Genomic DNA, 144,179 nt, shown 5'->3' with positions numbered 1-144,179 from the left:
TGGTTGACATTTTTACAGTGTAGCAAATTCTAACAAGAATGACACGTTTTCATGAATCTTCAGTGTGTTGTAGCCTTAACTCAGTTTACTCTCATAACATGCAAGTTATGTTGCGAAAATAATTAAAGACGAAAACTAACAGCATTATGAAAAGGATAGTTGCTACCCACCATAAAGTGGAGATGCTGAGTCGCAGATAGGCACAACAAAAACCCTCTCACAAAATAAGCTTTTGACCAACAAGTTCTTTGTCAAAAATAACGGCAGACCCCCTCCCTCCCACCCCCATCACAAACACACACATACATTCTCATGCAAAAAATGGTTCAAATGATGTGAGCACTATGGGACTTAACATCTGAGGTCATCAGCCCCCTAGAACTTACAACTACTTAAAAATAACTAGGACATCACACACATCCATGCCCGAGGCAGGATTCGAACCTACGACCGTAGCGGTCGCGCGGTTTCATACTGAAGCGCCTAGAACTGCATGGCCACACCGGCCGGCCACTCTCATGCAAATGCAACTCAAACGCACTTGGCTTTAGCTGCCAGAGAATGTGGTCATTCGTGTGTGAGTTGTGTGTGTGTGTGTGTGTGTGTATGTGTGTGTGTGTGTGTGTGTGTGTGTGAGCGCGTGTGCGTGTCTCTGTTTGTCTGTCGTATTACTTTTGACAAAGGCAGTGTTGGCCGAAAGCTTATTTTGTGACATTAGTGAGGACAACACATAAGGTATTAGGACCAGAACTAATGAATCAGTTGATGGCATATATCTATAATGTACTGCTGGCTATCTGGCTATGCCCAGGTGTCCAGAATATTTTGAGTTATTTATATGGGTTTTAGTAGCGATGCACGAAGGCTGAATGAAATCAGAGGTCAGTAAGGCTGAGCTGGTCAGGAGAGATATTAAATTCTTGGGAGCATCATCAGAGTGGATGGTATACTTTCTGAAGTAAATGAGTTAAGAGTTACAGAAGAGTTCCCTAGTCACAGGAATAAGAGACAGTTGCATGTCATGTTTGGCTTGTTTTCTTTGAGTAAGAGTTTCATATCAATGCATCCGTGAAAGAAATATTGACTTAAGATCAACAAGCCATCGTCTGATGAACAAAAAGAAAGAAGGGCCGAAACAAGCTACAGAATTCACGCAATGGATGTATTGTCACAGCAACAAAATGCAACTTTTAAAGTAAGAGGTCCTGCAAAACAGAAAATGGTGAAGTATATTCAGACCAACCCACAGTAGTCATAAACTTCGAGTGTATGGTGACAAGCCACATAACAGTTAGTGAAAAAAAACTTATTCGGTATCTTTCGCAAAAAAGATGCTGTACGGAAGGAAATAAGTGTGATGGTGGTAGACTGAGGAATCAGTGAGCATTGTTGAACTTTTATCAACCCTTTTCCTTTCGTCCAAAACGAGACTGCAGTGTATGGCTGTTTCTCGATGCACTGTGGTGTAATGAGATCGTAGAAAGACAAAGTGAGAAACTGGTTCTATTGACTAACTTTTTCAAAGGTTCCACAGAGCGAAATTCTGACATCACTGAATATCGCTCGTGGATACTGGATTCTACAGCTACCCATCCCCCCCCCCCCCCCCCCTACTCACGGCCGTCTTGGATGGTAAATTGCGTTACCAGTTATGTGTAGTGCTCTTTGGGTTGAATATATGTCTCAGAATTAGCGAGGACAACACATAAGGTATTAGTACCAGAACTAATGAAGCAATTGATGGTATATGTCTATGATATACTGCTGGCTATGCCCAGTTGTCCAGAATATTTTGAGTTATTTAAACGGGTTTTAGCAGCGATGCACAAAGGCTGATTGAAATCAGAGCTCAGTAAGACTGAGCTGGTTAGGAGAGATATTAAATTCTTGGGAGACATCATCAGAGTGCATGGTATACTTCCTGAAGTAAGTGAGTTAAGAGCTAAAGAGGAGTTCCCTAGTCATACGAATAAAAAACAGTCCCATGTCATGTTTGGTTTGTTTTCTTTGAGTAAGATTTTCATATCAATGCATCCTTGAATCAATTGCAAAATATTCGTGGCACATGGGCATGGACAGAGGAATACGAAACTGGTTTCCAGAAACTGAAGTCGTAATTAGTCCAGAGTAATATTCTGTTGTGCCTATCTGCGATTCAGCATCTCCGCTATAATAATATTGTTACATTCCATTCTGGATTTTCCATTGTTTAAATACGAAAATTCTTTAACCAGCAGTATGACGTTTTCTGTCATTTTATTACAATAAATCATACTAGTAACTATTCGTTGTCGAGACATTCCTTGTGCTGGTGCTTGGAAGCAATATACACTCCTGGAAATTGAAATAAGAACACCGTGAATTCATTGTCCCATTAAGGGGAAACTTTATTGACACATTCCTGGGGTCAGATACATCACATGATCACACTGACAGAACCACAGGCAACAGAGCATGCACAATGTCGCCACTAGTACAGTGTATATCCACCTTTCGCAGTAATGCAGCCTGCTATTCTCCCATGGAGACGATCGTAGAGATGCTGGATGTAGTCCTGTGGAACGGCTTGCCATGACATTTCCACCTGGCGCCTCAGCTGGACCAGCGTTCGTGCTGGACGTGCAGACCGCGTGAAACGACGCTTCATCCAGTCCCAAACATGCTCAATGGGGGACAGATCCGGAGATCTTGCTGGCCAGGGTAGTTGACTTACACCTTCTAGAGCACGTTGGGTGGCACGGGATACATGCGGACGTGCATTGTCCTGTTGGAACAGCAAGTTCCCTTGCCGGTCTAGGAATGGTAGAACGATGGGTTCGATGACGGTTTGGATGTACCGTGCACTATTCAGTATCCCCTCGACGATCACCAGAGGTGTACGGCCAGTGTAGGAGATCGCTCCCCACACCATGATGCCGGGTGTTGGCCCTGTGTGCCTCGGTCGTATGCAGTCCTGATTGTGGCGCTCACCTGCACGGCGCCAAACACGCATACGACCATCATTGGCACCAAGGCAGAAGCGACTCTCATCGCTGAAGACGACACGTCTCCATTCGTCCCTCCATTCTCGCCTGTTGCGACACCACTGGAGGCGGGCTGCACGATGTTGGGGCGTGAGCGGAAGACGGCCTAACGGTGTGCAGGACCGTAGCCAAGCTTCATGGAGACGGTTGCCAATGGCAACAGTGTCCCTAATTTGCTGGGAAGTGGCGGTGCGGTCCCCTACGGTACTGCATAGGATCCTACGGTCTTGGCGTGCATCCGTGCGTCGCTGGGGTCCGGTCCCAGGTCGACGGGCACGTGCACCTTCCGCCGACCACTGGTGACAACATCGATGTACTGTGGAGACCTCACGCCCCACGTGTTGAGCAATTCGGCGGTACGTCCACCCGGCCTCCCGCATGCCCACTATACGCCCTCGCTCAAAGTCCGTCAACTGCACAAACGGTTCACGTCCACGCTGTTGCGGCATGCTACCAGTGTTAAAGACTGCGATGGAGCTCCGTATGCCACGGCAAACTGGCTGACACTGACGGCGGCGGTGCACAAATGCTGCGCAGCTAGCGCCATTCGACGGCCAACAACGCGGTTCCTGGTGTGTCCGCTGTGCCGTGCGTGTGATCATTGCTTGTACAGCCCTCTCGCAGTGTTCGGAGCAAGTATGGTGGGTCTGACACACCGGTGTCAATGTGTTCTTTTTTCCATTTCCAGGAGTGTATATTCCTAAGGTGCAACATACAACATGAAACCCAACGTATAGCTTCTGCTGAACACGACAAATACTGTACAGGGTCTTACTTTCTGCTTGTGATATGTCGCAGAAGAAACTTGGTGTTTCGCGTGACGAAGTGGCTACTCAGCCTGAAAAAGCTAGAAGTTAGGTCACAAATCTCGCAGAGCGCCACGTCAACTATAGCTAATTCGTCTCGTGTGGCTATGGCTCGATTCTAGTGAACAAATTATGAAAGAACTGAGAAGGCAGTATGAAACTTTCTGTCATAGAAGAAAAACTGTCTCAACCATTTTTATTTTGTCATTCGACAAGATAGCCAAAAACCTTTGGCATGAAGCTACGTGATTTGCTCCATGCAAGTTAATTTTTAGCATAAGATCAACTAACTTCATTGTCGTCGAAGTGAATTTCCTCTTGGGACCAGTGCCGACTAGAGAAGACATCTCGGAATTAACGAAATACAGAATGCAAAAGGAGGCCAAAGCATGAGAAATCAGACATGACGAAAGGGCAAAGCCTATCTTATTCAATCCAGCAGATTTCGTGTGGGTAAAAAAGAGGAAACGATCAAGGAAGATGTTTAAAGAAATTAAGAAATTTCTGCTAGTTTATCATGAGCCATTTTTAATGGAATGTTCTGCTTATCTGAACGCATACTGATTACCGTACCTAAATCAAAAATGCTCGTTCGGTTAAGGAATAAGCTGGACTTCAAGAAGTATGTTTATTAAAATGCAGTTGCGGGCATGACTGACTTCGGGAGGAAGTGTTAATCCAAAGAGATCTACACAGACCGAAGAAGAGCATAAGAAGTAACATTAGCCCTTGGCACGAATATTCTCGCAAGTGTAGGGGTTGCTATTAGTAAAGATAAGAAATAGACTGAGGTGAAGACACTTGCAGTAAAATGTTTCGTATCTATACTGATACTATCTTTGTTGGGTAATCATGTCTGGGATAAATGAAGAACACTTATCATATGGATGGATGAAGCAGCCAGGAGTGCTTTGCTGTATATTTAAGATTATTATTTTTGAAGCCGTGGATACTGTAAAATGGACTAAGTTGCCGAGAGCGCTAGTGTCCAAAAAATTACTTAGCTAAATGGTTTGAACTCAGACGACTGCGCGATGCCTACTTCTCCCCTCTCCAGAAGAAGTATCTACCCACTTGTGGCTGCACGTCTCCCGCTGCCGTTTTTCATCTCCTTGCATAACAATGAGCAAATATGGCAGCTCTGCACTTCTCTCAATTCTGCTGTTCTGCTCGATGAAAAATTCCATAACTTCCAAACCAAACATTAAATATAGATGCAGACTGCATGAATACATTGCAAAATTCCAGTCGCATATTTTACAATCTAATTTACCATACGTTATGCTTCCTCTCTACAAGGGATTACATAATACCATGTTCAGAAATGCCCAAGGACAGGGAAATGGCGTGTGATTGCCACACCCCAAGCCGTTACCATGTATCGTCCTTTCTCGCTACCCAAAGCGCAATCTGCAGTTGCAATTTCCATCGTTGGTAGCATCAGGGAAGATAATGTGGCTAAGCATATCTTCTGGTATAAGCTTTAACAGAATGTGATTATCTGTAGCTAATCTGTCGGAAAGGTATCGACTCCAAAGAAAATTGGCTTAAACGATATGGCAAGTGCACAACCAATCGTGGAGTGACAAGTATCTACACTGTCCTGATAACGACTCATTGTACATTATTAAAAATTAATTTTGAACGTTTATTCGAATTTGAAACTAACGAGAAAACTGATTTTTAATGAAATTTTAATTTTGTAATGAAGTAACCCGGTGTCCAGTCCTAAAGCATACAATTTGTTCCTGAAATCAGCTGGCTACGGTCGAGCTGAAACATATGTAACAATCATTAACGCATGTGTAGGTGACGTCCGTTATTTCTTACTTTGAAACTAATTTGCACATATAAGTGACCAAAACAATTAGTAAAATCCAGGTAGACATTCAAAACTTTAAAATTCTATAAGCAAAAATCAAAACTGCATGAATTAGTCTATTAAGCAACATGATAATAATGACACAGTGTAGTTTCACTCTAATCTTTAGTGTCACTGATGTAGATTAAGCAACTCTTCCAAGTAATTTAACCCTGGTAATTATTGCAGTTAAATGTGAATGTTTTGAAACAACAGCCGTGGGGAGTGGCCGCGCGGTTGCAGGCGCCATGTCACGGATTGCGAGGCCCCTTCCGCCGGAGGTTCGCGTCCTCCCTCGGGCATGGGTGTGTGTGTTGTTCTTAGCATAGGCTAGTTTAAGTAGTGTGTAAGTCTAGGGACCGGTGACCTCAGCAGTTTGGTCTGTTAGGAATTCACACACATCTTAACATTCAAACAACAGCAAAATACCATGGCAACGCTGAAATACGACAGCTGAGAGATCTGTACATAAAATTAATCAAAATACATAAAATTAGTACAATTGAGAAAAAGACCCTACATGATTTAGCAGATTCAAGGTTTTACAAGTCAATAATTTGTTTAGTGACTTGGATTAATTAACAAGAATGAAATTTCAACTGAAAGTAAAATTTAACGATATTTTCTTATAAAATTGTCATATTTTATATTAATGCACTTTTTCACTCATAATACGATGCTTGGAACATACGATATTGGTTCTGTCCTAGGTGACAGTGACTTGAGTTAATGATGACCATAAATTTGTGATTACAGTACACACACATGCTATATTGTCCCTATACCTCAAAACGCTGGCAAATCTTTTACAAAGCTAGAAGTCTGAATCGGTACAGTTTTACATTCTGAGGAGCCGGGTGTGTGAAGCAGTATCTCAGTGTCGCGTCTCCAAACACAAATTGTGCTATGATCGAGCAGTACTCTTCCTTTAAATGCTCTTGAAGCCTCATTATAAATCGCCAGTGTACATTGGCCCTTGCAACTAGCTTTGCCTATAACAACTACAAGATACTGCTGCATGCACAGAGACTCCGCGGAAGCCACCTATCCCTGTGATTTTTCTCACTTGCAGCTGAATCACATCTCTCTCTTTCTTTGCTCGATACTGTCTCGCCACTCTCCGAACGTACTCCAAAGAATGTCTTCTACCCACTTACAACTAGATAAAGTCGTTGACTTATGCAACACTGCATTCCTGACATTTCCAGTGTGTACGTTATGCAAAAGCCACAAAAATAATTTCCAATCATATAGAACAAATTAATTTCTCATGTCTTCCATCATACAATTAATAAAATATCTAAATTAACCACAGAAAACGTTACATTCGTGAAATGGAATAGAACTCAATAAATCAAAATTAACTCTGTATCATACAGTGATGTACTGTCTTGTCGTGTCACAATGATATTCGCCTGATTGGTGCACTTCAATATGATGTGGTTCTGAGGTTTTCTGACTGCTGCGACAGCTGCCTCCCCGGGAGGAGCTGGATTTACAGAATAACATATTCACTCATTACTGTGACCACTGCACGCACTTTCGAGGCGTTGTGTTTTGTTTTATTCAGTGATCCAAACAACTTGGCTAGACATATCTGGAGAATGCCTCCGAGCTTCAAAGGATAACCGTCGATGACCAATTCATATGCATTGGCTGCAGGTGTTCAAAAAAGTATCCTCCAAGCTCCCACAAACAGCTGAGTTTTCAGCGATGATTCCAGCAAACACCGCTCTTATAGCGTTACCTACTCAATGAATGCCATGCCACAGACCGTCCCAGCAGCACCGTCGGGCGTTACCAACCCAAGGAGATAGACTCTTCAGTGCAGCTATCAAGAACGCGATTGCCAATATTGTTAAAAACTGTTTACAATGTGATCACTATCAATCATACTTTGTTATGTTTTAATATAGATAAATTACACATGGCAGCAGCCTTCTAATCTCAGTCTTTACTGATGCCGCTATTAACTATCACTATGTGTCTATGATCAACTTCTTAAAGCTCGGAGACAGTCTTTAAACATCTTGTTTACGATGTCAAGTACATACAGTTTTGAAACATGTATCCCATTATAACGTCTAAGTCGGTCTTCAGTGCAGCGACTTATCCTTCCCTTGACCGCCGAGGTGGCCGAGCGGTTCTAGGCGCTTCAGGCAGGACTCGTGCGACTGCTACGGTCGCAGGTTCGAATCCTGCCTCGGGCACGGATGTATGTCATGTCCTTAGGTTAGTTAGGTTTAAGTAGTTCTAAGTTCTAAGGGACTGATGACCTCAGATGTTAAGTCCAATAGTGCTCAGAGCCATTTGAACCACTTTTCTCCTCTGCTTCGCGTGTGGGGTTGCCTTTAAACCTAACATGGCTCTCATGCTGAGCAGTGTACCAAGCCTGAGATTTGAAAGTCTGAGATTTAGAACAGTAGCTAGCCACTACATATTTAATTCTGCTGTCATACAACATTTTTCATTAGCAGAAAATAACTAATCTCTTAGTGAAATTTTCCGTATGTTGCAGTTTTTCGTTCTTAAATGTGATGCTTTTCCCCCTTTTGTAGTCCACTGTAGTATTGCCCGGCATGTCCTAACAGATGGGCGTCTCGTCCACGTTTGCTACCTGGTGCAGTGCGTAAGAGTACCACAGCCACACTTGCGTTGCGTGCCTCTGGAAGCTGATGAACTTCTCGGTAATATATTCTGCCAGTCTATGTGCAAGTGAAGTACTTTGTGGGGTAAAGTGCTCACTTCTATACACAAAACTCTGGCATATATCTATATTCCAATGGTATCTTTAAGGTCTTTATAATTTCAGAGGCCTTTACATGCAATATTTGTCGAGAGATGGGTATGCCACTTTTCGTTAGTGTTGTACGAAGGAAAGAATCTAATTCAGGATTCTTCCCAGCTTCTGATTGTCTGTACGATTACATTTATTTAAAGGTAGTCTGCAGCTTATTCTTCAGTGCTATCCAATTCCAAATCTTTCTTTCTTCAGCTTCTTGTTTAAGTGCACTCTCGCAAAAACAAATAAATGTGGATTTGAAATTCACTTACACCTGCGCCCCAAACAAAATATTCGCGTCCTTAAGACGACTGTAACAACGCAGGAAAAGCGACAGCTAGGGACGTAACACGGGCATGCTCTTTTACCTGTTGCCGCAATCCCAAACTGCTTACGGCGGCTTCGGTTCAGCATGGTGCATAACGCTCTCCAACACAGACACAGAATCGTCTTTATTGAAGCTCCATCAGCTGGTTATATAAGTAATTTGCTTCCACTGCAGATAACATAAAAATAATTATCACTAAATACCAGACAATTACGACCATTGTTTTGGCGGACGTCAACAGAGATGTTATCTGATAGTGAAAAGGTAAGTAGCGGCACGTACTTGTCACACTAGCTCGTATTGTGGATATCCTTCTGCAAATGCAAGTACCCAATTGATGTCAGTCCTTAATTCCTAGCCGGTACTCTCAGATAACTAAGATCGTTACTGCTGGCAAATTTATCACATTGTGAGGTAGATATATAGCTGGGAAAATTTTCATTGTACAACGAAAAACGTGGAATTAATGAAGTCGTCCCTAAACAACGGCGAAATTTCATGTAAAAGGGTATATTGCAACTTGGGCACACATATATGTGTTAAATATGTGTTAAGAAGTGCAGTGTGTGTGTATGTGTGTGTGTGTGTGTGTGTGTGTGTGTGTGTGTATGTATTATCAATGGACTGTAGAGTTCACTCACAACATTGGAATAACGCTTTGTATATTAAATGTAGTGTACGTGACTCGTTCTCAAGCCGCTGCTAATGAGCTTTGGGTACCTGAATCTTTATCATTACATTCCAAGCTATAGTTTCGGTTTGCAAAGCAGCTGCATGGACACTAGAATATAGCTGGTTAGAATTTAAACTAAGTCTGTCAATAATATAAGTTTTGTTTTATAAAAGGCAGAACATTTTATTTGTATTAATTGAATTTCGGCTTGGAAATGATACAGTGCAGAGGTCTAGGTTGGCTGACGACTACGGTGGTTGGTGAGAGGTGCTGCTAATAGTCAGCAAGGCCTCAGCTCTCCACCTAGGACGTGCTTGCAGCAGTGTGGTGGGTAGGTAGCAGTAGCTTGTCTGAAGTCCAAGCGTAGGAACAGCAGTTTCTATCATACATTTATTCATCGCCATCATCATCATCATCATCAATATCACCTACCGAGGATTAGGTTGTGTAGTCGTCTCTTCCAGCCTCTGTCATGCATTCAGTCATCTCTTAAGAGATCTAGTTCTCTCTGTTCAGTTGGCCATATTTCATCTGGTAATCTGTTTCCTGTCATTCTATCAACATGATCCTTCCATTTCATTCTACCTTCTTCTATCTAGTCATTAATTGAAAAAACTACAACGGTCGACGCGGCAATGTGGGACCAAGCACTCCCTAGAATGAATCAAAGAATTGAAGCAGCAAGCCTGGAGTTAGATCTCTTTAGCGCTGGTCAGCATTCTACCTAGGAGAAGGTGCTCTGATTTAAAACCTGGTCACTCACAGTGTGGTGAGCTGGTTGCCCATCCACATATACAACAGTCTCTAAGAAATAATCATGTTATTCTGTGCCAAAATAAATCATAGTGAAACAAAGTATCCCCGAGGCGCAGGCTGATCTTGGGTTGTGACAAGTGCTTAGAACAATAGACAGCCTCTTGTTACAGCATCGCCTCCGTGCAGCACGTTACATGCGAAGCTATGAGGTCAGCACCCCAGCGGTGCGGCATTGACTCAGTCTCTAGGCAGGAAAATATGTAGTAGCCAGAGAAGGAAGCTGTGCCGACTGGTACTGATCACAGCTATGAGTGGGAGGCACCGACACATGCAGATCCCAACGATGGATCCCACGTGGAGAGCAGTGACTTATAGTGGTGACGTTTGCCTGCGCAGGGCTTCGAACAATAGCAAAGTTGCTCGCACAGGTCTTCGAACAGCAACAGAATTTATTCACACTGGTCGTGGTGACTGGCAGCTAACACTAAGATCCTCCTCCTCCTCCTCGAACGGCAGATAGGTACCGGCCCTGCTAAACGTCCATTGACTTGGACACGTGAACTGGCACTATCGTAAAGACGCCGGATGACGTCGAGAAACGGAGGGGGATGCCCATTCGAGCTGCCACCGAAAACAGGAACAGATGACGCACTTTAAAGAGGCGCTGTCGAAGTCTATAGCGACGACCGCTGCACGGAGTCTGCAGGCCGCCACCATCGCAATTAAGTCGCGGCATTCCCCTGTGGTATAGTCTGTATGTTAACCTGGCCTCCAGGCGTCGTTTGCTCTGGCGAGAGGATATGAGGGAGTATTGTTCGGAGCCGCATAGCCTGTAAGCGCGCGAAAATCTTGTAATCGGCATTGAATAGGGTGAGCGGTCTGTAACTCGTGACCATCGAACTACGGGATGGTGTGTGGACCGGTATGATGATGCCCTCAGCAAAGGCGGGTGAGATTGGTTGGTCAGATGTCATCAGTTCTTGATACATAGTCCTCCACCGTGGTGCCATGAGGTCCCGAAAGGTACGGTAAAACTCAATTGGTAAGCTGTCAATGCCGGGCGATCTGTTGACTGCACCCTTGGCGATTGCGTTGTTGACTTCTTCTAACGTGACCGCCACTGTCAAAGTATCCGCCTCCGTGTGGGGGAGGGTGAGCGTGACGTAATGCAAAATGGAGTCGTCTGCTGCAGTTTCAGCGTCTTCTTCACTTTAAGCACGACGGTAGTGCGCGACGAATGCGTGGACGATGCCATTCTGAATGGTCACCTGCGTGACATGAGGCGTGGTCAGAGTGCTGATGATCTGCCGACGACGTCTTCGTTTGTCGGACACTATATCATGCATAGAAGGAATTTCTAAATTCGCGTGATCGTGGCGCCGCGTCCGTATCACGACCCCTTGCAGTTTCCGGCGTGCCAGTGCAATTATCTTCGCCTTAGTTTTTTGCCGTTCTAGTTGGTTGTCCGGGGTTGGCGGTTGTACGTCCATGCCAGTCGGCCATGTCCTTCCCGTATCTCATCAGTGTCCTCCGATCGCCGGCTTGGCACAGTCCAACCACCATGTCAATGTCGAGTGGTAGCGGGGACGGCGTCATTCGCAGGCTGTCCACGTTTCAGTGACTTGTTGGCAACACTCCAGGTCATGCAAGTGTGAAGTACTGAGTTTCCATGGCGCACGGCTGCGCCATACTGACTGCGGTGGAAGGAGGACCGTACAGATAAAAGCGCAATGGTCGGAAAAGGCCAGCGGCCAGCGTTCAGCTCCCCGTATCGCAGATCTAAGAGTTTGTGAGACATATATCCTGTCTAGTCGGCTTGAGGAATGACTGGTACGAAAGGTATGGCAAGAACGGTCGCCGTGCTGAACTTCACAGGTATCCTGAAGCAGGAGGTCTCGCACCACGATACGTAGTTCCCGACATGTAGTATAGTGGGGAATCTGATCTTTAGGATGCAGAACGCAGTTAAAATCACCTCATAGTAGGCAATGGTCATAACGCCCTAAAAACAGGGGAGCCATTTCCTCGGAATAAAACTGGGCTCTTTCGTGCCGTCGGTCGGAGCCTGAGGGAGCGTAGACATTAATGATGCGTGTCCCCATGGCAGTGAGTGCCATGCCCCGAGCTGATGGAAGGAAGGCGACATCGGTCACAGAAATCCCGTAGATGGCTGCTCCGCGGCCCATAGGATCACTCGCGGAGGAATAGGCGGTATAGCCATTGATACCCGGGAGACTAGCTAAGCGCACTTCCTGCAGAAGGGCGAAATCAATATCCGAAGCCCAGAACATCTCCTGCACAGGGCGGATTTTCACCCTGGAACGGATGTTGTTGGTGTTGATGGTTGCTATCCGGTAGGCCTGGTGTCGGATTGCTGGAGGCTGTTCCACTCCGCTGTCCGCGCAAGGGTGTGGGCGTCGCAGCGGAACGTTATCCCGCTGGCCCGCAGGAGAGTCTGGGGAGAGTACGATTAGTGGTGCGGCCGTGACGGCGCAGGGCCCCGTAACGGGCCCTGCTCCTCGGCCTCCTCCTCGTGCCACGCAGTGGAAGCGGAAACTGGTGTATCGTCCATTTTGTCTGCAGAAGGTGTTGTAATGGTGCGTGGTGTAGTGTCGCCTGTGACACGTTCATGATTTAGTTCTGCGTCAGCACGGGGCGCAGGCACACCGACAGATGTCTCCACGCTCGTAACGTCTTCGTCAGCAGTGGCGGGTTCTGAGGCCTCGTGCTGGTCGACGGTTGCGTCCTCCTCCACTTGTAACGTCTCCTCTTGGCCGGAAACGGTGCGACGTCTTCGCTTGCGACGTTTCGGAGAACGTTGTTTCCTTGTGCGACCCTCCGTGTCCGAAGACGGAAGGGAGTCGCGTTGTTCCGGTAGAAAGGCCGCTGTAGGAACAATAAGCGAGTCGATCTGCATCGTGTTTCCGGGGTCAGGGTCAGCGTCCGGTTGCGCCGGCATCTTCAGAGCGGCGTCGGTGGCCGTCCGAGGCGCTCTCCGTCGGTGTCAGGTCGGGCTCGTTGGTGGCGTCGTTTGTGGTGATCGGGCGACGTTGCAAAGCGGTAGGAGAAGCTAGAGCAGCGGCATAGGTCACCGGTAGCACTGTAGGTTGCGACGTTGGTGGTTCTTCGGCAGCTGGAAGTTGCGTATGACGCCGTTGTAGGCATTCGGATCTAATGTGGCCTTCCCTGCCGCACCCGGAACAGGTCCGAGGCTGGCCGTCGTATATAATTATTGCACGGCATCCGCCGATCTGTAAGAAGGGCGCGACGTGACTTTGGAGATCAATGGTGACCTGTCGGACCCAATTTAGGACAGGATACGTCCGAAACTGTGTCCACTTCTCCGCATTGTGGCCGTGGACTGTGCCGTATGAGCGAAGTGCCGCGACGACTTCCTCAGCAGGACGTTCGAATGGCAATTCGCAAATGCGTATCGTTCTCATGCCTAAGCCTGCGTGGTCGACGGTTACCTCCCCCAAATTGCCATCAGTATGACAGAAGCGGAGGCCCTCTTTGGTCTCACATAGTATGCGTTCGCACGCCACTTCGTTAATGATTTTCACATAGACCGTGCTGCTCACGATTGACAAATGTATGCCGATAATATCGGTCGCCGGGATCTTCACTACCTCTCGCAGAAAACGCTCCACCTCGAGTACTTTGGGTCGGTCATAATCGTTGCAGAAAGTAAATCGGAGTGTTGATTTACGGTAACGATTCGCCATGGATCGTACAAGGTAAGCCGGCACTTAAGCAACGGCCGTCAGAAGGTAATCAAGGAGAGCTCGCGCTCCGCAGGAAGTCAACACGTACGCGTCCGCTCTGTTGCCCTGCCGCAGGCAGACTGTCACTATCTGAGCTACCGAAGCACGACTCACGCCCGGTACTCACAGCTTTATTTCTGCCAGTATCTCGTCTCCTACCTTCCAAACTTTACAGACGCTCTCCTGCGAACCTTGCAGAACTAGCACTCCTGAAAGAAAGGATATTGCGGAGACATGGCTTAGCCACAGCCTGGGGAATGTTTCCAGAATGAGATTTTCATTCTGCAGCGGAGTGTGCGCTGATATGAAACTTCAGGGTTGTAGCCTATCCCCTATGTTATTCAATCTGTATATTGAGCAAGCAGTAAAGGAAACAAAAGAAAAATTCTGAGAAGGAATTAAAATCCATGAAGAATAAATAAAAACTTTGAGGTTCGCCGATGACATGGTAATTTTGTCAGAGACAGCAAAGAACCTAGAAGAGCAGCTGAACGGAATGGGCAGTGTCTTGAAAGGAGGATATAAGATGAACACCAATAAAAGCAAAACGAGGATAATGGAATGTAGTCGAATTAAATTGGGTGATGCTGAGGGTATTTAGAAATTAGACATTTAAAGTAGTAAAGGAGTTTTGCTATATCTGGAGCAAAATAACTGATGATGGTCGAAGTAGAGAAGATATAAAATGTAGATCGGCAATGGTAAGGAAAGTGTTTCTGAAAAAGAGAAATTTGTTAACAACGAGTATAGATTTAAGTGTCAGGAAGTCGTTTCTGAAAATATTTGTATGGAGTGTAGCCATGTATGGAAGTGAAACATGGACGATAAATAGTTTGGACAAGAAGAGAATAGAATCTTGTGAAATGTGGAGCTACAGAAGAATGCTGAAGATTAAATGGATAGGTCACATAACTAATGAGGAGGTATTGAATAGAATTGGGGAGAAGAGGAGTTTGTGGCACTTGACTAGAAGAAGGGATCGGTTGGTAGGACATGTCCTGAGGCATCAAGGGATCAACAATTTAGTAATGGAGGGCAGCGTGGAGGGTAAAAGTCGTAGATTGAGTCCAAGAGATGAATACATTAAGCAGATTCAGAAGGATGTAGGTTGCAGTAGGTACTGGGAGATGAAGAAGTTTGCACAGGATAGAATAGCATGGAGAGCTGCTTCAAACCAGTCTCAGGACTGAAGACCACAACAACAACAATCATCAGCTTCTATAGTATCAATTTCAAACGGAAGTAACATAGATTCTTGAATGTACATTACAGAGACGATCATCTTTAAATATGGTACATATTTGTAGCAAGGAAGATGAAATTAATTTAAGACTGTTGTAATTAAACGAAATGAGTAGAAGAAAAACTACGTTTACAACATTTAGTAAATATCTGTAATCTTGTCTCATACTGAACAATGCGTTTAAATATACAGTATGTATAATTGCTGGTACTAATCATCTGATCACAACAAAACACTTCGTCTGGCAATTTAGGTTGCTGAGGTTAGCAGAAAACGGAGAACAGTCGACACGATGTGTTATGAGTGGTTCCGACTTTACACTGTTAGTACCTGGGGACGGCGACCAGTTTACCGCGCCATTACTACAGCTAATCTATTGGGGTCTCATAACATACTAACATATGTCTGTTGCCATTTAATAAGCACATAGGTACATATGCCGCCCAAGGTGCCACTTAAAATGCCAGTTTGACGATCACTGCTACAAAGGTTTAGGAATTCTTGTCATGTTAGATTTCACACCACACGTCTTTTCTTATATAACTTGACCTTTCTTACCGTTGGGAAGTTCTTGCAGTTGAGTGGACGCTGTTTTTTACTGCCTGTTTACATATTTTCACCTCCTTCACAGATTAACCAACTTATATGGTTTTTGCGACGTAGCTTGTGAAATTTTTGTGTATGACATGATCTTTTCCTATTTTCTTTTCATCCTAATAAAATAATTCAGTCTGATGCCACACACACGTTATACACTATCCTACCCTAAAGTACAGTGTTATTCTAAATGATGGACCCATTTTCAAAAATTCGTATGTATTGAAGTACAAATCCAAGATGAAGAAGCTTTATATCAATGAAAAGAGGAAGTTTCAAAGATATTGACGGGCGGCCTGATTCTACATCCTGCATCCTGCGACTATTTCTTGTGGGGTTATCTGAAGGAAACTGTTTACGTCCCGCCTCTACCAACCACTCTGAACGATCTGCGGAACCGGATCACTGCTGTCGTGCAGTCAGTAATAACAGCAGATCCGCATTCGCGTGTGTGGAATAAGTTTGGCCACCGCGTAGATGTCTGCCGTGAAGTCAGCGCTGGCCTCATTGAAAATTTATAGCATTTATCACAATTCTAATTATTAAATACTAATTACTTACAAATTATTATAAATTATCACATTTTGTATTAAATTGATATCACAGCATTGTGAAAAAAACTTTGAAACTTTGTATTTGTCTTGGTATAAAGCTTGTTCATTTTGGATTTGTACTTAAATAAACACGAAGTTTTGAAAATGGGTCCATCCTTTAGAATAACCCTGTATTTTATATTACTGTTAAATATTATCATTTTCTACTTCTACTTTGTATATGTTTTTCACACCGTCCCTCTTACTTCTTTATGATATTTCTTATTTTCGCTTCACATTTTGCACATTGAATATGTAGGTTTGCTGCAACCTATTACAATGACACTATAGAGCTCCACAGTTGTCTTAATAGACCTGATATATTCATACCTTATATCTATGAACTACTATTATTCATATTACTTTTGGCTCATAGTTATTTACTTGTGCCTATTTGATGTAAAAATTTTATTGTATTATTGAACTTAGTTTACACTTTGTTTTAAGTACTTTTTGTAGCCATATAGGGGTGTGAAGAAGACACTGCTGTGGCCCTGAAATTAGCAGCCTAAATAAAATTTTCAGGAATAACGGCTAATATTATGTATGTTTTACAACATTTCGACCGGCCGCTGTTTTCCTGTCCATATTTTTGTCTTGGAGTATGAGTTCCGATAAATTATCTTTCGAACATATGAAATTTATTCCTAACCAGTGACACATACTTAGTCACATGAAACGTCAGTGTTGTTGAAGAACGGTCTGGCGCTTTCAGTAAAGTTATAGGACTCGCATACGTAAGAATTCCAGGTTGAAATCACATCGTGACATTCTGATTCATATTCCCCGCATCTTCCCTGAGTCAGTCCAGGGGAACGCCGTGACAGCAGCTTGGTCCCTGCCTATATCCCTGGTCAACTCACCAGATGCTCCATTTCATTTAATGCTATCCTTTCAGTACATCGAAATCGAAATAAGTAAAAATGAAAGTGATTAAAGCAGCTGAAAATGGGAAGAATTCACTAGACGTATGAGACAAATCAACTATTTAACAGCCCGCAGCTCCTGGTCGTGCGGTAGCGTTCTCGCTTCCCATGCCCGGGTTCCCGGATTCGATTCCCAGCGGGGCCAGGGATTTTCTCTGCCTCATGATGACTGGGTGTTGTGTGCTGTCCTTAGGTTAGTTAGGTTTAAGTAGTTCTAAGTTCTAGGGGACTGATGACCAAAGATGTTAAGTCCCATAGTGCTCAGAGCCATTTGAACAATTTTTTTGAACTATTTAACAACAATGATATCTCAAAAGATGTGAAACAAGAGAAAGATTAAGAGCAGAGAGGTGTAACTGAATAAAGTTTCCTATAACAAAGGACTTCCGTTCCCTTTAGCGATTACTGAACTTACAATAGATGGTTCTGAAACTTTTGGTCAAGAGCTGAGCATCATGAGTTACTTCAGTGTCAGTCGATGAGATGCCGAGAGAAGAAGGAACTATATGTTTCTGAAACGCGCTGTTACAGAAATATCTGGTACTCAACAAGAAAGAACCATTAAGGGGTTTGACAGGAGAGAGAAGACAAAGAAATTCTGAAATACCCAGCCATACGCGATTAAAAAAAAGTCACATGGGAAGTAGTGACTTCCTTGACAACTTGTAAGGCTGTCATTGCATTTCCATGGCGCACAACATTGTTAATGTATGCTGCATCGGAAGCTGTTATACTTTAGAATGAACTTGGTACTACTCCGTGGGCCATTGCACATTTTGTCGGCAGCAGAACGGTGGAGGCGCTCCTCTGAAGTACAGAGCAGTTGCATAGCAAAGAGACTTTATTATAATTATATACCATCAAATAGTTGCTATAAAGCTTTTTGGAACTTTGTAACAACGTTTTGGTTGTATACATAAAAATGTGAAGCACAGCTTAAAGAAGATTTTACATCGCAAAGAAATGTGAAGGTTCAGCTGTATTAATTCCTCCACCTGATGTGCGATGTGACCATGTAAACCGTTCCGTAAAAGGAATTCTGCAAGACTAAGGACCAAGTTTCTTGTATATTGAAAGCATATCTTCGTCGAGTGAAATAAATCCTGCGTAGCAATTCGCTTTGATAAAGAAGCACACAGTCTTTTGTAGATTTTCACAACGTAAATAGAAAAAGTAATAAGTGTCGTAAACAGTGCCAAATAATGAAGTTTGTCTCACCATCAACATTTTTAAATTTTCAAAACAAACTGAAGAATATTTTACATGCTATTTCCAGTTTAACTTGTGGCCTCTATCTACGATTTTTTTATGGAAATACGAATCATAGGCTGTAGGGCTAGGATGCATGTTATCCAGGATTCTGTGGATAATTTATATCTCCACTCTGTACAAAGTAGTCACTGCCTAAGGAAAAGAGGAACCAGAAGCAGCATTAAACTGATTCTTACTTTATCACGAGAGTGTCAGCACGTGTATTCTATCGCAATGATGTCGAGACCTCCATTCAAAAATTCTTGGACCAAATCAAAATGCTAGGATCCTCAGCCGCGGAACAAGTACTTATCGTACTTGGGAAGCGGGTTTGACAACTGCGTGCCAATGGATGGTACTGTATACCGAAACAGGTAGCCAAGAGGCAAAATAAAAAGAAAGGAATAAATAAGAAATTGCGACTAAAGACTAAAACAAACAGTTTGTTATGAGTGTGTTGATCTCTGTTCTCTGTACGTCAAGAGTTTGAAAGACCTGTTTCTGGCGTCACGAAGCGAGCCTTTGCCCACCGAGTTCAACAGTCGCTGAGAGACTATCGAAGCACAGCTTTACTGTGGTACTTTCCAATGTCTATCCATATAAATCAGGAACTAGCTACTTAGATTATTATCTGTGGATTAACTCTATCTAAATATACGTCTCACGGACTGTATTTATAATTACTGGTTATTTATGTGTATCTGTCACAAACTTTACTGTACCATGGCGTATGCAGCTCTTTGTCTGTGTCGGTAGTCTCTGTAATGGTAATGGAACAAAAACGTGGCTAAGGACACAGGAAACTCAGGAACTGTAAGTAATTATGCACATCTTTAAAACAGGCCAGGTCGGAGTAAATCTACATCTACATCTACATCCGTACTCCGCAAGCCACCTGACGGTGTGTGGCGGAGGCTACTCTGAGTACCTCTATCGGTTCTCCCTTCTATTCCAGTCTCGTATTGTTCGTGGAAAGAAGGATTGTCGGTATGCTTCTGTGTGGGCTCTGATCTCTCTGATTTTATTCTCATGGTCTCTTCACGAGATATACGTAGGAGGGACCAATATACTGCTTGACTCTTCGGTGAAGGTATGTTCTCGAAACTTTAACATAATCCCGTACCGAGCTACTGAGCGTCTCTCCTGCAGAGTCTTCCACTGGAGTTTATCTATCATCTCCTAACGCTTTCGCGATTGCTAAATGATTCCGTAACGAAGCGCGCTGCTCTCCGTTGGATCTTCTGTTTCTCTTCTATCAACCCTATCTGGTACGGATCCCACACTGTTGAGCAGTATTCATGCAGTGGGCGAACAAGCGTACTGTAACCTACTTCCTTTGTTTTCGGATTGCATTTCCTTAGGATTTTCCAATGAATCTCAGTCTGGCATCTGCTTTACCGACGATCAACTTTATATGATCATTCCATTTTGAATCACTCCTAATACGTACTCCCAGATAATTTATGGAATTAACTGCTTCCAGTTGCTGACCTGCTATTTTGTAGCTAAATGATAAGGGACCTATCTTTCTATGTATTCGCAGCACATTACACTTGTCTACATTGAGATTCAATTGCCATTCCCTGCACCATGCGTCAATTCGCTGCAGATCCTTCTGCATTTCAGTACAATTTTTCATTGTTACAACCTCTCGATACACCACAGCATCATCTGCAAAAAGCCTCAGTGAACTTCCGATCTCATCCAGAATACATATAAATACCGGTGGTCAGGATTTGAACACAGCAAGAAGAAAGCTAGGTGACAGAAGACCATGATGTTCAACAAAACACGATGAATATTGCCGCAAAAAACAAAATTCATTAAAGACCGTGTGTCCTCAGAAGAAGCCACAACAAGCTCTGTCTCGGAGATGGACACAAAAGAAAACACCGTTGAAGGAGGAAGCTCCAAACTCTGCAACATCAGAGACGACATATTTCATGGATATTCCTTTGGTTCCTTTAGCCATGCCTAAAGAAATCTACTGAATTTGAGCAAGATCCTACAGTGACACACTGAGAATTCGAAGACAACATCAGATAAACCACCTTTAAATAAATAACCATTTGCTCGTTGTCTTGAGACTTTTTCACATTCACACATGTTTGCAGTGCTAGGTGCAGTCGATCGTATAGAGCGTCGTCTCAGTAAATTGCTAACAAGTGTAAGAAAAACTTATGATCTGCTAAGAATAGTCCCGCGTCGCGTCTGGAACCGATGAGCTTGGAGGCAGTGAGTTATGCTTTTCGATTTACATCAACTGTTCCCTAAATGCCATGTGTAGGAGTATATTAGGTAGCAAGAATGAGGAACAAATCGCTAAAGAAGGGACAAATACATGCTGTGCGAAGCCTCGAGGCCGTTAAAATAAGCAAATTGTCTGTTGACAGAGGGAGCAAACGTTAACAAATGTGTTCTCTTAAACATTAGTAAACCAGTTTTATCTGATGGAAATGGAAATGAGCGTTTGGCGTCTTTGGCCGGGAGGCCCCTTACGGGGCAGGTCCGGCCGCCTTGGTGCAGGTCTCATTACATTCGACACCACATTGGGCGACCTGCGCGCCGGATGAGGATGAAATGATGATGAAAACAGCACAACACCCAGTCCCTATGCGGGGAAAATCCCCGACCCAGCTGGGAATCGAATCGAGGCCCGTAGGACGGCAATCGGTCACGGTGTCATTGGTGTGCCTGTTCTCCTTTTGTAATCTGGGCAACTATCATATTATGCATCGGTTAGAGAATATGAATAATGCGGTAATAATATATTACCGTCGCAAGTAAATGTGATGAATAGTGAGAGCAGGTGAGATGCTGCATAGACCTCTCTCACAAATGAAAACAAATAAGCTGGTATGAATTACATTACTACAAAAGAATTCATGAGTCAAAACTTCAAAACGAATCTCAAGAGTCATATGACATGTGTTCATTGTGTAGAACAAATAGGAGATACGTACGCCTGGAAGTCCCTTCCCCTCACTTCGCTGTTGCAAACAGACGTTACAACACGACACAGACACAAATCTGAATACAATGGACAGACACGTCAATAACCGGACGGACAATTCATAATATTGTGAATATACGGGAACACGAGGGAGATTTTAACGCTGATCTCCCAGGTTGCAGTTCAACACTGTGACTACATAACCACGACGACGTAGCTCCTGTAATTCGCTCGATGTTGCACACCTTCAGCTGGGACCTTTCAATGTTTGTATTTTGCTTCTTTTTTCGCAGTTCAGTACACCATCTTTCTGTTTTCATACTTGATCTGCGTCCATAGTTTTTGACAGGCTAACCGCTGCTGGGCCATCTTATCACAAAATTTGGGGGGGGGGGGGGGGCAGGACGATGGTGGAGCGGGGGGGGGGGGATGGGAAGTGCTATGGGGAGTTTCCATTGTTAGGTTTCTGGAAAAATACCGTATCTCTAATTGACGGCGCCATCGTCGACATAAGCATAATCTTTTCTATGTACCTTGTTCACTTTGGATTTATTCATTGTGTGAATTGTTTACATGGGAACCACTACTCCAGTTTTATTGTACATATTTGTATGCGAGCTGAGCTTGGTTGTATGTCATCTACGGCTAGAACTTTTAGATGCACACTAGCACAAAGATTCTGCTGTGTGCTATGCTTCTGGAAAATCTTCATGATATTACTGACGAGTAGTATGGTGCAGTGATAAGCATTTCTAGTTTATTTCGATTTCTTAGAGAATTTCCTTTGCGTTCACATATTAAGAAATTATGAGTGTCACTTACGGAAAGGTATAACGTGTCAGGGAAATGCTACCATCCAACTGCATAATGAGTCGAATTACAGGCACCTACATAATAGATTTTTTCCATACTTTGAGAGTTCCGTGGCGAGGTTCCTGCATCTATCTAATCTCGAAGCTCTGTGACGTATGTTTGAGCAGAGGCACATGCTTGTGGTGAGGCTTACGTTCTCCATAGTGAGGGACACACCAGAAACATGACACACCGCCCTATCTCATTCGCCGTGCTGACAGAAATAACCCATCGTGACTGCAGCTGTAAGTCATTTCCTCAAGAATGAATTATCAGTCAGCGTAGATTTCTTTTCTTTGAAGGCTGGTCCCGGCGCAGGTTCGAGTCCTCCCTCGAGCATGGGTGTGTGTGTTTGTCCTTAGGATAATTTAGGTTAAGTATTGTGTAGGCTTAGGGACTCATGGCCTTAGCAGTTTGGTCCCATAACATTTCACACACATTTGAACATTTCTTTTCTTTGAGAAATGGTTCAAATGGCTCTGAGCACTTTGCGACTAAACTTCTGAGGTCATCAGTCGCCTAGAACATAGAACTCATTGAACCTAACTAACGTAAGGACATCACACACATCCATGCCTGAGGCAGGATTCGAACCTGCGACCGTAGCAGTCGCTCGGTTCCGGACTGTAGCGCCTAGAACCGCACGGCCACTCCGACCGGCTTTCTTTGAGAGGCAAATATGACAGGGGACAGCATAAATACTAATCATATGATGTTGTGGCTGGGGGCAGCATTAGTGCTGCACCATATGCTATTATGTTTGGCAGCAACATTAGTACTATATCACGTTCTTTTTTGATGCATTTGTTAGCGCCGGCTTAGAAAAACGGCATTTGAAGTGGTACTTCCGGTGATGGAATTAATAAGATATTGAGCATATTTGATGATACTGACCTAGTACCACTCTTTAAAAAGAGATGAATTTTGTTATTAATTAGGAAACAAAACTGTCAGCTCCATCTTCTATTTTTTTACTATCACATTAAACTGTATTTTTAACTGGACTTAAATGTGTCGTTTTACGTTCTCTCGCTTTGTTTATATGTTACTAATATTTTTAACCTGATTATCACAGATTCACAAAGACTAACGTGGAAACAATCAGTACAAATCGAAAAGTTTTGCTTTCTCTTATAACTTCTGAGCAGAAAGTGTTTACGTGAAACCAGCATAGAGTCATGAATCTGAGTTCTACGGGACTGAAAATCATTTGAAAAATTAAGAGATTGCAGAAACCTATCGAAAAATATATTTATCGACTCTTTCGGCACGCCTTGCTAGAACAGTCTCATATTTAACGTTAAAACCAAATAAACTACGATTTTGTTATATTAATATGCGTTTACTTCGGGCTAGTTTTCGACTTATTGTTCCATCCAACTGCCTATTGTCCACAACAGACACTAGCGTGTAAGTAATTAAACAGGAAACATATCCTACCAGAACCACTTGTGGTAAACAATTACACATGAGAACATCCATTCTCTGGAGCGTAATGTGATCCATTCAGCCAGCCACACACTGACCTAAATTGAATTAATCACGTTCTTCTTCAAAGAACTAGTACCACATTCAAATGGTCATTATACCGTACTTTGTTTTTCTTTGCAACCTTCAGTATTCCATACATGAACAATACTGTCTGGAGAAAGTGAAACACTAAGACCAAGACAAGTGATCGCAATGAAATTTATTCCACCGATTAGGAATATGTTACTACACAAATGATTAGCATTACAGACCTATAGATGCGTTGTGACTGTGGAAATTTAGTACGGAGTAGCACCACCAAGTGCTGCAACCAGAACCGCTACACGTCGAGGGATGGAATCTAAGAGCGCCAGAATATGCTTCTCGGGAATACTATGCCGCACGGATATAGGTCCGTCCACAAAGCATCAACTGCGGCTGCAAGGACCTGAATGAACAAGTTTCCGACCGACCATATACTAGACATGTTCACTGTGCGACTTAACAGGCGAACGGGCAGGTCAGGGAAGAAGTGGTACCCGTCTTTATTACAAGAATGCTTTCAAATTCTTCACCACATTCGGCAGGGCGTCTTCCTGCTGAAACTCATGTGGAGGATATGGAGGAGAGACAGTAGGTCGGGCTGTAAATCCTCCCTGGTGTAGTGGTAGATGTTCATATTGCCTTCGTAGGAAACGAGATCGCGTGTTATACGTTATGGCGCCGCAGACCGAATCACTTGGCATTTGTCCGCTATGCATTCTGCCCTATTGCGTTCACCACGGCGACGTCTAACGCTTATGCTGCCATCACTGTAAGAAAAGCTGATGCGGAACTCGTAATAAAATACAAAATTTTGCCAACAGCACCCCAGTGGCGGCGGGCACCTGGACATTGCAGTCTGCAGCGTCGACGGGTTTTGGTCAGTGGAAGCTGGCGCAGTGGCATGCGTGTCACCAGTTCAGACCACAGAGGACAGCGTCGAACTGTCGATGCAGACGTGGCCACACCCGTGGCAGTGCTCCAACATCGCGCCAGCAATGTGGACGAAGCGGTTCTGTCTATTATGGCCAAGCGGACAAGATGGCGGTCGTCTCGCGCTGTGGTCGTATTGTGTCGCCCAATACGCTGTCGGCGCTGTGTACGGCGCTAATCTCAACTGGTTGGGCATATTCCTCACTGTTAAAGAAGCGTGCACTGTAGGAGCCGCAAAGTCACGGAACGACAGCTCCATCTCCTGGAGACCAATCATTCTGCCCTGTTCGGATATTCCACCATGCGATGTCGGCAAGGCATAGTGGCACTTCATTACACGTTTCCACGTCGTATGTCGGCTTCTCACCCAGAAAGAGTTGCGCAACACTGAGCTGTCGGGTCACACAAAAGAGGGAGCTGTTCGGCGTACGTGCACGTCGTCTCTCTACAAATTAAATCAGTTACTATGGTTCCACCGTTGTACACGTCCTCTTATCGTGGTGTCTTGCAGACCATTACTTCTGTGTGTCTGACTTTTTACAAACAGTAGTGCATATTTTAATATCTGAGTTTTCGTTACGTACAGTGTTTCACAAATCCATCTTTGAACTTGTAATTTAACACCGTAATTTAACATTTTTGGTGTATGACACTAGCGATGAGCGCTCGATTTCATGATTCAGTCTAACCTAATGTCCATAGGTACTGTGTATGTTGTAGTATCTTTGTTTCTAGGTTTTGTTTTTAAGCACTGCTTTTTCTTCTGTGAACTAGCCAGTTGTTTTCCGATGACCGCCCAATACGCCATAAGTTGTATCGAAATAAACAAATATTCATAGAGCATAAACCAGTTAGTGTTTCAAGCTTAAAAAATCACAAAAAATTGCATGACGCTTAAGTTACCCAAAGCAGCCCGTAAAAAGGCAAATGTCTTTTCAGTAGCAGGGAACGTAGGAAAGCCTTTCGTTCCTCTACCACAAAACATTTATACAATTGTCATGGAAACTACGCTGTCGTTAACACAGAATGGGTTTGTTTATTAAAATGTCATCCATTTTCTGTGAACTGCTATCGAATAAAGTTTTTATCCACACTTGTGCCATTCTTAGAACCAGATACACCAGCCTCTGCCAGTTTTAGATTATACAGATAACTGAGCCGTGCGCGGCTCGCTGTCATGCCGTTTATCGCTCGTCATCTTGTTTTTGTGGTTCTGTCGCTTCGTTTTTCTGTTAATCCGATTTACTGGCGTCACTAGGTTGCTGATTTTCTTGCCCGTGAGTAGCAGTAGCAGCGCTTATCGATAAGTGCACTGCCGTACCATCTCTGGAGCGACCGCTAGTATTTCTGGGTCGTCGTGTGTCTGGGGTTCAGTCGGGATGGAGCTCCAGCGAGGGCCGGGCAGTTGGGTCGGTTCCTTCCTTGTGCAGAGATGTCGGGTGGCCAATGGGCCGGTGTTCCTTCCGCATGGTTGGGGGTCGTCGCGTGTCCGAGTTGCGAGCGGACATCAATGGAGTCGGGGACGGAGCGCCAGTGAGGCGCTGACAGCCAGTACTCGCCCACCGCTCGCCACACACATGAACGGTCCGGCGGAAGGAGATTGGAGCGGGAACGATCGTCGGTTGGTCGTTCGGTTGGTAGTCTCATTGGGCGACGAGTATTTGGTCTTTTGGCTGTTTATGGGCCTCGTCCGATGGTTATCTTGCCAGACATGGGCCGGTTCCTTCCTCGTGCAGAGATGTCATCGCCGATGGGCAAGAGTTACCTCTGCAGGGGTGTGTCCAAGGCAGTGTGCCTGGGTCGCCGTGTCTCCGCGTTCCGAACGGACATCGAGTTGAGTCGGGTTGGCATTCCTGTGAGTTCCGGTCAGCCAAGACTCGCCTGTCCGTTGCCAACACTCATAACTTGAATGGGGACGACCTTGGTTGGTCGTTCGGTCGGTCGTTTCATAGGGTGACGTGTATTTGGTCGCTGGCCGCTTATGGAAACTCTGTGTGTGTATGACTTGTCATTTCTACTTGTTCTGTGACTGGGTTTAGCATTGTCGGAGTTCCTGGTTCAAGTGTTTACGTGGAATTGTGTGTAGCTTCTGTGATTTCCACTGAGCAGATTAATGTGGTGTCACCGCCAGACATCACACTTGCTAGGTGGTAGCCTTTAAATCGGCCGCGGTCCGGTAGTATACGTCGGACCCGCGTGTCGCCACTATCAGTGATTGCTGACAGAGCGCCGCAACACGGCAGGTCTAGAGAGACTTCCTAGCACTCGCTCAGTGTTACAGCCGATTTTGCTAGCGATGGTTCACTGACTAAATACTCTCTCATTTGCCGAGACGATAGTTAGCATAGCCTTCAGCTACGTTATTTGTTACAACCTAGCAAGGCGCCATGATCGGTTTCTATTGATATTGTAAATCATGTACCGTCAAGAGCGACGTTCGTCATTAATGGATTAAAGTTAAGTATTCCACCAGCTACGTCCGTTTTTCTCAATTCTAATTCCCTTGTCATGTTCCAGACCTCACGCCAGCCTGCGTGAGCTAAAACGCGTGCATTTCGGCCTCCTTTAGGAACACGGTTGGCTCTCCTGCCAACCACAACATTTAATGCTGTCAGCGTACTGGAGTAGCCAGTCGATCGGTTGCGGGAACTGATTGGGTAGTTGGTTGGTTCGTCAGCCGTCCCGGGGTCGTGCTGCCACCCGATTATTAGTGTTACGCTTGGCTGCCTGTCTCACCTAAACTGTTATTAGAGTTTCCTCCCTAGGCCGACCCTTGGAACACTTCTGAGCGCCACTGTTCTGCTGTTTGTGATTGTGATCTTCTTTTGTCGCAAGTACTGCGCCAGGCCTTCAGCCGTGTATTAATTTGTCTGTTATATGAAACTGCTTGGCAGATTAAAACTGTTTGCCAGGCCGAGACTCGAACTCGGGACCATTGCCTTTCGCGGGCAAGTGTTCGCACGAGAGCTTCTGTGCAGTTTGGAAAGTAGGAGACGAGGTACTGGCAGAAGTAAAGCTGTGAGGACGGGGTTGGAGTCGTGCTTGGGTAGCTCAGATGGTAGATCACTTAGCCGGGCCGGTAGCTCAGCGTGTTCGGACAGAGGGTTAGCTGCCCTCTGTAATAAAAAAAAACTGAGTTAATCGATCAATAATGAACTTAACAGGATGTCTTACGACGTCCGCCCCGCGCAGATACAACGAACAAAAGTGAACAAAATGAGAATTAAAAAAAAAAAAGATGGTAGAGCACTTGCCAGCGAAAGGCAAAGGTCTCGAGTTCGAGTCTCGGTCCGGCACACAGTTTTAATCTGCCAGAAACTTTCATGTCAGCGCACACTCCTCTGCAGAGTGAAAATCTCATTCTGTTGTCTGTTCTATGTTCAGTACATGGCCTTCAGCCGAACCTTCTGTGAAGTATTTTAAGATCAAGCCTTCAGCTGTGTTTTATTTAAAATCCTTCTTTGCTCTCTATTTAGGCCTTCAGCCGCGTTTGTTTTAAAATATGTGCCTTTCAGCCCGAAATGTGTAAATTGCTGTCTATAAGGTTTCTCTTTAATTGTCTTGAAATCTTAAAATGGCCCTCAGCCGTACTGTGTAATTGATATCTTAAGGAACTTTAATTAATTTGAGTAATTGTTTGGGCCTTCAGCCGTCAAGATATTTCAAGTTTTCTTAAGATGGTTTTCTGTTGTACTGTGTAAATGCTTATCCTTAAAGGTTCCCTTTTATTGTGTTGAAATATTACTGGTCTTTCAGCCGAGGAATTAATCAAAATATGGGATTTAGCCGAAATTTGTAAATGCTTGCCTTTTAAGAATTTCCTTTGCTGCTCTGATTTTATTTAAGTAAGGCCTTCAGCCGTTTCTCTAAATCCTTGTGTTTTAAAAGGAATTATTTAAACTTTATTATTAAGAAGTTACTTGGGCCCTCAGCCGTGAATTGATCTTTGTTGTTTTGAAGAGAAAACCGTGCAGAGTGTTTTCGTGTTCTTGTGTAACTAACAGTAACTGATCTTGTCCCCTTTCCGCAACCTGATCCGCTCTGTCCTGCCAAACCCAGATTTCAGTAACCTCACTATTTCTGATAGTTTCCTCCTGTCCGAGCAATCAAAAGTCTTCTACTAATTATGAACAGAACATATTTATATACTTAAATCGTGCCCGTTTCCAGTGAACTGTCTTCGAATCAAAATTTTTAGCCCCACAAGTTCGTCATTAGAAGTGGAAATGCCAGAACTATCATTCTCAGAAAAACTTTGTTGCAGCCAACATTGATCCAGATTACTCAGAGATTTATATAAGGCTCTAAAGGAGCAGAAACCTTTAATGCGATTTAGTAATGTATCATGTGTTGGTCTAAAGAGGCACTTCTTTGTGTTTGTTAAACATTGTTTGTACATTAAGGTGCATATAAGTATCAACGGTGAGGCAACATAAATGTTTTCATAACAGTCACGTACGATTTATTATTATTATTCAGATCTGAGTGACAAACTCTACCTACAGTTACTTTTGGAGGTCAAAGCATTCCAAAAATTGAAAATAAAAACTTAACACGTGGTCATAGACAGAGGCTACAAACATTTTTAAAATAGTTAGCAAATATTAGTGACTTTCTACTATACGGTTCAGATCTCTCACTAGTGCATGAAGTATTACATTGTTTCATTCACAGAATGAAGATCACGGCTGCATGTCTTGGAGACATCTAAGATGTTCAGTGGCACAGTGATCGTGTACTTTTCGTTAAGATTAGAATCCCTGCATCTCACTTTGGTTCCACATTTACGAGATCAGCAATAGGTTGTCGACTACTTCCGCCGAATCGGGCGTCCATCTCCTGGTTGATCTGCGCGAACGTCTTGCCCTTGGTCTCGGGTAGCAGGAAGAAGGTGTACACAGCGCCGCACACACACAGCACGGAGAAGGCCCAGAATGACCAGTAGGCGCCCACGCTGTCCGACACCACCTGGAACATCTTCTTCAGGAAGAAGCCGTACAGCGCTATCACCGTCGTGTTGATGGACGTGGCGGCGCCCTTTACAGACACGTGGTATATCTCGCCTATTATCGGATAGAGGACTGACCCTGCGCCGAACGTGAAGGAGACCTGCAACAGAAGTACAGACAATTACAACAGAGTCCAGTGGTATGTCTCTGTATCAGTTACAGTAGAAATGTAGGGTAATTAACATCGATATTGTTAACACGACGCATTTACATGGGGTAATAATAGCACCACGTGGTGGAGGTGGTAATAAACTCTTTTACAGAAATAAACACTTCATAATTATTGTGACAGAGTGTCGACGAAAATCGGGAACGACTCAAGAGAAACCCCATGATGGTAGACTGACTGGTCACTTGCCATCAACGTCAGGAAAAGACAACAATGAGCAAACGGACAAGTTGGGATAGCTAAACAGATTCACAAAGTCCAACGAGTAATTCGGAGAGAGCGCACCTGCGATCAAGAACCAACGTTGTGTTACAATGACACAATAGCGAAGTGAATACACCACTGAGTCCTGTCTCGCTGCATGGCCACCAGTTCTGATTGGCTAACAGAATGGTGAGTGACGACGCGGTCAGCTCCGCTAGTGCTCGCTGATGTAACAGGTCTACCTAGGAGCGGAGGCCTAGTTCCCTGCTCTCTGGTGGGCTTTCAAACTCGCTGGGCTGGGATAGCAGATCTATCCCCCTGAAATGAGTGCATATGGATGGAAGCATTGTGTTTGTGAAGGGGAACTGTTGGTGTGAGGAACTGGGAGCATCCTGCATAATGCTGAGTCATGGAAATATGCTTGTCGTTTACTGTTGCTGTGGAGGCGGCCTGGAGCCCTCCATGTCTGTGTCCACCGAAACTGATACAGGTTTTTTTGGGCACAAGTTACATATATTAAGTAGTGGGACTACGAATAGTTGAATTTCTAGTTCAGGGTGTACCTCCGATGCTGGTGCAATTGTTAGACGTGGATGGAGCTGTTTTGTATGATGGCGCTCTAACCCGTATGTGTGTTGACTGATGTGATGCATCGCTCATGAATGTTGCTGGTTTCTACATGTTCTTTGCCCCGTACGACAGTGCCCACACTGCTGTTCCTAATGTATATTTCCCTGAGTGCAGTGTCCGAGTTTCCTGGGGCCTTGGGGCCAGGAGATGGTGTGTTTGCAGGTGTCTCCCACGAAGAAGCTGTGCTGGGCTACGATCCTGGACGGGGGCGGTCTTGAAAGAGCTCAGGAACAGGGCGAGCGCTACTGTTGTTGGTGGCAGCTCTTACTGTAAATATGGAATATAGTGAAGCATGGGACAGGACAACCAACCACAGGAGAGGATAACATGACTATTGAATTGAATGGTTATAGATGAATGAAGGGTTATAAACGACAAGTCACAGGTAGCACGTGTATTTAATAATCATTTCTTCAACATAGTAGAAAGCATAGGGTTCAACAGTTTAAGAATAATGTCACAGCAATATGTTGAAGAAGTAACTCTCATAAAATGACATCATATGAAGGTACCAGCAACTTCTACATCTGAAATTAAGAGGGTCATTCTTTCTCTCAAGAATAAAAGCTCATCTGGTTTTGATGGTGTTTCCAATAGAGTACTACAAATTTGTTCCCTTATAATAAGTCAGGTACTGTCTGAAATATATAATGCGTAACTAACTTAAGGCATTTTACCACAGAGACTAAAATATGTCGTTGTTAAACCCCTCTTTAAGAAAGGTGAGAAGAGAGACGTCAGTAACTACCGACCTATTTCACTGCTGACATCATTACCCAAAAGTTTTGAGAAGGTCATGTATTCTAGAATAGTATCTCACCTTGGCAGCAATAATATCCTCAGCAAATTACAGTTTGGGTTTCAACAAGCAGAATTAGTTCTTTTTGCAGATGACACCAGTACTGTAATTACTCCCAGTGTACATACAGAAATGGAAGATGTGGTGTACAAAGTTCTCAAAAGTATCATTGACTGGTTTTCTGCGAATGGTCTCACCCTGAATTTCACACAGACACATCATATTCAGTTCTGCACTTCTGGGTACTGACTGGACTAGTGATAGGTGTAACACATGGTGATGAAATAACACAAAGGGTGGAAACTTCAAAATTCGTAAGTGTCCATATTGATGAGTAAATTCGAAAAACACATTTTCGAACTCCTAAAACAACTTAGTTCCACCACATTTGCATGTAGAATCATAGAAAGTCTTGGGGAGAGAGAAATCATTAAGTTGACATATCTTGATAATTTTCATTCAGTAATATCGTATGGAATAATGTTCTGGGGTAACTCATCTTTAAAAAAGAAGGTCTTCGTTGCCCAAAAACGTGCTGTAAGAATAATAATACGCGCTGCTCACCCGCGTTCATCTTGTAGACATCTGTTTAAGGATTTTGGCATTATGACTACTGTTTCACAGTATATTTATTCCCTCATGAAGTCTGTTGTAAATAATCCACAACATGTTCAAGAAGAACATTGAGATACATAATGACAATACCAAAAGAAAAAATGACATTCGTTACTCAACATTAAGGTTGCCTCAAGCACAGAAAGTGGTGCACAACGCTGCAACAAAAATTTTTGACCACCCGTAGAAGAATTTATATGTTTGTAATGTGTAAAAGGTGGTGGGTAGGAATTGCTAATTCAATTTGTATATCTTGTTTTCATTTCGGCAAAAATGTATATGGTGATGTTTAGAGTAAAAATAGTAGCACAAATTAATATGAATATAAAATGACTGGTTCCACATCATGACAATTTATCGTGCAAAATGATTCACGGAACATGAAAGTAACTAACTAACTAACGAACGAACCAGAACATTTACTACTCTCAAAGGCCAGGTCTGGTCCAGCGAGAATGTGAGGCAGAGCATCCGCATCTGTCTGTTGTGCTGTTATCTTGTACTTAATTGCAGAACTGTTGGAGCTCAGGAAAAATGCCCAGCACCTGTCCTCCTGTACTGAACACTTTTCTCACCCAAGTGCTTTAGCGACTGAGTGGTATGGACCGAATGTGGGAGAAACTTCGAATAAAAATTCGCCTTTCCCAAACAGGGTTGCAGCTCCAGTAAGTTTTGAAGGTGGGTTGGGGAGTCGATAGTTAGTATGTTGTGATCCGGGAGCTGGATCCTTTCTTTGTTTAGTAAGTGCCCGATGTACTCCCCTTGCTCCTGGAAAGCTGACATTTGTCTAAAAGGCTCTTTAGCCCGGCGTCAAATAATGTAGTAAGCAGTGTACAAACATTTCACAGGTGTTCCTGATGCGTAGCTTCCGTGGCAATTGATTCGTCCAGGTAGTTAGCGCAAGTGTGGATAGACATGGTTAACAGTTCCATGTTCTTTGGAAGATTTCTGAAGCGAAAGAGATCCTAAAAGGTAATCGCTTGTATTATTACAGGCCAAAGTGAGTGGTAATATCTGCAGTGTTTTGCAACTTCTCATTAGCGGTACTTGCAAATATGTGTCAGCAATGTCGACCTCCTTGTGATGTCTTCTGGACGTTGTAAAGGTTAGGTTTCTGCTTGTGCGTGGGAATTGATCATTGACTTAGTCTTCACATAGTCGGAGAGCCATTGAGATTCTGCACTACCGCCATGGGTGTAGACCAAGCGTTTGTTTTAACACCAGCCTCATGTAGTAGATCGAGTACCTGTTGAACGACTGTGTATAAGGAGACTTGAATCTGCTGTGATCAGCAGAAATGAGGCACCGCGTCTGATCGCGAGGAGATATTAGCCTGGAAATCTGTGGCGCTTTCCAGACCAGATTCAGTGCCAAGTGTGAATGTGGCACAAGCGATCGTCAAGTTGCTGGAAGAGTCAATCAGAACTTCGTCTTTTATTGACGATACAAAGGCATCCAGACCGAAAATGTTTCGAGCTGAGTGACAAAAGACAACAAATAGAGATTATCAGAGACTGAGAATTGACACCAGACGAGGGAGAGGGGGGGGGGGGGGCGCAGGAGCTGAATTGTCACTGTACGCAACCAGTGTTCGGGATCATGTCAGATGAATCGCAATTGCGGGAGGGTTGGGCGTAGTCTGGGAAACCTAGATGAGCATATGTTTGAAGGTTTACCAAGGAAATGGTAGCTCCTGTGTCCACCTCTAAACTGATATATTTGGTTGCAGTTGTGGCTTATTAGCTAAAGGACTGTCTGAGAGAATCCTTTCCGCCTTGGGATGCTTGTGGGAAAATGGATCTGATCATACTGCAGGTTTACGGCAGACTGTTTGGAGATGCTCATTATGTTCCACAATGAGTGCAGTGTGTGCAACTACCTGGAAACTCTACATGTACTGTGAAGCTGTCTGGTCAAGACGGAAGTCCGCGCTGCACACATCAAAGATATGCTACTGGCTGCTGTCGGGTATTTCCTGTTCCTGAGACAGCCGTGCTACTTCCGGTGGGGCCATGAGGCTCCCGTTTTCCACCTACGCGATTTCGAAAGACTGCACGATTACCAAAATCTTCCAAACATGAGATGTCTAGTTTGATGGCTGATGTGCCTACTTTCAGACGGGGAGCCAACTAGACAACTACGTCTCTAATTGAAGATTCGGCATATGGCATTTTGCATTCTGGGTTCGCACAACTGATATCTCATCTGCGACTTAAAATTTTGTAAATCAATCATCCAGAAACGATACGATTGATCAGGCCGTTTGTGGTAATTACGAAATTCGAGTCGCGATGCGACAACATGAAATGGTTGCGAATAAGAATGCGAAAGTAACTTGCACATTTCCTCGAATTTGAGAGCAACTGGATTTGAGAGACGTCCAAGGAAGCAAAACTGTCGCATAACCATGGATAGAAAATGTTCCGTTGTGGAGCTATGGTACACAAAAAGGGTCAGTCAGCGACGAGAACGCGCAAGTCAACACCGATGAATAGGTGGGAGCAAAGTATTTGCGCCCATGGTAGTCATTTAGGAAAGCCCAGGAATTTTTCAGTGGTTGATCCAATGGTTTCTGCGAAGCTGTACCGATGTTGCAAGTACGTATTTATACATTTACTGTAAAATGCGATATCTGGCGAAACATAAGCGTTATGAAATTAATTTATGTTTCTTTTTCATCAGTGTATTCTTTATAATTACTGATCTACTTGTTAGGATGTGTATTGAATCATGTCCTCCGTTCGTCAACAAGAGTTAAAAAATTTAAACTTCGGATTTAATTATTAAAAACGTGCCTCATAGTGTCACATAACGACTGCCGCATTGTAGAACTGTGTATGTGCTGCACCTTATTGTTTTGACTAATTAATAACATTCCAGTATTTCAAGCGTTGTTGATTTAACAGTAAAGCTTTGTCCAGGAAACATGATAGAAAACTATGGTTAAGGGAATCAATCACGGATATGGTCTCTACGCGATAGCAATGGAAATACTATCGGCGACAGTACTACTAAAACAGAATTACCAAACACACCTCACAGCCTTCCGAAGTTTTTTCACCAAAGAAGACGAAGTAAATATTCCAGAATTCGAATCAAGAGCAGCTGCCAACATGAGTAACTTAGAAGTAGACATCCTCGGTCCGAAATGTGTACCAGTTAGGTTCCTTTGAGCATGCTGATGCAATAGCTCCATTTTAACAATCATATACAATGGCTCGGTCGACGAAAGATCCGTACCAAGGGACTGCAAAGCTGTGCAGGTCACACCAATATTTAAGAAAAGACCATATTATTAACGTCGATATGCAGCACGACTTTGGAACATATATTGTGTTCGAACGTTATGAAGCACCTCGAAGAGAACGGTCTATTGATACGTAGTCATCACGGATTTAGAAAACACTATTCTTGTGAAACACAACTAGCTCTTAACCCATACGAAGTGTTGAGTCCTACCGACAAGTGATTTCATATTGTTTCGGTATTTCTAGATTTCCAGAAAGCTTTTGACACCGTGTCTCAAAAGCGGCTTGAAATCAAATTGCGTGCTTATGGAATATCGTCTCAGTTATGCGACTTGATTCGTGATTTCCTTTCTCGTAGTAGCTAATGGAAAGTAATTGAGTAAAGCAGAATTGATTTCTAGCGTTCCCTAAGGTAAATGTTATAAGCCCTATGCTGTTTCTTATCTTTATAAACGACTTACGAGACAATCAGAATCGCCGTCTTAGAGTGTTTGTGGATAATGTTGTCATTTATCGCGTAATAAATTGCAAGACGACTTAGATAAGATATCTGTATGGTGATAAAATTGGCAATTGACCCTAAATAATGGAAAGTGTAAGGTCGTTCGCATGAGTGCTAAAAGGAATCTGTTAAACTTCGGTTGCACGGCAAATCAGTCAAATCCAAATGATATAAATTCAGCTAAATATCAAGCAATTACAATTACGAACAATTTAAATTGGAAATAACACATAGAAAATAAGGTGGGGAATGCGAACTAAAGACTTCGATTTATTGGCAAAACACTTAGAAGATGCAACGGATCTCTCAAGGAGACTACGTATACTAAGCTTGTCCGTCTTCTTTTGGATTACTGCTGGGCGGTGTCGAATCCTTACCAGATATGGTTAACAGACTGCAGAGAGAAAGTTCAAAGAAGAACAGCACGCTTCATATTATCGAGAAATAGGGGAGAGAGCGTCATGGGCATGTTATGGGATCTGAGGTGGAAGACGCCGACCTACTTAGGGAGAAACGATTATCATAATGAAATAAGGGAAACCAAAGATAGCACGGCTCTTTCTTTCGCCGTGTCATTCGAGAGTGGAATAATAGAGAAATAGTATGAAGGTAGTTCGATGAATCCTCTACTAGACAGGTAAGTGTGTTTACATGCAGACGTAGTTTCAAGTGTTCAGCTTCAACAAATGTCTTGTGCTAGCTGGATCAGAAAGTACGCTGCTTAGAGCAACAAGCTTTGGCTGGAACAAATTATGTTCAATTCATACACCCTGTTATCAAAAATTTATCTGCATCCCTTGTAGACTCAGTAAAACTATTTGATAATATAAATAGAAACAGTCTTCGAACATTTCTGAAATGACAGCTTACTCCACTTTCGAGAGTGATTATAATTACTAGCCGCACGGTCTCGGTCGCTAGGCTCCCCTTGTCGTAGGTTCGAGTCCTCCCTCGGGCATGGGTGTGTGTGTGTGTGTGTTGTCCTTAGTATAAGTTAATTTAAGTTAGATTAAGTAGTGTGTAAGCCTAGGGGCTGATGACCTAAGCAGTTTAGTCCCATCGGAACAAACTACAAATTTGCAAAATATAATTACTATAAAATAGACAGTCGAAGGAGCAAAACATTGGCCTTTCAGAAATTTTGTGCGAGTGAGCTACCTGCCTAAAGAAAAGTAATTAAGCTTGGGCGGTAACAGAGTATAACAAATGGTATGTGATGCAACTACTTGGGTAAGCAAGGGTGACGACTGCATGCCAGCGGTACGGGGCAGACTGTGTTTTCTAAGGTTTTTTTTTTTTAAGTGTAATTTTAATATGTACGATGATGATTTTGTTCATCGGATGGCCTGGTGATGGCGCTTGTTGCAGAAACTGGTAGACATTAAACAAAATAAAAGCGCCGTCATAGACTAAAGATATTTTTTTTCCCAAAATAAGAAATATCCCAGCAAATTAACGAGAGTCTTAAAGAGTCTACGCACAAAATTGAAACCGTTAACTAACACAGGAAAATAAAGAATAACGAAAATTTTAATAAACGAAGGGTGTCCGTCCAATATCATCTAGTCTTTTTATTAATTTACGTATTAAATATGTTACCCAAAATTTGAATGAAACTGAACGTAAGGGTAGCAAAGTACTAAAAGAGGGTATTTTACATGATTTTGTTTATGCAGATAACGCCTTGAAACGCTGGTGAAAGGAATGAAACTAATAATACACACGTCACCATTTGCATCATCTACTGAATCAGTGCAGTGCTGAGATCTCTAAAACTAAAGTTAGAATAGTGATTTTTGGGCAACGATCTGGTCGGAACCAAAATCAATCGTTGGTAGGATAATACTGGTACAAATATCTTCCTTTAGCTGTTTGGCCTGTCGTAGACATTAATAAATAGGCCTGTCTAGAAGCAAAAGAGACCCATTCCATAAGGATAAGTTGCACCATTCAAAATATGTTGAAAAATGAAATTAGACAAAAATAAGTGAATTTTTTTAAAAAATGAGTCTAATTTAGAGCTTCATGGGAGTGAATACTGGCTACGTCTAAGAATAGCACTAAGTAAAACACGAAATGTAGAAATGAAAAATGAATTATCACTCTGCAGCGGCGAGTGCGCTGGTATGAAAGTTCCTGTCATATTCAATCTGTGTGCCGGACTTGGACTCGAACCCGCAAACTTAGGCTTTCGCAAGCAAGTGCTCTATCGACTGAGCAATGCAAGAACGACACACGACCCCTCACAACGTTATTTTGGCAAGTACCTCATCTCCTACTTTCCAAACTGCACAGAAGTTCTCCTTGCGGGCATAGCATTCCTGAAAGTAAGTATACCCATGAAAATAATAACAATATGTTTTGTCTCAGGAGTGCTAGTCCCGCGTGGCCGAGCGGTTCTAGGCGCTACAGTCTGGAACCGCGGGACCGCTACGGTCGGAGGTTCGAATCCTGCCTCGGGCATGGATGTGTGTGATGTCCTAAGGTTAGATAGATTTAAGTAGTTCTATGTTCTAGTGGACTGATGACCTCAGAAGTTAAGTCCCATAGTACCCAGACCCATTTGAACCATTTAGTGCTAGTCGCGCAAGGTATGCAAGTGAACGTTGGAAAGTATGAGTTGAGGTAATGGAGGAAATAAAGCTGTGAGGGTGGGTTGTGAGTCGTGCTTGGAAATTTCATGCAGAAATCAAATTACTGAATGCGAACCACTATAGAATCAATTATTATGGTCTTTCCTCGTTTTAAGCTTACTGCAGTTTCAGCGTTATTCACCAGCCCGTTCGTTTTTATTTACAGTACGAATTATTTTCATTGGTCACTCTGGAAATACGGTATACATAATGTATTTACTGTTGCTGATTCTTCCTCTCGGATACATATTCTCAAGTCCACAGTTTTCCCCTTATTGTTACCGGAGACTGAAGTCGAAAAATCCTCTTTGCAGTTCAGGCCGGTTAACAACAAAATAAATAAATAACATCGGAATTCAAAACATGCAAACAAGAGGCAAAAGAGGCAAAATTGCACACCAAATTTGCACAGAAAAAAACTCTTTCTAACCTATTAATAACAAAATGTTTAAATGTTTTATGTACACCATATTTACAGGATGACCACTCTTAAATCGCAGTTAACTTAAGGTTGGCAAACAAACAATAATAATTTCGATTCAACAGCTTCTGCGAAATGTGACCCATGCGAACAAAGATATTATTAAACTAAAAAGTAGACGAAACTCTCCGACACGAGCTGACAGCAGTAGCGATTGAATGTAAAAGAAATAAAAACGTGGCATTAGTTAGTACAGAGGGGGGAAAGTACACGACTTCTCAAATTTCCATTAGCTTATAATTTCGTAGATGGGAGAGGTATATGAGGAGCTGAATAGAGTAGTGCAGAGAATCTGGTGACGTAAGTCTTAACGCCTGTTCCGCGAAATGAGAAACGAATTTTTTTTCAACTAAAAATTATCGATTTTTAGTTACGAAGCTTGCTCAAGTGTGTTTCATGTATACACCAAGGTATCGATGTAGCACGAAGTTAAAAACATTTCACTGCCCAAAAGGGCACATTGAAAATCTGTATCGGTTATAGCTCACCTACAGTCAAAGTGCTTTCTCAGTTACCCGAAGAGGCGGCCACTACTAAGCCTGTCGGATTTGTAGTCACCGCAGCCAAGATCTGGCAACCACAGATTTCCTTTTGCATATAGACTACCAGGTCGGCATCTATATTTCCACTCTGGAAACGTTCGCTAGAGGATACGTTTACTGTGTGGTGTATTAAGATTTCTTTCTGCTCTATACACTGAAGGTGTGCGATAATTTTTTTTAACTATATTCACGAAGGAAGCAGATTTAATTGAATGAATCTGGGATCAATATCGATATCTTGTGAATAAAGCCGTCAACATCTCTTAATATATTTCTTTATTAATGCAGTCATTTCGATTACTGTCATCATCAGTTCAAAAATTATAACTTTTAAAACCACATTCAGCATCTGTGTCAGTAAAACGTATGCCTACTCGGGCAGTGGACTAAAAGGTCCGATGCGGAATCATTTTTCAACTTCATATTGACAGAAGGAGTGGTAGCCTGTCATAATTTATACGGGGTCAACAGTCACCTACTTTGTCCTACGAGGCAAGGAAGATTAGGGTTCACATTATGACACAGGAAGGATGTGGAAGGAAATGGGCCATGGACTTTCAAAGAAATCGTCCTGTCATTGTCCTTAGGCGAATATGAGTCCAATGACTAATCACCACATCACCTTGCTCGGTTTTATCCTTTGACGTGCAAGCCAGGCGCTTATCGTAGGTAGCAGAAACGTAGTACAGGGAATCTTAAACACGATTTGTTTAGTTGATTTTTTTTAAAGGGTTACTATTTTTATCCCAGAGTTTTTCGTTTATGTTCCCAGAGAGTTTCGGAATCGTTCTCCTATGTATTGTAACGTTCGGTTACAGCCTTAGCGATAAACCTGAAGTGTCTAGACATATTTTGTCACACAGCCCTTTTCAAAGAGGATAGAGAGAAAGGTAAGAGGCTAATTTCCCGTGAACGCATAGCTTCTTACAGACGGAACTGTTGCTCGGACGGCGAAGTAGAGGATAAGAAATCCACTGGGATGTGAGCGAGAGTACCATCCCAGTATACCTGTGTTTAAGGGATCGATGCGTAAGAGGTCAGCTGGGTGTCTTTACCACTGCGCCAGCTCGAGTACTGTTCGCTGGGTATGATGTTCAAAGAAAAATAACTCAAAAGCCTATCATACTTCACCCTAGGATACAGTATCTAACTTTCAATAAACTTTGCGCATAATTTAAAACCTTTCCAATACTTTTTCTAGCTTACGTCTCAAACAGAATATTGAAGGGAAGAAAGTTTCTCGATTGCTACATTTTCACTATTACTGCAGTAAAACTTCTCCATCAGGCATGTCGTTTCAATTTATTAACTCTTTACTGCTAACTCTCTTCACAACATATTTTTCAGACAGTATACACATATTGCGCTGATTGTACCCGCAAAATTGTCATTGAGAGAAACATAGTTCAGGAGAGCATGTGAAAAACTAACTATTGTTAAAACAGAACTCAATTTTTTAAAGAGTCTGGGGTGGTGATGGTGTTAATGGGGGCGCGGAGGGTGGGAGGGGAGGAGGGAGTGTCACTGGCAACTCGCTATATGAAAAAGATTGCTATGATGCTCAGAATCCCTTAGTAAAATTCAGTATGGGGACAAATGCGATGTCATATAAAAATAGTGACTTACAACCGCGAAAAAAGTACGGATAAGACACACAGTTTTCGTAGGAACGCATATGTGAGTGGAGAAGAAGTAGCGATCAATAAAACACTGTCTATACTACTTTCCAAGACATAGTTTCAGGGGCCGACTGTTCTGGCGTCATTGAAGTCAAAGTTAAGTCAAATACAACGATTAAATAAAGTAGCCAGAAAACCTATTTCCAATCTTTATGACCTGAGGAAGTGGATAAAAAGGGAATCGAGGAATTTTGTGTAATCCATCAGAAATTTATCCTGAGAAGTTGTCCTCCAGTAAACATGTGTAAACAGTTACGGTAACATGCTTACGCTCTAGCTTAACTGTATATAAAAATAGCTGTTTCTTACATGGAAGCCAATCAAGGCAGCGAGTGGCACCCAGGCGAAAGCGGAAGGGACGTCTCCTTGGACGTCGTTGATGTAGAAGTAGGCGCCTTCAACAGCGACGCAGACGCCACAGATTACAAAAGACACCATGGCGAGGGTCTTCCGACCGAACCGGTCAATCACTAACGACGCACCGACACTCGACAAGAGCTGGACAGCGACCTGCATTATAGAAGACAAGTTCGGATCGAGTTCACTGCCGCTCATTTCGAGTATGGAGTTCGTGTAGGTCATCAGTGCTATAGCCCCGGTGGACATTTGCAGTATAATGAACCCTACTGTTATGAGCAGTGTCCGACGATGCACTGGTATAGTGAACAGGTCTTTGAGTTTTCCTTTCGTCTCTTGCTTCCGCCGTATGCTGTCGTGCATCATGTCCAGTTCTGCCTTTAGCTCTTCGGGGCTGAGATCTCCCTTTATCTTCAAAAGTGTGTTGATAGCGTCTTGTTCCCTGCCTCGCATTAAAAGGAAGTACGGTGATTCGGGCATCCATACGAAGGAGATGAAGAAAATAACGGGCAATACTGCACAAATAGCAGCGGTATTTGTAATAGACAAGTAAGGAGCGAGACAGTAGATGAGCAAAGTCCCGCCGTTCATCAGCACCATGTGAATAGTTATGACTGCACCACGTATGTCGGCGTCAGCGATTTCGGACAGGTAGATGGTCGCCGTGGTGCTGGTAAGTCCGCCACTGAGGCTGCCGATGGATCGTGCGGCTAGCAGCATGCCATAGGACTCTGCGAAGGCGACCATCAGCCACCAGACGAGGAGGGGCACGGCGGCGGCCAGCAGCAGCTTCTTCCGGCCCACGCGGTCCACGGCGAACCCGGCGGCGAATATGGCGACCAGCATGGTGAGCGAGTTGATGGACGCCAGCCACGAGCCCTCGTCAGCGGTCAGGGGAACCGGCGAGTCCTCCGCCTCCAGGATGAGCAGAGTCGGCGCGGGCCATCCCATGAACGACCCGTACGACGCATAGAGCAGCGACGCTACAACAGACAGGTAAGACCATATGTAGATACCGTTTCGCAACGGAAACGTTTTTGGCGATACGGATACACAGTGTGGGCAAAAAGTCTATTGTATGTTCGGAGGTGTGGGGTTGATCTGTTACTCTGCGCAGTGAATTAATCTGAGATGTACCCTTTACCCTGTGGTTCCTACAAGATGCAATTTCCACCCCCACACTACTGCAGAAGTCAGACAGACGCTCCTAACGTTCTAAAGAGAAATGCCTGAAAAACTTTCAGCAATAAATATCTTCTGGAGTCGTCCGCTGTAAGGAAATGACACAAAAATTCACAAAATTTCTTACATAATTAGTGGGATACTTGGGTACTGGAGTAGTGGTAGTTAGTGTAAGAAAAACATGAAACTAACGAAAGTTATTATTTATTTTGCAAAAATTCTGATAAATCACAATGGCACTTTTAGTTATGAATTGAACATGTTATATCCTGGTTCTTTTCGAAATGTGAAGTTACCTCTCAAGAATAGGATTCTCTAATGAAATTTCTATACAAAGTTTAAGATAGTTGTCGACTTGGCAGAATGGCTGTGAGACGCGCCTACTCAACTTGAATAATTATCCTTTAAAATGTTGCTAGGTACGGTCAAGGCTGTCGCATGTGAAATGCAGTGAAGTGTACTGTTGTGGAGGAAATATGGGGCTCGCAATAGCTGTAGCGCACAATACTGTAAGCTGCGATGACTGCTGTCTGTGCCACTCGATGCTGAAAAATAAGATAACTCTCGTTCTATCTGGATTGCCCTTCGCCAATCAAACTCTCCCTATGCCTTGATGAAGTCAAGGATTCCTATTCGCCTCTAGTCTAACTATTGGCGTGGTACACCGGTCAGATAACCAGTCCACCGTGAGCCACTCAAACTTCGCTCGCAGGAGTTTAACTATAACTGTCTGTTTACACCGCACAATAAGTGTGTCGGCCAACACAGTGAACAACGCTTAATCGCAAGGACTCAATATAGAGTAGCACTTCGATTTGCTCTCGACAGAGGTGCTCTGCCAGTGAAGTACTGAGGAGAGACTTGTTCCTCGCTCCAAGAGCGACAACAGAACGGTGCCTCTCCACGCCAGATGTGAAGGGGTATACCTTTTGGTCTCTTCCATTATTACTTCAGCTCAAGGCGTCAGAAATATCGTCTCCCAATCAGCATTGCACTTGTAAAACTGGAGAATGACGTTTCGTTTAAGGCGACCAATCCGGAAACCTGTCGCATTGGCGTTTGGCGTTTGCTGTCTCCCCGTGAAAATCTCTGAATCTGCGTGCTATGTGTAAAAATGCGTAGGCTGGCCGCTCTCACACAATGTAGCGGAATTTACTTTTAAGCCGAACACGGGGTTGTTCCCCCCTTTCACTCGGGCCCAAGCTGTCCACTACACGGGCAGTCACCGGCCGACATAGGCTGGGTTGTCCTCTGAAGGGACTGGCGTCCCATTGTACAGTTTCTCTCCCGAACTAAAAGCTCCAGTGACCGTCGTGTCTGGAATGTATGTGTGTACACCAGGGTCGAGTATTTCAACCACTGTGCGCTTACTTGTTAATCGCATATCGTTTACATGAATTCATACAACATAGACTTTATCATATCGAGTTTGGGTTCGAATGAAGCGTCTTGATGTGCGGAATATGATTGTGAGGGCGAATATGTAAGCAGTGAAGGTCAGGAATCCTTCTCCGATAACTTGTTCCCAAGAGATTAAATTCACCGAAAAACTGAGCGGAGTAGTTTCTAGAACCTAGAGCTTATCCTTCACCACCTTCTGGACGATATTACCACTGATAATTTGTTTTTAGCCTGGCACTCATGATTGACACTAGAGAATTACGGAGTACATTCTAATATTTTCACAAAGACGTCTCATTTATAGTGTCTGAATGATTACAAAGTATAGGATGAATAAAAAATGCCACCCTTGGACGTCGACATAGGATTCGTCATCTAGATTCTAGACAAAAGTTGTACGCCTCCAGTAGCTGAGTGGTCAGCGCGACAGAATGTCAATCCTAAGGGCCCGTGTTCGATTCCCGGCTGGGTCGGAGATCTTCTCCGCTCAGGGACTGGGTGTTGTCCTCATCGTTTCATCCCCATCGACGCGCAAGTCGCCGAAGTGGCGTCAAATCGAAAGACTTGCACCCGGTGAACAGTCTACCCGACACGAGGCCCTAGTCACATGACATTTTTTTTAAGACAAAAGTTTATGTAGCAACATCAGATGGGGTGTATTTTTAAAGACATGTATGAAAACGAGAAGCTCCAATACACTGTCATATCGTGCACCGCATCGGGATGTACAAAGGAATCTGTACGCCCCGCACTACAGTATCAGCCATCGTATCACACTGGGTATATTGCTTCGGACATCAAACGCCCATTCGCTATGGAGCTATGGCTAGATTTCTCTTTTCATTTTTGAGCCGTCCGTTCTCTAGTTCTCGTCGTTTATAAGCACGACATCATTTTGTCACACGACAACAGCCTATCACATGACAGTGAGATGAAGTAAACTGCATGCATGTGTCTACTAATCGCGCAGTGCACAACTGTAATTGATCCTGTCAAGTTCCTGTGGTGCTTTCCGATGTAGTACACAAACGATGATTACATAGATAGGCTTTTGTTGCTGGATGTATCCGATAGCCATGCTGCTTCTGCTGCTCGTGCGTATACTGCACGGTACCCTCAAGAGCGTCATCCCGATAAGAATGTTTTCTGTAGCATGGAACAATGACTCTGGGAAACCGGTAATCTTCGCCCACAAGTAACGGATGGAGGTCGTCCAAGGACTAGACGTACACCACAGAGGACGAGATTCTCGAATCTGTTTACCAATCAGCTTGGCGAAGTACCCGTGATATTCCAAGGCAGCTCCAGTTATCACGAAACCAGGTTGTTGATGTGTTGTACGATGAAGAACTGCATCCATGTCATTACACTTTAACTCAACAGCAGCAGCAGAAAAGAGCAGATTTGTGAATGGCTCTTGCACCAAGTGTAAGATAACGAACGTTTTACAACTAACGTGATATGGACTGACGAATGTAGCTTCACTCATGAAGGTATTTTCAGCCTTCGCAACAGACGTTATTAGTCGGAGCATAACCCACGTGTCACCCGTGAACTTGGCTATCAGGCATACTTTTATAGAAACTTGCAGGCTGGAGTGGGATGAGTGCTTTTTGGTACTAATCTGTTGCTGGACAAGTTGAATGCGGTCCTGTATCGTATATTTATTTGCAATTCTTTGCTTGATGCATTAGAAAACGTCCCAGTTGGTGTTCGGCGACAGCTGGGGCTTCAGGATGGCGGCGCAGTGCCAGGCTGTGTAATGAATTAATGCAGCATTTTCAGAGAAATGGACATGTCGTAGAGTTGCAATGTTCAGGCCTCCACGTTCTCCGGATCTAAACAACCAGAGTTTCATTTGTGGGGACACGTAAAAGGACAAGTTTATAGAACTCCATTCATGGATGTACACGGCATAATAGCTTGCGTGCATGCTACTTCGGCAATGGTGGATGCACATGTGTTGCGTATGGTCCAGCAAAGTATGATCCAGCGAGTGGCGAAGGGTTTCCAAATGTAAGGTGATGAATTTAAAAATCTTTTCTCAAGTTAATGTAACTCGTACGTGTACATATTGGCACTGTTCAAATGGCTATGAGCACTCTGGGACTTAACATCTATGGTCATCAGTCCCCTAGAACTACTTAAACCTAACTAACCTAAGGACATCACACATACCTACGCCCGAGGCAGGATTCGAACCTGCGACCCTAGCGGTCGCGCAGTTCCAGACTGAAGCGCCTAGAACCGCTCGGCCACAATCGGCCGGCACTGGCACTGTGAAGATAAGCCTGGACATTAAACCTACAAAATGAATTATTAGGCGTAGCATAATCGTGCTATCTAGTGTAGACTATGTGTTGTGTTTTTCATGCCGGCCGTAGTGGCCGAGCGGTCCTACAGTCTGGAGCCGCGCGACCGCTACGATCGCAGGTTCGAATCCTGCTTCCGGCATGGATGTGTGTGATGTCCTTAGGTTAGTTAGGTTTAAGTAGTTCTAAGTTCTAGGCGATCAGTCTCCCTTACATGTAAACCACTATTTCGTAAAGTTCACCCAATAAACCGAAGTCGACCATTTGCTTTCCCTACCTCAGTTCTCACATGTTCGTTCCTTTAGTATGTATGGTTTATCGGTAAGTTTTAGGTTGTGCAATGCTACGGACCTTCTGCCCCCACTACCTTAATAGGGTATCCATATTTGCATTGCCTGGACTTGCCAGATTAAAAAAAGTTATTCACATGCACCGAAAAATGTTCAGGTTTTCTAATTTTGTTCTGGAAGTGCTGAATGCCACAGTCTCCATGTTTAGCCCTCGAAAGCTCTCCTTCAAATACTAAAGAAGAAAGGCGTTTTTAGAATCATAAACATACAGCCATTCATGCTTGTACAGTTCAGAGATAATTTTTGTGTTGAATTGAGACTTTTCTTTTTAACTGTCTGCGAAACTGTTAAAGCAGGAGTCGGACTATGAAGCCTCATGATTTATAATTTTTCTTCGAACTTGGGTTGAGCGAAGGGTTCGGAGAGTAAGGAGATCATACGAGCTACTATTTCACATATTCATTTGTTACTTGAACCGCAAAAATCGCTATAGGACACTAAAATAACGGGCACGACGCATAGGAAATAATTCCTTCGCTGGCAGTAGCAAGTAAACTGGCAAGGAAATGCGAGAATGCCGCTTTGTTCGAAGATGTGACAGTTCGGGTTATCTTCGGAAGAGTACGTGACGTGTTTCTGTGGGTAGCAGGGTGGCTCGGTGGCTCAGGCGAAATCTTTATCCTCACAAGGACTTCACACGAATACAGTGTTGCCACCATCCGCCGCACCCTCTCCCCTCAGTCCCGCCGAGATACCATAGTTCGTGCCTGCAAGCGCAGTGCAACACTGAAGGCTCCGTCGGCACGTTTCCTCCCATTTGGCTGCATTCGGCATTTATGGCCCAGACATTCCAAACGTAGTTGAACGAAATTATTTCCCGGGTGTAGCGCAAAACTGCGAACTTATGATCAGTGCGTGCACTGTCGAGGAAATATGTTCTCTTTTCTTCCAGTGGTACTAACAACCATGCTAGCCTTATTCAAAGAGTGCCACTGAACTACGAAGGTGGATTCGACGTGGCCAATTTGTATGCACTGATTCTAGGTAGTCCACAAAGTATTTTTCTAGGTAACACAGACAGTTGAGTTTTCAGTGATGATTATGGAAGGGTTACCACCTCGTGATTCCACAGGGCGTCATGGCGCACCTACTACTTTGTACTCACCACAACTGGCCAAAAATTATATTTTTATTATTATTCACCAGTTGTTTCTAAATTCCTATATTAGTCAGAATATAGTCTGCATCTGAGTGGAAACTGCATCTTTAATTTTGAAGGTGCAAAAAGAGAGAAATCTAGTGGGCAAAAGATTATATGACATTACCAGTTTACAAAAACTGTTCAGAGTATGGTCACTATTAATCACATTTTTTATGTTTTAATGTAGATAAATTATACAGAAATATCAGGTTTGTAATGGCAATACTTACTGATGATGCCATTAACTTCACCATCTGTATTTGTCTCATCACTGTTAGTATTTTCACCCTCTCCCCCACCCTTAAATGACTCTGAGCACTATGGGACTTAACTTCTGAAGTCACCAGTCCCCTAGATCTTAGAACTACTTAAACCTAAGCACATCACACACACCCATGCCCGAGGCAGGATTTGAACCTGCGACCGTAGCGGTTGCGCGGTTCCAGACTGTAGCGCCTAGAACCGCTCGGCCACCCCGGCCGGCTCCCCCGCCCTGTCCTCACTAACATCATGGGGATTGGTCAATGGTCACTCAGCACTTCTTCCAACCCTTTGACAATAGAGCCTGGTGATAATGTGCATCATGAAAACAGAATCCTCTCGCAAGTACGGCTGATATCTTTTTAATGTTGCCATATGGGGTGACTGCATGATCCCTTTATTAAAGCCAGTAGGAATATTATTTTTCAAGACAGTTTTTAAATAGCTTGTTTATGAAGTCACCAAGTAGCTATAGTTTTAGAACATGTCTCGCCATTATAACAGCCAGGTCTGGCTTCAGTGTAGCGACTTATTCCTTACGTCAGTTGTGCGTTGACCTTCCGAGGCTGACGTAAGTATCGCATAGATCTGTAGTTCAGAACAGTCTATCGTTAATGCTGTTGTCATACTGCCTCTTTCCTGGCAATTTTCCATGGACTACGGTTTACACTTCAGAATAAAATAAGGGGTCCCCCTGTTCCTCCCTCTGCAATAACTACTAGCGTCACGGTATTTCCTTGATTTTCGTCCTCAGTGGTTGTTAATGAGATACTTTTTGTGCCTTTGTAGCCCACTGACGTATTGCTCGGCACGTCCCATCAGGCGTAGAGAGTAAAAGTGACACCAACGTATTTCGATTACGTAGCTCTGGAAGTTAACGAGCTTCTCTGTGAAATATTCCGGCAGTTCCCGTGCAAGTGAAGTTCTTTGTCGGGTAGAGATCTCACTTCTATAGACATATCTCCGGCACCTATCTACATTCCCATGGTATATTTAAGGCTTTTTTCGTAATTATGTAGAGAGATGGGTATTCCATTTTTGCCTCTCGTGTTGTGCGAAAGCAAGTTCAGGCTTCAAGCTCAGGATACTTCCCAGCTTTTGGCCGTCTGTAGGATTCTCTCGACTAAAATTAAGTTCTCCAATGGGATCCAACTTTAAGACATAAACTTTTCGTACTTCTCTATTAAATATTCTCTTCGCATGACAAATATCTGCAGGTTTGAAACTAGCTTACGCCGGTGCACTGAACGAAAATCTCTCATCTATAACACTGGTAAAACGACAGCTATAAAGGGAACTTCGTTGTGCTCTTTTACCTGTTGCCGCAATCACCAACTGCTTACGGCGGCTTCGGTTCAGCATGGTGTATAAGGTTCTCCAATGCAGATAGAGAATTTGAGGCTCCTTGAACTGGCTATATAAGTAAAGTGGTGCCACTTCAGATAACATGTAAATACTCATCACTCACGACGAAACAATCACGCACCGTTGTTTTGTCACACGTCAATACTGCTCTTATCTGATACTAAAGAGGTAGGTAATGACAGTAGCGGGATGGTTTTGTCATATCAGTTCTTATTATGGAAATCCCGCAGCAAGTGCTATTCGACCACAATTGATAGCTTTTTCTCTCAAGAGCCTGTTATCGATATTACTGACAACTTATCCAAACGAGAGATAGGTATCCGTCTAGCGCAGACCACACAACTGATAACATCGTACTTAAATGTCATTAAAAAGTGTATTACAGTTTGAACACACATATGTGTATCAGGAAACGTAATGCGTGTATGTTAACAGTCGACAGCAGAAATCACTTATAACATTAGCATAACTCTTCGCGTATTAAATAAAGTGTAAGCGGGTCGCTTTTACTTGGATATTGATACGTTCAGCCTTCATGAATCATTATCATACCACTTCGTGCTATAATTTCAGTTAGCAAAGCAGCACCACGGACACTATAATATCACTGACTACAAATTAAACAAAATCTATATTTAATATAGGTTTTGCTCTATACGACCCAGCACACTGTTTTTAGAAGCTGAATTTTGGTTTCCAGATGACGTAGAAATATTCAGGACTGATTATCATTTTCAGTTCCTTTCCAAGCAATCATCTAAATCAAAGTCATATATGTGACAAACACTTACATAACAAACTAAAAAAAAAAAAGACAGTTAATATTTTCTACAGCTTTCTAATGAAAGCGACCTATAGCACAGAGCAGGTAACAGGTAATTCAAAAGAGATGGTGACAACGTCAGTTACAATATAGCTAACAGTAATAATGACAGTAACAAGGCATAGAATTCCTCGCATTAAATCAAACACACACATTTGTGTCAGCATGTTCACGTTATAACCATATTCAACAATAAAATACTATGCTCCAGAGAAACATGTGTCAAAAGTAATTCGACAGCATAGTTACCCGTACCTATTACCAAATTTAATGTGTGATTCTTAGTATAAAAGAAATTATTACACGGTGCTAGCGGCGTGCTGCAAATTAATAGTTACTGTTTGAAAGTTAATTACTGCAACTTACGAACAACAAACACAATCGTTGTTGTGAGTGCCCATGATAAGGACAGTGACGATATCTGTATGGTACCTAGCTTCACCAGTCGTGAAACCGCTCTCTGTTATAATTAGAAACGCTGGGTCAGGCAGCATTAGCCCCCGAACCCTATTACCCCCTGAAGATACAGTCTGCTTACTGCGGCTGGATGAGATGGGTGAGGTCGCCATCAGGAAACCGTTCTTATTAGGAATTTTGCTACGAATCTGTCTACGAATTGGAACCTGATGCTGAATGTAAATGTTCGCGTATTCTGGCGGCAGCGATTACCAGTGGAGGTTAACCGGTGTAGGTTCATCAGTAGAGGTGAATCAAAACATTTCTGTTGCATCTTATTAACAGTGTACTAACAGTATCACCGATGACATGTCAGTACACGTACCGTTCGCATTATCCTTGGGCATCGAAAAAAAAAGAATGTAGAAAGACTAACGCAAGCCAGTCTAGAATGGTTGTTAGAGACCGAGATATTACTGTCACGCACTTTTATTCCGATTTCGCTGCGAAAATGAAGTTATCTGGGCTTTCAGACGGAATTTGTACTTCCCATTCAAACTTTACTGGGTCAAGAAACACTATACGTATGAATGCAGAAAAAATTGCTTGGCCCCTGTGGAGTATCAAATGTCTGCATCAAGATTCAGTTTTTAGTCGTCTTTTATTTTCAATCAGTATGCAAGGCCACTCATTTGATGACAGTGGCGTTACTATTTCAACAATTGAGCTCGTATCTGTAGATCATGCACACGGGAATTCTCTGTTCCGTAATGGAGTATGAGTGCCTCATATATCACAATGCAGAATGTACACTTTAGAAATTTCCTGCAGTTTCGATACCTGGGGTATGTCTCTTGGCATTGCGGTCACTCTAACGGCCGCCATATTAGTAGAAACCTTAATGATACGAAAAGCTTTCTATTTAGTCTTTACTCTGGGTTCCAAAACCTCCGAGACATACCAGTCACCCCAAAAGTGTTTCGTAAGCCACTGGACACTCGAAGTGGGACAGAAAACCCAAAATTCAAATTCTGGATGTTATCTTGTAACAATGGGTGTGCCTACAGCACAATCATCAAAAGTTGTAAGGAATGACAACACTAGGTCTCCGAGAACGTTGAAATAAACATCGTGATTCATGTTTGTGGTAACCTGAATGAGTGAACCCAAGTCATGATACGTGGAACACCTCCAAAACGACACAGAATCATTCCCTACAAGAAGTTCACTATCCACACTCTGCGTATGCACTGCAGGAAGTGACGCAACATCCCCACTGACTTCCGCGAGGATACCTCCATCGGGAGAAATGTCTTCACACTCAGAGTGCTTGAATTAATCAGTAAATTCCTCGTCGTACACTACACCATTGACTCACGCATCACACAGTTTTAACTTCATTTAAATAACAGTTCTGTTCATAAATAACAGCAAACATTTTCTGTTTGTTTTTTAGTCTTGTGGCGATGGTTTGTGACTTCGCCATTATTGAGGTATTTTCATAACTGGAGGTGAATAAAGTATGGCAAACTACCGCCAACCACCGACAAATCGAACAAATATTTACATTAATGGCTGAAGGTGACCATTCCTATTAAAAAGAGATTGTCTGCGCATCTCAGCGCCAGCAACCTACCGAACATCAATATTCACGAAAATTAATCTTATTACAATTAAAACTTGAACAGATGAGGCTAGTTCCTATGCCAAACCTTGGCTCCACGGTAAGGATTCTTTTAAGATGAAACATTCATGAACAACGAACTTTCAAAGAGCAGAGAAAATAAAATTAATAGCACGTTGCACGACCACATTATGGTCCAGACCACTGAAAGAAAAGTTTCTATTTTTCTATTTCTTTGCGGGATCAGGACTGTGATTTCAAATAAAAGTATAAAGTTCCAATGAAAATTATATTGCATAAATTTTCTCCCATGCAACACTTGGAAATTCACTACTTTCAGTTGAAAGCAAGTCTTTCTATTGTAACAGCACATTTAGCAGTTCAGAGGTGACTTCTACAGTACATTCCTACCAGATTGTCTTTTTCCCTGACTAAAATTACTCAAATGAAAGTTTGAAATAAATTTTCAAAATAAATGCTTGCCATAAAAGTGGAAATTAAGTTCAAATGCCTCTGAGCACTATGGGACTTAACATCTGAGGCCATCAGTCCCCTAGAACTTAGAAGTACTTAAACCTAACTAACCTAAGGCGATCACACACATCAATCCCCGAGGCAGGATTCGAACCTGCGACCGTAGCAGTCGCGCGGTTCCGGACTGAAGCGTCTATAACCTCTCAGCCACCGCGGCCGGCATAAATAGAGTCTCCACTTGCCACGCGGAGTTTTAATTCACACGGACGACACACTAACCGTTACTTTGGCGAATTCTAAGCGATCCAGGACGGTATACAGTCCTCGCGAGTTCACTATCCGTTTTTACCGAGAAATACGCGCTTTGAGACAGTTCGGCTCTGACGTCATCCGAGGCAGAGCGCGACCCGACGTTTGACAGGCGTGGGTCTTACCGTAGCTGAGTGCGAAGTGAGCGTTTCTACTGCCTCTCGGGCTGTATTTATATATGTGCCGGAGCGGACAGCCGAGGGAACATCTGTTGTCTAGGCTATCTGCATACTGCAGCAGCCTCCGAATGATCGTTTTCTCGGGCACATAAACTTTAATAATATAGTTAAAAATTACTTTAGAAACCTCTTAATTTTTATTTGTATGCAGTTAATTTGTTTGAAAGCATATAAGAGGTCGCAGGTCGTTAGAATGAAAATTTTGCCGTCTAGAATTTTCGTAGTGGAACTAATGGTAGATCGTTATCTCTGAACCATATCTTTATAAGAACTTACGTCAGCAGTTATTAATACCACAACTCTCAAATTTGATATAGTTCTATCACTTGGTATGTTTTATTATCCACGTTAACCGAAATTCTCAATCATTAAAATTACAGGTACTTAATCTACTACGATTGGGTATACTTTAGTTACAAAATTGGTTTTTACTTAATGGTGCAATAGTATAAGAGGTAGCTTACGTGATCTCTCATTTATTATTTCCGGGGTGAACTGAAGCATAAAACAAATTTATAAATCCATTGATTTTTCCTAAAAACGAGGATTCCGGCGTTAATTTTTTTTATGGTTTTGGAAACCTGCACCACTTATTAATGAGCTCTAACTGCACCTTCTGACCAAATTCTGGCTTTCTAGCTTCATTATTTAGCGCCACTTATTTTTCTCTTAAAACGGCATTTTTTACGTAAACTGTAAAGTCTAGAACACAAAGAGTTGGCTTTTGGAACATTATAACACTAAACTATATTTTAACAAAGTTGTAAACATATATTTTGATTTTTAATTTCATACGTAATTGTGGTGTAATATTTGTGCACTACTCGCAGACGAGTTAAGGTGACGCGGCGCTACTAGCAGTGAACAAGGAGTCCCGGCACACTCGCTCACCTCTGTATCTCACAAACGATGCAGCGCTTGCTTTGCTTCACACTGATGTCTATGGATACAGTCCAGTAGGTCACCATCAGCCCACAAAAGGAACTTCAGTACTTCTGAGTTGAAAAGCACTGGCTGTTGTACATGGATTCCAAAAATTTGAGTGCTGCTAGCTGGGCCATAAGACTGTGGTAGAAACTGATCTTAAGGTATGATTGTCCTTGAACGGATGTTGGTGGAGGCATACCCAACTGACGTGATAAATTACATGTTTACAACAATTTCACATGAGCACTTCATATATAAAGAGGGAGGAGAATATAGTGCCAAGCTCAGGAAGTCTAATTTAGTCTAAGGTAGCCCAGGAAGTCTAAGGTAGACAAAATGATGAGCTTATGGAGTAGACTGAAAATAAATCACGTATCTTTTAGGTAACGGGCAAAATGGAAGAAGAGTTTCTGAGAAAAATATGTGAGAATATCAGAAGGAAACAAATTGCTGGCGATAATTTAATGACGGTGAGGCAGTATTTGAACTCCAACTACCATCAAAAGGTTAAAATATAGTACAAACTGAATCATGACTTATTTTTTAGGCAGACTTGAGACGATGCAGAAGATTGGGGGTTGTGTCTTCCAGATCGCCATGGGCGCCAAATCATTATGTACAAGATAGTTATGGGCATTTTGGGGCTAGAAGTTGAATAGGTAAGCTACAAGAATATGTAATTTTTAATAACTTATGAAGATGGATAAAGAAGCATCTCAGTACATGTGGCTGGTGCTAGAGAGTAAAATCATCACTCATGCGTATGCAAGGCCTAAGACACAGTGTATTATCATCTGAGCCTAACGAGTTAGTGGCAGTCGATTTGTTCAGTCCACTGGTGGTGGCAAGTAGTGGCGGTGCTTATGTTTTTGTTGCTATTCTCGGCACATTTTATGTACTAAGATTGCACCAATAGCAACTGCTAGTACAAAGGTACTGGTGAAAAAGTTAGAAAAGGGATGCGTTGCATCATTAGAGAAGCTGATGGCTTTGTTATGCGACATAGGCTCACATTTAGTTTAGAATATATTTAAGGATAGCAGGGAGAGAAATAGCATTAAACATATCCGAATTTCTGCATACTTCCCACAGAGCAATATGAGTGAAAGAATAAGGAAGGAATTAAATCGATTACGTGGGACATACTGTTATAAAAAGGTATTCAGTCTGGGCTAGTTATATTTCTGTCTATGAGAAAATCATTACGAACCCATGGCACAAAGACGCTATATTTGCCCCTGTTAACTCACATTAAATGAAACGCCAAGTATAGTAGTTGTGGAGGAAGTAGAGTTTCCAATAATTAGGGAACTGGCCTTGGAACAAAAATGAGGTTAATGAGGAAAAGATGATAAAGAAAATAGGAAAGAGAGAAAGGAGAAATGGTGAGAAGGTCAAGCCTATCAACTTTGTAGCAGGAGACTCAGTTTAGGTAAAGGCCAAAGAGAAATCCAATTGAATAAATGCTGAAATAAGGAACTTTTAGGTGATTTATAATGGTCTCTTCGAGATGATGGTTAAACCATTCGACAATGACTACGCCTATGGGTTGACGTACCCCAAACAGAGGAAAGAGCTTGGTTCAAAATGTTCAAATGTGTGTGAAATCTTATGGGACTTAACTGCTAAGGTCATCAGTCCCTGAGCTTACAGACAACTTAACCTAAACTATCCTAAGGACAAACACACACACCCATGCCCGAGGGAGGACTCGAACCTCCGCCGGGACCAGCCGCACAGTCCATGACTGAAGCGCCTTACACCGCTCGGCTAATTCCGCGAGGCAAAGAGCTTGGTACCAGAAGCATGATGACTATTGGTTGACATATCCCAAATCGAGGAAAGAGCTTGGTGCCAGGAACATAATGACTTGGCGTATCCTAAATCGAGCAAAGAGCTTAGTATCAAAACTATGACACATCTGAAGCATTATTTACAGATAGTTAATATTCGCATACAATGTGCCACTCTATAGCGGATACATACTTACTGGGCATGGGATTCTTGAGTTTGTTGTGGATTTCCTTCTATTTCCCGATCTACAGTACCATTTTCGTTTAATGTCCTATGTATGATTTGAAGGTATGTCAATTCTTCCATCTAATGGGTTAGTATCTGTGCAGTATTATTAGATAAGAGGATGTAAGTTGTGATGACATCTGGATATGACTTTATGTGTTTGCCATTACAGTAATGTTTAGTAGCTGATTGAAGAAGAGGACATGAGAGGTATATGAATGTAAAGCTATATTTTCTTTCAGGTAGGCAAATTGCATAGGAAGCAGTACGCACTATCAAAGTGTGAATATTTTTGATAGGTCAGAGCTACAAGTGGTTTGATCACACGGTGCCAAGTATAGTCCGAAGATAATGCTGTTGTTTGATTCTTACTGGTTGTACATGTAGTCCTTTGTGAGTTAAGATGCCAGTTAAGCAACACTATATAATATTTCTGTTGTGTGAAGGTAAAAACATGATGATAAGGAAGAGAGAGACAGTAAAAACGAATGAGAGGCACATCAGGGCTATTATTGTCTTTTAATGATACTAAAGAGTATGGAGTGAATAGAAGTTTAGCTTTCCGCGCACGAAAAAGAGTGAGAGCATTGGCAGATTTGATATCCAGGAGGCTGCAGAGATGGCTCCTGGAAACTATATTTAATTTAACGATTCGTTGATGCACTGAATTCACAACTGCGAACACATTTCCTGTAGAGCACATACTGTTCAAGGGTACGACGTCATTCAGTAACAACGGAACGAAGTGACATACACTATGTGATCAAAAGTATCCGGACACCTGGCTGAAAATGTTTTACAAGTTCATGGCGTACTCCATCGGTAATGCGGGAATTCAGTATGTGTTGGCCTTGACGACAGCTTCCACTCTCGCAGGCATTCTTTCAATCAGGTGCTGGAAGGTTTGGCAGCCCATTCTTCACGGAGTGCTGCACTGAGGAGAGGTCTGTGAGGCTGGCACGAAGTCGGCGTTCCTAAACATCCCAAAGATGTTCTATAGGATTCATATCAGGTTTCTGTACAGGCCAGTCCAATACTGGAATGTTATTGTCGTGTAACCACTCCGACACAGGCCATGAATTACGAACAGATGCCCGATCGTGTTTAAAGATGCAATCGCCATCCATGCATTGCTCTTCAACAGTGGGAAGCAAGAAGAAGCTTAAAACATCAATGTAGGCCAGTGGTGAGATAGTGACACGCACAACAACAAGGGGTGCAAAACCCCTCCATGATAAACACGACCACACCATAACACCTCCGCCTCCGAATTTTACTGTTGGCACTACACACTCTGGCAGATGACTTTCACCGAGCATTCGCCATACCCGCATCCTGCCAAAGGATCGCCATATTACGTGCTGTGATTCGTCGCTCCACACAACGTTTTTCCACTGATCAATCGTCCAATGTTTATTTACTCTCCTTACACCAAGCGAGGCGTCGTTTGGCATTTACCGGCGTGATGTGTGGTGTATGAGCAACCGCTCGATCATGAAATCCAAATTTTCTCACCTCCCGCCTGTCATAGTACTTGCAGTGGACCCTGATGCAGTTTGGAATTACTGTGTGATGGTGTGGATAGATGTCTGCCTAGTGCACATTACGACCCTCTTCAACTGTCGGCGACCTCTGTTAGTGAACAGACGAGGTCGGCCTATACGCTTTTGTGCTCAACGTGACCCTTCACTTTTCCATTTCACTATCACATCGGAAACAATGTACCTAGGAATGTTTAGGAGTGTGGAAATCTCGCGTACAAACGTATGACACAAGTGATACCCAATCGCCTGACCATTTGAAGTCCTTGAGTTCCTCGGAACGCCCCATTCTGCTATCTCACGATGTGTAATGACTACTGAGGTCGCTGGTATGGAGGTATGGAGTACCTGACAGTAGGTGGCAGCACAATGCACTTAATATGAAAAACGTATGCTTTTGAGGATGTACGGACACTTTTGATCACACAGTGTAGCAGAAGAGGAGCTCCAAGAGGAAGCCAGGACTAGAGTTTAAGTGATGTTTAATTTGTGTGGTGAATAAGTAAACAAAAGCTTGGCCAAACGAGTTGGCTTTCATCTGCCAGATCGCTCTTAAATAGATGGATCTTTTTTTTCTTCCTTTTAGAAAACTTATCTAATACATATTGCCGAATATGAATTAAATATGGAATAAAGATAAAAAAAATTCGTGCTATTACAACCACCAGCGTTAGGTTTTAGAGTGAGGGTTTTTTTGCATACTTCTGAATGAAAGTTAATAGGCATCAGTACACGACTGTTTACATTCAGTGCTTTCAGATGTGATTTCTTAATGACTTTTGTGCGCATTCCTTACACCCTATATAGTTATTGTTATTTCGCTGGGTCGATTGTACCAGGTGTATTTTAGATTGCTTCTTGTTTTGTCTGCGCGATCAAAATAGCTAGAGATCTTGTGCTCTTAGTACCACAGTGAAGGTCAGCCATCTTCAGTGCCAGTTGATAGTGAAGCACCAGGTCATCAAGTACCTCATCAGACTCTCGGATCATGTTAGACAGCTTTAGATTCTTGTAGCCTTACACGCGAATAGTTTCATTTCAAAAGTGAAGCCAGAGGAATATCTACAGGGTGTTCGAAAAGTCTTTCCCTGATTACATAAATTGATTACTCACGCTAGAAGTAAGATACAAATATGAAACTGGTTTATAATTGTTTACAAACTATCAAAGTTTTTTTCACACATCAGTAAAATTTCCACATGAGCACCCTTGGTAGCACGTAGATGATATTCAATTTCGGTCCACACATTAGCCAACATCACTGGAGGGATCGATTCAACGACTATGGTTATCCGTTGCTGCAGGGTTTCAAGATCTGGTACACGTGTTCGGTAGACCTCGTCCTTGACATAACCCCATAAAAAGAAGCCTAATGGTGTTATGTCAGGAGAGTGTGAAGGCCAAACCGTTGGCCCATCACGACCAATCCATCGCCCAGGAAAGGTCATATCGAGATAGGCACGGACGTCCAAACCCCAATGAGGCGATGCACCGTCTTGGTGAAACAAGACATCGGGATGATACTGAAGCAGCTGAGGAACAGCATACAGTTGCAACATGTCCAGATACACTGCAGATGTGAAGGTAGCCTCAGCGAAGAAGAATGGCCCGATAATTCGATCGTGCAATAACGCGCACCAAACATTCACCTTTGGACTGCCTCTGGTGCACTCCATGACCTCGCCAGGGGGTTGTGAACCCCAAATGCACACATTATGGCGATTCACTATTCCACTGACAAAAAAAGGTAGCTTCGTTGGAAAAGGCAATTCGTCTGAGATAACCATCATCGTTCTCAATACGTGATAGTATTTCGATCCCAAAGTCATATCGACGTGTACTGTCATTGGGCATCAAGGCATGAACGATTTGCACTTTATATGCACGAAACAATAAACTTTTGTGTAAAATGTCATGGAGAGAGCTTTTTGGCATCTGTAATTTACGTGAGGTCCTGCGCACCAATTTCTTCGGACTTCGCAGAAAAGACAGCCTTACAGCTTCCACCCCGTCTGCTGTGATTCTTGGTCGACCAGACCGCGGAAGGTCAGCAACCGATCCTGTGTTCCTGAACTTTTCATACCAGGCTTTAATGCTCTTGACACCAGGTGGATTCCTTCCAAATGTTGTCTGGAAGTGCCTCTGCACTGTGGTTGGCGATCATGTCTCATGGTACCACAGGACACACTGTGCCTTCTCCTGACTGGTTAACATGGCTTCTTGGGCACTGCACCTCTTCCACTACTTACGTACTGCGAAACTAAAACAGAAAAAAAACTTTGATAGTTGTAAACAATTCGACACAAGTTTCATATTTGTATCTTACTTCTAGTCTGAGTTATCTTTTTAAGTAATCAGGGAAAGTCCTTTCGGACACCCTGTAGATTCAGTTACGAATGAAATATTCAGTGAGCGAAGGTACGCTTCTGTAGAGAGAGAGAGAGACAGTCACATATCCAGATGTAAGTTCAAGTGTAGGAAAGTTATCCCACCTTCTTGTCTGCAGTGTGAAACTTTTATTCATGAAATAACTTCTGGTTAGTATTAACACCAAATTCAAACACAAACGTTAACTGTATGGAAAGGGATACATGACAGGAAGAGGTCTCTTTCTCTTTTTTGAGCAGTAATAAGGCAAATCAATGCCATGCAATCATTTCATTCCATAGATACGTTGGACGATATTGTAATGTCTGTGTTGTTAGGAAGAAAAACTCAATGTTCCTTCGGACATGGATGCAAGTTTTTTTTGGGACTGGATGAAGCGTCGTCTCACGCGGTGTGCATGTCCAGCAAGAACGCTGGTCCAACTGAGGCGCCAGGTGGAAATGGCATAGCAAGCCGTTCCACAGGACTACATCCAGCATATCTACTATCGTCTCCATGGGTGAATAGCAGCCTGCATTGCTGCGAAAGGTGGATATAAACTGTACTAGTGCCGACATTGTGCATGCTTTGTTGCCTATGTCTATGTGCCTGTGGTTCTGTCGGTGTGATCATGTGATGTATCTGACCCCAGGAATGTGTCAATAAAGTTTCCCCTTCCTGGGACAATGAATTCACGGTGTTCTTATTTCAATTTCCAGGAGTGTATTTGGAAAATGACCAAAGATTTTTGTGGGTGCATTGTTTACCTCCTTCTGTGCCAAGGTGAGATTTAATCCAGAATAGTCTGTCGACAACGAAGACGACAGTTTAATATGTGCTACGAATTATAACATTGTTTTATTTTCGTTCACGTTAAAAAGTTTGTGAAGCATTACCCAGTAACATTTTCAGTGAATTTTATTTCAGTAATAAGTGTTGTACGTAAAAACTGTAGATATCTAATCTTCTCATTATCCTCAACCATTGTCACCTACTTAGACTCCTATTCCATTCCAGTTATGGAATACCAGAATGTCATTGTTCAAACAGCTAAAAGATAAGTATTAAAACACCATCATTACCAGTTTTCTTTCTTTGCTAAAATGAAAGTTGAAGTTAATTAGTAATGAAGCTCCAATAAGTTTACAATTTTGTTCAAATGGCTCTGAGCACTATGGTACTTAACATTTATCGTCATCAGTCCCCTAGAACTTAGAACTGCTTAAACCTAACTAACCTAAGGACATCACACAACACCCAGTCATCGCGAGGCAGAGAAAATCCCTGACCCTGCCGGGAATCGAACCCGGGAATCCGGGCGCGGGAAGCGTGAACGCTACCGCACGGCCATCAGTTTTGTTCGATAATATTTTTTTTAATTGCTGAAGACAAAGTAAAGTAACTGAAATTAAAGTAATTCTGGCAATTTCAAAGAAAAGAATAAATTATGTTTTCATATATCAGTGTATATTGTAATAATGCTATTGCGAACATACAAAGTTCGTAATTCGGTGTTGTCAGTTAAAAGCCAACAGTTGCCTATCTGATCCAGTAGAAATTTCATAGGAGCTACAATCTGTTCAAAATACGTAGTTTGCCATATCCAGAAAATTATTCAACGTAAACAAACGTTAATCTGAGATGATAAATTACTGGGGTAATAAGAGCTACCTCCAATCAATCATGTACTTTTCAATAACAAGTTTAAATACCTTTTCCAGATTAGCATCTAAGTATTATCAACTGCTGTCTATATTCATTACTATGTCGAAACGTATTATGTTGTCAGAAACGTGTGTGAACCTTATGTTGCCGCACGAGCAGCTAAACGGTTACGTCTTCATTGCTGTCCGCATTATTGGTCAGATATTGGACAGACAGTGCGCAATTGGGCTGGCGACCGTATTAATTAATTTATGTGTTATTTCAATTAGATTTATTGTGGATCTTCGAGTCATGTGGGACCCCTTTTCGTTTCGTATTTTACGTGAGTAACGGCACTGTTTAAGTAAATACAAAATTCAGGTAAGTAGAAAGTGTAGTAGTAGAACAGGATGCTCATTAGAATTCTTTCCACTAATCGGTCAAATTTTCTTCAGAGACGATAGCCTTGTCCAAAATCAAATTCATTAGGCATACACTATCACGGTCATATTATCGCATTCACCAGTTAGTAAAGGGGAAGGTTACACGTCGAAATGCTGATGAAAGGACAGTATCAGTTTTGGTACTGTCTATTGGTCCGAAATTTTAGTCATAATTTCAGATAGCATTGTTGGGATCAGCGATCCAAAAATTATGAAAAATAAGGTTGTAGGTAATTAAGTTTAATTTTACGGAGAACAGTCTCTAGAAAAAAGAATCCCGCTTGCAGCGGAATCCATTCTCGAGGTCACGGCGGCAAGCGTCACAGGCGTTGTAACAGCAACACAAGCACTTAACAGAAGCGGGATTCCTAGCACTTCCAAATGCTGCAGAATACGGGATACATATAAAAACCGAACCAAGTGAAATTAATAGGAAACCGGAGTAAGAGTCACTACCAGCCCCTTCTGGATATATGAATTATTTATTAAAAATCTTCATTAATAAAAGGGATGCTCAGACTGAATCAGTCAAAAGTCAAATCCACGCCCAACTGAGTAAAATGAATGCTCATTTAACTAAAATGCAGGCTAAGACTGAATCGATCAAAAATAAAATAGATGCACATAATGAAACGATTAAAATTTGTTATCAGCAATGTAAATAGAAAAGTAGATGGAATCAAAAGAGAAATAGTAACTAAGAATATCGAAACCAGCAATCTTAAACTTGACATGGTGACAGAACAGTGGCTGAGGATTGACATAAATAGTCGATCTGACTTAGAAATAGTTAGGAATGAAGAAAATTTTGGGCCTAGTGTGGAAAGTAATGTCGACGAATTTCGAAAGAGATTCTTGGATCAGGTGCAAACAATACAAAAGAAAAACACGAAAATTTGAAAGCATGGTACCCACAGTAGATACTAAGACTGCTAAACAGCTCGACACCTGCGGAAAGGAGAAATCAGAGGTGCAGACGTTGAATCACTAGCAAGGTCATGAGAAAAGTGGCAAAATTAGAACAGAATTTGCAGGTAGGGCAAAACTATGTATCGTGCCATGTACACAGTATAGAGATACCAGTGAAAGATGAGTGCTTCGATCCACACAAAAAGCGAATGGACTGCATGCGACAAATACTAAGAATTATGAAACGGTATTGCCATCAGCGTGGATGGGCGAACAAAAGGATCAATGCTGTAATCAATGAGCTAGCGGGAGAGACGAAGAGATGGGCTTTAAACCTCGACATTACTAACATGAGGTTTCAAGAATTTGAAGACGCATTCTTGAAAAATATTGGTGGGTACGGAAGCAAGAGAGCGTATGGTGGGATTTTGTAGTGTTAAGTTCCTGCGATGCCAACATGCGATTCTCTGTGAAAGAGTTTTGCGAAAAGTGGGTCCACAAATTATATTATTTGTGTGAAAGTCGCTCAGAATCGGAGATCGTTTGGGAACTGTGGAAGAAGTTTCCAGACGAGGACAACTGCAGCAATAGCCGCGGAAGCTTTAGAAACGTGATAATCATCACAGTAGCAACAATAATACTGATAATGATAGGATATTCTAACTTGTGAATTCCTAAGGGGCCAAACTGCTTAGGTCATCGGTCCCTATACCTACATTCTAGTTAAACTAAATTAAACTAACAACACACACATCCATGCCCGAGGGAGGACTCGAACCTCCGGGGAGAGGGGCTGCACAATCCGTGACATGGCACCTCAAACAGCACGGCCACTCCACGCGGCAATAATGATAGGAATGAAAGAGGCGATTACCAGGTAAACATGGTACAAGGACTACGAAGAGAGAGTAATTAGCAAAAAAAGAATCAAAATTACAAGCTGGCCGAAAGAAGCGGTGCCATCAATACAAACCAGGAAAACAGTTAACCCTGTCGGCTAAGAGCCAAGCGGGCGTGGGTAGATACTGGCTTCCCAGAAATAAGCAACGGAAATACCGTTACAATAAACCCACTTGTGTAAACTACCATCAGATAGAGTGTGTGCGTTGTCATAGAGCGTAACATACCAGAAGTCATAATAATTTAGATGCAGGCACAAGCATAGAGCTTACCGTGCATAAAGATGAGATAGTGCCAGTCACAGAAGAGGTTTCAGATGTTGTTAAACCAACAACAGAACTGCGTTCTGTTTTGGTTAGATGCTACTTAAAGACCTTCACAAATGTTAATTTCTCTACCGCGCCCTTTGAAACAGTTCTCTCAGCGCATACAAAGATCATTTCATTGTTAATTTAGATATATAGTCATTAATGTGGACTGAATTGGGACTATCCCAAATCTATACCAACGGCGCTATATCATTTCTTCTTGTGTTCGCACTACGACTTTTATAGTATATTGCCACTGTGTATCCTGTGCTTCATTTTCGTCTTGTTTGCTCGTTTTCATAGACAGTCTACTGATTGTAAATCTTGTTTTATGTCGTATCAATCCTTTTTTAATCCTATGCTACATCATACATGGGTATGACTTGAAATAATGTCTACCATGAATTACTGTCAGACCTAATTGTAAGATTGTAATATAACATGTTCTGTACCTGGATGGCTGAATGGCTGAATGGCATGGTCCGAAAGCCAATAAAAAAAAGGATGGAAACTAACTGCAAGCTCCTGTAGGAAGTGATTCACCAACGGGGATAGAAAAGCCGGAGGCAGATCAAATTTCTGTTATTGAACACGACGAAGCGGCATGTGAAGACGATTGGTCCAATCAATTCGGTCGGATATACGACGGATTGAAGGACTATAGGAGAAGGTATTGGAGTTGCGCTAATGGGGAGAGCAGACAAACTATGACTCTTCTCAGCCCTGCTGAGAACAGTACAAAAGCTCAAAGGTGCAGGCATTCCCGGAAGAAATTGAGGTACTGATCGAACGTAGCCAAGCTAGTCGTGGCAAATTCAACGGTGAAAATAGTGAGAAGGGGCAGGCTGGTTTTTCGTGGGATGCTCTGGTATGACTTCTAGAAAGCCACATAGACTCTAATGTTTATGAGGTAAAGTCAGACGTAGTACAGTCGGACGACAACGAAGTAGGTTAGTGTAGCTGGAAAGAAGAAATATTGTTAGAAATGGAACACATTCCTCCACGCAGTTTGGACGATGATAGCTATGTTCCCATTGAATCACGGGCAGAATCAACAATTAACGATCTTATAACAGAATAAGATTCATTGATTGATGAAATGGACAGAACGCATACGGTGTTGGGATTGTTACGATATTCACACTCGAGGAATTGAAAGAAATTAAAGATGTTGGTGAAAGAAGAGCGGAAAATAGCAATAGATTAATCACTATCAGGAACAGAAACGGACGGATTTTTCTAAAATTACCTGGATACTGACTAGGATTTGCTATGGGAAACTCTAGAATCGAAATCAGATCCAAAAAAACAGATTGAAGTACCTGTTGTCATGCACGGACTACAACTTCAAATTTTGATAAATACAGAGCCGGAATTAAGTGCTGTCGCAGAAAAGGTGTTTCATCTTTTGAAGGAAAATTCGGAAGTAATAGTAATGCCAGCAATAGGAGTAAAAATAATTGGGGCCACAGGGAGATGTAATAAGCCCATAAAGCATCAAATATTTATTTGTTTTGATGTATGCCTGGTATTGGTGGATAAATACGATATTTCTATGCCTGTGTTGTTAAGAAGAACGATGCAATGTCCCTTCAGACATGTATGCATGTAATTATCCGCCAATACCGGGCAGTGACTTACAATTAATATGGCATCCCCTGTATGGGAATTAACATAGAGTGCGTAGATGTACAGGTTACGACGCATCAAGTACACCATAAGGAAGTTTGAGTGTGGCCATGAGTCGTGCGTGGATAGCCTGTTCGCCTTTGGGAGGAAAGCGGTGCGGATGGAGCTGTTTCGTCCTCACTGCGGTGTGTGCCTTGCAGTTGCTTACTTCACAGAGGTATTCACGCATACTACGATCAGTGATAGAATAGTCGACTCTTACCGCAAGACAACACTGAGGTTCATCTTTTCGAATGAATATGCGTCACTAAAAACACCCTCCATCAGACAATTCCTGAGTGATAAAACGAAGATCCCCTGCGAAGACATGATCGGAATATACCTGTGCATCGTTAGTAGCGTAGTTTACATCAGACTGACAAACGACATAGCTTCTGACAAAACCTTAGCTTGGATGAGAGATGGTCTAAAATTCCGAGATTCAGATGGCCACATCGCCCCAGTAATTGTTGAACATGCTGTTTTGGGATTATGCATGATCCGTATCTTCGAAGTCCTGTTCGAAATGCTGGCTGCTGCGCCTTTATGGAACAGTATTCAGTCATGTAGCAGAGAAATGAGCACACTTCACTATACACCCAATTTTGAACAAAATGCAGCAAGGGAACATTGAGCTAAAGAAGCATGTCCCACCCAATTTCTTCATTGGCAATTGCCAGGCCGTAGTCATATAATATGGGCAGCTAAAGACCTCTTCTGAATGTGGTAAAGAAGAAGAACATATGCAAAATGAATGCCTCCAATGCAGAATTACACAGCTGCAGACCAACAAAGCTTCTCCCAATCCGGCTATGACATCCTACTTGGATGCTCTCCAGATGTTTGCATAATAACTTTCACAAGATCTTTCACAATCTGTAGAGAGCAGATGAGACAAGGCCTCTCACCCACAGATCTAAGTGCTGGATGAAGATGTCAACAGATGTGAAGGTGACAGTGATCTTGATGCCATGGTTGTGCCTACAGCCTCCTTCATTCCTGAACGTCACGACGCCATCCTGTCAAGTGACTCTGACTCGAGCCCCCCAAAACAGTGGTCCCCAAAACGGCGTAAGAAGAGGACGATGACATCGACGGCAGAGTAGAAGTCGTGCTTCCAGAATGAATCCGCTGTACACCCGCCAGACGGTTCGCCAAAAGACATCCCATGCGCAACTGCCGATACCCAACCTGATCACAGGCAGGATAATCTACCGAGTGACTCCAGATCACGGCAACGCCTTGAAAACCCCACCAGCGACGTTTTTCACGCCACTAGCATGAACACTCTGATGACAACGCTCTTGCTGCATCAAAGGTGCTTGGATCTGACTGCCCCGTTTTGTGGGCGACTTCTGTTATTCCTTTACCACCTCCGGAAGAAGAAATGCTGCAGGGTGACCCAGTGAACAGATTATAATCAGGAGGCAGACAATGTTTAAGACCATATGACATTCGTTCTTACCTTTATGAGCGCACAAGGGCCGGCCGCTGTGACCGAGCGATTCTAGGCGCTTCAGTCCGGAACCGCGCTGCTGCTACGGTCGCAGGTTCGAATCCTGCCTCAGGCATGGATGTGTGTGATGTCCTTAGGTTAGTTAGGTTTAAGTAGTTCTAAGTCTTGGGGACTGATGACCTTAGATTCTAAGTCCCATAGTGCTCAGTGCTGTTTGAACCGTTTTTGAGTGCACGAGGCAACAAGGCAACATACTGCCAATGCAGGCATACAGATTTACCACCATCAGTTTAAATGTGATTGGTTACTATGTTAAACTTCAATTTACGTGACACGTTACGAGCAGCAAACATTAACATCGCCTTGTTCCAAGAGCTATGGACAGAGACTTGGCCCAGGTGTTATGGTTATACTGCATACATCAGCCCAGCAGTCGTTGGAGATAGGGGAGCAGCGATTATCGTGGAGGATGTCACTGCAGTAGAAGATGTCACTTACCTGCAGCCAGCACAAAGGCAAGTACTAACAGCATACAGGATCGGACTAGTGAATGTCTATGTGCCATCCGGCACAGACGAACGACGAGAGTGATCACAGTTTTATTCTGAAACAATCTGAAACAATCACACCGCTTTTTCGGGTGCGATATGAACACAACATCGGAGATTTCAAATGTGTTCTCACGAGCAAGCACCAATATCCTGATTTTACCGCCTGTCTCGAATTCTGTTACTCAGTCTTGTAGACACTTGGGAAGTGATACTCAGTAATCAACTGAGATACACATACCTCACCAACCACTCAACCTGTTGACTGGATCACGTCTAAGTAAGTTGCAAAGATGGCCTCCGACATTCTCAGATCTTACTGTTTATGTGTGCACAATCAACCTCTGACATCAAACAATATGGCACAGTCAGGGTCAGTGGAAACTTAACAGTGCCTACTTACAGAAACCAGATTGTCGGCTAGTGGTCACGACTACATGGGAATCAGGTGGAAGACGCATCACACAACACTTCTCTATACATGTGTGTGGGTACATTCTGTAAAGCCAGCCACACGCAGCACACTGGTCGAATGTGACAAGGAAAGAATGCTGTGGCACCGAAACACGACAGAATTTTACTACATGATCCTCAGGAATCTTATGGAGCCCCCACCCTCTCCGGAACGTCACGTCAATGTTCAACACTTCAAGGCTAAGATTTTGGCCCTTTCTCGGCCTCAATAGGAAAGTGTATTTGTCCGAGAGCAATGCCAAGACAACGTCAACGGAGAAACGCCCTCAGTGCATCATCTCGTTGCACATCTCAGATGCAGTCGAGAAGTGCTTATCTATTCTTTAGATTTACCTGATGCCCGATGGGTCGTACCACAGGCAATTATCGCAACAGTCTTCGAAGCTCACTATCTTCACTACTATCGTGAGGAACACCCTAACATTGGAGGACTCTCACAGGTGTAGTACAGATGGACCATTGTGCCCTTGATTGCCAAGCGGCAGACTCTGTTTTAGCAAACATTTCCAGTGAAGACATCACTGATGGGCTCGATAATGTGACTCTCAATCGATCGCCACGACAAAACGGCCTGCCGTTAGAATTTTAGAGGACCTTCAAGTACTTAACGTTGACACAATGGAGGGAAGTGCTTCAAGAGCTTCTGTCCCCTACGGCGCTGCCACCACCAGAATTTGTAGAAGGTTCAATTATACCGATACCCAAATCCTCTAAAGGCTTGCGTCCTGACAACTGTCGACCAATCACTTTACTCTGCTCGAATTTTAAGATTTTTACGCGCCTCCTCGCGATGCTTCTCAGACTAGTCCTACATCAGATCCTGTCGCGCGCACGGACGTCGTTGATACTAATATGCAATCGACGCTGTGTCATTATAAGGACGTCATTATCATTGCAACTGGCTGTCGACTGCATGGAGCCATTATTTCCGTGTGCTTCCATCAGGCATTTGATGGTGTGAACCACACCTTCCTCACAAAGATGATGGAATGGATGGCTTTCCCACCTGCCTTTGTCCTCATAATCATGCGCCTACTTCGTGATGCTTCGTCGAGAGTGACGGTCAATGGACAAACGACAGTACGAATATCGATCAATATTGGTCAGTTCGACAGAGTTGTTACTTTCAAACAACGTGTATCCCGTTACACTAGAACATTTCTATGTGGCCTGCAATGTCGTTTATCGTGGATTACCCAGCGAGGACGCTTATTCAAATGCCATGGCTTTGCAGGCGACCTCGTCTTCATTGTACCTACCAACAAGGAGGTTCAAGAGGCAACACGGCGGCTCGAGTAATACAGGAGCGGAGTGGGCAGCCACATGAACATTGAAACCTCCCCTTAGAAAAATTAATAAATTTCTGTGATGGTAAACCTCTTACGTTATTTGATTTTCAAACAGCCGAACAGAACTGAACGTACTCAGACATTTCTCTCTTTACTTTGATCAACACTAAACTGACACACAATATTTTTAGCGCAACGCAATCTGACTTTCAATAATCCCTACAAAAGAATGGCCCTGACTAACAATAACCTATACAACCTATACCTTACATGAATCACTTACCTCACAAAAATCTTCGTTACTCAAACTACTGCTACACAGTGAGCGCCAATACCGCCAGCTAATTAAAAGATTCTAACTACTGAAGGCACTAACTACTAATAGGCATAGTTAGCAAATGAAATGTTTTGATGGAGAACAAAAAATGTATTTACCTTAATAGTGTTCAGGTCAAGACATCCAGTCTTACAAATTTCCTTTTTCTGACGGACACACGTCTAAATCGTCCGCTCTCAAAACTCTGTCATCTCTCTTCTCACATCCACCACTGCTGGCGGCTCACCTCCAACTGCACAACGCTATGCGCTGTTCACATCCGACTACCCAACACTACACTAGCAAATATTTCAACAATGCAAACCAGCCACAGACTGCACACGGCACAGTCAGCGATTTTCATACAGAGCGCTACGTGGCGTTACCAACATAAAAACCTAAACAGCCTACTTACAGCATCATCAAATCCTGCGCGATGACCAAAAGTGGGCTCCATTCAGAATGGTGGAGACCCTATGCTGTCTGGGAATACTTTCTGTTAAATCGAACTTAGTCGTCAGATATGGGGTGTCTAGAAAGCCTGTTTACTCGCATCGCTAGACAACATTCACACAAATCGTAGTAATGAGTTTTATTACAAAATGAAGAAGGGAAAGCAGAAAGGTGGAAGGAGTATATAGACGGTCTATACAAGGGCGATGTACTTGAGGACAATATTATGGAAATGGAAGAGGATGTAGATGAAGATGAAATGGGAGATATGATATTGCGTGTAGAGTTTGACAGAGCACTGAAAGACCTGAGTCAAAACAAGGCCCCCAGAGTAGACAACATTCCATTGGAACTACTGACAGCCTTGGGAGAGGCAGTCCTGACAAAACTCTGCCATCTGGTGAGCAAGATGTATGAGACAGGCGAAATACCCTCACACTATCAAGAAGCATATAATAATCCCAGTCCCAAAGAAAGCAGGTGTTGACAAATGTGAAAATTACCGAACTATCAGTTTAATAAGCTACAGCCGCAAAATACTAACACGAATTCTTTACAGAGGAATGGAAAAACTAGTAGAAGCCGATCTTGGGGAAGATAAGTTTGGATTCCATAGAAATACTGGAACACGTGAGGCAATACTGACCTTACGACTTATCTTAGAAGAAAGATTAAGGAAAGGCAAACCTATATTTTTAGCATTTGTAGACTTAGAGAAAGCTTTTGACAACGTTGACTGGAATACTCTCTTTCAAATTCTAAGGGTGGCAGGGGTAAAATACAGGGAGCGAAAGGCTATTTACCATTTGTACAGAAACCGATGTTATTCAATCTGTATATAGAGCAAGCAGTAAAGGAAACAAAAGAAAAATTCGGAGTAGGTATTAAAATCCATGGAGAATAAATAAAAACTTTGAGGTTCGCCGATGACATTGTAATTCTGTCAGAGACAGCAAAGAACTTGGAAGAGCAGTTGAATGGAATGGACAGTGTCTTGAAAGGAGGATATAAGATGAACATTAAAAAAGCAAAACGAGGATAATGGAATGTAGTCGGATTAAGTCGGATGATGCTGAGGGAATTAGATTAGGAAATGAGACACTTAAAGAAGTAAAGGAGTTTTGCTATTTGGGGAGCAAAATAACTGATGATGGTCGAAGTAGAGAGGATATAAAATGTAGACTGCCAATGGCAAGGAAAGCGTTTCTGAAGAATCTGTATATAGAGCAAGCAGAAAAGGAACCAAAAGAAAAATTCGGAGAAGGTATTAAAATCCATGGAGAATAAATAAAAACTTTGAGGTTCGCCGATGACATTGTAATTCTGTCAGAGACAGCAAAGAACTTGGAAGAGCAGTTGAATGGAATGGACAGTGTCTTGAAAGGAGGATATAAGATGAACATCAACAAAAGCAAAACGAGGATAATGGAATGTAGTCGGATTAAGTCGGATGATGCTGAGGGAATTAGATTAGGAAATGAGACACTTAAAGAAGTAAAGGAGTTTTGCTATTTGGGGAGCAAAATAACTGATGATGGTCGAAGTAGAGAGGATATAAAATGTAGACTGGCAATGACAAGGAAAGCGTTTCTGAAGAAGAGAAATTTGTTAACATCGAGTATAGATTTAAGTGTCTGGAAGACATTTCTGAAAGTATTTGTATGGAGTGTAGCCATGTATGGAAGTGAAACATGGACCATAAATAGTTTAGACAAGAAGAGAAGAGAAGCTTTCGAAATGTGGTGCTACAGAAGGATGTTGAACATTAGATGGGTAGGTCACATAACTAAAGCGGAAGTATTGAATAGGATTGGGGAGAAGAGAAGTTTGTGGCACAATTTGACCAGAAGAAGGGATCGGTTGGTAGGACATGTTCTGAGGCATCAAGGGATCACCAATTTAGTAGTGGAGGGCAGCGTGGAGGGTAAAAATTGTAGAGGGAGACCAAGAGATGAATACACTAAGCAGATTCGGAAGGATGTAGGTTGGAGTAGGTACAGGGAGATGAAGAAGCTTGCACAGGATAGAGAAGCATGGAGAGAGCTGCATCAAACCAGTCTCAGGACTGAAGACCACAACATCATCATCTTTCAGATTACGACAAGTCAAGGACAAGGAGATATATACATATAAGCGAGAGGCATGTACATGTGGACTGGAAGCTGTGACTGCAGGGGCGTCAGGCTTCCAGTCGTACCCCACCATCTGACCTTCGCTCTGGTGGAAATGTCCCCCAGAAAACGCCCAGAAGGGTCGCGCCTATCTCCTGAGGCCCATATGAAGATGTTGAAGGCGTCTGCTGCTGCGGCGTAGGCGGGTCCAGCTCCATCGGTCGTACGAGAGGGAGCGGAGGAGGCGAAGGCTCCGTTTCCATGTGGTTCTCCCGCGGTGTCGTGATGACATCTTCTGGTGTCTGCTGTGGCTGCACTGTCCTCGGAATCCGTTCATCTTGGGGAACATACAGAAGGGTCACTGTGAAAATGACAGTGGCGAATTTGGTTGGGATGTCGGCACTGCAATCCGTCTGGTCCTGAAATACGTGCATGTGCCAAATCGACGAAAGATCTCGCCTCGCGCCGACGTCTGCTGTCGCTAAAAATCCTGAAAAACACAGTCACGCGGCGCGAAGCGATACTTGCGACCTTCCTCCGGCCCCGGGTGATGAAGAAGGTGGAGCAGTGTGCGATGTCGGCGGCCGTGAAGCAATTTCACCGACGACGGTCCATCTGGTAGAAGCGAACGATAGGAGAAAGAGCTGTAGTGCTTGATCCCTGGTCTGTATGGTGCGAAGTTTGGCCACCTGACAAAACGTTCCGCTTCACCGTTTGACTGTGGATGGAAGTGTGCACTAGTTATATGCTGGATGTCATTGCATGCACAGCGTTTTTCAAATTAATTTGACGTGAACCGAGAGCTGTCTTCCGACAGTATGACTTCAGGCAGATCTTGGGGGAAATATAGAGGGCAACGCCTGAACTGTGCTACTTAATGGAAACTTCTGCGGTTGTATTGTTGAGCTGCAGCTTCAGTGAGAGATAAAGAAGTTGTGTTTGGTGATACTTGGGGGATGATGTTACGTACTGCTTATGTCTCAGCTTGTTGAGTGTTGTGTTTGGGTGGGTGCCACCGCAAGGGCAATCATAATTTTCTCATCAGCAGTCGTTTTATCCTATGGATTGAAGGAAGGGCTAGTGAACATAGTAACGTGTGGGTGGAGACTCGGATGTTTGGAGACGGTCTTAAGGAATTTAATCTTGACTGAATAACACGGACGTAGAGTCACAACCACTCACTGCATGGAGAAGAGCATGTGGTTGACAACTATCTTGTTCATTGCACTTCTGAATTAGTAGAGGAGCTGAAGAGCTCTACCCCTCTTTGTATTGAGGATATTGCATTCCTTCGGTTTGGGAGACCTATCATTATGTCCAGAAGATCAACACATACCCCCACAGTTGCGACACTCTTTTGAGCCAAAGCGAGTGTTTCTGCCGCGTGCACTGTCTATCACCATCACCAGCTGCCTCCTTGGAGGCGATTACATTTTCATTGCATTTTACCATTATCAATGATTAGTCTATCCTTGCTTTTCGCAGTCGGTGAAACTGTTTGTGATTAATAAAATTCTTTTCCGGGCTATTATGCCGTGGTCTGATGGATTTCGCATTGTAACCCAACGTTTCGTCCCCATCTGCGGAGGACATCTTCAAGGGGGTTCGTGGCTTCTGTTAACTTCCGAAACACACACTGTCTCACTACTGACAGTGTGTGTTTCGGAAGTTAACAGAAGCCACGAACCCCCTTGAAGATGTCCTCCGCAGATGGGGACGAAACGTTGGGTTACAATGCGAAATCCATCAGACCACGGCATAATAGCCCGGAAAAGAATTTTATTAATCATGACAGTTCCGGCCGTGAAAGTTTACATTTTACAATGAAACTGTTTGTGTCGTGGTGCAAATGGTTCAAATGGCTCTGAGTACTATGCGACTTAACTTCTGAGGTCATCAGTCCTCTAGAACTTAGAACTACGTAAACCTACCTAACCTAAGGACACCACACACATCCATGCCCGAGGCAGGATTCGAACCTGCAATCGTAGCGGTCGCGCGGTTCCAGACTGTAGCGCCTAGAACCGCTCGGCCACTCCGGGCGGCTGTCGTGGTGCAGCTAAACTGTAGCTCAATGGACTGCTTTTTTGTCTACCTCCTCAACCTCTCCATGGACTTAGTAGTTTTCTGTCCATCCGAGCACCCATCGGACGCAACTGTCGCCCTTTGATTGCATTTACTTCGTAAATAATAGACAAATGAGTACCAAATTTGTTACAAGGTATACCCTCTCGCTCATACAAATCTGTGTAACGAAAAGACCCCGGCAGTATCATATACTGTTCTGTTTGCAGTTAGAGAAGTTGGTGTGAAGTTGACAAAAAGTTGTTGGGCTCTCATTATCACGTTGAACCCTCGCCTGCTTCTTTGGTATATATCTTGCAAATGCAAGACATATTGCCAAGGTCAGTATGTGAGAAGGTGAGAACGACAGTTTTACGTAGAATACCAAGACGAACTGGACAAGCACCTTGCAGTACCACTGACAGAAGCAGATGAGGCGACCGAATGTGTTAATTCATGCAACACTTTTGTAGCGTTATGAATATTTAGTAAACAATTTTTCTCTGTCATAACACTTAATCATTCAGCTACAATTTTATCAGGTGAAGAACTGCCCAATGTCCTTCACCTTGAGCTTCTAGTGCCCAAGAAAATTGCAAGCCAAAGGAGACGAGTAAAGAAACTGATTATATGACACCAGTTCAGGTATTTCTTTGTACATTAACAGTCCACTATACAACCTATCTGTCTTTCGTATTCATATTCTATCGCTAAATGCCTTCTTCCTTTCCAAACGGAGAACCTACGAAAAAAGCCTAAATTAGTAACATACTACGGCGTGCACACACTTTATCGAACATGTAAACGTCACTACAGATATTCGAATTTAGTTTATGACTTGTTCGAGATGCCTGCCATCATTCACGATGACATGGCGCAGACGAATAGCGAAATTCTGCATGATCCGTTGAAGCGTCGGAACACAGACGCTGCCGATGACCTCCTGAATGACTGTTTTCAGCTCAGCAGTGGTTTTGGGTTTGTTACTGTACACCATGTCTTCAACACAGCCCCACAAAAAGGAGTTACATGTGTTCAGATCCGGAGAATATGGCCGGCCGCGGTGGCCGAGCGCTTCTAGGCGCTTCAGTCCGGAACCGCGTGACTGCTACGGTCGCAGGTTCGAATCCTGCCTCGGTCATGGATGTGTGTGATGTCCTTAGGTTAGCTAGGTTTAAGTAGTTCTAGGGGTCTGATGAACTCAGATGTTAAGTCCCATAGTGCTCAGAGCCATTTTTTTGCGAATGACCTCTGGGTACCCCAGAGCTAGAATGCGGTCCCCAAAGTATTACTCTGGGACATCAAACACCCTCCGGCTCCATTGGGGTCGAACTCCGTCTTGTATGAACCACATCATGTTGAAATCATTATCACCTTGGATAATGGGAATGAAATCATCTTCCAAAATCTCCTCGTAACGTTTGGCAGTCATCAGGAATATTGCACTGATTATTCCGTCACTGGACATTGCACACCGTACAGTTACCCGCTGAGAGTGAACAGACTTCTCGATCGCGAAATGCGCATTCTCAGTCCCCCAAATGCACCCGTTTTGCGTATTGACAAACCCCTGCCAAATGAAAGTGGGGTTCGTCGCTAAACCAAACCATACGGCGCAAACTGATTCCCATCATGCCCCAAGGCCAACCGTGCAGTTTCAACGTCATAGCGTAAACCGTTGAGAAGTTATGACGATTTTATTTCATATAGTTCAATAATTGTCACTCTGTATTTCAAGACACATTTACATCAGTACGTACAGATTTCTTATTCAACTATCTTTTCTGTGTCATGTTTGTAATAAGTTGTAACTATATTTTAATATTTTCATCAAATATTTTTTCCCATCAAATCATTCAAAACAACACTTTTTAAGCGTAGGTTGTTTTGACTGTTCTATATGCTGAGTCAGTCTTTCCGACAAGGCGACAAACATGAAATTCGGATTCAGCAGCCCGAAAAACACATAGATCCACCAAGATAAAAATTCGTTATTTTTATTAGGGAAGAACCAGGATTTGACGGGCCACAATGCGTCCCTGTCTTGAGTACAACATGAGTTCCTCGCTGTCTCAAGAATTTCTTGCGCTGGCCAGACTGAAGGCAATCCAGGGCCGTATACGGACCACAGACCTTCCAGTTGTCCGCACGTGCTCTAAGCAGTCGAGGGGGGGGAGGGGAGGGGCTTACTGGTACAAACTGAAATATATTATTGTGGAATGCCGTTTGTAAGATCTTATTTAGGGTAAAATCAAGTAACATGTGTTACATGTAGATAACACTGGAGTATGGCGGTAGGCAATAGGCAGTTTTTCGGTGTCGTAATTATCAAAACGTGCTGCAGTTTTGTTAGTGCCACCAATTTAGAACTAGCAAAACAGATAACCAAAATCACGACGTTGGACATACCATGTATGCACAGGACGATTGTAATGAAAGTTAAATTTTCAAACCGCAGTAGAAATAACACCACTGGTCAGAATAACGCCAAATGGCAACGGAATATTATCAAGGAAGTGGGAAAACATACGGCAGAAGAAAAATAAATAATTACAAAATGTAGTAATAGATGGCGCTTTAAGCATCATAATTTAGTAGGGGTCGACTTAAAATGACAAATGAATCATACAACAATGTCTAAGGTGGACGTTTGACGTTAAACAAAGTGTAATACTCTGTGTGCATGGGTGTACAGCTATGACACTGTTCGTTACGTACACCCATCCACCATGCACGGTCATATCACATCAAATGGAAAAAATCGGTTTTTAATTGTCCTGAGGCCAAAAACTGCATAAAAAGCATCCATCACATCGGATATTGTCTTGAGACCAAAAACCGCATTAAAAGCATCAATCAAAATCAAATCGGATTATTAATTTCCGTGTGACTGGCGCAAAACATGTTTAACATGCTGTCCACTGTTTTCTGCAACAGATTGAAATCGAGAAACAGCATGTTCCACAACTGATCGAAGTGTTTCCGGGTTTACGTTTAGAATGTGTTGCGCAATATGTGCCTTCAATGCAGCTAAGTTTGCAACCGGAACACTGAAACAATGTCTTTCAGATAGCCCCACAGCCAGAAGTCACACGGATTAAGATCAGGTGATCGGGACGGCCAGGCTGTAGGGAAATAGCGGCTGATAATTCTAGCGTTTCCGAAATGGCGCTTCAGCAGCTGACTGACTGGATTTGTAATGTGTGGAGGTGCGCCTTCTTGCATAAAAATCATCCCATTCACACATCCATGCTGTTGGAAAGTTGGAATTGCGTGGTTGCGCTAAAGACACTCATAGCGCTTACCAGTGACGGTGCATGTAACAGGACCGGAAGCACCTGTCTCTTCAAAGAATATAGCTCTATCATAAATGATGCCGTAAACCCACACCACACAGTGACCTGTTCAGGATGAAATGGTAGTGGTTGACTTGTGTGTGAATTTTCCGTTGCCCATATTCAACAATTCTGTGTACTGACATATCCTCATATGGAAGTGGGCTTCGTCTGTCCACAAAATCTTCCACGGCCGATCATTGTCCACTTCCATGCGAGCAAGAAATTCTAAAGCAAAGGTCTCTCTTGCTGGCAGGTCAACAGGAAGCGACTAATGCACATGGGTAATTTAGAATAGTTAGCATAGAAGGATGTTTCATAGGGTTTTACGTACCATGCTCACGAGCATGTCCAATTTTTTGGAAAATCTCCGTGCACTACACGTTTGCACACCACCACTCGTCTCCTCCTGCATTGCTGTGGCCACTGCTTCCACTGCTGTCGAATCAATTCGTTTCCTCCCTCTACCAGCTTGCACATAAAAAGAGTCCGTCTTTTCGAATTTCCGAATCATTTTCTCCAGGCACACGGCAGTCATCGAACCAACGCCTTTTTCCAAAACCCTTCAGTGTCTGGAACTTCTGCAGAGCGACGTGTGCACAGTCATCGTTCTTGTAATATAGCTTTAAGGACAGAGTGCGATCCTGCATTGAAACACACATGGCGAACATCGCAAACGCGAAAAGAAGACGAATCCGTGTACCCGGCGTGTTTATACCAAATTCAATGGGTCGTGCGCATAACGGGTGTTTTCATTTACCTATTCTGACACATACAGCGCCATCTATTGTTCAATTTTCACACTATTTTTTTCTTCTGCCATACGTGTTACCCCTTCTCCGATAATATTCCGATGCAATATGACGTCATTCTGACCGGTGGTGTTATTTCTACCGGTGTTTTGAAAGTATAACTTTAATTATAATCATCCAGTACATCCAATAGTACGCAAATATGTCAAACGAACCAGTCCTGAAAGCTAACGTGTAAACACTTACTGCTAATAATGAAAGGTGGCCTTTGGGCACGCCTCTTTCACCCGTTGTTAATTACGTAGTCCTGCACAGGCTTTGCAGCCATCTCATCTACATAGTGACCCATCAGGACGAGTAGTAAAAGGTATAACAGTGAATGATAGTTTGTTTGCCGTTAGCAGTAATAATTGTTGCACTGCATTTTTTCTGTGTCGGGATTTCAGCAGGGAGACATCGCCAGGGCCGCAGAAGTGAAAGAAACATCCGCAGGCTCTTCCAGGAATGCATCCGGGCTTTTACAGGATCGGGACCGTTTTGCTATGAGCACAGGCGTGGGGATCTCTCCATGAAGTCGGCCCACGACGTCCGCCCGGTCTCCAACGGCCAGCGGCCTGGATTCCAGAGGTTTATTGTTCATCTGGGCTGTGCTACCGATAGAGTTTTATGATTTGCTCTGGGGAGGAGAGAATTGTCTGCCGCACGTGTGGAATGCATGCTCGTTTCTCTGTCGCAACTTTTAGCAGGGTGAGAGTTGTTTTTGGTGGCAAAATTTTTCGTTGTAGGAATACCGCTATGCCGTGTCTAGGCGGGAGATCTGATGCTGTGTTACAAGTATGTCATTAGCACAATTTGTGTGGGCAGCTTGGTCATTGGAGGGGACAATTTTTAATGACTCGACAAGCATTTCGTGCCGAGGAGGGAAGCGAGGAGAGGTTCGAGGCATTCCGTGGATGTCCACCATAGAGGACGGTCTGGAAAGTTCGGCCAAGTTACGGTGTATGTTCGTCAAATTGGCGGAGAGGTGCCATAGAGGACTCTGTACATCTCGTCTCGACGGTACTATGAGTGCGGACCTTGCAGTTGTTCACCTACGGCCAGTTTCCACATCATCTGTTGCGCAATTTAGTGGTGAGCATATCGGTAGCCCGGGCCCATTAGCAATCTTTGTCTAAGGACTTAGTTTCCACTGCAGGGAGTCCATCTGACCAGCAACCGCTCTACTTGGAGCAACATATATCGTATTGACGTTCAGCTAGCAGTTCACAATCTCGATCAGTAGCCTCACATTTTATTAGAAAATGTTGTTGCTGTTATCCTGAGGGAGGCATCGCTTTAGCCTAAACCCCATTCCGTACAGAAACTTTGCCACCCAGCGATGTCGCCTGTCGCCGTGTGTTTTTTTTATGTCTGTTTTCTATAATTTTATCTGTATGCTAATTCTAGGAATGCACGTGGGGGATTTGTAATAAACTAAGCTTGAAAAAAGCAATATGTTATTTCAGTACCCAGTTCATCCATCGTGAGATGAGGGTACATAACAAGGACAGGAAAACATACAACGTTTTTCACTTCTTATGATTTTCATTCTAACAAATATTTCAACAATTTGACGAGCTTGCCAGTATCTTACCTGTAGAATCTAAGAATAGACATTCATGTAGGTAGCGTTTGATTTTTAAATTTCATGTCAGAAAGTGATTGTAAACAAATTAAACGCAGTAATCGTGAGTTGCTAGCGTGATATGTACTAACGTATGTGCTCTCTTTTCAGGTGTTTAATTTATTGTATATTTTATGTGTTTGTATTTCGTGGTTTCTACACCATGTGTTTTCTTTGATTGTGGGATTTGCCAATGACGTTGTGAATTTTTGGAGGGTTATTGTCCTGATATGTTTTCACACTCGAACAGCGGAGGTATTTAGAGGAATTATGATAATTGCAGGTTCGTGTTCTGAGATACTATTTTGATGTCTGAAACATAACTGGAAGCAGGATGAGAGCCATTATCACGAAGTTGTGAAGTAGTGGGCTCTCTTAACATGGAGATCAATCATAGGTCGTGACGAATCAGGAGATGATGCGGTTGTTTTTTCTACAGAATAATCAAATTCACAGGTAGATAATAGGCACGGTTCAGTGTCATGTTTAGAGGACTCTTGAAGCCGACACTGAAATAAGCGAGGGGAAGATATGGAAGACACATGTCATGTGAATGTAGTGGTTCACAGCAGAAACCCTTCAGTGGCTGACAACAGACGGGCGGTCCCATCTCTGAGAGCAAGTACCAACTGTAGCAGTGTGGCGGACAGCAGCCTCAATTTATTTGAGAAGAGAAGCAGAAGAAAGGCGCAGAGAAGCAGAAGAGATAAAAAGAGCGGTTGCAAAAAACGAAGATAGGTTAACACAAAATGCCAAGAATGTGTTAGAAGAGATAACGACGTGCAAGAGATAAGCAGGCGAAGCAAAAGAGGTCGCAAAGGAAGTAAAGAGGGACGCTCGTGTTGCTAGAATGGTGGTAGCTGGTGCACAGAAAGACGGTCTGGTGGCCAAGAAGTATGCTAGGACAGCCAAAGGCGTCCCCCATCAGACGTGGGAAGTTCTGACCACGATGCACGAACAGGGACGCGAAATAATTCGGGAAACTCAGGAACAGATTTCACAGCACTCTAAGAAAATGAAAACACTAGAGAACCAACAGACAAAATTGTCACATCCGGAGCAAGACCATGAGCGTGTCGCCGAGCAACAAGTTGAAATCATCAAGGATATTATGGACACACGAGTATAAAACAGATGGAAATACAGGGCGCTAACAGACAGAAGAGGGACGAAGAACATCAGAGACAAACCGAACCGGAGATGAGTTGGACTGGCGCTCGCTCCGATACTACTGACCCGGAAAATATCGCTGAATCCGCACAGTATAGGTCTACTTATGTTTGCTCACACGAGCGTGCGCAACGCAAGCGGCGGGTCTCGTCACTGTAATGGAGTAGTCGCTTAATTTCGTGCCGATTAGAAGGTCCGATTGGCATGTCTTCGACGGAAGCAGTGAAGTGCAGGGCCATGCAACAGTCGACGGAACAATGCTTCGCAGAATATTGAACGTATGAGAGTCACAGGGAGGGAATGAGCGCACACGCAACGGAAGACCTGGGTTTCGGGTACAGACATTTTCTATCCCTGCAAAATTTTCTGGTTAATTTGTTAGAGTATAAGGATATAGGAAGATAGTTGTTAGAAGAAAAGGAGTAAGTCATACTGAACCATGTGCATCCCTTTTTAAAGCCATTGTGGACAACGAAAGCCGCGTTACCGTCATATCAGCATTTGAGAGATCGTAATCGATCATGGCCGAATCTGTCTCTCAAGAAAACGAAGATTAAGGGAGCTTTAGCGGGTAAACACAGTGAAGTCACTCGGCAATCGCGACTCAAATTTATACGGCTGACACTAGAAACCAATTTCGTGGTGGTGCCACATTTGGCGATCGATCTTACAATGGATTTCCTTAATGAACAGAAAGCCATATTAGACATTGGTTGACGTGAGGTCATCCTACAGAAGGGACCATTAATTCGAATTCGGTTTGATGAACAAGCTATCAGGGTCGAAGCTACAGAAAACTGCTTGAAACTTAGTTTTTTCAACAGAATACAAGAAGGGAAAGCGAGACGGACGCGACATGCTTGGGATGTTCGTCTAGCAGAGACAAGATTGTTGAGACGAAGAGTAAAAGTTGTAATAGAGGAGAAATTTCAGTATTGCAAAACATGGGAGAGAACGAGAGGGAAGAATTGCGTGATATTTTACTAGAGAACGCCTAGGTATTCTTACCAAAGCATAGCAAGTTAAAGAACTTTTAGTATCGATTTCGAGTGAGGGAACACCGTGGATTTTTCGTCTCCCGTATGATGTCCCACTTGCATAAACATCGGGTATCTTTAGAAATTCGTAGTGTCTGAAAACGGGGCCTACAATGTAAACATATAACAGCCCTCTACGTGTAGTAGAAAGGAAGGTCGGCTCCATTCGACTGGTTATGATCTCCTGTCAAATCAGTACAATTACTGACCCAGGACTAGAACACATCAAGAGAATTTCCCACCACAATGCTGACGAAGCTGAAATATTAAAACCTAGGATGTCAATCGGCGGCAACCATGTCATAAAACATATCGTAGAATATGGGAGAAGGTGAAAGATGAGATTTTTTTGCTATTACGGTAGACTGAACAGTTTTAATGTATGATGTAGTATAGATTCTTGTTCAACACGCTTATAAGAGATAAAAAAATTGAAGTTTCTCCTTACAGCATTATAGATGACAGTTTATAGTTGTGTCATTAACAAAGTGGGCATTTGTCCAGTGCACTAAATTCAGTACGGTAGTTGTAAATTGTGACTAATTAAGTTGTCCATTATAAGTGGAGAAAAGAAACAGTTATTGCGTAAATCAGAATCAGACGTCATAGTTGTTACTTTTCTGGAGAGATGATTCAGGGAAGTGAGCTGCACCATTAATTTCTACACACATTGCGTGTTACATGAGGTAATTTGTTCCCCTGACCCACGTTCCGTGTTCCAGAGTCTTTAGGTTCTATGACTTGGTCGTGTTTTAGCTGCGAGACAACATTGTGTTATTTTTGTGTCGTCGCGTTTGGCGACGCCACTGAGGCTTTGCGGTTTAAATTTTAGTGGGTGTCTTCGGTTGTGTGTGGACCATGGATGTGTGTATTATCCGAGATGAGCCCGAAGGGCTAGACTTCGTCGTTTTACGCTGATAGTGTGGTTGGTATTCCGTTTTGTGGCAGTGTGTTAGGCCTCGCCACTGGGGCGCTATGCCTCTGTTCTTTCTCTCGTGGGTGTTTTGGTTAAAGGCTTGGCCTCCGTAAGGACAGTGTCCGGCCCGTTTTTACTGATGAACGAGAGATCTGTGAACGGCCCACGTCTCAGTACGTGTGCACTGCGCTGTCTCTCTCTCGCTGTAGACGTCCTTTATCGTGCACTGAGTGCATAACGCCATCTAAGTCTGACTCCAAGAAACAAAGGACGAAAAAATAGGTTACCAAGAACACGACGGTATGGTTCTCACGGAAGAAGCAGCATTTACTGTAGTGTGCAAATGAACACCGCTATGCACATAATGTCTGATCACTGTATTTTATTTTACTGCATTAGAAATATGAAGCTTTTGGTTAACATTGCTTTGGGAGTTTCAGAAACCAAAAAAGGGGAAGGGGGAGGGAAGAGAGGAAGCCACAACGAGAAAGTCGTCAAATTATGTACAAATGGGCACTTCAGTGACGTAGCCACAAGACAGTCAACCTAAGGCATGTCATACATTCCCCCCTAGTCGGTAGCTATGCACAAAAGACAAGAGATAGGCGTAGAGTGTAGGCGTATACCAGACCCTTCGAAGCCAATTATGACATGTGGATTTACAAATATTTGTAGTGCCCTGCTTTGTTCACCGAGGGACTTAGACTATTATCTGAGCCTGCCCAAGGAAGACAACGATGATTTGGTGAAAAGAGGAGAAATATACATAACTGGAATGGCAGTTGGTATTACGGTGCCATGCTTGAGGAACAGACCAAAACTCCCAACATCGCCCGCGCCCCACCACAACGACCCGCGCCCGTTAACCTTCCACTCGCAGATTTCTGATTCCCGTAGGAGTTCGGACGCTGGTTATGCGTTCACACTTAAACTTATTCATCAAACAGGCGTCGCGCCCATAGAATTGTAGATATGAGTGATGACTATTCTGTCGGACATGTCTGATAGAAGAGACACCACACATACCCACAGGTCGTCTTCTTCAGATCACCGGACTGCGCTATGTGCACTAACATACCACTCCATCTGTTGCTGACCTTCGTTATCATTTCAGGAGAGCTAAAAGGAATTCCTGTGGCTACCGTAGATGCCGCCAGTAGCAGTTCTCTTTTGATACCCAGAGACGACATTACACAAGCACACGTATCGGAATATCGATGTTATCAACTGTCTTATCGCTATCTATTTAAAATCTAAATTGGTCATTATTTCTTTTCTTTCGTTTCGCACGTGTCTGGTGATTTATCAGCACATCAGTTAAGAAATAAACATCGTGGCAGTAATAAGTATGCTTGAAATTGCGTCGCTAAGTAAAAGGAAACCTTACAGAGAATTTTTTCAAGTTAGTTGTCTACGTTAGTAGGCGTGATAGACACACCAAAGAGCTGCAAGCATATTACCTGAAACTTAATCATTATAGAGAATTTCCTGCACTTACATGTTTCATTCTACAGACACGAGCATTTTCAAAACTGTGGAAATACAATGTGTTATACCACCATAACAACAAATAAAACCACAGATTCAACTTACAATGTGTGTTTAATAGCCAAGTGTCCCACTTTGATCACATCTAAGATGTAAAAGCCTACTGTCGAAAATAAACGATACTAGAATCAAAAAATGCTCAGTAAATAGAGGTCCGCAAATGAACCGTTCGAGAGGTAATTGCTACTTTGTGATTACCAGCACCACTGACTTGATTCTGTGCAAACGTCGTCCCAGTTAGGAAAAGGTAATAACACTGCACATCATTAAGAAAAGTTATCAGAGGTACTTTGGTAGAAACGCCGGTGTCTCGAATGAACACAACAACTGCATGACTGTATTTGTAGTTACAGGTGTTCGAAGTGTCATCCTTGTACCCGAATGCAGGCCTGTGCATGTTAATCGGTGTGGTGTACACGTTAACGTGGACCCAAATATCCTTGGGGTTCACATGAGGTATTGGAGGCTACGGTACAGATCCTCCTCGCCCATTCCATCTTTGGCCATATCGGCGCGTTAGATCTCGTTTCACCATATCAGCAAAATGTGCCGGAGCTTCATCATGCAAGCATCACATCCTCTAACACTCCTCTAAGTGAACGTCCTCGTGCAATCTTGCAAGATGATGCAGTAGAAACCGAAGGTAATTCCGTCCACTGAGTTTCTTTGGTAATGTGTGCAGCCCGGTAAGACTATCACCTAGTATTCCTAACCACATATTCAATGAGAAACGTCGTTGATGTGGAGACTCGTACGCAGTATGTTGGTTGGAGCCTAGATGACTCCAATTGTGAGAATTGTTTTAATTAGACACACCATCAGGAGTGAATCCTGTTTCGTCTGTAAATGAAATGTTATTGTTAAAAATAGGGTTGCCTACAGCTTGTTGTAGCATCCAGTGACAGAACACTAGTCTAGGACCAAAGTCCGCCTCACTAGGTTACGGGTATACTGCATTGCGACACATTATTCCCCAAACACATCTGTGGCTCGTTCCAGGAATTCGTGTGGGTAGTCTTGTTGTCGAGATTCCTGGCGAGTGTTTGACTGTTTCCAGCACCAAACCTTCAAGAACAGGTATAATTCCTGCAGGTCTGCCCGCTTCCGCAGCATATGCAAAGCTCCCAGTTTCTCCGAGGTGTTTAAACGTTCGACTCTTGGGGCGCCTTCAAGAGCCGTATGCTTCTTGATATAAGCGTGCAGCCTCCCGCGCATTGCTGTTAGCCCTACCACATACGAAATGCATGTCTACATACTCCTTGTTACTGTAAAGTTCCATGTTACCACCAACACTCGCACAATGCAACTGACGCTCTGCAAACAACTGACATGTATGGTAATCTGTATACTGCCAAAAGGTGTTGATGATATGCCTCAATGGGGAAAGCTGAAAATGGGTACCCCTACCGGAACTCGAACCCGGGATCTCCTGCTTACATGGACAGACGCTTTATCCATCTGAGCTACCGATGGCACAGAGGATAGAGCGACTGCAGGAACTTATCTCTTGTACGCTTCCCGTAAGACCCACATTCGCAACTGTCCACAACCTACATTCGCAATGTTCCTGAAGGATATTTGCCCATTCACTCATTACTCGCGCCAGCTCAGGTAACGATTTCCGCAAGAGTTCGGGCAAAGTGTGCGCATTAGCACAGAAGAAGGTCAATGGCCCTGTAGCCTTTAATTATATGAAGATAGTAACTGTTCTCAAAGAACAGATACCAATGTTGACCATTCAGCTTCTCTAGTAAGAAATGATAATTAATCGAAACCCTCAGCTGCCAACAGGTGCTGTTGATATACCTCAATGGGGACAGCTGAAAATGTGTGCCGCGACCGGGACTCGAACCCGGGATCTCCTGCTTACATGGACATCATTGGTATCTGTTCTTTCAGAACAGACAGTATCTTCATTATATTACGACGAAATCACACAACTGCCGCGTAATAGGTGAAACAGTGTGCACTCAGAATTCTAGAATTATGTACGTGGAATTTTACAACTAATGGTGCAGATCAGTGAGAGTGAGTGAAGTAAAATACGAATTTGTTATTGCGCAACGAGACTCCGTTTCATGAGTATTCTCAGCGGAGATAAACCTGATGATTTTTCGCTTCTTATAAGAGTGTATTCTCAGTCAACAATGATTTACTATACGTATTCAGTAAACAGACTGGCAGGAAAAAACACTACACTCTTTTAGAGGTTCCCAATTCACACAAGATTTATTGTTGGAGCAGATCATATGAAGTACATGAAATGACTACATTTACAGATCGGTAGCACAATCGGTCCTGGGGGTGAAACACCCACATCAGTATGTCGTGTAGCCTCCACATACGTCGAAACAGGCGCTCATTCTGACATCCAGTCAGTCGTACAGATAATGAATACTGTCTTGAGATACGTTATGCCACGTCTGCTCGTTGAGTTTCACGGGCAATGTGTGGGCGAGCATTATCCTGTTGGAATAACATATCGCTTTCCTGATGCAAGAACGACACAATAACTGGTGTTACAACATTCTGCACGTACCGAGCGCTGATTAACGTCCCCTCCAGAAACATCGAAGGCGAAGAAGAGTTGTAGCTCACCACATTCCAAACCACAAGTCCTGGGGCGTGGCCAGTGTGTGTTGGACGAATGCACCCTACAAGACAGCACTCACCAGGTCTACGGCGTTCGTACAAATGACCATCAGTTCCATGCAGGCGGAATTTGATTTCATCGCTGAAGACCACTTCGCGCGATTGCATCTCTAAGGTGATCGTCTGACGGCACCAATCGAGCCGTGCATGTCAGTGCTGTGATGTGCAAGAGGTGTGCATGCCCGTAGTCCCGCTAGTAGTAACTAGTTTGCAACAGTTCGTGTTGAGACGCCTGGGCTCACAAGACCTCTTATCTGTGGCAGCTGTACGATGTGCCACTGCTGCCCTTGCAATACGACGATCCTGGCGCGCGTCTGTACTGCGTGGACGTCCAGAACCTCCTCTATGAGTGTTGCAAAACTGACACAGCACGTCCACCTTGTACAGCAATTCTCCGAAAGGACCATCGAGCCACTCGGAAGTCTACAAGTCGACCCCCTTCACTCCCGCTCAGTAGGCTGTGGGAAGCATGAATGCGTCTCTGTGGCTTGGTTGCATACTTGCTTCACACATTTGTACCCCACTGAGCCTTCTGGGCGTCAGCATTCCCTATTAAAGGATAGACTGTTGGCGGACGACGTTGAAACCACTAGCAGTAGATCTACCATTCCCAGGTGGCATAGGCTATTATCGGATCGAAGTTCTAAACATTCATGGTGGTGTCTGTTTGTTCTATATCGTGTCTCCCTACCACTTTCGCGCAACGACGCTCTGAGTGTGTTTTTTAGGGAATTAACTAGTTTGAACCTGGGACCTGTTGCTGGTAAAGAGACGCCAGACCACACATGACATGTAGAATTCAGAAGAGTTCAGTGAGACTAGCGATGATATAACCAAGTACTAAATGATCTCAGCGTCAGCTCCACTGCACTCCCTGTAAAAGAATCTTAATACTAACTAAATATAGTGGAAAGGGTTCAAGGCTTTCCTATTTTTAGTTAGCTGGTAAAATAACGTCGAAAAAGCAGTTAAGTTTACCATTGGAAATTTTATTCTACTCACAAAACATCGTTTATAAATATCACTATTGATAAAAGCAAATGTTTTAATACAGGATGGTAAAAACCAAGTGCGTTCAACAAAAATGTGAACGAATATTCCCTGATTGGGTTTCCAAGTTCTACAATCGATCGAAGGATGACCTATGCCATATCACATCTATAATCTAGGTTAAATTTAAGTTTCACAAAAGAAAAAAATTCTGTCTATCCAATGAGAAACGTTATACTTTTCGTGGTGGGGCAATGTTTTTAAAGTTTGCAACGTAACAGACGCTAAAAAGTCTCACGCTAAAACCTGCAGCTGGTGAGGTCCTTTTAGCGTTATCGTGAGATCTATACTGTTCTTCTGGAGGGCTCTATCTTTTAACATGGGGTGGAGGATTGTCCTAATGTAACAGACACGCGAAAAAGTCTCACGCTAAAACTTGCGGGTGGTAGTGGCCCTTTTTGTGTTATCGTAAGATCTATACTGCTTTTCTGGAGGGCTCTAGCTTTTAACATGGGCTGGGGGTGGTTCTTGACGTACCTGAGACGCAAAAAAGTCTCACGCTAAAACGTGCGGGTGGTGAGCCCTAGTGGTTAGCTGGAGACGTGGGTGTCCGTCCCTTATCGTAGGGCCTTCTAGCTTAACACGGTTCTGCTCTCGGCTTCTGTCCTCGTTTCTCCCCTCGGAACTGCGTCTGCCTCACGGTGGGAAGGTACGACATGCATTTAGGCATTCTTGTGTTAGTCTGTGGTATTCCATTTGCTCACTCGTTACTCGTATTACTTTGGTTAATTTAATGTCACGATTTATTCGGAGCTATGTGACATACTAGTAGATTTGCTTATTATGTCAGGGTTTTCATGGAAGGTGTTGGATTTGCCTGACACCTTACAAAGTCGACGTCTTCTTTCCAGCTGTACTAATTTTTTCCAGCACTGTAGTTTTTCTTAAATGCACATTGTGTATGAAAATTCTAGTGTAACTCCGAATGTCATCAAAAAAATTCTTTTTCAGGAAGTCTCCAGTCACAACGAAAGACAGCGATTTTCTTTTGCACTGTGTATTTGTTAGTATTGTTATCTTAAAGTCTTCTACCAAACTACGCAGTTTATCTTGTCATTGACAAAATGGCACAGACATCGTTCATATCCACCGAATGAAGCCCTACCACAGTCTAGAGGTACAATTCGAAGATCGCAAATCTTCGACAGGATGGATTACCTTCAATGGTCATCATAGTGAAGAGGATGTGACAATACAAGAACACGAGGATCCGCCAGCGCGGCTACGCAAAGGTCCATTGGCAAGATATAGGTCCGTAGTGCTGTTATCGGCTCGAACGAGAACTTCTGAAACAGCACTTCGCTGATAGTCCAGAAGAGGAAGCAATGCAGCCAGCTGACGCAGTGGACAGCGTGGCTGGCTAGCCTGCTGATACTCTGCAGTTCAAACCCGACGACAAGAGTATATTCTTTCTCTGACATTAGCATTTTTAGAAGGCTGTTGGAATATCTTACGTTTGCAATGTCTGTATACTCTTGAATATTCAATGTTTGTACAAATAGCTGCACTTATCGTTCAGGTGGTCACTGCGGTTCTGCCTGTACTTGGTGTCAGTAATAAAAATAGATTCACTACAAAGTAATGAACTTTACTGACGACTCTGACTTCTGTTTTGGACTTCATTGCGATTTCAATGTGACAGTATTACTGCATTGTAAGAGTCTTTGTCAATTTTATTGCACGGCGAACTGTATGTTGTGTTTAGTAACCAACTAGTTTCTGTTAACAACATTACTGGGATTCTTATGCTCAGAAAGACAAACGGTGCTAGATAAAAGTCTACATACTTGTGTATTTATCTTATTTTCTATGTCTGCCTTTACTAACAATCGTCTGTAGCTTTGATTTCTGTGAAATATTCCTAAAAACGTAAGGAGGTAAAATATTTGCATGTGAAACACTGTAATGAAGCAGAGTGGAAGAAACCGCCACTTCTCAGACTTCTATTAATGTGATCCTAAAGACGGTGTGGTACCTAGTTGTAATGAGTCACGACAATGTTGACATTGAATTGAATTGCAGGAAGTATCTACATCTTTTTTAAAAAAAAATGCTTTATTACTTAGTCTTTCATCATACATGATAACCCAATACCTAATGTAATTAGTGGGTCTTAGTGCTATTACAATAAATGTTGCAGCTAATTTACATGAAACTACAAGTAGTGCTGGTGATCTAACTACAATGGGCAAGCTACATTATCACTAACCTGAACCTACTACAATTTTAATGAAGCTACCAGAACTAAACCTCTACACTAGCTGTAGCGTTACATTTGTGCCAGTCAGGTAAACATCTACTTTTTGATGGCCTCGCCCACCGAACTAATCCCGCTGAGCGTGCCCCTGGCACAGGGCTGGTCCAAGATGTCTTTAATATTCGCTACAGGTTTTTGTTAACTACTATCATATATCTACATCCTACTATTACTAAAAAACCTAATATACGTCCAATCAGGTGTGTTTGTCAAGTCTGGAGTGTGTTCTACCGCCCTCTGTCTATAATCCTGGACGTGGCGGATTTCGGTCGTAATGGCGGCTGACCTGCGCACGCCCAGGCAACACGCGATTGGTGTACTCAGAATACATTTCATTGTTTGCTGTTAACCACGATTGTCCCTCAGATACTCTCGAAGAACCTTGTATGATATCTCGCTGGCCAGGTCGTTCAGCACTTGAAATGTATCCTCGTGTCCCAGGCTCCCCCTGTGAGGAGGGATCAGACAGCACAGAGCCCCGTGAAGGCGCTCTCATATTACTTGTCTCTGAATAGGCCATCACGAAGTTTTATGAGTGAGAACGCTGAGAGCCACGTCTCTTGCCCCCGACAGTCTCCTCTGGCATGGGAGGGATTACTGTAGCTCAAGCAAGAGGCATTCTGGTCATCATCGATCATCATGTCATTTTTTCACTGCAACTCATAACATTGTCATTGTCCTAGCGATACAGACAAAATGGCGTCATGACATAATATGTTCTTGAGCTCTGAAATAGTCTCGGTTTAACAGACTGAGCCTGCTTCTGTGACAAAGTGGCTCTGGATACTGTATGAGCGCATTTGTCACAATTATCGATCCTGTCAACTCTCCTTGCCTCGCTGTGGTAATTTCACTAATGCTCCTGGATCACTGAACTCGGTTTTTTCTGGTAGCCTAAGTCAATGAAGTTACACTGTGTTACCTCACAGCGCCTTATTAAGTAGCACAGCGGTGCTTACGCTTCTACCTGTTGTGTTCCGAAGTCTGTTGCATCGACGGTAAGACGTGTTGATATAACGATTGACACACCAGCCCAGTGGTAACTTCCTCTGTTCTGAGCTCCCCCATCAGAATTTTCACAAAATTTTAAGCATGTTTAGCAAGACTATTATGCTGTGCAACAGTTTATATTGATAGGGTTCTGACTCGCTCAACTCGCTCAACAAGAAATGATATATCTTATTGTCTAATCTTAGAATGTAACCGACCAGAGTTTAGGTTACCTGTACACAACCAACTTACTGCATCTCATTTATAACTGCGTCGCTATTCACAACCAAATATACAGCGTGTTTCATAATTAACGGTGTAATCGCATACAGTAGAAAGTAAACGATATTAGAAGCAAAAAACTCTCACCAGACATAGGTCCACAAACGAACAGTTTGCACGATTATTCCTATCTTTGCCACTACTGACGTGATTCTGTGTACGCACCGCATGCAGATCCCTGGTGTGGTCTTTGTTTACATTTTTAAGGCGTGGAATTGTAAACAGAATGGATACGACAGTACAGTCAGTATACAGATTACCACACATGTCAGTTGTTTGCAGTGCGTCAGTTGCATTGTGCGAGTGTTGGTGGTAACATGGAACTTTACAGTAACAAGGAGTATGTAGACATGCATTTCGTATGTGGTAGGGCTAACAGCAATGCGCGGGAGGCTGCACGCTTATATCAAGAAGCATACGGCTCTTGAAGGCGCCCCAAGAGTCGAACGTTTAAACACCTCGGAGAAACTGGGAGCTTTGCATATGCTGCGAAAGCGGGCAGACCTGCAGGAATTATACCTGTTCTCGAAGGTTTGGTGCTGGAAACAGTCAAACACTCGCCAGGAATCTCGACAACAAGACTACCCACACGAATTCCTGGAACGAGCCACAGATGTGTTTGGGGAATAATGTGTCGCAATGCAATATACCCGTATTCTAGTGAGGCGGACTTTGGTCCTACACTAGTGTTCTGTCACTGGATGCTACAACAAGCTGTAGGCAACCCTATTTTTGACAATAACATTTCATTTACAGACGAAACAGGGTTCACTCCTGATGGTGTGTCTAATTAAAACAATTCTCACAATTGGAGTCATCTAGGCTCCAACCAACATACTGCGTACGAGTCTCCACATCAACGACGTTTCTCATTGAATATGTGGTTAGGAATACTAGGTGATAGTCTTACCGGGCTGCACACATTACCAAAGAAACTCAGTGGACGGAATTACCTTCGGTTTCTACGGCATCATCTTGCAAGATTGCACGAGGACGTTCACTTAGAGGAGTGTTAGAGGATGTGATGCTTGCATGATGAAGCTCCGGCACATTTTGCTTATATGGTGAAACGAGATCTAACGCGCCGATATGGCCAAAGATGGAATGGGCGAGGAGGATCTGTACCGTAGCCTCCAATACCTCATGTGAACCCCAAGGATATTTGGGTCCACGTTAACGTGTACACCACACCGATTAACATGCACAGGCCTGCATTCGGGTACAAGGATGACACTTTGAACACCTGTAACTACAAATACAGTCATGTAGTTGTTGGCAGCTGAGGTTTTCGATTAATTATCGTCTTGATATTGTTTTCATAGAATGTTATTTAAGGGTATGAATGTGCCTGCAGCAGTACGTATCGGAGAAAATCCTAGATAAAAATAAGAGAAAGTATTGAAAAAAGGAAAAATGTTCTCGGTTTATGCCCGAAAAGAGTAATACTGGTTATCTCATTACTCAATCTAAGTTTTGTTTAATGTCTGATGTTTTACCCAAACTGTTCACTAAGTTGTGTGATCTCAGTATAAAATGCTCAAAACATTAAACATGCATAAAATAAGAAAAGTTATTTCTGGATAAACGTTTTGTCTGTGTCTGAACATGGAAAAATTAAATTGCGTCCCACGTCGCTCGAAACTGAAATGTGGTCCTGATTGATACATTGTGCTTAACATCAAGTTTAAGTTATTACATAAAGCTCTGATTTCCAAATTTCAACAAATACATCTTTTACTGATTTTGTGAATGAAAGTCTGAGGTAACGTAACGGTGGCTGTTTTCATTACTAATAATGTGGCAACAGAATTTGAAAAAAAAAAAATAACAAACAAAAACGGAGTAATTAAGAACGCATTTTAAATAATATTACAGTCTTCATATACAGTTAACAGAGCTGAACATATATTCTTCCTTCAAGAAAGAGGAAAACTGGACCTAGGCTTGTGCATCAAGAACAAGTAAGTCGGAAAAAGTCTCTCTTCATATGTTCGCTCCTACGTTAACCACACAAACTGGCTGTGGGGTCCTGCCCACTGGTCTCGTATAGGGCGGCTAAAGGATGCTGAGTTCTCGGAATGCTATACAACAATTCAAGCAAATCACATTAATAGTTTTTATTCCAAATAAAAAGATTGACAATACTTAACTTTGAATTTACAACAGTGTCGCAAGCTATGGGTGACATGCAAACAAGTAATGTTCTTCTCTATAGACAATGCCCATGTAAGGAATGGATATGGATCACTAATAACTGCTATCGTAGTGTCGGTGTACAACTGTGCTGGTCTGCGAGTCACGGTCTGGTACTGCCCTGACTGTTGCTGTGCCCCCGAGGCTGGCAGGAGCCGCGTTTATATTCCCTTCGGCTAGAAGGAGCTCCTGTCGTGTTGCGGTCCTTGTCAGCGGGCTATTGGCTGACGTCGTCTCACAGCCTTCTTTGCTCTTGCATTCTTCACCTTCGTACCGTCGCCTAACGTTACGCCGGAACACTGGCATGTGCTGAAGGATGTAGCACACAGTATGTTATCTGACTAACAACGAGCAAATTAATTTGAAGAAAAAGGTATTTTCTTTTACGTAGTTGTTTCCGATTTCACGTATAATACTCCCTCTAGGCTATAAAACATATCCATCATATATACTCTAATATATAATTTTTTGGTACGTGCATGAACAGGTTCTTCCACACTTTTAAATTTTGTGGTCCTTGTCTTCGTTAAGATATACGTACAATCTAGCGGCAAATCTCGGCGCGGAGTGTTAACGTGGGTTCTGTTACGTGTCACCTTCATCGCTTGCTTCTTCTTCTTCTATTCTTCTTTTGCCGTTGTCCCATATCCACGTGGGGTCGGCATGGTTAATATTGACTGTGGCGTGGTTAATTCAAGGGGTGGCCGGATGGTCTTCGTGTCGCCACCTATTTGTCCCTGCAGAGGAATATGTGTACCTCAAACTGTCTGCACGTGGAGTTATCCATGTGAAAGAAACTTTTCTAAACGCTTGCTAATGTATAATTGAGGAGGGATACGAATATCTGCACGTCAGATGTGGGACAACGCTTGAGAACCACATACAGGCTGGTTGGACAACGGTCGTTAATGCGCCATGTGTATTCGATCCAGGGCCAGCACACCTGCCCATACTTCCGGAAGCGGAGTGCTAACACGCTCGGCTATCCGGGCACTTTCATCGCTTTCTTACCCATCAGCAAATAATAGCATTTTTCTCGTAATATCGAGGTTCTCAGGAAACAGAAAATAAATGTTAGTGCTATCTTATCGTATAGTATTTGCATGGTAAATGAAGTTACATTATTATAAAAATAATGCAACAACAGTTCTTTTACACTAATGAGCCAAAACATTAAAAGAGCAGCTTAATAGTTAATTGATTCTCATTAAGAACAGAATATGACAAAGATTCTGCATGGCATGGATTCCAAAAATCCTTGGTAGTTTGCAGCAGGTATGTGGTCCAAATGTCTGTGCTTAGGTTACGAAATTGCCATAAATTAACTTGGTGGTTTGTGTGGCGCTCAGCTGACCCCCGATAATAACCCAGATGTGTTCCATCGGGTTCTGGTCATACCAATTTGGTGGCCAAGTTACCAATGTGAGTTCACTAGTATGTTCCTCTGGCCACTATAGCATGATTAGGGCAAGTGGTGGAAAACGTTATCCATCACCGTTGGGGATATCGTCAAGCATCATGGGGTGCGGGTATTTCACAAGGATGCCGCGGTGTGATTGTGCTGAGCGATACGTCATTTTAATAAGAACCTCTGAAACTGATATCAACATCAATTTTCTATCTAATGAAAATCGATTAGTTGCCTACTCTTAAACCAGATATACAAGTGGCAACTTCTTAGTTGTGGCTCAGAGAGACTACAATAGCAACATACTCATAAGTTGAGATAAAACAGCTAGGAAAATTCACTTGTAAGTATTGTCTCTTACTCTGTTGCTAAAAATGTACACCATTCTTTACACCAGTCTAACTGTTTTCCTACACTTAAAACTCCTTTTGCTCTGAATGTGATTCTTTTGTACTGTACAATCTTCGTCAGTATCCATATAATTAAATCTCCGTGGGTGTACATTTAGACAAGACATGAAAATAAGTTTTGGATCTGGGTAAAGGATGTAAATTGGTTGAGTTGGATGTGTGCTCGGCAATATCTCTTTCAAGCCCAACATCCATGAATTATTTTTCTATTTTGTAGCTCACGGTAGGATATTATTAGAGACCTGACATTGCACCAAGCTCTGAGTGTGGAGTTAAGTGCTACTCTATAAATTAATAAGGAAACGGGGGAGTAAAATTTTCTAAGTGTCATCGTTAATCACGTGGAAGTATCAACTGCCGCCAGCCGGGAAGTGTACACATTTCTACGCCGTTACACGTTCAGGAAGTGGACATGTTTCTCACAAGATTTCATCTAGATTTCTCGCGGTGGGTGTGAATGGAAAACCCTGAGGATTTAGCCGCAGCACTTCGCGTTGCTACACATTTACAAGGAGTGGATAGTGCGTGTAGTAGGCATACTGAAGGGAAGATATTCAGAAATGATTAAGAATGTTACCGTTGTGGTTAACAAGGGTGTTTAAAGTCGCACGTCACCTGGCACAATGCTATAGTAGCCAACAGTGTGCGCATAAGACTCGGGATCATGAATCTGGAAAACAGGGCAAATACAATGCGAAGAACACACAAACGCCAACGGGATTGCTTGTTCTGTTAGGAAGCATTCCCAATAAATCACAGTGCTGTAAAAACGTATGTAGATACTGATTCTGGTTTGATAGCTTGAATAAATGAAAGAAAGTGTAAGATTTTAGTAGATACTGGGGCACAAGTATCGGTTGTGAGTCTGGACCTCGTGAACAAGAGGAGGCTGCAAACGCCAAAATGCAGACACGTGCAACAGTAGATAATGAAATAGATTAAGTGGGGACAACACAGCTCAAGTTTAGGATAGGAAACACATAGTTTCAGAGGCAACTGTGATGCAGGGATTTTCTACAATATTCTGATTAGACTTTCTGGTTAGGCACCATGCTAAAATCGATCTTTGGCAATAAACAGCTGAACTCAATGGGAATTTGTTTTCGATGGGCGCAATATCTGCAAATGTTTCTGTGTCACAAGGTACACCCGTTGCAAAGATAATACCAACAAAACTGTTTGCCAGTACATTAATAGTTGTTTTGCATAACAGAGTGCCAGCAGGTACAGGAAAGTTAACTTGGTTATGACAGATGCTGATGTTCCTCAACAAGCTTCATGTTTGATAGTGCCCTAGTCGAGTAATGACGTTTTAGACGAACGCCGTTGTTTTATGTGAAGAACATAGCTGGCCTGGTTATGGTGCTAGTGAGCCTGAACAATTTTAGAATGAACGAAGTAGGTCTTCTGAAGGGATTGCTAGCAGCTACACTACAGGTACTCGATGACGAAGACATCAGTGGATCAAAGACAGAGCATAATGTCAAGCAAACCGTTAGCACGCGTATGCTACGTAACAAGGATTGTCATTTATAAGCTAATGGTCGATCAGTCATGGAGTCATTGTTAGTTCAGCACAGAGATTTGTTTAACTCAAGTGGTCCTTTACAAGCCATATCCATAACACAGTATCGTTTTCCACCAGGTAGTCATGTACCAGTGGAACCTAAGCAGTGACGTTTACCAAAACATTTCCAGTCGTTAATACACTCCTGGAAATTGAAATAAGAACACCGTGAATTCATTGTCCCACGAAGGGGAAACTTTATTGACACATTCCTGGGGTCAGATACATCACATGATCACACTGACAGAACCACAGGCACATAGACACAGGCAACAGAGCATGCACAATGTCGGCACTAGTACAGTGTATATCCACCTTTCACAGCAATGCAGGCTGCTATTCTCCCATGGAGACGATCGTAGAGATGCTGCATGTAGTCCTGTGGAACGGCTTGCCATGCCATTTCCACCTGGCGTTCGTGCTGGACGTGCAGACCACGTGAGACGACGCTTCATCCAGTCCCAAACATGCTCAATGGGGGACAGATCCGGAGATCTTGCTGACCAGGGTAGTTGACTTACACCTTCTAGAGCTCGTTGGGTGGCACGGGATACATGCGGACGTGCATTGTCCTGTTGGAACACCAAGTTCCCTTGCCGGTCTAGGAATGGTAGAACGATGGGTTCGATGACGGTTTGGATGTACCGTGCACTATTCAGTGTCCCCTCGACGATCACCAGAGGTGTACGGCCAGTGTAGGAGATCGCTCCCCACACCATGATGCCAGGTGTTGGCCCTGTGTGCCTCAGTCGTATGCAGTCCTGATTGTGGCGCTCACCTGCACGGCGCCAAACTCGCATACGACCATCATTGGCACCAAGGCAGAAGCGACTCTCATCGCTGAAGACGACACGTCTCCATTCGTCCCTCCATTCACGCCTGTTGCGACACCACTGGAGGCGGGCTGCACGATGTTGGGGCGTGAGCGGAAGACGGCCTAACGGTGTGCGGGACCGTAGCCCAGCTTCATGGAGACGGTTGCGAATGGTCCTCGCCGATACCCCAGGAGCAACAGTGTCCCTAATTTGCTGGGAAGTGGCGGTGCGGTCCCCTACGGCACTGCGTAGGATCCTACGGTCTTGGCGTGCATCCGTGCGTCGCTGCGGTCCGGTCCCAGGTCGACGGGCACCTGCACCTTCCGCCGACCACTGGCGACAACATCGATGTACAGTGGAGACCTCACGCCCCACGTGTTGAGCAATTCGGCGGTACGTCCACCCGGCCTCCCGCATGCCCACTATACGCCCTCGCTCAAAGTCCGTCAACTGCACATACGGTTCACGTCCACGCTGTCGCGGCATGCTACCAGTGTTAAAGACTGTGATGGAGCTCCGTATGCCACGGCAAACTGGCTGACACTGACGGCGGCGGTGCACAAATGCTGCGCAGCTAGCGCCATTCGACGGCCAACACCGCGGTTCCTGGTGTGTCCGCTGTGCCGTGCGTGTGATCATTGCTTGTACAGCCCTCTCGCAGTGTCCGGAGCAAGTATGGTGGGTCTGACACACCGGTGTCAATGTGTCCTTTTTTCCATTTCCAGGAGTGTAGAACAGTTCGTAGTTCAACAGCTTAAAGACAATAGAGCTTCGTCAGCAAGTATAGTAATTTTCCCGAAAAAGTCACCTGCAAGAAGAAGAAAATATAGTCTGTTGTGATTATAGATTTTTAAAAGAATGTATAGAATCTGATGCATATCCAATTCCAAATATAACTGAAACAATAATTAACCTGGGACAATCTCAAATCTTTTCTACGATACATTTAAGGAGTGGGCAGCACCAGATCGAAGTATGTCCAAAAGATAGGATAAAAACAGCTTTTACAGCATCATACAATAACTTATCGCTATCACCGAACGCCTATTGCGTTAAAAAACGCACCTTCAACATTTCAGCGCTTATTACATTGAGTTCTTTAAGGGTTAAAATAACGCTTCGTCTATTACATTACCCTTTATTTTGGAAATTTGTAGTAAGATCCTATGGGACAAAGCTGCTGAGCTTACCCACCACTTAATCTAACTTAAGCTAACTAATGCTAAGGACGACACACACCCCATGCCCTAAGGAGGATTCAAACCTCCAACGGAGGGGGGGGGGGACCACAAGAATCGTGACAAGGCACCTTAGACCATGTGGCTAAGCATTGAGAAATGTCATTTGACCCAGGCAGAAGTTACTTCGCTGAGGCATATTATAAGCCAAGATGAACTGAGGACAGATCCTCATCCCTCTTCAGCTGTATGTGAGTTTCCATTTCCTCAAACAGTTAACCAATTGCAAACATTTTTTGTAGTGACCAATTGTTACCGAAAACTCTTCAGAGGCTTTGCAGAAACTGTGCACAAAAGTGGTTATGTTTCGGTGGACACCAGAATGTCAAGCAGCATTTCAAAATTTGAAATAGATACTGACTTCAGTGCCTGTATTTACGTTTCCTGATTTTCACTGAAAAATTTATATGATCATGTGATGCAAGCAGTACAGCTACCTGTGTGGCTGTAAATTTAAACTCGTTGCGAATCATGCATCCTTGAAGTGGTTATTGGGACTAAAAGATCCATGATGTGGATTAACAAGAGGGGCACTAAAACAGAGTGAATTTCAGTATGGAGTAGATCACAAGCCTGGTGTCAAACACATGAATGCGGATACATTCAGTAGAAAAATATTTGTTTTGCAAGTATTGGGACTGAATCTATTAAATTTGAAAAAGTTGCAAGCAGTGGACACAAAATGCCAAGTGTACAGTAAGCAACCATAGTTTCTTATGAAACAAGGTGTACTGTGTACGTCAACTAAATACAGATCATGTATCATAATTCCCACAGCACTACAAACCAATGTGTTATGACACGCACATGGCCATGTACTGTCAGGACATGGAGGTAGGAGAGCTACTAACAAAACAGTTGCAGAAAGATTTTGGTGGAGAACGAGACATGGTGATGTGGAGCAATTTGTAAAAAAATTGCATTCCCTGTGCTCAACGAACAGATTTGTCACCAAATGATACAACACCATAGATTACTAGAATCAGGAAAATCTTTACAAATGATAGGAAATGACATATTGGGACCGCTCAAGAGAATTTTAATGGGTAAGAAGTAAATACTGGTTATGCTCGACCATTTTCCAAGCTACCTGGTAGTGATAGCGATACCTGATCAAAAAGTGAGCACTTTATCTCAAGCTATGGTTAACAATTGCTAACTTATCTTTTGGTGTATCAGAAACTATACTCACTATATTCCAGTATGATGAAATAGTTACAATGTGTATTGAATGTAATGAAATTGCTTACTAGTCTGTTTATGTAGTGACAAGTCTTTCAATATACGAAGAAGTGAGTGGGTGAAACATGCCATTACCCTTAGATTTAGTACACCCAAAGAGAGGAAAGCATGGCAAAAGTGTGTATTAATTTGTAAAAACAATATGAGAACTTTGGAAGTGAGTGAACCGTGCAAATACAAAATTATTGGAGCATCAAGACTGAATTGGGCATGGTATGCATAAATGACCTCAGTACAGAGCAGTACAATGAGTTCTACTAGCTAATCCGTATACTCCAAAGGAAAAAACGAAGAAGTATTTGAAGAAGTTTCAAGGACGGTACCAGGTAGTGGAGATGGCTTCACCAGTCAGTGCCACGTTCAGTTGCCGACGAAAACATCGATTGTACATGTTAAGTGAGTTAAACCTTTTAAGGGTTCGAGTATAATGTCTTTTCTGGAGACTAGAAATCTACTCTGTAGGAATCAGCATGGGTTTCGAAAAAGACGGTCGTGTGAAACCCAGCTCGCGCTATTCGTCCACGAGACGAGGGCCTTAGACACGGGTTCACAGGTAGATGCCGTGTTTCTTGACTTCCGCAAGGCGTTTGACACAGTTCCCCACAGTCGTTTAATGAACAAAGTAAGAGCATATGGACTATCAGATCAATTGTGTGATTGGATTGAGGAGTTCCTAGATAACAGAACGCAGCATGTCATTCTCAATGGAGAGAAGTCTTCCGAAGTAAGAGTGATTTCAGGTGTGCCGCAGGGGAGTGTCATAGGACCGTTGCTATTCACAATATACATAAATGACCTGGTGGATGACATCGGAAGTTCACGGAGGCTTTTTGCAGATGATGCTGTGGTGTATCGAGAGGTTGCAACTATGGAAAATTGTACTGAAATGCAGGAGGATCTGCAGCGAATTGACGCATGGTGCACGGAATGGCAATTGAATCTCAATGTAGACAAGTGTAATGTGATGCGAATACATAGAAAGATAGGTCCCTTATCATTTAGCTACAAAATAGCAGGTCAGCAACTGGAAGCAGTTAATTCCAAAAATTATCTGGGAGTACGCATTAGGAGTGATTTAAAATGGAATGATCATATAAAGCTGATCGTCGGTAAAGCAGATGCCACACTGAGATTCATTGGAAGAATCCTAAGGAAATGCAATCCGACAACAAAGGAAGTAGGTTACAGTACGCTTGTTCGCCCAATGCTTGAATACTGCTCAGCAGTGTGGGATCCGCACCAGGTAGGGTTGATAGAAGAGATAGAGAAGATCCAACGGAGAGCAGCGCGCTTTGTTACAGGATCATTTAGTAATCGCGAAAGTGTTACGGATATGATAAATAAACTCCAGTGGAAGACTCTGCATGAGAGACGCTCAGTAGCTCGGTACGGGCTTTTGTTAAAGTTTTGAGAACATACCTTCACTGAAGAGTCAAGCAGTATATTGCTCCCTCCTACGTATATCTCGCGAAGAGACCATGAGGATAAAATCAGAGAGATTAGAGCCCACACAGAAGCATACCGACAATCCTTCTTTCCACGTACAATACGAGACTGGAATAGAAGGGAGAACCGATAGAGGTACTCAGGGTACCCTCCGCCACACACCGTCAGGAGTATGGATGTAGATGTAGATGTAGAAGGGTGCTGTTGATGTGTTACCACAGATACCTGTACTGTTACCGCAGAAAAAGAAATTACCATGCAGAAAGAGAGTAGCGCAGTGTGTACCTTATGAGATTAGTTCCAGGGATAAGTGATTAAATGGCGGTGTACTGTATTCCATCTTGTGATGACTTATCTAGATTAAAACCTTTTTTCTAGTCTGCTATGGTAGTTTTCTGTGACATACCCTTTTTTCTCATGAGTGGATAATGAAATCAGGTTCTCACGACAGCCAGACATACTTGTCACGAACCACAACTTGTTAGATTTAACAGGATCACTTTAGTGCAAAAATTTCTTCTTGTTTTCCTTAAGAGAATACAGATTTGCTGGTAGGACTCACTGTACTACTCTGTACTGTGGTGATTCACGCGTACCCTGCCCCGTTCGCTCTTGATGCTCCAGTACCTTTGCATTTGCACATTTCATTCACTGGGATGTAATATATGAAATACGATGTTAGAGGATATGCCTATAAATGTATGTCCTGGAGTGGGAAAAGGGGAAGTCCCAATAGATGTTCGGATCGAATACCAGGAATTGAAATTTTCCTGTGAGAAACTGTGGGCTCAGGGGCTCAGTTGCAACAGATGACAGAGTTAATTCCAGAAACGCTAGTACGAAAGAAAGGAGATTGGTTAGATCCTAGTGGGATATTACTAAAAACGATATTAGGGACAGCAGATAGTAATGATGTCGCAAATGTATATAGCACAACAGGGACAGTTCGACAAGCAATACCTTTGCCACATGTGGACAGTTAAGTATAACATTGTTAACACCACAGAGTATCTATTGGGATTGCAGCAAGCGAAAAAAGAATTTCTAACAGGGATACGATACGTTGTACCAGTAGTGGAAAGTATTAGAGCGTTTCTACGCTTATGGTTTATTCAGATCGAACTAGAGTGCATATTAGTGTACAGTATGTAGCTGAAAGTTCAAATTCACATTACCAGTCTTTAACGGTCAATCCATATAGGCTCAAATGGAAAATTATCCATAAGTGGGTACAAGTGCAAACTAATGAATTGTTACCTGTGTCAGAACAAAGAGATACACATATTGTTATGCCAGAGGATACCTTAGCAGTTGTGTCAAGGAATTAATTATCATCCATCCAGCAAAAGTGGTATGAACTGACAAGCCATCGTATGAAATTCATTTGTTCCTAGGAAATAAGTAAGCACCAGACTGCGAAAAGTAATATCAATACCACTACAACATTTTCAGCGGATTGGCCGGCAATGACTATACACTGAAGCGCCAGAGAAACTGGTTTAGATATGCGTATTCAAATATAGAGATATGTAAACAGGCAGAATACGACGCTGCGGTCGGCAACGCCTATGTAAGACAAGTGTCTGGCGCAGTTGTTAGATCGGTTGCTACTTTTACAGTGGCACTTTATCAAGATTTAAGTGAGTTTGAACGTGATGTCATAGTCGTCACATGATTGATGCGACACAGGATCTCCAGTGTAGCGATTCAGTGGGGATTTTCCCATACGACCATTTCACGAGTGTACTGCGAATATCAGGAATCCGGTAGAACACCAATCTCCGACATCACTGTAGCCGAAAAAAGATCCTACGAGAACGGGACCAACGGCGACTGAAGAGAGTCGTTCAGCGTGGCAGAAGTGCAACCCTTTCGCAAATTGCTGCAGATTTCAATGCTGTGCCATCAACAAGTGATAGCGTGCAAACCATTCAACGAAGCCTCATCGATATGAGCTTTCAGAGCTGAAGGCCTACTTCTGTACACTTGATGGTCGACACAAAGCTTTACCCCTCGTCTGGGCCCATCAACACCGACACTGGACTGTTGATGACTGGAAACATGTTTCCTGGTCGGACGAGTCTCGTTTCAAATTGTATCAAGTGGATGGACGTGTACGAGTATGGAGATAACTTCATGAATCCATGGACCTTGCAAGTTAGCATGGGGCTGTTCATGCTGGTGGAGGCTCCGTAATGGCGTGGGGTGTGTGCAGTTGGAATGTCGTGGGACCACTGTGGCGTCTAGAGTCGACTGTGACAGGTGACACGTACGTAAGCATCCTGTATGATTACCTGCATCCATTCATGTCCATTGTACATTCCAACGGACTTGGGCAAATCCAGCAGGACAATGCGACACTCCACACATCCAGAATTGCTGCAGGGTGGCTCCAGGAACACTCTTCTGAGTTTGAACACTTCCGCTCCCCATCAGACTCTGTAGACATAAACATTATTGAGTATATCTGGGATGCCTCCTACACTTACGGATTTATGGACAGCCCTGCAAGATTCATGGTGTCAATTACCCCCAGCACCACTTCAGACGTTACTTGAGTCGATGCCACGTCCTGTTACGGTACTTCTGCGTGCTCACGGGGACCCTGCACGATAGTAGGCAGGTGTACCAATATCTTTCGGTCTTCAGTGTATTCTGTGTTTTCGCGAGAGATATTAATAGAGAATTGCTACAGTAATAAAAAAATTACGGGGATGAGACAACTTGAAGTTAAAAGGAAGTGGCTTATTAGTAAATGCAACCAAGTGTGATACAGCCGGAACAAATTTTCACCTTCCTGCTGCCACTACAGGTTCGACGATAAGCACGGGAACTCGATTAATGTTGTACTGGCCGGAGAAATCCTTTAGCGCGTTACCTGTGTGATCTAACCTTCCTAAATAACTGAACTGTGGACAATAGATGAATTAATAATTGCAGGAAAATTTCGGTAGACCAAATATTAAAGCATCTGTAGAAATATCAAGGGAATAGTACACAAAATATTGTTACAACGAGTGAATGAACCACTAGTGTTTTGATGGTACTGGATTCTATTTATGCAATCTACTTTTGTTTCAGTAGGGAAATAAATCGTGTAAAGGGGAGCATCCGTCCATGAAATTCCTTCGGAAGGGACTCGTACTAATAAGTAAGAGATTTTAGAGTAAATATAAAAAGAAGGAAGCTAAAAAAAATATATGTTGAGTTAGGATAAGATTTTCAGTGTGCTCAAAGGAACGAAAGGGCCATGGTAGATGTAAATATGTAAGGTAGTTAACGAAACGGAGAGAAAAATGTGAAATTCGAGTTGAATGTTGTTAAAGTAGAAGAAAACGATCCGCAACGATCGGTAAGAAAATGGGATAGTAATGTTTTCTAAGTCTGAACAGCCAGCATTACTCTATCGCGTGGAAGTATCAACGGCAGCCAACCGGGAAGCGTGAAAACTTCAGCACCGTTACTTGGTCAGGAAGACAGTAATCGCGGCGCTCTTTAGCGAAACTACGAGCGCAATCAGCAGAAAATTGTCAGAAAAGTGCAGACCGAAATGCTTTCGTAAAATTATGTAGAATACGTCAGGTAAGACGCATCATCGCCTAGCTGGGGTTTGACTAAGCACTGAAGACACTGTAACAAGTTCATTATGTATAGGAACTGAGGACTGCTTACAACTCGAGAAGAGCAAAATCGAGTCAGTCATTAGGAATGACGACATAAATACTGCATTCCTGCTAGCCTAGAGCACTCTATCCATAGGATCAATGACGTTAACTTTGATCGCACTCGATTCTCTAGTTATGGCCTGGTAAAGTCTTGTGTGTGAGATTGTTCGTGTTGGTCTTGCTCTTGTTGTCGTACGAGAAGATCAGAGATCCGTAGCCATGGATGATAAAGTCGAGTACTGTAGCCTCCACAGCAGCCACCACCGATGCGTAGTCTACGGGGGCCAACAACACGGTTTTGGTCCACGGCAGAAGCTGCCCTAAAGCTCCCTCGTCGCACATATCTGATGGCCTACTGCACTGGCGGGTCGAGTTCAGAATTCAGCACGACAGTACGTCATCCGCCATTGCGGTCTACTTGATGGGACAACGCGGGCAGGGATCTGAGAGGGACTGAGCACTCCCCGAAATGGGGTATGAATCAAACACGCACGTCATGGTCATGACCCTCTCCGAGCAGGACTACTGATGGAGCGTGCATACCTCGCCAGTGGGAGGCAAACCGCTGCACCAGGGTGTTGCTGACTTACACTCCGAGCTGATTCAGCGTCCTCGAGAGCCTTGAGTCCGCTGTTGGATTCAACGGGTTCCTCTCTGGATTCAGCAGCCACCAGCCGTCGCAGAAGACACGGCAATGATTTGCATTCTGAGTAATAAATGGAATAATCTTGAATACTGTTTGGTTGCGTCTAACAACGCCATATAGGTCCTCGGTCTGCATCCTGACAAAACTGTAGGGGTTTCCAGCCCCGAAGGGGGCGACTTCTACATGACAAGTATGAGATCGTAGTTACAACGGCCCAATAAACTATAATTATTAAAACATTTTTATGAAAGCTGGTGTGCTGGATACGGATGGGTGCTGCACATGCATCCTGACGCTGTGAACAAGAAAAACGTTGAACACTGTTACTAACTGATGTCTGGTAATGGCCATTTGTTTATTTATGCTTCACAGTTAAAGCCTATTAGCTCCAGAACTAAAATAAGTCATTCAACCAACATACTTGTATCTAGTTAAAAGAGTACTTAATAAATATTACTACTTGCTAAATATCAAATTTAACAAAAAAACTAACATTACTAAAAAGGAAAAAAGAGAAAAGAAAAATACATCGTACTGTGACGAAACTACCATGACGAACTAATGTAATTCTTCAGTGTAAGAACGTTATTTCAACAGAACTACCTCTCTTCCGTTTCCTTCAAAACTATGAATCAGGCCTCTTACTCAAGTATTAAAGTGCTATGATGTTACACTGATGAACTCCTATGTTAACTTATTGGGATTTAATAACCAGGTCTCAAAAAGCGGCTTCATTTTAAATAGCCTGTATATATCTTCGGTACTCTGTTTTCAAAATATTATCAGGCCCAGTCATTTATTACTCCACTTAGAGACTGAAGCTTCTGTAGTAGAATTTATGATTATCAGCATTGAAGGCAACGAATGGATCAAAAATATACATATGTGTGATTGGTAGTGTGTAGTAAATCAAATATTAATTTTCATAACGCTAAAAATCATGATTCTGTATTTCCGATCCTTCATAACCCAAATTTTGTTTCATTGTAGAGGCTATTTTGTTCAGATAATTCATTCACAAACTGCAACATGGTCGCGAATCGATCACTGATCCAGAAAGTGTGGAACAAATTTCTTTATTTTCGTCTATGACCACAGACTTGTTAGGTCCTCACATTACCGGTTTCGATCAGCAATGACTATCTTCAGATCTTCAGCAAAACACTGAAAACATAAATACAACTAGTGGATTGTCTACAGCTTATAACGATAAAATAGGCCATAATGAAAAGTATTACTGACATACAAGTGAAAATTATGTGCATTGCGTATGACAAGGCATACATGTGTTAAAAGCATGTCTTAATAGAAAGAAGCCATAATGGCACCGCCAAAAGATAAGCACAAAGTCAGTTCAGCATCGTCGCTCATAAATGAAGTATCATGTATACTAGAGTCATTTTGTTAACAGCGCTAGCGTTCAAAACAAACTGCCATACACTAGCCAGAAAATGTTTGTGTCACAAGCTTGGATGTCGCCACTACAGAAACACACTTATTCTTCAATCATATAACTGTACAATATAGAATAAAAAGAAGAATACACTCGGTGAAGTCTATAGTAGGCTTACCAGGAGTATAATTTTTTTTTCTTAATTGAGTTTCGATTCCTCCCGAAGGGGGCTAGCTGCCAGCAGCTTAGTATGCCACTCTTCAGCCTACAAAATTTGTTTGAAAAAGATGAAGGTAATAAATAATAAAAGCAGGCGATAAAATCGGTGACTTAAATGGTAAAATGGTGGGAAATCGTGGAACTTAAAAGAAAGGGTTGATGGTGCTAATAAAATACATATGAAGCAGACAGGTAAAAGAATAGACATGCAATTAAAAGAACACGGTGACAGTCTGGTTTCTGTTCGCAAGAGATAAAATTTACACACAGCGACAGCATGGTTTCTGTTCGAGGAGTAGGAGCAGATGGGGGAAAGGAATGAGGTTGTAGAGGATCCGCGTGGGGGACGGAAGGTATATACGGAAGGCGAAGCGGAGTGCATGGTACTCGAGGATCTGGAGGGACTTATAGAATTTGAGGGAGGGGGGGGGGCGGATATCCAGGCGGGACTGGCATAACAGAGGATGGCACAGATTAAGGATTTGTAGGTGTGGAGGATGATAGAGGGGTGCAACCCCCATGTCCAGCCAGAGAGGAGTTTGAGGAGTCGGAGGCGGTTGTGGGTTTTGGATTCGATGGAGCAGAGTGAAGGGATCCAGATGAGGTGACGGTCAATGGTGAGGCCAAGGTGCGGGAGAGGCAGACAGGAAGGGCGCAGATGGTAATGGAGAAATCCAGGAGCTGGAAGGAGCGAGTGGTACGAACTACGATGATTGCCTGAATCTTGGAAGGATTGATTTTCAGAAGCCACTGGTTACACCATGCGGCAAAAAGGTCAAGGTGATTCTGGAGAAGGCACTGGGACCGTTGGAGGGTAGAAGCGAGGGCAAGGAATGCGGTGTAACTGACATACTGCAGTCGGTGTTTTGGAGAGGGGAGGGGGGGTTATATCTGCCGTGTACAGGAGGTAGAGGACAGGGCAGTGGACAGAGCCCAAGGGCACACCTGCAGAGGGGTATAATATGTGGGAATCGGCATTATGGATCGTAACATAGGAGGGGCGGCGGGAGAGGAAGGAGGCCATCAGACGGATGTAGTTGACAGGAAGGGTACCAGGAGTATAGGTCAGTAGAGCAATAATATGCAATAAATTGAAACACGGCCAAAGTTAGGTTGTTAACGGAAATAAGTAAGTAACGAAAATTCTATATGCTCTTGTCGCGAATCTTAGATACAAAAATAATGATACAGTTAAGGACAAGCTTACGGAGTTCACAGAATGGTATAAAATGATAAAAGAAATACGGAAAGAAGCCAAATGAATGAAAACAGACTTTAAAGGCGATCAGCACCCTCTGTTGGCGTGCCCGCCGGAATGCAGCATAGGCGAGTAGTGATCAAAGGAACTTGACCACCATTAGGCCTCTCGAACCCTCCGATATGCCGTTCCAAGAAAAAAATCGTAGAAAACCGTAGCAGTCAATTAACAAGATTAGGTAATCGATGAGATATATTGTGCGAAAGCACAAGAAAACAAGAGAGTAATAAGTTCAACGTAAGAAAACGAAGTAAATATGCAAAACACTCAATACAAGGTAACGACAAAAGCAAGAGGCGGTTTCTGAGCAAAGCAGAGCATTGTCAAACAAAACAAAGTGGGCACTATGTACAAAATCGCTCTGCCCATTGAGCACTTATACTGGTTCTTGTTTCTTCGTTTTATAAATTTCAAGCTATTCTACTAATTTGACAGCACGGCCTTTTTGCATCCTGTGGAGAATACGCATAATATTCTCAAGGCTCCCTATAGAATATCGGTTTGTGATAAATGCAGTCCCAAAGCAGTTCTGTTACGCGGCTGTGCATGCTCCTTAAACTCTACGTTAAAAGAGCGGGAGGATTTGTTCGATACAATAATTATCGCAATTATTGATTGTAAAGCACCACAAGCATATAACAAACCCAAAAAGATAAGAAAAAAGAGGAGAAAACAACCAGACAGTTGTGAGATTTAAAGCTTTCCCGTAGTGCAGATTGTTTCATAAAATTTCTGGAGAAAAGCCGGATGGGTGCAACTTGCTGCCACGATATTTCGGAGCGCAATCTTCAGGCCATCTTCAGGTGAATACTGACAGGAAAAGCACTGCAGTCACGTATTTAAGATCCTACAGTACGGTGCGTGCTATGTCCAGTTGGTGCTGCACATGCGCTGTTTGTCTGCAAGTCTGTACGCTGCTCATACATCAATTAGTAACGTTGATGTTTTACGTACCGTTGTGCCATTATTGACTAAGTGTGACAAAACTAAGACGAATATTTTAATGTTGCTACTGACTTCATCAATGATACGTGTACTTATATTGACGCTTGTGCGTGACGTCCCCTAATTTTGAGAGTTGATTATTTGAGCTGATGGGCAAGGAAAGGTGGCTACATTATCAGTTGGCAATCAGTATTAAAATAAATTAATATTTTGTTAGTCAGTGTCTGCTATTTTAAAGTGTCTAGTATCAATAACTGTATAGAGGTCAAGTGTGCCTCGAAATTGCTTTCGTATCTAGAAACAAAAGTATGATTGCTATTCCCACATGAAAACTTAAATTACCTCCTTGCCCTTTCAGATAAGCGAAATAATACGTTTTGGGCTATTATCACTGTACTTTAGTGTTCTATGGTGTAGAATACTGCATTATTTAAAGGCTGAGGTTGATCTTACTCCATTTTATTTTTTACTGACTGCTTGCTTTGATGAAGGATTATTAGATTCGGAAGTCCACGGTCGTGATGCTTCTCCTCTGATACCGAATTAGCGAGTCCTTGGTGTCTTTAAATTTTGGGAGGACAAGTTAAAAGACGCAAAGAAACATGTAGTTCATAAATTGTCAGACGTTTCTATTCGCTAGAAATAAATACCGAATAGGATGGTTAACGATATTGCGATGATTTGGGGGCTAGCTTTACCTTGATATGATTGTAAGATCTCATTCGACGGGGACACATTAGACAAGGAAGAGTTGAAAATTCTTCGTTAGAGAGACCGTTGCTCTCATTTCCTTCGTCACGCATCGTTTCGTTAGTAATTGTCTATACCAGTGAGGAATTGAAAGTGTGATTTGATTCAACAGTAATTGCGCTTGTCACTTTGTTTACATATGGGATTGGCACTTAATTACAACTGGTTGTTTACAATAACGGGGGGAACTTTGAAAATGTAGCTCTTTACCTGTTATGGTTATTTAGAAACAATGAGTTTTGTTCAGTCTTTTCAATTTTAGCTTGGCCGACATGATAAAGTAACTCGCAAACAAATATTTCCCAGCCACGACTATTCCTAACTGTATCGGTAGTTACATGATATGTCACTGCTCTGCACACGATTTAAGTACATGTGAACCAATGCTCTGTTATAACGTAGTTTTACAATATTCAAGTTTCCTCTCGTGTAGTTGTAATTTGCATTTACTCGACTGGATATTCTGTGGGAAGATTGTTTGATAAAGTTCCATTGTACTGAAATAATACACCCCTTTATTTTACAATCCTTTTCGATAACCTAATGAAATTCTCTTCGAAGTGGCAATTTATTGAAAGTTTCGTAAGTCCAGTTGTATCTAATGAGTGATGTTATATAATACATCAAATTTCATAAAATTTATTATTTCGTTTGTTTACTTGTATGTCATGTTCGTCCAATATATGCTAGCATTATTTTGCATTCACTAATAAAGCCATAATTAAGAAAAATTAGGTTGGCATTGTTGTTTCTCACTATTTTGTATAATGTGATGTATATCTTACGTAAAAATCTTTTATATTGTGTACGCCGATTTGGGCATAAAATACACAAGATTTTGTTTATATTTAAAATAACTTTGAACTTTTAATTGTTAATTTTATAAATTTGCAGCTTAGTTTTTTAACTTCATTGTTAAGAACTTATAAATAGGGGGAGCAGAAGGTTCAGGAAAAGCTCAGTTGGAGACATATCACTGTGTCGCAAGTCAGTGCAATAAGGTAACTGATGCACAACGGTTTTGTGACTGTGTAGCCGGTTATGTGTAGTGGGCTCCCACCAAGAAGAAGTTGAGTAGCTGGCCGTCAATAAACCACTATAAAACGACTTTGTACCTGGATTATTTCATGGAATTCACGTAACTCGATCCAGATTGCAGACGAAATGGACCGGGACGACGACTTCAGCAGCAGAGGCAGGAAGAAGATTACTCCGAGTTACACCGAATTAAGATATGTATAAGCAATGAACTAAACTTTATATTTCACTGCAGAACTAATTACTAAAGTGAAATGTTTGGAAACTGTTCTAGAAGTAAACATATGCATTTGTCTCAAAGTTATCTTTGAGTGGTGGAGACCAGATTGATCAGTAATAGATACCCCTATGATTACACGTTCTTGATGTTACTGGAACAGAATTATAAGAACAAACTTTTAAAATTCTCTGTTTAATCAAATGACCTTTCAATGATTATTTTTCCGATAATTCCAGTCTTCCCCATGCCACTGCCAAAAATTTCGTTACAGTATCCAGCATTCCATGCCAGCTATCGTCAGTACACTCTCTAATCTAGTACGTGTTTTCGTGATCATGAAGTCTCCTACCCATAAAGCAGGTCAATCACTCGAATTTCAGCAATCTACAGTCCTCCTATTTTTACGCAATCCTTTTCGCAGCTGTGTGTGGTGCATTTATCTTGAAGTCATCGATTAGCCAGTATCTTCTTCTTCCTTTCGTCCTCTTCCCAGTTTCCACTCGTTCTCCTCCATTCTCCTTACTGCAGTCTCTTCTCATCCAGTGCTCTACCCGATTTCTTTTCCTCATCTTGTTTCCAGTGTTTGTGCTTTCTCATTCATCCTGTTTAACGAAACCTCATCAGTCATTCTACATTTCCATTTCAAGCCTTCCACTCACTTCAGGTCCACATCTCCAAGGCCTTTTAGCATTTCTCTTCTCTCCTCATCAGAGTACATGTTTCTAGGCCATATAGGATGTTTTGCTATTTTTAATTTCACAGAATAGGTCTAGAGTGCCGGTATAGCGGTCTAGAAGAAACAACGGACCATATCTGGCTGTGCAGAATCAGCCTTTCAGTAGCCGGTCGAACTGCTCTGTACACGGAACTTCAGGGCTCAGGACTTTTGCACGTCATGCCTTACGACAGTTGACCGAGGACCACCGTGCTCTTGTATAGTGGCAAAAGGATGAACGGTTTGTATCCAGTAGTCCTGATCTTCGCGTCTCACGGTGCACGGTGCAAATTCCGGTGGTATCCCATCACCATTGTTTTTATCTTGAGCACTTCGACAAGTCAAATAGTATGCCAGTGAGATAAAGCAATCAGGAATTCTGCCACGGCACAATCGTGTGTTGTACGAGTACTCTACATATACTTCTAATAATTTCCGGGTATGAAGCCGGATCCCGACGACATTCTGCCACGATATTTCGGCCCAGAGACGTCCGGCCATCATCAGGTGAGTACACAACTACTGAAAAGCCCAGGTGCAGTCGCGGTATTTATGCCGATTCTCGCGCACGTGTTGACATGCGCGGCATAGCCGAGTTGACGTGCTGCCCTCGGTGGTGAAAGTAAAAGATTATCTAGTCATTGAGTATCGAATGACGCTGGCTATTCCGCTGTGAATGTATAATTTTAATAACAGGATTCCAATTTTTATCCAGTTGAAAGCCGTTGTCACGATTTATAAGATTATCGGCAAGACGTATTTCCACTGATTCCTTGATTACGGAATCCCAAAATCCGGAAACCGGAGCTAAAATTTTTGTTCCATTGTATTCCATTGAATGTCCCAATGAAATACAGTGCTCTGCTACTGCCGATTTTGACGGTTGCCGCAGACGGGTGTATCTTTCATGTTCTGTACATCGTTCATGGACAGTTCTTGTCGTCTGGCGACTACTAAGCGATTGTAGTTGTTTTTCTATTCAGCGATTGGTTATCTCAATATCTGACATTTTTACATACGGAGGACGATTAAAAGGAGAGACCGTGTTACGAACTTCCGTAGTGAAACAGTAGTGGAAGACCAAATTCAGTATTTCGGCATTCTCTCTGTAATCTTGGGTTTCGGTGCCAGTCTGGTCACTGACTAAAAGAATAGATAATTTTGACCCACTTACTGATTTTACTCACGACTAAAATCTCTCAGGGTTTTTATTCAAATAGGTTGATAAAGTCATTGATCGCTAGTCTCATTGCTCTCCTTTCCACTTCCTTCAGCTTTTCCTTGTCAGTTGGGTTTTTACTTCTCTTGACTCGGAGGTGAAGTTCTCTTTCTTTACGTAGCAGTTTTCTAATGTCGCTATTATTCCATGGTGAGTCCTTCCCATCCCGTGGATCTTACTCGGATCATATTTGTCTAGGTCATGCTGCACGATTCCATCACCGAATATTTGATGCTGACTGCTCAGATACTTTGAAATTGGTATCTTACCACGTTTGCTTAGCAAAAATATATTCCTGCTTTTCTTAACATTCTTTGTCAGACTCATTTTCATAGATACCGACACAGCCTTATAATCACTTATACCTTTCTCTAGGTTAACTGGTTCGATAAGTTCAGGTCTGTTTGTCGCCAGAGGGTCTAAGATGTTACCCTCACGAGTTGGTTTTCTAACTGTCCGCTCAAATTAATTTTCGGACAAGACATCCAGAACAATGTCACACGAATCCCTGTCTCTGGCACCAGTTTTGATAGCATGACACTCCCAATCCACACTTGGCAAGTTAAAGTCGCCGTCTATTACAGCGGCATGATCAGGAAAACTAAGAGGATTGGAACTTAAGTAGTGGCAACTATTTTTTCACAACCGATACAAAAGAGTTACAAGTTTGCACCTGTTACTGTCCTTTAAAGTAGTCACCAGCGTTGTGTAGAACCAGTTACCAGCGATGTAGGCGTAGTATTCCGTTAGCAGAGCCTGTTCTGTTGATGGTGCGAATGGAGCGCTCTGCTGCCTGTCGAATCTCTGGAACAGTTCTGAAGTGAATGCCAGGAAGTGATTCCTTTACCTTCGGAATCAAATCAAAGTCACAACGACTTCAGTCCGGGGAGTATGGTGGATGGTACAGTACTTCCCAGTTCCATCGACCGAACATAGCAGCCACAGCTTGTGCTCTATGCGCCCGCGCTTTGTCGTGCAAAATGATGGGTGGGTTGCGCAGCAAGTGTCGCCGCTTCTTTTGCAAAGCTGGTCGTAGGTGATGCTCCAAAAACAAACAATAATACTGTGTATTGACGGCCTGCCGTGGAGGAACGTGATACGCTACGATAACACCATCACAGTCGTACACGAGAATCACCGTAAGTTTAGACCGCTCCATTTGCACCATCAGGAGAACAGGCTCTGTTAACGGTATACTACGCCTTCCACATCGCTGGCAACGGATTCTACACAACGCTGGTGACTACTTTGCAGGACAGTAATAGGTACAAGGGTGTAACACTTTTGTATCGTTGTCAATAAATAGTTGCACTATTTAAATTCGAACCCGCGCACTAACGATGTTCTGTTAGTTGTCTGAAGCGCTGTACCATTAGAGCTCATGACCCAGGCGGTCTGTAAAAGCACCGGTTACCAGGTTACCATTTTTGATTGATCTTTCACACTTAACTTCATCCAGATTATTTCACAGTCAGAAACCGTGAGAACCTCGCTAGATTTTATCGAACTCTACTGCAATAAACACCCCGCCACCATTGGCGACAAACCTATCCTTACGATAAATATTCCAATCCGAACTTAGGATTTTGTTGTCAGTAACGTCCGGTTTCCAACAACTTTCTGGTACTAATACAATCTGTGGTTTCTAACCTTCAGTAAGCCATATTAATTCTGGAACCTTTCCCTAGATCCTGCAGTTTCTATCTCTGCTCTGCAATAACGAAGGTTCTCTGGGGACACTGTGGCTAATTTACCAGGAAAATCGTCTTTGACCCCAAGGGAGGGTTTCTTTAACCTAAAAAATCCCCATGGGCACGCCACTCCTACTCCGCTACCCCAGTAGCCGTTTCCTGCGTATAGTGCACGGCTGATCTACACTCCTGGAAATGGAAAAAAGAACACATTGACACCGGTGTGTCAGACCCACCTTACTTGCTCCGGACACTGCGAGAGGGCTGTACAAGCAATGATCACACGCACGGCACAGCGGACACACCAGGAACCGCGGTGTTGGCCGTCGAATGGCGCTAGCTGCTCAGCATTTGTGCACCGCCGCCGTCAGTGTCAGCCAGTTTGCCGTGGCATACGGAGCTCCATCGCAGTCTTTAACACTGGTAGCATGCCGCGGCAGCGTGGACGTGAACCGTATGTGCAGTTGACGGACTTTGAGCGAGGGCGTACAGTGGGCATGCGGGAGGCCGGGTGAACGTACCGCCGAATTGCTCAACACGTGGGGCGTGAGGTCTCCACAGTACATCGATGTTGTCGCCAGTGGTCGGCGGAAGGTGCACGTGCCCGTCGACCTGGGACCGGACCGCAGCGACGCACAGATGCACGCCAAGACCGTAGGATCCTACGCAGTGCCGTAGGGGACCGCACCGCCACTTCCCACCAAATTAGGGACACTTTTGCTCCTGGGGTATCGGCGAGGACCATTCGCAACCGTCTCCATGAAGCTGGGCTACGGTCCCGCACACCGTTAGGCCGTCTTCCGCTCACGCCCCAACATCGTGCAGCCCGCCTCCAGTGGTGTCGCGACAGGCGTGAATGGAGGGACGAATGGAGACGTGTCGTCTTCAGCGATGAGAGTCGCTTCTGCCTTGGTGCCAATGATGGTCGTATGTGTGTTTGGCGCCGTGCAGGTGAGCGCCACAATCAGGAAAGCATACGACCGAGGCACACAGGGCCAACACCCGGCATCATGGTGTGGGGAGCGATCTCCTACACTGGCCGTACACCTCTGGTGATCGTCGAGGGGACACTGAATAGTGCACGGTACATCCAAACCGTCATCGAACCCATTGTTCTACCATTCCTAGACCGGCAAGGGAACTTGCTGTTCCAACAGGACAATGCACGTCCGCATGTATCCCGTGCCACCCAACGTGCTCTAGAAGGTGTAAGTCAACTACCCTGGCCAGCAAGATCTCCGGATCTGTCCCCCATTGAGCATGTTTGGGACTGGATGAAGCGTCGTCTCATGCGGTCTGCACGTCCAGCACGAACGCTGGTCCAACTGAGGCGCCAGGTGGAAATGGCATGGCAAGCCGTTCCACAGGACTACATCCAGCATCTCTACGATCGTCTCCATAGGAGAACAGCAGCCTGCATTGCTGCGAAAGGTGAATATACACTGTACTAGTGCCGACATTGTGCATGCTCTGTTGCCTGTGTCTATGTGCCTGTGGTTCTGTCAGTGTGATCATATGATGTATCTGACCCCAGGAATGTGTCAATAAAGTTTCCCCTTCCTGGGACAATGAATTCACGGTGTTCTTATTTCAATTTCCAGGAGTGTATTTAGGTAACCCTGCAATTCTGTACCCAATAGCGGAGGTCGAGAAAATCGCATCCGATTCCGTCGCAGAGTCTTCTGAGCCACTGGATTAGACTCTGATTCAAACCAGAGGACCGCGATCAACCCTGGGAATGATGCTACAAACAGACCGTTTAGCTTCACCTCGCATGCGATGCTAGTTGCCTTCACCAAATGAAGCATCTGCCATAGTAAACCTGCCTCTATACTGATTTCCCATGCTCTGTTAGTGAAGGCCTAACTAACTGTAACTATTTCATAAGTCTTTTAATTTAATTTTTATTATTTATATGTTAGGGGACTAATTTTTGTTGAATAACTGAGCAAATTATGTTTGTCTTATGCAAGTCGTAATTTAATAGCTTCTGACCCCATTAGTTCTCGACGGAAGATGAAAGATAAAGAATTGCGAATATTATTCTAGTGCAAGAGAATGTCACGTTTCTTTTCAGTGTGTCATTAACTGATTATATCTGTACTCGTGGGCGACAGATGAGACGTTTATCTTATCGACCGATCAGCATGGAGTTAATGTACTCCCTATGGCCTCCACCTCTGAACAAATACAGCCAAGTATTATAGATTTTTTTTCAGGCACTGTAAGTGCTTTGCTTTGTTACTGTACCATAGAGCTGGAGATAGCGTCCATACTGGATATTTGAATTTTTTAAACGCTGTTTCATACCGTCCGCAATAAATTTGAGAAACAAATAACATAATATTGAGAAATCAAGGTGAAAAAGACGATTGTACAAATCTTAATCCAGTCGATAAATCAAGATGTCCCTCATGTGATACACACCAGTTTGGGAGGTGTTCTAATAAGTAACAATTCCTTAATTATTTTAAATAGGTGAATGATATATATTATTTGTGAATATTACTGAATTATTCTCCCCCTTTAAATTCTAAACTACAAAAAATAGTTCAAGGTGAAAATTCAGAACATAGTTCTTATTTATTTAATTTTTAATTTCCTGTTCCTAAGGGTAAGCCCGGTATAGAGCAAGATAAAGAACTGCAAATATTATTCTAGTTCAATGAGAATCTCACGGTTTCTTTCTATGTGTCATTAAGTGATTATATCTGTACTCGTGAGTGACAGCTGAGGTACTTATCTTGTAGTCTGATCAGCTTTGTGACGCGAGATCAAATTGGAGTTAATGTACTCCCTAAAATTTTCACTCCTGAACGACTACAGCCAATATTAATAGTTTTGTTCTCAATCACTGTGAATGTTGTACATTGACACTGTATTCTACAGGTTAAAATAGCGTCGATAGTAAATATTTGAATTTTTAAATTGATATTTCATATTGTCTAAAGAGAATTTGAGAAGTAAGTAACATAAAATTCAGAAACCAAGGGGAAAAAACCGCAATAGGAATCATAACGCATTCGATAAATTATGATTGTCGTCATGTGATACACACTAGTGTGTGTCAATAAGGTGCTTTAATAAGAAGTTCTTGATTATTTTAAATAGCAAAATGATAGGTATTATTTGTAACTACGACTGAAGCATTCTCACACTTTAAATTGTATCCTACAAAAAATAGGTTGCTAGTGTAAGCTCAGAACATAGTTCTTCTTTATTTACTTTTTTATTTTCTATTCCTAAAAGACAGGCTCAGTACAGAGCTCGATTCTTTCTGCCAAATCCTAGCGAGCTGAGCGGAGGGTGTTGTGAATGAGGATATTTGCTAGAAGACTATCATCTCCGACATTTGTATTACAAGTAAGGGAAAAGTGCTACCAAAAGACGTGGCCATAACCAGAATAACTCCTTTTTTACCTTTTTCTGTAGGGAAATGAGTCTGGCCCAATTACATGAAGGCCTAGTGCTCGTTAGTGAATGTAAGAAAATAAAGTCGATTAGATGCTTGACCTCTCCCTTCGTACGACGCTCACTTTGTATTGCAGTTGCGTTACAAGAATTTGTACACCGATAGAATATCACAAGTCACATGACACAGTACGTGTTACTACCTGTATAAATGTAGTTGAACGTATAAAATGAGGTACAGTTTTGGATGCTTACTATACTGATTCGTAAGTATGTGAAATTTTGCATGATAGTAACCATAAGGATTTATTGATAATTATATTACATGATTACGTTTGGGAATGTGTCGCAGAGCTATCAACGTGCAACGTGCATTTTATTATTAATGGCTTGCTTTGATGAAGGATTGTTAGATTTCTGGATGTATTCAAAAGTAAACAATCATCATACTTCTCCTCTGATATTGAACAAGCACTTTTGTTGTGTATTTAAATTTTTGTGGAACTTTTTAAATGATTTATGACGTAAAACAAATGTGTAGTTCATAAATTTTGCCAAGAGAAATAAATACCGAGTAGGATAGTTGACGATAATACGAAGATTTTGGGATGAGCCTTACCTTGATATGACTGTAAGACCTCATTCGACTGGGACACATCAGACACGCAAGAATTGAAAATTCATCGTTCGAGTGACCGTTGCCTTCATTTCCTTCGTCGTATATTGTTTCATTCGTCATTTCCTTTTCCAATGTGGTACTGAACGTGTGATTTGATTTAACAATACTTGTGGTTTTCACTTTGTTTACATGTGGGATTGGCTCTGAATTACAGCATGTTGTTTACAGTAACGCCGGAACTTCAAAAATGTTACAGTCTGTTTCCGTTCTACTCTCGCTTCCTTCCGGAATTTTTCAGCTCTTTGCCTGTCATGATAAGGCAACTGGTAAACAAATATTTTCCAATTACGGCTACTCCTGCATGTATCTGTAGTTATGTGATTTGTTACTGCTTATGTACAATTTAAGTATGTGTAAGCCAATGTTCTGTTACAATGTAGTGTTAGAAGATTCAAGTTTCCTCTCGTATAGTTGTAATTTGTATTTAATCAACTGGATATTCTGGGGGAAGATTGTTTAATTGGTTTAAGTTCCATCGTATCCCGCTTTCCCTTTTCATACCAGCCATCATAAACAGACTCTCTATCCTAGGCCTTATGACAGTTGACCGAGGACCATCGTGTTCTTGTATAGTGGCAAAATGGATGAACGGTTTGTATTCAGACGTCCTGACCTTCGAGTCTCACGGTGCACGGTACAAAGTCCTATGATATCCGATCACCATTGTTTTTATCTTGAGCAGTTCGACAAGTCAAATGGTATGCTGGTGAGATAATGCAATCAGGAATTCTGTCGCGGCACCATCGTGTGTAGAGTGAGGACTTCACATTTAGCTATAACTTTGCAGAACTCATTCGTGGAAAGTTTCAGGTAACGCTATATCAAAGAACATACACAATTAATTCATTGATGATGTTACAAACTTTCACGGATGGTGGAGAAGTGTAAATATGTCAATTTGGGGTGAGGGACACTGGTAAAGAAACGACCTAGTTGAATGTTGTAAGCAAAATCCTTCTGTCTCCACTGACAGTAGAATATGTGCACGGGTACTGTATTTGCTGAGATTGCAGGGTAGGTGATTTTCGGAGGTGGCACTATGGACCAAAACAGGGAAGAAATATCTAATACACATGGAGTCTAAAATGCCTACTTTACTAGTTATGAGCGCTTATTCATCTTCGGTACTATAAAATACCTCTCTATTACTGCAAGCTGTTTGATTTCCATATTTTTGGAGGAGACAGTATGGATCCAAATAAGAAAAAAATGTCCAGTTACAGTGGGCTCCTAAATGCATACGTTGAGATTTACGGGCAGTTGTTCATTAAAACAGATGTGTTTCACAGTGACGGAGATGAACAAGTTCTCATACCTCTTAAGGCAAGCATTTTAGAGCCCATGTTTACCAAACGTACTTTTCTAGTTTTGTCCTATACTACCACCTACGAATGTTGCCTACTCTCCATCTTAATATCAATAACACCACTTCATATAGTCCACTGTCAGAGGTATGAGAAAGATTTCAAATTGAATCTTTCAACTCGGTCGTTTACGGACGTGGGTCCCTTACCTCAAATTGCTACATTTTTCTCCGCCATCCATGAAAATTTGTTACATCATCGCTGAATCACCCTGTATAGGTATTTGTGAGCTCCACGCCGTGTCATATGCAACAGTGTGATGGTGGGTATGATGCAAAAAGGTATTTTATATATCTTGTACAGTAAGTATAGCTCCTATGGTTATGAAATTATCGGAATGTCCTGTTCTCTGACAGACAGTGTTACTTATTAACTCGTCATAGTGCCTGCAGTTTTATTTCGGATTAATAAGAATAATAATACCTGAATTTAATAGAGCTCGTTACGGGACGATCAGCCTGTCATTGGACGCGATACAAGCCTACACAGAGAGAATAATTTAAGTACTATAAAGTGAGAACAAGCGATCTTTAATTCTGAGTTTAACACCACAGCATGTTAAATGATATAACCCTGTTGACACCGAAACGTCCTTAACTGATTAGGAAGAGTCGTAATAGTTTCAGTGATGTATCTGAGCTAATTTACAATGCGATTTGAAATTTCTGATAAGTAAAATATACGTAAGTGATGAAAGTAACATTAACAGGTCAGGAGAAAGAAGAAAGTTCTGGATGTCGTTGAGATATGACATTGATCTGTTACACAAAGAGCTTCCTCAGAAAAAGTTGGCGCAGTTAATAAGTGAAATATTAGTACAGCTAAATGTAATTATAATATCATTAATTTTTTTAACTTAGTTTTTTTAGTTGCACGTTTACAGGACAATAATTTTGGTTCAATAATTAAAGAAGCTCTATTCGTGTCATGTACGTTGTGTAAGTTAATAGCTTCTGACGCCATTAGTTCTAGATAGAAGATAAAAGATAAAGAATTGCAAATATTATTCTAGTTCAACGAGAATCTCACGCTTATTTTCTATGTGTCGTTAACTGATTATATCTGTACCCGTGGGCGACAGCTGCGGTACTTATCTTTGTCGTCTGATCAGCTTTATGACGCGAAATCAAACTGGAGTTAATGTACTCCCTGCAATCTTCTCTCCTGAACGACTGCAGCCGATATTAATAGTTTTGATCTCAGTCACTGTGAGTGTCGTACATTGGCACTGTACTCTAGAGACTAAAATAGCGTCGATGGTGAATATTTGAATTTTTAAAATGGTCTCAGATGTTGCCTGAAGTAAATGTCAGAAGTAAGTAACATAAAATTCAGAAACTAAGGGAAAAAGAGCAATAAGAATCTTAATCCATTCGATAAACTATGATCGTCGTCTTGTGATACACACTAATCTGAATCAATAAGGTGCTTTAATAAGTTTATTGATTATTTTAAATAACGGAATAATAAGTATTATTTGGTACTACGATTGAATCATTCTCGTACTTTAAATTATATCCTACAAAAAATAGGTTGCTAGTGTAAACTAACAACATAGTTCTTATTTCTTTTATTTTTTATTTTAGATTCCTAATGAGTAAGCCCATTATAGAGCTCGAGTCTTTCAGCCAAATTCCAGAGAGCTGAGACATTTGCATTACTGCTACCACAACATTTGGCCATAACTGGAACAGCATTTTCTCTAACAAAACGAGTCTGGTCAATTATATGAAGGCGTAGTGCTCGTTAGTGAGTGTAAGAAAATAAAGTCGATTAGATGCTCGACCTGTCATTTTCTGATAAGACGTGCGCGATACAGAATAGTTTTTTACACTTTTCTTTTAGTACTGCTTGAATATGAAAATACTTTTCAATCATTATTGCGGCTATTATGTACTCGTATCTTTCCTTCTTCGTTCTGAAGACACTCTGATGCCTTCAGTGCTGTTTACGCGAAGACTTCCTAATACTATATGTGATTATTATTTTGGGAAAACTTACCTTCAGAGAATGAACTTTTCACTCTTTAGCAGAGTGAGATGAGGTACCAACGGAACAGAATGCGTTGTGAGTCATGGTCGGGCAAGCTCATTTTGTAGAGCACTTGCCCACGAAAGGCAAAGGACCTGGTTACGAGTCTCGGTCTACCACATAGTTTTTATCTGCCAGTAAGTTTCATGTTAAGGAATATTGTTTCGTCTGGTAAGAGGGTTGACTGAAAAGTATTGCCTCCACCTTCGTAACTCTTCAACAGTTGGCAGCATTAGTATGCGGCAGGTACCGGCTTGTTCCATAGCCTCTTCTCTACAGCTTCAGTTGGCGGGAAGCCTTAGCATTGAACGGTTGTGATGTTACAGTGTGAAATATGGAACCCTGCGCAGATGGTCGATGAATGCGATTTAAGCAACGTGCAGTCATTGAATTCTTGACAGCAGAAGGTGTCACCCCAAAGGAGATTCATCAGAGAATGAAAGCAGGTTATGGTGATTGTATTGATGTAAGTACTACGAGCACGTTCCTGTGCTTTCATTTCAGGAGTCATTTTCCGGGGTACCCATCCTGCACAGATCTTCTGATAGCCAAGCAAAGCATTAATGTGACCCACACATTCTTGTGAAATGCAGATAGTGCTTGCAGTTTCTCTCTGAGTGACATGACAGTTGTCTTGAATCAGTCTGTCAACATTTTGCTTGTGAAACTCGGTGGTTGCTGTCACAGGACCCCCAAGTTTTTGTCACCCGCCTCAACATCTTTAAACTTACTCCCCCAACGACACACAGTTGGAGCCGTCGCTCCCCAGTATGTGGAGTAGGTGGTCGACACCTGGGGCTGCCCGCTGCCCATTCTTGCCTACCAGTCGCCGTCCCTGCCATCTTGTGCAACCGGAATCGCCTACCGCCACGCAGAGGTAGCAGGAAGCCGTACGCCGTCGTCCTTGAAGAACGCCGGTGTCAGAACCTGCCAGCACGCTCGGGTCAGAGGCTCATCACCTGTCACCTGCTGTTTGCCTTGCCGCAGACACACTTCTCTCCTTTTTTTTTGTAATTGTTAATAGAGGGTTTCCGCGATTCGTTAGCTGTTTGCACTGTTTACACATCCGCTCATCTCCAGCAGGTAACCGCTTGTCGCCACCTTTCTAACAACGGCATTACATTTGGTGTCAGAAAAAGCTGTGATGATGGACCAAAGCTTGGCAGAAATGGAGAGGATACAGCAGCACTAACAATCAGCACAAGGATTCAAACAAGTGCAGACTAAGTTTTTGGCTCTGTCTGGTTGTGTTTTTCCTTTCCTTCCTTTGAAACGTCCCCTTAGAAAAATTGTACATGACTGTGCTTAAACTGACACACAATAATTTTAGCGCAACGCAATTTGACTTTCAAAAATCCCTACAAAAGAGTGGCCCTGACTAACATTAATCTATACCTCGCAAAAATCTTGGTTACTCGAACTACTGCAATACAGCGAGCGCCACTACTGCCAGCTAAATAAAAGATTCAAACTACGGAAAGCACTAACTACTGATAGGGATAGTTAGCAAATGAAAGATTTTAATAGAGAACAAACAATGTATTTACCTTAATAGTCATAATATATATAGCAGTTCATGACATCCAGTCTGACAAATTTCAAAACTCCGCCATCTCTCTCCCCACATCCACCACTGCTGGCGGCTCACCTCCAACTGCGCTACGCTACGCGCTGTTAACACCCAGCTGCCGAACACTACAATGGCGAGTATTACAACAATGCCAACCAGCCACTGACTGCACACAGCACAGCCAGTGATTTTCATATAGAGCGCTACGTGGTGTTACCGATATAAAAATCCTAGACAGTCTACTTACACCTTTTCCATTTGGGTTTATTGTCTGCTTGTTCAAATGGCTCTAAGCTCTATGGGACTTAACATCTGAGGTCATCAGTCCCCTGAACTTAGAACTACTTAAACCTAACTAACCTATGGACTTCACACACATCCATGCCCGAGGCAGGATTCGAACCTGCGACCGTAGCAGCAGCATGGACCCGGACTGAAGCGCCTAGAACCACCCAGCCACCGCTGCCAGCTATTGTCTGCTTGTGGTGGCAACAATGAGCAGAATATCTGTCGGTACTAGTGCAACAATACAGGAGACGACTCAGATTTTTTGCTGATGTGGCAGGCTGATAATAAAGCTGTGAATGGGGAAGTAGATAGTTTAAACAGTGAAAGTAGGGAACGGATAATTTCGTGCGTGTCTCCACCCATCGTTGATACTACTACTGCTTCGTTAGTTGCCCCTTTTTCTAGTATGTCTAGGGAATATGTTTTTGTCTTTTTTGATACTTTGCATACAGTCACGAACTTACGGTACAGACATTTATTAAGCAGACATGTGTTAAGTATATCTCATTTAAAGTTAGTGGGGGGTTGCTAGAACGGGTGTGATGGTGAATGAAAAGTTGCAGGACCATCAAGCCTTTGGGGATTGCCAGGGAGGGTTTGTGTATCATTACAGAAGAAAGAATACATCTAGGTGTTTTTCAGAACAACTGAATCGTGTAGTTCATAACCAAGGGGATTCGGTAGGAAGTTTTCTAGACAATATCAGGAAGATTTTAACTGATACATGTGAACTGCTGGCTCTGAGACCGGACAGTGTGCTATATATGGCTGCTCGAATAAACTTCTGACAATGATACCACTGTTTCAACACAAGTCCCATCACGTATCTGCCCTCTCCATCAACATTTCTCTCACCCGTCCCAAAGCATTGCGACCTAGTATGGTCAGGGACATTACACCATTCTCAGATTTGTGCAATACGTTATTAAGATGAATTTCTGCACAATTGTACCAAAATTTGGGTACAGCTGCGCCCTAATGTAAAACGAGAGCATTATTGTTTGAGATTATGAGGAGCCCACTTCTATGTGGAGCCAGGTTTTGTAATATAATTCATGAAAAATGAGCTGAAACGTTTACCATACATAGAAGAGATTGTATCTTTGACACAACTGACGCAACTATATTGTCTGAGTGGCAGAATCCATTGTAAGTAGGAGTGTAGTAGCAAGTTGCCGTTGCACTCTGTTGTAGGTAGGATGTAAGACTTAAAGCTACCGAGCGGTCTAAGGAGCTGCAGTCATGGACTGTGCGGCTGGTCCCGGCGGAGGTTCGAGTCCTCCCTCGGGCATGGGTGTGCGCGTTTGTCCTTAGGATAATTTAGGTTAAGCAGTGTGTAAGCTTAGGGACTGATGCCGTTAGCAGTTAAGTCCCATAAGATTTCACACACATTTGAACATTTTTGATCTTAAAGTAGTGGCTAGTTGTGAGATTTTAGTTGCTGGTCTATGGAAGCAGTAAAATACAATTCTTTATAAAATGAAGTAATATATGAAATTGTTTGTGCTCACACAGACCCAGTAAATGTTAGGTCATAGTTATGTCTATGAAAGTGTAAAGTGGGTATTATTAATTTGTAAGGCTATGAGATTATCAAAAATTGAAGTGATACTGATCGTTAACAAATATTGGCCTATGTCCATGGCAATTAGAGAGGAATAATGAATTGATACTGTAACTCAGAGGAAAAGCAACTGGAACAAATTTGTAAGGTAATGAAATTTTATATATCTTAATTTTAAGTATGCAGCGATGGAATGTGGATTTCACTGAATTTTGGAATACTGACCCTTGAATGTAGGAATCAAGTATTTTACATCTGATTTAATATATAGGTTCATTAGGCATATCCGATTTGTAATATTTGTAATATTTTCTAACTGAAGCATTCTGTTTTACCATATCCCCTTATCAATACCTCATCCTGTCCTATCTCATGTCTATTTAAATTCAATGAATATTTTTCTAGAAGAACTAATTTTTCAAATAGAATAAAAAAATATTAATGTGCGAGAATCATAAAAGTATTAATCTTTGTAACAGTTTCAATGTGGGCAGCATTTCACAGCACTGGACATACGTCCTGTATTGTCATTGAACATTTGCAACGTTCGTCATTTATCAGACAAACTACAGATAATATTTTCATGAAGGTATTTTAAGGCTTGCATTGCACTTCGCTGTGTCAAGATTGAATGTCTTCTATGCCCACTGTGGAGAGACCGAATACCAAGATTACATCTGTTGCAACTTTGGAGTTAAGGAAAATTTATTTCATTGTTTATTTTATTTGCACAGGGAATTTTATTTGTTTGTTGTACAGGGCCATAGAACTCGGTGCTCTCTAGACAGGGTAGATTTCAAAGGATTTGATTTCATTATGGGCATTGCGCATTGGTTTTCCAGATTACGTTGTTTAATTTTTTTTTGATTACAGTAAAACTGATCAAGCTCACCATTTGCTCAACAACACATCACACAGTAAAATCACATAGTACAAACATTACGCATTTCATATTTATTAACAAACAAACACCATTAACATTTTAATAAGAGAACATTACGAGATTAGTGATTTATATAAAGAAAGTGGCTTAACTTATAAAAGCAGAAAGATAAGTCTATGATCCATGTACTTATTACCCTTCCACGTAGCAACAATGGTATACTAGGTCGATTTTAATTGTAATATTTGCTTCTAGGGAAAAATAATAAATGATTTGGATTTATGATTCAGTTTAGTAGCTGGTAGCCGTTTCACAACATAAATGTAAGTTGCTATATTAAACTACGAAAACATATACATAGATCCAAGTAATACTCGTAGCTTTTCAGAACGATAACTGACTTCAGTTTTTGACTACTGACTTCAAAGCAAATCAACAACTCAATTTATTTTGGTACTACTGATATGGTGATGTACGTAACTGGGTTTTCTTTTCCCTTTGTATGATGAATTGAGAATGTATATCTATTTAATTCTGAATTGATATCTGAATTTAACCTAAAACTTTTGCCTCAGCTGACCCCCAAAACAATGGAAGCTCTTACGTTTTTTTCGCAAATAACTAACTTTAAAAATCGTTGTTGAGAACCGTACTACACAAGCAGGTATCTCATACAACCATCAACGTCCAGTGTTGCTCTGCTAGAAACGCCTGATACAGGAAACTACGGAAAGTAATTGAGCAGAATGTTTCTCTTTCTGAGTACCTTTTATACTAGAATTTTGGTACAGAGATGTAGATACTTACGCAGTAACCATCTGCTTACAACAATAAAATGATGATGCCCGAAGTGATATAGTCCTATATAGTATTTATAGTCCAGTGTAGTTATAAAAAACTTTTAAGTGGAAATTACCGATTTCAGCCGTCTTCCGCAGTCTTCAGATTATTGACACTGACAATATGGTTTTATTAATGTGCTTGCAAGAGAACTGCTACTTCCTCTCATGATCTAATGATGGCAAGTGACGGTCATAAACCGTTTATTTCCTTTTTAAAATGTATATAATTGTGCCCAACAATAAAACATTTTAAAAATAATTTTATCCGTGTCATACGTTTCCTTAACGGCTGAAATGTCATTTCTCCCAAAAATATTACAGTGTCCGAGCGTTGTACTCTGTTTCCTATTCCTTGGTCTCTTCATAATCACTTACGGTTTTCCTCACAGCATATGAGAAAAAGTCGAGATTATGCGTATTGTCAACTAATTTCCTAATGTTATATCGTACTACAAATAACCTATTTCAACTCAGTACTTAGCCAAAATGAATTATGTCTGAAATCGTAAGACTTAACGAATTTTGTACTAATCTAAGCTGGACTTCTAATAGATAGGCAGTTAAAATACAGCCTTTCACACAAGACAGAAACAGAGACTTATCATAATTGTGTCTGTAGTTTTGGCAGCGTAATCGATGCTGAAACTGGTTCAAACTGGCCAGAGCCAGAAATCGTGTTTGCGCTTCAGCTGATAGGAGATATCGCAGGTATCGTTCGTCCATATCAGTAACGTGGCGTGTGTTGGGTCTAACACTTGTTACCTAAGAGGAACACCCAACAATTTACCAGATCAAATATTGGAAGCTCGCTAAAGAATAAGTCACTTCACTGGTTTTTGCTGGCTGCTGTGATTTCCGTTTTGAATTATCGTTAAGTAATCCATCTTGAAGAAGCAAACTGGTTCGGCTGATTACTCATCTCTCAATACTGCCGATTACTGATAAGACCACTAGCGTTTCGTCAATAGTCTACCACCATTCAAGACTGTTTATTGAGGTTCCCGAGTATCATTTCTGCATGTGGGTACGAACTTTTAACTTCAATTCGGAAACATTATCAAATGATGTATTTGTGGTTTACGAAATTTTACTGAAATTATAGTTTCACGTGTGTTGCTGAACAGTGCAGTTCAGAGGAAATATTACTATAAATCATTAAATAATCTAAAAGCTCCTCTTTCCCCCACTATACAAAATACCACACAAAAACTCTACCAATTTTAAATGTCCGTCCTTCCTGATATCTATTAGAGGATTTATTTTGACAATATCACCTGCAAGCAAGTGTTATATTCTTTGCACGACCAATTTTGGTTAATGGAGCCGATACATTTGTAAAGTGATCGACACGAAATGCCACTTCACAAAGTAGGGTGGTGCTGTCGTAAGACACTGACCTTTTATTGGAAGGGGCAGCGGTTCAGATACACATCGAACCTTCAAGATTTAGGTTTTCAGTATTTTCCTTTCATGAATGCCCGGATGGTTTCTTCAAAAAGGACACCGTCGATTTCCTACATGATCTCTTCTAACCCCAATCTTCCTTAAAAATCAATGTTGACAATGCGACTGTACCGACATAAGTTCCAATAGGGATAATGTATATTTTTGCTTTTAGGTGTAAAATAACAATAGATGGTATACAAGAACTATTACGAATGTATATCGTAATCTGAATAATGTGTATTCAACGCTATGAATTTCCACAACATGAATTGAGCAATAGCTGGCGCCAGTTACGGATTCTCCTATGCCGCGTTAACGTTGAAGCCAGATCCTAGACACTGGCAGCAGAGTGAGATATTCGCTTGAAGAACTATTGCGCGAACAGCTGTATTCGTATAACACATGCACAAAAATTCACCAGCAGTAAGAGTTTCCTTCATACAGTCCACAGCGGATCTAATTACTAAAGTATCTGTCACTGAAATTTCCATTCTGTGGGTCTCGTTGAACTTCTACTCCCATGATGCATGGGTCTTTTTTCCTCCAATTTCGGCTTTCCTAAAGTTTGCTGTTTGTGTCTACTCGTACTGGTCACTTAGAACAATAAGCAGAATGTTGTTTCACCTTTGGTACACAATAGAGTTGCTGGCAGTCACTACATACTGTTGTGGGTAACGTCACGAGGTGCTGCTCGATCATACCTAGGTAGGAATATAGGGGCGCTCTCCGGTGGATTTGGTAGAGAAGGCATGCATTCTGAATAACTGTGATACTCCTTAAAACAATATAGCACTATCTTGGTGTCGTGAAATAAAATTTTATTGGAAAATGTCAGTGTGTTGATTTGGGGTATAAGTGCTCAACACCAGTATTGGTGTAGTTCCAAAGACTCCACGGTAGCTTCTGCACCTGTTTTAGGTCCTAAAGACTCCAAAAAATTGGCCTCATAACGCATAATAAGCCCACCTGGTGACTAAACACGCCCTGTGCTGCGCATTTTTAGTAGGAACTATTCTAGATGAAACTAGGTTCCAAGAACGTCCCGGTCTACATCTACATCTACATGGTTACTCTGAAATTCACACTTAACTGCCTGGCAGAGGGTTCATCGAACCATTTTCATACTACTTCTCTACCATTCCACTCTCGAATGGCTTGTGGGAAAAAAGGAATACCTAAATCTTTCTCTTATTTTGTTATGGTGATCATTTCTCCCTACCTAGGTGGGTGTCTACAAAATATTTACGCATTCGGAAGAGAAAGTTGGTGATTGAAATTTCGTAAATAGATCTAGCCGCAAAGAAATTCGCCTTCGTTTCAGTGACTGCCACACCAACTCGCGTATCATATCAGTGATACTCTCACACCTATTGCACGATAACACTAAACGAGCCGCCCTTCTTTGCACTTTTTCGATGTCCTCCGACAATCCTACCTGGCAAGGATCCCATACCGCGCAGTAATATTCCAGCAGAGAACTGACAAATCTAATTTAGGCTGTCTCTTTAGTGGGTTTGTCGCATATTCTAAGTGTTCTGTCAACAAAGCGCAGTCTTTGTTTCGGCTTTCCCGCAATGTTATCTAACTGGTCTTTCCAATTTAAGTTGCTCTTAATTGTAATTCCTAGGTATTTATGATTCATAATCAAAAACGTCTTCGGTCCCGGGTTCGATCCCCGCCACTGCCTAAATTTTGATAAATAATCAGCATTGGAGACCGAAGACTTCCGGCATAAGAAGTCAGCCTCATTCTGACAACGGCCTTGTGAAAGAGGGCGGAGGAGCGGATAGAGGTTCAGGGCACTCTCTTGTCCTAGGGGTGGGAAATTGCAACTAAAGGCGGAAGAATCAGAAATGATCAACGACATGAGGATGCAGAAGGCAATGGAAACCACTGCATTAAAGACACGTAACGTGTATCCACAGGACATGTGGCCTGTAGTTGAAGAAGTGTCATGATGATCTCTCCATTGGCAAAAGATTCCGGAATAGTCCCCCATCCGGATATCGGGAGGGGACTGCCAAGGGGAAAGTTACCATGAGGAAAAGATTGAATAATCAACAGAAGGATAATGTTCTACAAGTCGGGGCGTAGAATGTTAGAAGCTTGAACGTAGTAGGGAAACTAGAAAATCTGAAAAGGGAAATACAAAGGCTCAATCTAGATATAGTAGGGGTCAGTGAAGTGAAGTGGAAGGAAGACAAGGATTTCTGGACAGGTGAGTATCGGGTAATATCAACAGCAGCAGAAAATGGTATAACAGGTGTAGGATTCGTTATGAATAGGAAGGTAGGCCAGAGGGTCTGTTACTGTGAACAGTTCAGTGACCGGGTTGTTCTAATCAGAATCGACAGCAGACCAACACCGACAACAATAGTACATGCGGACGCCGCAAGCTGAAGATGATCAGATAGAGAAAGTGTATGAGGATATTGGAAGGGTAATGCAGTATGTAAAGGGGGACGAAAATCTAATAGTCATGGGCGACTGGAATGCAGTTGTAGGGAAGGAGTAGAAGAAAACGTTACAGGAGAATATGGGCTTGGGACAAGGAATGAAAGAGGAGAAAGACTTATTGAGTTCTGTAACAAGTTTCAGCTAGTAATAGCGAATACCCTGTTCAAGAATCACAAGAGGAGGAGGTATATTTGGAAAAGGCCTGGAGATACGGGAAGATTTCAATTAGATTACATCATGGTCAGACAGAGATTCCGAAATCAGATACTGGATTGTAAGGCGTACTCAGGAGCAGATATAGACTCAGATCACAATATAGTAGTGATGAAGAGTAGGCTGAAGTTCAAGAGATTAGTCAGGAAGAATCAATACACAAAGAAGTGGGATACGGAAGTTCTAAGAAATGATGAGATACGTTTGAAGTTCTCTAACGCTATAGATACAGCAATAAGGAATAGCGCAGTAGGCAGCACAGTTGAAGAGGAATGGACATCTCTAAAAAGAGCCATCACAGAAGTTGGGAAGGAAAACATAGGTACAAAGAAGGTAGCTGCGAAGAAACCATGGGTAACAGAAGAAATACTTCAGTTGATTGATGAAAGGAGGAAGTACAAACATGTTCCGGGAAAATCAGGAATACAGAAATACAAGTCGCTGAGGAATGAAATAAATAGGAAGTGCAGGGAAGCTAAGACGAAATGGCTCCAGGAAAAATGTGAAGACATCGAAAAAGATATGATTGTCGGAAGGACAGACTCAGCATACAGGAAAGTCAAAACAACCTTTGGTGACATTAAAAAAAGCAACGGTGGTAACATTAAGAGTGCAGCGGGAATTCCACTGTTAAATGCAGAGGAGAGAGCAGATAGGTGGAAAGAATACATTGAAAGCCTATATGAGGGTGAAGATTTGTCTGATGTGATAAAAGAAGAAACAGGAGTCGATTTATAAGAGATTGGGGATCCAGTATTATAATCGGAATTTAAAAGAGCTTTGGAGGACATACGGTCAAATAAGGCAGAAGGGATTGATAACATTCCATCAGAACTTCTAAAATCATTAGGGGAAGTGGCAACAAAACGACTATTCACTTTGATGTATAGAATATATGAGTCTGGCGACATACCATCTGACTTTCGGAGAAGCATCATCCACACAATTCCGAAGACGGCAAGAGCTGACAAGAGCTGACAAGAGCTTAACAGCTCATGCATTCAAGCTGCTTACAAGAATAATATACAGAAGAATGGAAAAGAAAATTGAGAATGCGCTAGGTGACGATCAGTTTGGCTTTAGGAAAAGTAAAGGCACGAGAGAGGCAATTCTGACATTACGGCTAATAATGGAAGCAAGGATAAAGAAAAAGCAAGACACCTGGAAAAAGCGTTCGACAATATAAAATGGTGCAAGCTGTTCGAGATTCTGAAAAAAGTAGGGGTAAGCTATAGGGAGAGATGGGTCATATACAATATGTACAACAACCAAGAGGGAATAATAAGAGTGGACGATCAAGAACGAAGTGCTCGTATTAAGAAGGGTGTAAGACAAGGCTGTAGCCATTCGCCCCTACTCTTCAATCTGTACATCGAGGAAGCAATGATGGAAATAAAAGAAAGGTTCAGGAGTGGAATTAAAATACAAGGTGAAAGGATATCAATGATACGATTCGCTGATGACATTGCTATCCTGAGTGAAAGTGAAGAAGAATTAAATGATCTGCTGAACGGAATGAACAGTCTAACGAGTACACAGTATGGTTTGAGAGTAAATCGGAGAAAGACGAAGGTAATGAGAAGTAGTAGAAATGAGAACAGCGAGAAACTTAACATCAGGATTGATGGTCACGAAGTCAATGAAGTTAAGGAATTCTGCTACCTAGGCAGTAAAATAACTAATGACGGACGGAGCAAGGAGAACATCAAAAGCAGACTCGCTATGGCAAAAAAGGCATTTCTGGCCAAGAGAAGTCTACTAATATCAAATACCGGGCTTAATTTGAGGAAGAAATTTCTGAGGATGTACGTCTGGAGTACAGCATTGTATGGTAGTGAAACATGGACTGTGGGAAAATCGGAACAGAAGAGAATCGAAGCATTTGAGATGTGGTGCTATAGACGAATGTTGAAAATTAGGTGGACTGATAAGGTAAGGAATGAGGAGGTTCTACACAGAATCGGAGAGGAAATGAATATGTGGAAAACACTGATAAGGAGAAAGGACAGGATGATAAGACATCTGCTAAGACATGAGGGAATGACTTCCATGGTACTAGAGGGAGCTGTAGAGGGCAAAAACTGTAGAGGAGGACCGAGATTGGAATACGTCAAGCAAATAACTGAGGACGTAGGTTGCAAGTGCTACTCTGAGATGAAGAGGTTAGCACAGGAAAGGAATTGGTGGCGGGTCGCATCAAACCAGTCAGTAGACCGATGACAAAAAAAAAGGTATTTTGTCGAATTGACAGCCCTTAGATTTGTGCGATTTATCATATACCCAAAATTTATCGGATTTCTTTTAGTACCCGTGCGGATTACATTGCACTTTTCTTTGTTTAGTACTAATTACCACTGTCCGCACCATGCAGAAATTCTGTCTAGATCATTTTGTAATTGGAATTGATCGTCTGATGATTTTACTAGACGCTAAATTACAGCGTCATCTACAAGCAATCTAAGAAAGCTGCTCAGATTATCACTTAGATCATTTATTTAAATCAGGATCAGCAGAGGGCCTATGACACTACCTTGCGGAACGCCAGATATCACTTCTGTTCTACACGATGATTTACCGTCTATCACTATGAACTGTGACCTCTCTGAGAGGTAACCACGAATCCAGTCATACAAATGAGACGATACCCTATATGCATCCAATTTTGTTAATAGTCGCTTATGAGGAACGGTATGAAAAGCCTTCTTTAAATCTAGGAATATGGAATCGATCTGAGATCCCTTATCGACAGCACTTATTACTTCATGGGCATAAAGAGCTAGGTGTTGCACAAGAAAGATATTTTTTGAATCCGTGTTGGTTATGTATCAACAAGTCATTTTCTTCAAGGTGATTCATAATGTTCGAGTACAGTATATGCTCCAAAATCCTACTGCAAATTGAGGTCAGTGATATGGGTCTGTAATTCAGTGGGTTACCCTATTTTCTTTCTTGAATACTGGTGTGACCTGTGCTACTTTCCAGTCTTTAGGAACAGACCTTCCATCATGTGAGCGGTTGTATATGATTGCTAAGACAGGCGTTATTGTGTCTGCATTCTGTAAGAGGAACCTGATTGGTATACTATCTGGACCGGAAGACTTGCCTTTCTTAAGTGATCTGAGTTGTTTCGCAACACCTAAAATATCTACTTTTATGTCACTCATGCTAACAGATATTCTGGTTTCGAATTCTGGAATATTTACTTCGTCTTATTTCGTGAAGGAATTACGGAAAATTGTATTTAGTAACTCCGCTTTAGTGGCACCATCATCGGTAAAATTTCCATCGTTATCGCTCACTGGTATACTTTACATACGACCAGAATCTCTTTGGGTTTTCTACCATATTTTGAGACAATGTTTCATTGTGGAAACTTAAAAGCATCTCGCATTGAGACGTCCGCTCTAAATTTCTAGTTTTCGTGAAACTTAACCAGTCTTGGGGATTTTGCGTTCTTCGGAATTTGGCATGCGATTTTTGCTGCTTCTGCAACAGTGTTAAAAAAATGGTTCAAATGGCTCTGAGCACTATGGGACTAAACATCTGAGGTCATCAGTCCCTTAGAACGTAGAACTACTTAAAGCTAATAACCTAAGGACATCACACACATCCATTCCCGAGGCAGGATTCGAACCTACGACCATAGCAGTCGCGGGATTCCGGACTGAAGCGCCTAGAACCGCACGGCTACCGCGGCCGGCTGCAACAGTGTTCTGACATGTTTTGTGTACCATGGTGGATCAGTCTGAAACGTCCGCTTAGAAAAATTATACATAACTGTGCTTAAACTGACACACAATATTTTTAGCAAACGCAATCTGACTTTCAAAAACCCCTACAAAAGAATGGCCCTGACTAACATTAACCTATACCTCTCACAAATCACTTGCCTCACAAAAATCTTGGTTACTCGAACTACTGCAATACAGCGAGCGCCACTGCTGCCAGCTAAATACACTCCTGGAAATGGAAAAAAGAACACATTGACACCGGTGTGTCAGACCCACCATACTTGCTCCGGACACTGCGAGAGGGCTGTACAAGCAATGATCACACGCACGGCACAGCAGACACACCAGGAACCGCGGTGTTGGCCGTCGAATGGCGCTAGCTGCGCACCATTTGTGCACCGCCGCCGTCAGTGTCAGCCAGTTTGCCGTGGCATACTGAGCTCCATCGCAGTCTTTAACACTGGTAGCATGCCGCGACAGCGTGAACGTGAACCGTATGTGCAGTTGACGGACTTTGAGCGGGGGCGTATAGTGGGCATGCGGGAGGCCGGGTGGACGTACCGCCGAATTGCTCAACACGTGGGGCGTGAGGTCTCCACAGTACATCGATGTTGTCGCCAGTGGTCGGCGGAAGGTGCACGTGCCCGTTGACCTGGGACCGGACCGCAGCGACGCACGGATGCACGCCAAGACCGTAGGATCCTACGCAGTGCCGTAGAGGACCGCACCGCCACTTCCCAGCAAATTAGGGACACTGTTGCTCCTGGGGTATCGGCGAGGACCATTCGCAACCGTCTCCATGAAGATGGGCTACGGTCCCGCACACCGTTAGGCCGTCTTCCGCTCACGCCCCAACATCGTGCAGCCCGCCTCCAGTGGTGTCGCGAATGGAGAAGGTGTCGTCTTCAGCGATGAGAGTCGCTTCTGCCTTGGTGCCAATGATGGTCGTATGCGTGTTTGGCGCCGTACAGCTGAGCGCTAGAATCAGGACTGCATGCGACCGAGGCACACAGGGCCAACACCCGGCATCGTGGTGTGGGGAGCGATCTCCTACACTGGCCGTACACCTCTGGTGATCGTCGAGGGGACACTGAATAGTGCATGGTACATCCAAACCTTCATCGAACCCATCGTTCTACTATTCCTAGACCGGCAAGGGAACTTGCTGTTCCAACAGGACAATGCACGTCCGCATGTATCCCGTGCCACCCAACGTGCTCTAGAAGGTGTAAGTAAACTACCATGGCCAGCAAGATCTCCGGATCTGTCCCCCATTGAGCATGTTTGGGACTGGATGAAGCGTCGTCTCACGCGGTCTGCACGTCCAGCACGAACGCTGGTCCAACTGAGGCGCCAGGTGGAAATGGCACCTACGCAGTGCCGTAGAGGACCGCACCGCCACTTCCCAGCAAATTAGGGACACTGTTGCTCCTGGGGTATCGGCGAGGACCATTCGCAACCGTCTCCATGAAGATGGGCTACGGTCCCGCACACCGTTAGGCCGTCTTCCGCTCACGCCCCAACATCGTGCAGCCCGCCTCCAGTGGTGTCGCGAATGGAGAAGGTGTCGTCTTCAGCGATGAGAGTCGCTTCTGCCTTGGTGCCAATGATGGTCGTATGCGTGTTTGGCGCCGTACAGGTGAGCGCTAGAATCAGGACTGCATACGACCGAGGCACACAGGGCCAACACCCGGCATCGTGGTGTGGGGAGCGATCTCCTACACTGGCCGTACACCTCTGGTGATCGTCGAGGGGACACTGAATAGTGCACGGTACATCCAAACCGTCATCGAACCCATCGTTCTACTATTCCTAGACCGGCAAGGGAACTTGCTGTTCCAACAGGACAATGCACGTCCGCATGTATCCCGTGCCACCCAACGTGCTCTAGAAGGTGTAAGTCAACTACCCTGGCCAGCAAGATCTCCGGATCTGTCCCCCATTGAGCTTGTTTGGGACTGGATGAAGCGTCATCCCACGCGGTCTGCACGTCCAGCACGAACGCTGGTCCAACTGAGGCGCGAGGTGGAAATGGCATGGCAAGCCGTTCCACAGGACTACATCCAGCATCTCTACGATCGTCTCCATGGGAGAATAGCAGCCTGCATTGCTGCGAAAGGTGGATATACACTGTACTAGTGCCGACATTGTGCATGCTCTGTTGCCTGTGTCTATGTGCCTGTGGTTCTGTCAGTGTGATCATGTGATGTATCTGACCCCAGGAATGTGTCAGTAAAGTTTCCCCTTGCTAGGACAATGAATTCACGGTGTTCTTATTTCAATTTCCAGGAGTGTAAAAGATTCAAACTACGGAAGGCACTAACTACTGATAGGCATAGTTAGCAAATGAAAGATTTTAATAGAGAACAAACAATGTATTTACCTTAATAGTCATAATATATATAGCAGTTCATGACATCCAGACTTACAAATTTCAAAACTCCGCCACCTCTCTCCCCACGTCCACCACTGCTGGCGGCTCACCTCCAACTGCGCAACGCTACGCGCTGTTAACATCCAGCTGCCCAACACTACAATGGCGAGTATTACAACAATGCCAACCAGCCACTGACTGCACACAGCACAGTTAGTGATTTTTCATACAGAGCGCCATGTGGCGTTACCAATAAAAACATCGAAACAGCCTACTTACAAGTCTCGTCTCTTATTAACTTATGCGGTATGAATCTATCTATTGCTGTCGATACTGTATGTTTGAATTTGAGCCATATCTGGTCTACACCTACATAATTAGGTTGGAAGGAATGGGGACTCTCTCTTAGGAATTTTTATCTGCTGTTTTAAATAGATATATTTTGCGTTTATTTTTAATGGTTTTGGTTGATATGGTTTTGAGCCTCGCTACAATGACCTTGTGTTCATTAATCCCTGTAGTCGTCGTGACGCTCTCTATTATATCAGGGTTATTTGTCCCTAAGAAGTCAAGTGTTTTTTCGCAACGATTTATTTGTAATGAGATTCAAGTTTTCTTTGAACCGTTCAGCTATTATATCACCTGAGTCGGGGGATCGGTAGAAGGAGCCAATTATTATTTTGGTACTGCTGTCGAGTATAATGTCTACCCATAATAATTCGCAGGAACTATCTATTTCAACTTCACTACAAGACTACTACCAAGAGACACAAACACACCACCACCTCCTTTATTTAATCTATCCTTTCTTAACACGGTTTGCGCCTCTGTAAAAATTTCGGCAGAAGTTATCTGCGGCTTTAGCCAGCTTTCTGTTCCTATAACGATTTCTGCTTCAGTGCTTTCTATCAGCGCTCGAAACACTGGTACTTTTCCAACACATCTACGACAATTTACAACTACAATACCGACTGTTGCTTGGTCGATTCTCGTCGTTTCTTTGCCCTGTACCCTTTGAGACTGGAGCCCTTTTTGACCTTTCCCAAGACTAACCTAAATAACGCCCAGTCCCCGCCACATAGCCCATGCTGCGCGTGTAGCCGCCTCCTGTGTGTATAGGACACCTATCCTATTTAGCGGAACCCAAAACTCCACCACCCTATGGCGCAAGTCGAGGAATCTGCAGCCTACACGGTCGCAGAACCGTCTGAGCCTCTGATACAGACTCGGAGCTGTACCAAAGGCCCGCAATCGGTCCTGTCGACGATGCTGCAGATGGCGAGCTCTGCCTTCATCTCGCTAAACTGGCAGTCTTCACCAACTCAGATAGCCGTCGAAAATCAGAGAGAATCTCTTCCGATCCATAGTGACAGACATCATTAGTGCCGAGTTGAGCCACGACCTGCAATTGGCTGCACGCTGTACCCTTCATGGCATCTGAAAGGAGCCTTTCTACATCTTGGATGACTACCCCCGGTATGCAGACGGAGTGCACATTGGCTTTCTTCCTGTCCTTAGTTGCCATATCCCCAAGGGTCTCCATCACCCGCCAAGCATTGGAGCTCCCAATGACAAGTAAACCCACCCTCTGCGCTTGTCCGGACCTCTCAGGAAGACCGGCCACTGCCGCAACAGGCGAGGCCGCCCTTCCTGGTTCAGAAAGTACTTTCAGCAATGTGCAGCACCTCAAACCTGTTACAGAGGCGTAAGGGTACAGCCTTGAGGCCAGCACCAACTTTCGCCTTCCGCCAAGGGACTCGCGACTCAACTACGGTTCGCCAATCACCGTCAGGCAAGTGTCGACCGGCAAGGATGTCAGAATCCGAGGGCGCAGTGGCATCAGAGGTCCCAGGTTCCAGAAGCCGCAAAGCCCTCGCCTCGGGTGTCCCAGTGTCACTGCGGCCCTGGGCAACAGCCTGGAGCCTTTCGACCAAGGCCAACACAGCTTCTAGCTGCTTACGGACGGTGGCCAATTCCCCCTGAATCCGTACACAACAGGCGCAGTCCCTATCCATCCCTAACAATTTTTTCCTCTCTTTTGTCTCCGATAATTACTGATAAAACTTCCTTAGTTGATGACTAGGTTCGGTCTACGGGCCAACATTAGTTTCATAAAGCATTAACAATATCTTATTAAGCGATGTAAAATCAGTGGAGTTAAATAACAAAATTCATGAATTCGTCTTTGTTGTCAGATAGTAACAGTGACGAATTCGGCGATTTTGGTATTTGACGGCATTGATTTCACGTCGCCTAGTGCGATGATGTAAGTGTTTTGATGACTTGATGATGGTCCGTGGACGGAAAATTGTTGTTCAATAAAGAAATTTTACCAGCCGCTCTTGTTGTTAATTCTTTTACAAGCTGAGGGGCACCACCTTCCAAAATTGTATTGGACACTAGGATCATTTTCGTGGAAATATTTAGTGCATTATAATATATGCGCAGGAAGGAAATGAAAACAAAGATTCTAATCCACACAGTAGCAGTAAAAATTTTGGGAGTCGAATCGGAACATTTACAACGAAAGCAACACAAACCCACGCACCTGTATCGTCGAGAAAATAACAAGCGACATAGATTCAAAGTATCACAGAACGGAGACCACAATTGTAAGCGATCTCGTTTGCAATTCCATGCAAACTACCTGTCTAAAGGGTGAACTGGACATGGAAAATGGAACACGAAAATAGAAAAAGAGCTTTCAGAACTAGTACAAATACAGAAAGCTTCAAGCGTCACGAAAAGTCAATCTCCTGGAAAACATGTAGTTGATCCCCGTGCAGGTAAGCTGGACCACAGTGTCGACAAATAAATCTCAGCTTCCAGTGCCAGGCAGCCAAAACTTTACAGCTTTTATGCCCTCTCACTCTGGCTCGCCCTCTCCCTCTCTCCTTCCCTTTCCAATCTCTTCCATCTCCCGCCCGTCTCAACTTCCCAATCCCTCCTTCTTCCACTCTCCTATATTTCTTCCCGTCAATCATTCTTCAACTCATTTCTCTCCTTCACCTCCCTCTCCCCTTCCTCCTCTCAAGGAGATGTTTCCAAAAAGCTCCTTGACTGATTTTATACCTACCGTACAGGCGACGTCAGAGCGGCAACTACGGTGGCAAAATGAACCGACAATTGAAAAAATTGATTGGCGTACGGCCAATAGGCGGTATTAAGTAGTACACGGGCTACCGTATTATCAACATTGTTGCGTCACATATCGCAATGGAGCAACATAGCTAAATCATAAAGACATTTTCCAAGATATTTTGAAGAAGGGAAATGTGTGTATAATGCCTGTCCCGCGTACCTTGTCTCCCAAATATAAACTACGACTCCTGGACGCTGCAGGAACTTGACTGAAATGCAAAATGCGGATAATTTTTTTCTGGAGAGAATCATCACAGGTATGTACACTTCGTATTCTCAATCCAAATCTATCACAAAACGTCCGACAAGGTACGGGAATTGACATGAAGAGTCAACGCTTTCACGACGAAATCGACATTCAAGGCAGTGTGACGCGCGAGTAGAGCAGCGTCGCAAAGAAGGACTTTTTTGATAGTTTCACGTAGTTGTACTAACGTTCTGTGCGTTGTATTCAGCTATTGGGAGACTTTGTAGAACACATGAAGCACTAAAACCATCATTTTAACTTTTTCCATTTTTTTGTTGAACCCAGTCTCAAAACGTTTTGGACAGAAGGCGTATCAGTCTTGGTTCAGTTTAGGAATCGTTATTTGACCTTGACCATCAAGGTATTAAAAGTTCTACGAAAAAGTTCTAGAAATGAAACAAATAGTGCATAAGACACTACCTCGATGTATTCATTTATATGGAGATTTGATGCTGAATAAATATTTCTACACATTTCAGTATTTAGAAACAGTATTGCGTGACGATGACACACGTACAGAAACACTATATCATCACCGAAATGAAGTATCAATTCTTTGTTAATTTTCTGAGATACAGCGAAGAGCAAACACTGCACACTTCTCCCCTGGCGTGATTCATTTAACAAGGTGTTCTGAATGGCTTAACTTGCCGTTGCTGTCGTAAAGCTCCTGAGATCCACGACAGAGTAATACACAGAGCCATGAGGGACCTGATATCCTTGATCGTCACGTACATAGAGCCGCACCATTTCAGATATCTCGCGTTTCCTGTTAACTTTCCACGTCTTGGTAGGCTCTGAGACTAAGGAACTGGTTTCGCTGCCTTTTCAAATATGCGCAATGTACAACCTTTTTTATTCAACTCTAGAGGTAAGTTGCGTTCTAGCTATCGCCTAGTAAAGTAGGTCGTGCTTAACGAGGACGCTGGAGGTCTGTTTACATTAAGACTTTCTGTACATAAATTTGTTATAATCGCGTATTATCCATGGAATTACACAATGTAAGTGCAAAGTATCTTACTGCTGATATTTTAAATGCACTGCACAGTAAGTGAAAATTAAGTTTATTATTATATAAATTAATCAATAATTTGAGAGTGGATAATATACAGCAGATCCAAGTTTTGAAAAATAATAACGAATCGCAAGTGTAGTGGAATGGTTGGCTCTTGAGAGTGATAACAGAAAAATTTATAAAAATGGTGAGTAAAAATTCGATTATTTCCAAAACTG

General features: G+C 42.9%; 1 protein-coding gene across 1 annotated transcript; it reads right to left on the bottom strand.

Moving 5' to 3' along the window:
* Nucleotides 1-29,510: 29,510 nt before the first annotated feature.
* Nucleotides 29,511-125,003, bottom strand: LOC126267211 (facilitated trehalose transporter Tret1-like). Its single transcript, XM_049972223.1, has 3 exons — nt 124,922-125,003; nt 41,674-42,704; nt 29,511-29,962 (listed from the first exon to the last, which is right to left on the bottom strand). The coding sequence occupies exons 1-3, from the start codon at nt 125,001-125,003 to the stop codon at nt 29,621-29,623; spliced, it is 1,455 nt and encodes a 484-aa protein (XP_049828180.1). The 3' UTR covers nt 29,511-29,620.
* Between the last annotated feature and the right edge of the window lie 19,176 nt (nt 125,004-144,179).

The sequence above is a fragment of the Schistocerca gregaria genome, chromosome 1 (genome assembly GCF_023897955.1).
Source record: "Schistocerca gregaria isolate iqSchGreg1 chromosome 1, iqSchGreg1.2, whole genome shotgun sequence".
NCBI classification, from domain to species: domain Eukaryota; kingdom Metazoa; phylum Arthropoda; class Insecta; order Orthoptera; family Acrididae; genus Schistocerca; species Schistocerca gregaria.
This window is presented reverse-complemented; position numbering and strand designations above follow the sequence as displayed.

Bases quoted from the DNA above. Each gene is read 5' to 3' on its own strand.
- LOC126267211 (XM_049972223.1), bottom strand. From the start codon at position 125,003: ATGGGCAGCGGGCAGCCCCAGGTGTCGACCACCTACTCCACATACTGG. The intron at 42,705-124,921 runs GTAAGTTTAAAG...TGTCTGTTGTAG, and splicing joins AACTGTGTGTCGTTGGGGGA to CGTCGCTGCTCTATGCGTCG. The intron at 29,963-41,673 runs GTAAGAAACAGC...CTTCTGTTGCAG, and splicing joins CTGCCTTGATTGGCTTCCAT to GTCTCCTTCACGTTCGGCGC.